This window comes from Akebia trifoliata, chromosome 11 (assembly GCF_017979445.1).
Source record: "Akebia trifoliata isolate Shusen 1 chromosome 11, ASM1797944v1, whole genome shotgun sequence".
NCBI lineage: Eukaryota > Viridiplantae > Streptophyta > Magnoliopsida > Ranunculales > Lardizabalaceae > Akebia > Akebia trifoliata.
Genome location: NC_141385.1, coordinates 1085036 through 1229214, shown reverse-complemented (window position 1 = coordinate 1229214; position 144179 = coordinate 1085036). Strand labels below are relative to the sequence as shown.

Below are 144179 nucleotides of genomic sequence, written 5' to 3'. Positions count from 1 at the left end.
TGCCCTCTCCTTCATCCATAGACCTTCTTACCATTAACACCCTCTTCAATCTACTCTCTCTCTCTCTCATACACAATGGATACACAATCATGCTTCCCTATAAAAGGTGCAGATCTGTATCCTGAGGAGTGTCGATATACGGTCCTTGAGTTTGTCATGTCATGGTGTTGATTGAGCATGCCATGTGCCTAAGTCTGATTATCACGACTCTTTATTAAATTCAATGTAATTAAATTTATGTAAGTTACTTATGAGATCTAGGAAATGATTGCTCGAGGATCCAACAATTCAAAAGGCTGTTGTAAAGGTGTATTTGATGGTCTTAAGTGGTGTATAGCCATATGGTAAATCATAATTGCATGAATGCTTACATGTTACAAGGGTGTTGGTTTTAGAAATAGATGTACGCCAAAATTGTATAATCTAAGTAGGTCTGTGAGTATTGGTTATACAACCTTGGTTCAAAGCTTTCTTTCACCAACTAATTACTAACCAAGACTTGCTTAAAAATAAAAAATTTAAATCCCATTTCTCGATACTTTCGAGGGTACCATTGCATTTTCTTTCCCCCTTCCTTGACAACCAAGGAGGATTATATATATAGGGTACCATTGTGTATTCTCCCTTTCATGGCAAGCAAGAAGGATTATATGTAGTCTTTTTTTTACGCTTCTTAAATTCTTAGTGTCAGTGTCACAATACCGAGAGTTATGTTTTTTTTAAACTATTTAGATATAACACTCTACCTCCATAAAATTAGTTAGTACGTATCTTGAGTTTGAAAATTAGGATTAATGTATAAATTTTAAAATAATAACAATAAATAAATAGATAATCATGTATAAATTTTAATGCTATTCCATCATATCAAAAGATGTTCGTAAAAATAAGACCTGATAATGTATTTAAGCTCCTTAAAATATCTCAACCTATGGAACTCTTCTGTATTAAATAAAGCTTTCTCTGCTATTACTTCTGTCATTTTTCTTTCTACTTAATTTCATCTCCTAAATATTACAAAAAAAAAAAAATCGTTGAGATTTCATTCTTGTACAGATCGTTAGACTCCTAGATACAAAACTAATACTGTAATTTCTCTCCGAAGAGTTTAGGAGAGAAGTTGTCGTGCCTCCAAGCTCTCTTTACATGCTAATGAAAAAAAATAATTATAATTAGTCCCATTATTGTAAAAGTTAAATTGAAAAATAAATAAATAATAAGAAAATGTACCTTACAAATGATAGCAACAAGTAGAACGTAAATGTAGCTTCTAATGTTTATACCAACTTCGAGTAAGAATTTTTTTTTTCTCCTCCTGTTAGTGGGAGAATCATACATGGTTAATTTCTTATTAAAATAGTAGAATATTAGTTCAATTATATTAAATAAGAAGATTTTTGAAAAATCAAATATTATCCCTTCCACCACACCTACCCCAGTATTCTCCTTAACGTAAAATATTGTTATGATTGATATCATTCCAATCACAATTAAAGAAATGTTTAAAATCACAATCGAATTTGCATATGAGATCAATGTTTTAAATTTATTTGTCAATTTTTTTTCAAAATTTCACATTCGGATAACCAATGCTATTATGTAAACAATAGTTATCTGGGTGTTGAATTTTGTAAAAAGTTTGATAAATAAGTTCAAAGCATTGTTCTCTTATGCAAATTTCGACTGTGGTTTTAAATATTTTTTTGGTAGTGATTGGAATGATATCAATCATAACTATATTTTATGTTAAAGAGAATATTGAGGTAGGTGTGGTGGAAGGAGTAATTTTTGGTTTTTAAAAAATTTTGTTGTTTAATGTAATTGAATTGTTATTATATTGTTTTGATAAGAAGTTAATTATGTATGATTCTCTTACTGATAAGGAGGAGAAAAAAAAATTTCCTACTCGAAGTCGGTATAAACATTGGATGTTACATTTACGTTCTACGTTTTGCTTTCGTTTGTAAGGTAAATTTTCTTATTATTTATTTATTTTTCAATTTAATTTTTATTATAATTGGACTAATTATTATTATTTTTTTCATTAGCACGTAATTAGATTGGAGGCACGACAACTTCTCTACCAAACTTTTTGAAGAGAAATTACAGGATTAGTTTGGTTTGTAGGGGTCCAGCGATTTGTACAAGAATGAAGTTGCAACAGTTTTTTTTTTGGTAATATTTAAGAGATGAAATTAAGGAGAGAAAGGAAAATGGAAGAAGTAGTAGCATAAGAATCTTTATTTAATATAGAAGAGTTTCATGGGTTAAGATATTTTTAAGAAATTTAAATACGTTGTTGGGTCTTATTTTTATGAACATCTTTTGATCTAATGGAATAACATTTATAAATAGTTTTTTATTTATTTGCTATTATTTTAACGGGGTATATCTGGACTTACGTTGTACTAGGTATAAGATTGGGGGGTATATATTTCTGTTAGTTTATTAGTATCTATTAGAAAATATTGATTTTTTATTTTTTTATTTATTAGATTAGATTAGACATAATCTAGAATAACACAGATATCAAACATCGGATTGGATCAACACTTGAAATTGACGAATACAATTGTATCCTGATCTAATAAATTACTCATCTAATCAGGTATCAATTTGGTACCAATCTGATCAGAACCTAATTCTTGATGGTTCTAGGCAGGTTCCATTTTGAGTCAAACCGGACCTATTCAAGTCCTATTAATTGGGTCCCCAAAATCAAGGGTGCTTCATCCATGCTTGCATGAGACAATTGTATAGTTTATGACTCCAATTCTTATAGTACCGTGATGAATCTAGATCCTATACTTCCGAGGTCATGTTAAGCAACCCAATGCCGGTTTTCTAATATTTAGATTCCTTTTACTCTGACACTGAAAAAAGCCTAATTTGTAATTTACATCGCTTGAATCTTCAAATTTTGGGGTTCTAAGGCAAGGATGCAGAAATATACTTAAACGAGTCTAATTTTTTAGGTTCACAACGATTTGGCCTAAACATTCATGACAGTATGTCACATGGTTTGCAAATGAAACCTGGGGTGGGGTACATGAGCTTTAAAACAAAATTGCGCATTGAAAGAGGTGCAACACAATTTTTCGTAATTATATATTTTTCCTATTTTCGTTAAAAAGTCTCCTTCATGTCACAGATGAGACAGAGAAACTTTTTAAAAAAATTCTCTTTTTTACTAAATTTTTTTTAGAGAATCAAAATTTTTATTTTGCTACTTGGATGCAAGTTTTAAACAAATCTCGTAGGTAAGATAAGCTACAGAATTAGGTTTATTTTTTATTTTTTATCGTCTCTCTTTTTCGTTAAAAGTCTTCTTCATGTCAAATGTATTTTTTCGATATAAAGTTTGCCCTTTTTTTTCTAAAACTTTTTTAGAGAAACATATTTTTGGTTTTGCAACTTTGATGCTATTTTTTTCTTTTTCCCGAAAAAAGAGATTTAATAGTTAAAACCTACGAGATTTGTTTAAAACTTAAAATTTCTTATATAAATATCCGTCCATGGTAACTACTGTAAATATCCGTCCATGGTAACTACTCTGAAATTGCCAAACAACTTGAAATGGAAGCAAACCCATATCAAATAGCTCTATTTTCCTTTAGTGTTATATTAGTTTTTTAATTCTAAAATGAGGTGTTCATAGATACTACGTACTTTTATTTGCTAACACTTTCCATGGTTGTTGAGCCTATCCTTACTAATTGTTGAAGTTCTTTTTTTTCTGAAATAAGGGTTATTGTTAGTTTTTTCTCAAAAATGATAAAACTTTACTGTGATGGGCGTAGTTAATTTCGATTTTGGGATGATTTCTGGTTTGAAGATCTTTCCATAATATTTGTGCCAACTTCATGGATCAATGGGGATCAAAAAATTGGTCGCATTATTTAAAATTAATTTAGCTGCCTATCCTAAGACATGCATTTTTTAATTTACCAATTTTTTCAAAACTATTTTATTTTTAGGGATTTATATTTAATTTTTTTTTTCTTTTCTAAATTAACAATGAGAGGTGATCCTATCCTTCATTTAAAACTCAACCAGCCAACTTGAAACTTGGTCGGACGTCCAAGGTGACGACTCGTTCGATTCATCGAGGTATCGTCCATCGACGAGACTTATTGATAAGTTGTCTCAAACAGTGAAAAAATCAGTCCATTTTTCATCGCTGGACAAGATGACTAGAAAAAATCGGATGGCTTCATGGTGTGTTTCAAGTAAAAGTTAGTGGGCCAATAGAATCTCTCTAGTTTAAAGTCAAAATCAAAATCAAACTATATTGTTAATTGAGAACTTCGGTTAGGTTAGGTGGTTAAGTGTCTTGGATTTTAATAATTTTTATAGAGAGATTCTATTGACACATCAAATTTAGTTACCAGAACACCAATCCTTATGAAGTTGTCTATATATGTATTGGTGTGTTAGAAGTAGATATTGTTGTTTTAATGGAATCTCTCTTTAATTAATGTGTTTTTTTTTTTAATAAATATATTTTGGGCATAATTAATTTATGCTAATTTCCACTAACAAAGCCCCACATGTTTTCTCTCAATGCAGAATGAATACGAACTACTTAGTCGAAAAATCGAAGATGCTGCCCAAAATTCTACTCAATTTGATCTAATCAGCCAATTTTCAGATTTCTCAAAAATAGAACGCAGAAACCATCCCAAGCATCGTTAAGGTAACATTTAGATCGATTAAGAAAATTAAAAGTTCAGCTAAATCTCCCATTATCTGTATGATTGTACAGGAAAATGTGATTTGTAGCTAATCATCAAAAAAAAAAAAAGTGATATGTAGCTATTCAATTGATCTTTCAAAGGAAAACAAATTTTCAGAAAATACAATTTCCTCAATCACCTAATAAAATATTCTTTGATATCACCCAAAGAAAATGATTTTCTCACTTGGTTCAGAAATCATAATATTATTAATCTCTCTCTCTCTCTTTCTCTTTCAATCGATTACTAATATCCTACACTCTTTGTGACATTTTTCTAGGTTCAATCAATTTATGAGAAAATTCATTTTTACAATACCATTTTTTAATATGGGAAAACAAGGAAAGCCTTCCAAATGGATTGCCACATCTAATTTATGTGTCCAGAGAGAAGCGGCCGAAACATCAACATCATTTCAAAGCAGGAGCGATGAACGTTTTGGTATATGTCTTAAGTCCTACATTTGTTTTCCTATATTTGGGTCACGTTCACGAGCCAACTATTTAGCCAAAAAAAAAACAGAGCTCCCTTGTATATAGATATAGGATTATGTTCAAGGGCCACCGAGTTTTGTCTTAGAACTTTTGGAAGGAGTTGATTTTTTTAACATGATTTCATTGTGTTCTAACCCAACAAATATCAGCAAATTCTGAAACTTCTAACCCCTCCATTTTTGTAAGTCACTTTTGTTGGGGTTAGAAGTTTTGGATTGAATTGCTTTTGGTGAGGATGATCTCATCACCATAAAGATTGTCCTCATAAAAATTCAATCCATTACGAAACTTCTCACTAATGTAGGACAAAACACATTGACTAAAAAGTTGGCCCTTGAAAATGACATATATATATATATATGTCCGAATTTAAAAATGGGTTGATTGGTTGATGTCCTTTAACCAAGTCGGATACATATCCATCCCTATATCCATTAGATACGGATTTGGTGAAAGTAAAATGATTCGGATATGGTCAAAGCTAATAGGATCCGAGTCGGATTGAAATCTAGACTCAGATAAAAAATTTGGATATGGATATACGCATATCCGGCTTGAACCTGGCCCATTTTAAGCACTACATCAGGGTTTTGGTGAATATTTGAAATGACTGAAATGCCTATGTCTTAATCCTCTTATGAAAAACCCTTGAATTTTAGGGGGGATATATTTGTATGTCTAAATTTCCTTTTCATGATAAAATCCTTTATTATAAAATTTTGCCTTGGAAAATAAATTATAAAATCTTCTCCATTTAGGTGGCATTTACCATGACAAATTTCTAGAAATTCTTCTATGGAAAAATTATTACTTATGTTACCAATTATACTGTGATGCACAGACCAGAGTTTCAGGAGTAATGACGAATTCCCCATTCATGCTCAACGTCGATTGCGACATGTTCGCCAACAATCCCAAAATTGTTCTTCATGCAATGTGTTTGCTGTTGGGTATGAAGACAGAAAAAGAAAGTGGATTTGTTCAAAGCCCACAAATTTTCTATGGAGGTCTCAAGGATGACCCATATGGAAATGAATTGATCGTAGTTTTGCAGAAAGTAAGTAAACATTCTTCATCATTTCATGGAAATCCATAGGAATTGATTGAGTCCAGATCGAGGCAGGTTAATTAGTGTCCATTTGGGACCGATACAATAAGGATCAGATTGGACTAGAGTTGGATTGGACTTTTGCATGTCTGATCGGGCTTTATAAGATCTCAGTATTTGGATCCAAATTGGATTCAATTACTATCAAATTTGGTACCCTACTCTTTGGGTGGGACTAATCCCGCGGTCACACACACCACACCACACCACACCTTGGAAAGTCCTACATGCAATAAGTTGAGTCAAGGTTTAATAGAACCCTAAAGGTTGGCCCTAAGAAATTCATATCTTCGTGGGGTTTCGAATGCTTGACCTACTCTTTGCGGAGGAGCTTATAAATTTTATTTAATAAATATAATATATAAATAAATTTCATATGCTTAAACAAAGAACTGTGATAACATGACGCTCCCCTTAACAAACACTGCCTGCAGCCCCGTCACAGAACAATAGATCAAATGCCTTGGGATACATAAGAAAAAGATTTATGATTTTACGTATCCCGATGCAAATTATCTATGATTTTGTGATGGGGTGTTTGTCAGAAGGGGGCGATTTATTATCACGACTCTTAAACAAATTATATAATAAAACGTCCAATCCCGTTCTTACAATTTCCTGTAAGAGATTCAACTCTCATTTATAGAGAATTATAATAATTAAGTATACATATACATACTAAGGAAGTGAATTATCTGCACTTTTTACTCTTTTAAACATACAAATGACATTATTTCAATATTGCATATCTTTTGTATCATAAACTTTCTTCCCGCAACCTAAGCAAGGTCTGTCAGAGAGCTTAGCTGCAAAGCTGTGGCATCAGTCCCATCCTTCAACCATTTTGACTGCACATGTCAATATGCTGATGTGGAATTGTGCACAAACCATGGATACTTTTCACTCATGTCTTGAGGAAATACATCTAGATTCGGTACACAACCTCCATGTCCGCGAAGTGTCTAACACAATGTCTTGCGGAATCACTTCAACATTTTTTTCCTTTTTTTCAAAGAGACCGAATTAATGCACCCAAGGTGGGAGGATTGAAATCCTCCTCCCACACCTCAACCTTGCTGCTTAAACCACAATTCAAGGAAATTTTAAAAGAGTGATTTTGGGCATTAATCCTCGGATTATGGCTAATGTGGCAATGTTTGAGATGTATGGAGGCTTATAGCCTCCACCCTGGGTGCATTACAATCCACACTCTTCATTTCATTTCATTTTTTTTTATTATTATTATTATGAATAATGATGAATGCAGGCGGTTTTGGTATAAGGTTGTGTACACAGCTGAAGTGGCAAGAGCACAGAGCTGCACATCATTTTCTTGTGTATCCGGATGAAAAAGATCTATGATTCTTTGTACTTACTACGTCAGCCTCATGCATTCATCACGACTCTTTTTTTATTACATAGCTTATCATTGAGTGATTCTAAATTAACTGGCTCAAAAAAGATATTTATTGACGTGGTAGTGCATAGAACCATAGATTTTTTTCCTAGGATATAAGGGAAAAAAATCAGTTTTGTGCACATTGCCACGTGGGTGAATGACTTTTCGAGTCAGTTCAACATTTTCCTTTATCTTTTGTCTATGTCGATATACTAAAATACCTTTTTTTTTTCCTCATTTTTATTTTCTTTGTATTTAGGAAGTGGATTTGATGAATTCAAGACCCCTCTATGCAGGGACGGGTGCTTACATCGAAGAAAGGTTTATTTACAGGCTATCACCAGAGGAAGCAAGAATTAAAGGAAAGAACTAAGTCTGATTAATGGTAAATTAATCAACCTTAGTTTTCTCAGGTCATTATTCAATTATATTCAATTTAAAATATTTTTAGTACAATAAATTTTTTCGGAAAATCACTTGGGCACTGGAAACAAGATTCGGACATTCCACGAAATTTACAGAATCAGTAGCACAATTATTTTCAGGAGCAAATGATGAAAATATAATTTGTCCCAGTGATCTTTCAAGCTCTCTTAAGGCAACTATCCAAGTTGCAAACTGCAGATATGAATCCAATACTCATTGGAGCTCAAAGGTAAGAGGTTTCTGATATTATTTTTTTTCATTAAGAAATGAAAATTTCTTTTTCAAGTACTTGTTTTAGATTAAGAAATGAAAATTTATTTTATTAGTACTTGATTTAGAGGCATGTGTGCTAAAGATTTGATGAATTGACAAATTAATCAACGATTCTTTTATTAATCATTGAACATTGCAACCAAATTTTTAGAATCCAGATATTAGATTCGAGAATCAACTTGATAATCTGTGTTTATACTAGCAAATCAAACAAATGTATGTTACAATTATCTGAAACTAATTATTTCTAGTATTCTAAAATGCAAAACATGTTTATTTACATTTTTACAATTAGTAATATATGAAATAAATTATTTTTAGTGTTCTAAAATTCAAAACATATTTATTTTCTATTTTGTTAAAAGTTATATTGGTTCTACTTAATTTGGTTGAGTTATGATTCAGGAAGTTTTCGAGTAAACACAACAAATTTCCGATATGCTTCGGTATTGTTTTAAGAAAAATACTAAATTGACTTCTTACAACACTGTGCTGACGTGGTGGTGTGTGTTAAATAATAGATGCTTTTTCTGCTCGAGTTACTGTTGTAGGATTCTTTTTGTAAAACTAATGATAAAATCACTATAAAAAAAAAAAAAAAAAAACTCAATCTATACTCGATTGATGTGGCAAGTGCACAGAACCATAAACTTTTCCTTGTGTATCCCAAAGAAAAAAATCTACAGTTCTGTGCACTAGCTACATCAACCAAGTGCAGACCAAGTATGATTTTTCGAGTTAGATTGTCACGACTCTTTTTGTAATTATAAGCAAACAGCTTACTCAAAGGGTGGAGATACCCACGATAGTTTAAAAAAGAAAAAAAAAAGAAAAAAAAAAAAGACAAGTAGTTTAGTGGTTAATAGCAAGTCGTTATTTTTCCGAACTTGTTGGTAAGCCTAATTTTCGTTTACTTGAATCATTTCTTGCCGTTGATTTAGACCATCCCACTAACTAAAACCACGTGTAACCCAACCCTTTTTGGTTCCCATTTATCAAACTCACACCCCTACTTCTATATAAACCCCACCATCCTGCATTCTCCTTCATCCATAAACTTTCTTACCATTAACACCCTTTTCAATCTATTCTCTTTCTCTCACTCATACACACAATGGATGCAGAATCATGCTTCCCCATAAAAGGTGCAGATCTGTATCCTGAGGAGTGACGATGTACGGTCCCTGAGCCTGTAGTATATATGAAGTTGTCGTGCCTCCAAGCTCTTTATGTGCTAATAAAAAAAAATAATTAGTCCTATTATAATAAAAATTAAATTGAAAAATAAAGAAATTTACCTTACAAACGAAAGCAAAAAGTAGAACGTAAATGTATCTTCCAATGTTTATACTGACTTCGAGTAAGTAATTTTTTTCTCTTCTTGTTAGTGGGAGAATCATACATAATTAACTTCTTATTAAAACATTAATGAACAAACAATAACTCTTATTTCGAAAAAATGAACTTCAACAATTAGTAAGGATAGGCTCAAAAACCATGGAAAGTGTTAGAAAATACAAGCATGTAGTATATATGAACACCTCATTTTAGAATTAAAAAACTAATATAACACTACGGAAACTAGAGCTATTTGATATGGGTTGGCTTCCATTTAAAGTGGTTTGGCAATTTCAGAGTATGTTTGACAGTAGTTACCAATGTCAGATATTTATATAAGAAATTTTAAGTTTTAAACAAATCTCGTAGGTTTTAACTATTAAAACTCTTTTTTCGGGAAAAAAAAACTTGCATCAAAGTTGCAAAACCAAAAATATGTCTCTAAAACGAGAGAACTTAATATCGAAAAATACATCTGACATGAAAAAGATTTTTAACGTAAAAACGTAAAAGAGACGATAAAAAATAAAAAACCTAATTCTGCAGCTTATCTTACCTACGAGACTTGTTTAAAACTTGCATCAAAGTAGCAAAATAAAAAATTTGATTCTCTATTTTTTTTTTTTAAGTCTCTTTCTCATCTGACATGAAGGAGACTTTTTAACGAAAAGGAAAAATATATACGTACGAAAAATTGTGTTGCACCTCTTTTGATGGGCAGTTTTGTTTTGTAGCCCATGTACCCCACCCCAGGTTTCATTTGCAAACCATGTGACATACTGTCATAAATGTTTAGGCCAAATCATTGTGAACCTAAACAATTAGACTCGTTTAAGTATATATCTGGATCCTTGCCTTAAAACCCCAAATTTTAAAGATCCAATGAATGTAAATTACAATTAGGCTTTTTTCAGTGCCAGAGTACCTTTCTCTCCTTAATTTCACCTCCTAAATATTACCAAACAAACAAAAAACCGTTAGGACTTCATTCTTATACAGATCACTGGACCACTAGATACCAAAACAAATCATGTAATTTCATTCCAAAGATTTAGGGAAAGAAGTTGTCGGGCCTCCATTTCTTTACGTGCTAATGAAAATATTAATAATAATAATTAGTCTCATTATATAAAAATTAAATAAATAATAAGGAAATTTACCTTACATTATTTGTAAACATTAGAAGCTGTATTTTTCGTTTTACTTTTTGCTTTTGTTTGTAAGGTAATTTCCTTATTATTTATTTAATTTTTATTATAATGAGACTAATTATTATTAATATTTTCATTAGCACGTAAAGAGATGGAGGCCCGACAACTTCTTTCCCTAAATCTTTGGAATGAAATTACATGATTTGTTTTGGTATCTAGTAGTCCAGTGATCTGTATAAGAATGAAGTCCTAACGGTTTTTTTGTTTTGTTGTAATATTTAGGAGGTGATATTTAGGAGGTGAGAAGGAGAGAAGGTACTCTGGCACTGAAAAAAGCCTAATTGTAATTTACATTCATTGGATCTTTAAAATTTGGGGTTCTAAGGCAATGATGCAGATATATACTTAAACGAGTCTAATTGTTTAGGTTCACAATGATTTGGCCTAAACATTTATGACAGTATGTCACATGGTTTGCAAATGAAACCTGGGGTGGGGTACATGAGCTACAAAACAAAACTGCCCATCAAAAGAGGTGCAACACAATTTTTCGTACCTATATATTTTTCCTATTTTCGTTAAAAAGTCTCCTTCATGTCAGATGAGAAAGAGACTTAAAAAAAAAAAAAATAGAGAATCAAAATTTTTATTTTGCTACTTTGATGCAAGTTTTAACAAGTCTCGTAGGTAAGATAAGCTGCAGAATTAGGTTTTTATTTTTTTTATCGTCTCTCTTTTACGTTTTTACGTTAAAAATCTTTTTCATGTCAGATGTATTTTTTCGATATTAAGTTTCTCGTTTTAGAGAAACATATTTTTGGTTTTGCAACTTTGATGCAAGTTTTTTTTTTTCCCGAAAAAAGAGTTTTAATAGTTAAAACCTACGAGATTTGATTAAAACTTAAAATTTCTTATATAAATATTTGTCATTTGTAACTACTGTTAAACATACTCTGTAATTGCCATACCACTTTAAATGGAAGCCAACCCATATCAAATAGCTCTAGTTTCCGCAGTGTTATATTAGTTTTTTAATTCTAAAATGAGGTGTTCATATATACTACATGCTTGTATTTTCTAACACTTTCCATGGTTGTTGAGCCTATCCTTACTAATTGTTGAAGTTCATTTTTTCGAAATAAGGGTTATTGTTAGTTTTTTCTAAAAAACGATAAAACATGGGTTCAATTAATTCCTTAGTTGGACTATATAATTGTTGAAGTTGCCTTTTTAAAATCATTTTCACGCTAGAGTGACAAAAGTTTATTGTGATGGGCGTAGTCTAATAGTTGAAGTTCATTTTTTTGAAATAAGGGTTATTGTTACATTTTTCTCAAAAACGATAAAACATGGGCTCAATTAATTCCTTAGTTTGACCATATAATTGTTGAAGTTCCTTTTTTAAAATCATTTTCACGTTAGAGTGACAAAAGTTTACTATGATGGGTGTAGTTATTTTTGATTTTGGGATGATTTGTGGTTTGAAGATCTTTCCATAATATTTGTGCCAAACCTTCATGGATCAATGGGGACCAAAAAGTAAGTCACATTATTTAAAATTAATTTAGCTGCCTATCCAAGGACATGCATTTTTTTATTTACCAATTTTTTCAGAACTATTTTATTTTTAAGGATTTATATATAAATTTGTTTTTCTTTTCTAAATTAACAATGAGATGTGATCCTATCCTTCATTTAAAACTCAACCAGCCAACTAGAAACTTGGTCCAACGTCCTAGGTGACTAGACCACAAAACTCAAGGAACAAACTCATCAAGTCAACTTGAAAACTCATACATGTCGAATTGATACTTGGCCAATTGTTGTGTAAATGTTTTGTATTCTATTGCGCAACGCAAAGCTGCAGGGATTTCTATTTTGGGGAGTTCTACATGTTTTGGTAACTCTAGATTATATGAATAGAGATCCGTAGGGCTGCAAAACTTATGAAAAAACAGTGATTGTTCTTGTTTTGTAGTCCATGGACGTGGACGTAGGGACACTACCGAACCATGTAAATCTTTGTGTTTTGTGCGAGTTGCTTTTTCAATTTTTTAACACCAAGACAATCTGAAATTGTATTTAGTTAACATAAAAACTCAAATTTCATAAATCCTTGTGTTTTCTCCAAAAAATGCATTATTTTCAAGCTCTTTAATCAGTTCAACCTCATCTTAATCAATCTATTGGCTTCAAGCTCTAATTATAAAAATTTATATATAAAATCCTTATAATCTTTGGTGCAACTTGATTTATATTGACTTACAAGAAAAGGTGAAATGTAATTTTAACAACTCTAGTATTTGAACATCACATGTGTAGTATGTGGCCCCATTTAATTAGTATGCCACAGGAGTCTTTAAAATCAAAGTTTTATAGGCATATGGGTCTTTTGGGGTGCTAGGTTAAATTTCAACCACTTTATGTAAAATTAGAAATAAAATAGGACCTAACTTTAGAGGATATTTTGTCTTTCAAAGTTTACCTTTTAGGGCATGTTTCACCCTACTACTCTTTTAGGGTCCCAAATTAGTCCTTTCTAGTATTCCTTTCCATTAATACCCCTTGATGTCCTCTTAAATGTTTTATATATATATATCTCTTCTAAGTTTTCCTTACTTTTACGACCCTAAAGAAATATGGACTTAACTTTCTGTATTATTAACACCTAGTTTTTTGGTGTATTAGTTGGATTCATAATTTTTAGTATTTAGAGCTAGCACTATGTCGGGTTCAAACCTTAAGAGTTGCACTTAGGGAAAAAGTCACCAGTAAAGCCCAAAAATTAAATAAGAGAACTAGAGCGAAAGCTACGACAAAGTAGGCACCAAGGACTTTAGTGGAAGGCAAGAGTGAATATTACCCCGAGGCTGAGCTCTTAAACCCAGTCATTTCTTTAAAACTAGCCCATCTTCTCTTTGAAATTTTCTTGTTTTCTCTTTCTAGATATGAATTTGAAGAATAAAAAGCGGCAGTGTTGGTGAAAAAGAAAGGGGTGATTACACTCCCCTTGATATTTATTTGATTTTATGATGGTGTGTGGTATAAGACAATATTGGTGAGGTAATGGTACTTGTCTTATTTAATTGTAAACTTTATTTCGGTTTGATATGTAGTATCTTAATGAGACAAAACATTTTCCCACATCCCTTCATCTCTCCTTTCCAATAACAAATATATTCACTTCACCTAGTCTTTTAGCATAATCAATGTGTTGTGGTTCTTGGAGTTGGAATGATACAAAGCACTTGGCCTGCAGCTGAAAATTTATATTGTTGTACTTGTATTTTCGCCAAATAGATAATACTTGTCCCAAAACTACATTTATTGAGAGCATGACACTACCTTTTTTATTTGTTTTTTGCCTGATTAGTGACAAAGGCCAGAATTTATCATTTACAGGAGATAATTTCAATATACCCTCTTTTATCACCTCCAACCCTCACTCTAGGAGCATGGAACCACGTTTGCAATGCACTTGCTCTACTTCAGGTCATTTATTTTTATTTTTTGTTTTCCTTCTTTCTTTTGAAGAATTGTTTTTGTCGTGATGATCGCCAGGTCAACTATAATTGAATATTTTGTTTCTTGTTGAACTTATTATTGTAGAAGATCCTTGCTTAGAAGTTTTTGCTTGTTGCTTTCATAAATGTTGGGTTTATGTCATAGCTTTCAAGGAGATCAAATTCTTTGTGTACTTAAACACATGTGGTTACTTGGCTTGTTTGGTAGGCTCACACATGAAGCTCTCGTAATTGTCATTGTTTTGGTGTTATAATAATGAATGTGGATTGTGGTTTCAAATCTTGGTCCTGGTAAAGACCGGGACAAAATCCCCTTGTAACTAATGTTTCACTGGAAATTGGTATGCATTTATTTCCCATCCCAGTGTTATCGCATGTCTTGGGTTATACGACTTATCCATTACATCAAGAAAAGCATAAGACTCCTCTCAAACACAAATTGAACTTATTTTTTCATTGAGTCTCAGTTTTCTACTTCCAAAACATGTAGGTTTTGTGTGTATGTTTGGGGAAGTGAAGGGGCACAACCAACCGTCTTACACATTTTTGGGAAATTTGCCCCTTGTGTGAGTGAGGGTGGTCTTCCATTCATTGACTGCTAATTAACAATATTTCCCACATTATAGGTCACTTAATGGGCCACTGAATTGGATCCTCATTCACCCAGAACAAAGGATCTCAGCCATCTACGCATTTTCATTATTATTATTAGTCCGTATTAGTCCAGTGAGGAACTTCATATTATCTTGAACACAACTTAATATTTCAGCTAGGAGGCCTTATTTGGGATGTTGAGCCAGGGATCCTGACCCTTGTGGATGCTTCATGTTGCATAACTATGCCAATAGATGGTAGTTGTCTTCAAATCATCCAAAATTTATTTCCCTTGATAATTAAATTGAGACTATTACAAAGTTTAGTAGGTGATAATTTCATCTTCTTTTTTCTCAAAATTTTGTACATATTTATACTGGAGATTTTTATTATTATTATTATTATTATTATTATTTTTATTTTTATTTTATGTTTTCAATATTTTCCTTTTTTTTTTCCCTCCCCTTGTTTTAGATTTCTTTTGGTAGTTTTCATTTTTTTCCTCCCTAATTCATCTCCCACTGTCTCATGCTTGTCTCATCACGTCTAAGACATCTCGTTCTTGTCGTCTAAAGTTTTTGAGACTGATATTCAGACCTTAAACCACAATTTGGATGACTTGATCTTGTTGGATATCGGAAGTTTGTAAATACCAATGTTATTCTTCATATGTAGGATTTTTGTGTGGGTGGGTTGGATATAAACCTAGATTCTGGGTCCAAATTGGTTTCAGATTCGATTCCACCTAGATTTAATCTATTTCTTACTCTAAGCATTCAATGGTGAGTATTTTTTGTTTAATCTAGAGATGGTGGGTTGCTACTTTCTGATGGCTTTCTATTCTACCCTTTTTCTTATCTCATTTCAGTTTGGATTCTTTTCTTAGATTTTTATGATTACATTTATGGCTTCTTAGGATTCTCTATTTAAGATGGGCACATCACTTTTAGGATTTCTGCCATATCAGGCATTTATTGACACAAACATTCCATCAGACCTTGACACAACTTAACATGCTAGACAGTGTCACCTTTTACTTACTGTTTCTCTATAAGTTTGTTTACATTCAGAAAATGGACGATGAAATCTGTCCTTATAGTAATTTATTAAAATTTTAAACACAGCCATGGTTTGAAATTAGCAATCTACTTTTATATTACATTATGTGGTTCTACAAAGGCCCTATTTTATTTGATATATCTATTTTCTTATTTTTATTTTAAAAAAATTGTAGGTTGAATAGAACTTATATTATAATAATATGCTAAGTTCACTGTATCTGAAATATTTTCATTCCCAAAATGTCCGACACAAAATTTAATTAATAATTTCTTTTTATATATAATTTGGGGGAAATTACTATTCATTTCAATAAATATTTTGCTGAATACTGGATTTTTACTAAAATAATTGAAGTTTAAGTAGAAAAATGCGATACTCCAATTGAAATTTTTCCATCAACAGTGAACCTTGCCAAAATAGTCTCTGTTGAAATTTTTTATGAAGATATATTTCTTAGAAAATTCTTGTTGAAGGGATTGTAAATTACATAATAATTGCTTTGATAAAAGTTTTTTCAGATAATAGTCACTTTAAGGATAAATGGTTTACCATTAGGAATATCAAAATGACTTGGCACTCGTTCATTTACCACCCAAGCCCAACCCCAACGTAGTGGAAAAGTGTAAAGTTTATGACCCCAATTCTTATAATACCGTGATGAATCCAGATCCTATACTTCAGGGATCATGTTGGGGTTGGGTGGTAAATGAACAAGTGCCAAGTGATTTTAATTTTCCATCTTGCGCAACAAACAGAAACTGATTTGTAGAAATTAGTAGAATGAAGACGCTAAAGTACGGATGCATTTTTTTCAGTTAGAAAGAATTTCTTTGTTATTGATAAAAGATTTTTTTTGCTCTCTAATTGTTCTGAAGTTCATGAAAATAAATTAATATTTTTTTTTCAGGTTGATGATGCAGAAGTTATCAACTTCCTGCTCAAAACAGAAATAATTCCCTTGTGTCTGCAAACCATGAAGATGGGTAGTGAACTTTCGAAACGGCTAAGTAATAGGTCTCATAGATGTACTTCAAATATGCGAAACATCTATAATTTTGACACTGAAACTTTTGTGGTGGTTACCATTCTAATTTTTGGATAGTTTAGATTCAATGAACTGCTTAGCACCTCCTAAAAAAGGGTGAGAGGGAGGCTGAAAATGAGATGTTTCTAGTAAGAAAATATATGAAGGAACTGCCTTGACTGAAATATGGTTCGTTAGATATTTAAATGTTGGAATAAGATTCATGTTGCCAAACCAAGTAATTGGGATAAGGTGTAGATGATGATGATGATGGCATCTTTAAAAGGTGGTAGTACACTTTGAAGTGCCAGATTAGCTAAGTTGGTATTCAAGCCAACCTGCCTAGATCGAGTCTTACTTCCCTTATATAATTTCTTTCCTTATAATGGAACAAATCCCATCTTTGCTTCAACCCAAAATTGAAATTTCTCCTATGTGTCTGTTTTCCAATCTGCTAATAAACAAAATTGTTGTAAGGTTCACCTTACTTAGTAATGAGGTTAGAAGGATTTAATTTAGAGATAACACAGTTGAATTGATTGGCATAGTACAGGTTTATTTTCAGTTAAAAGAGCCATTTTTGGGCCTTTCTCTTGTCTAAAAAATCTGATAGTTCTACTTGCTTATCTAGCATTTTTTTAAAGGACTGCTGAAACCATTTTTATGGAACTTTCAGGAAACCCTGTTCAGGGTATAAACTAAAGGAGATAACCGGTAGTGGTATGGGCTGCCTGGCCCAGAAATCTGCTCCATCTCAACGCTCAGCCCGACCATTAAACTCATGGTTCAATGGACCGCTAGGTCCAGTTTGCCGATCCGTCTCGCACAAGGTTTGGTTATTTCTCGTATAGCAGGCCAACGGACTAGGCCCAACTGTTGCTCCATGTCTGGTTTTAACCCCACCACCCCCTACGATCTCTATCATGACAAGCACAAAAATCAGAAGAAAAAGTTCCGTTTACTTGTCTCACACATGTGCAGCCACCTGATTTGACAAAGCTGTTTTAAACCCCTCTGTATTGCCCACTGCAACAGTGGTAGAAGTTGAGATTGCATTAAAAATCGTCAGACATGTCTTACTGTTCTCTCTGTACTCAGTTAATTTGATGCCCGACTGTACATGCATCTTTTCCGTCGGTATAACTAACACCCCCCTCTGACATACGTTCTAGGTCATTTTTTTCGAAATACATAAGAAAATATTAAAGATTTTACATATCCCGAGGAAAATAATCTATGATTCTGTGATGGCGGTGTATGTAAAGGGGGCATCAGAAAATCATTATTCAAAAGTTATCCACAAAATATAATTACTAATTTTGTTATTTTTTAAACTAAATTTGTCACATCTTATGGCAAAGAGGGAGAGAAGCCACTAAATTTAGCAAATTTATTTATTAAGTTGATTTTTATTGAATCTTGTCCTTCAATTTATTAAATTAAAGGAATTTGATAGCTCAACAAAAATTTCTCTGCAAGAGGCGAAAAATCATCCAAGAATTAAATTTTTACGTTTATACAATGAAGAGAGAAACTACTTAATTTTGGCCATTTAGTTGACTAAATTATAAGGTTGGGGACTTCTTATAAGAACATGGTAGCTCACGGGTAGGTTCATCTATCTTATAAAGCAATATTGTTTCCCTTTCATTTCTCATCTATTTATAAAAATTAGGTGAGAGTAAGTCGATTTGGTGCTCATATGTAGCATATTATATTTTATACTCTTTTAGTTTATGATATATAATTTATATTGCAGGTCCGGTGGCCTCAAATTAAATTGTATGAATGGGTCCGATTTATTAAAAATTTATCAACAGCAAAATCAAGATCAAATCCGTTTAACACCCTTGCAAAGAAAAAAAAATAGACGATGGCTTATTTTTATAATCGGCATCTAAAAAAAAAGAAAGAAATAAATCAGTTTTCAATTTTTTTTTAATTTTTTATTTTTATAATTTAATGAATTATGATAAAAAAAATTAAACTCGTTGTAGCTTGAAAAACATCTTATTGGAAACTCATTGCAAATTTGAGTTCCTACTTGAGTAGCTAGCAAATAAAGTTTAAAAAAATATATATATGATCTTGTGTCTCAAATTCAACATCTCTTGTTTCATGGACCCAATATTCCAACAATATGAAAGGATGGTAACCTAGAGGATGGCTTGGTTATCTAGAACTTTTAAAATGGGGCAGCTCAAACCTAATTAGGGAACCAAATAGTGATTGATTGTGGTATAGACTAGTTTTGCTAACCAAACATCCTCAACTTTTCTAATTAAAAATTAAAACAATTTGCAAGCATAAAGTAGCAAGAACTAGATGAATCATTAGGAAAAGAAAGAGGAAACTAGGTTATTTTGAGTATTTTAAATCTTAAAGCCAACTGTTAATAAGATGCCACACCGAAATTAGGACATATTTAGCTAGAAAATCATATATATATATATATATATATATCCAAACGTTCGGCACCCAAAGTTTTACCACACTTTAACAAACGTGTTTTGTCCTACATGGGTTAGAAGTTTCGGATGGGCTGATTTTTGGTGAGGATGATCTCTATGGTGAGGAGATCATCCTCACCAAAAATCAGCTCATTCCAAAACTTCTAACTCCATCAAAAATGATTTATAAAAATGGATGGTCCACGATTTTTCAACTTGTAAACATGGGGCTAAACATTTCGGAATGAGATGATTTTGGGGGAGGATGATCTTCTAATCATAGAGATCATCATCACCAAAAATCAGCCCATTCCAAAACTTCTAACCCATGTATGACAAAAAACATTTGTTAAAGTGTGTGGTAAAACTTAGGGTGCTAAACATTTCCCTATATATATATATATATATATATATATAGAGTCCCGTTATTTGGCCAACAGTTTGGCAAACATTTTGGCAAACACTTTTTCAAAACATGGGTTAGAGGTCTTGGAATGGACTGATTTTTGGTGAGGATGATCTCTACGGTGAGGAGATCATCCTCACCAAAAATCAGCTCATTCCAAAACTTCTAGCCCCAGTTTACAAGTTGAAAAATCGTGAACCGTCCATTTTTTGTAAACCATTTTTGATGGGGTTAGAAGTTTTGGAATGGTCTGATTTTTGGTGATGGTGATCTCCTCACCGTAGAGATCATCCTCACAAAAAATCAGCCCATTCCAAGACCTCTAACCCATGTTTTGAAAAATGTGTTTGCCAAACTGTTGGCCAAATAACGCTACCCATATATATATATATATATATAGAGGGTCCCGTTCAGCAACAAACATTTTGGCAAAATATTTTTCAAAACATGGGTTAGACGTTTTGGAATGGGCTGATTTTTGGTGAGGATGATCTCTACGGTGAGGAGATCATTCTCACAAAAAATCAGCCCATTCCAAAACTTTTAGCCCCAGTTTACAAGTTGAAAAATCGTGGACCGTCCATTTTTTGTAAACCATTTTTGATGGGGTCAGAAATTTTGAAATGGGCTGATTTTTTGTGATGATAGTAGAGATCATCTTCACCAAAAATCAGCCCATTCCAAAACCTCTAACCCATGTTTTGAAAAATGTTTTGCCAAAATGTTTGTTGCTGTACATTTCCCATATATATATATATATAAAAAGGTGTATTAAGTAATTCTCTCACTAGAAAACAAAAGGTATATCTTATATGAATCCCAACTGTGTACACCCAGGATAGATGATTGAAACCCTCCTTCACACCTCAATACAGGCCAAGTAAGCAACAATTAAAGAAAGTTATGAAAATATGTTATTTTAGGGGAGAATTTTTTTTTCCTCGTATAATTCACGTAAGTGGAACATGTGGCGGAGAGAGAAATAAAGAGAAATTCATAATTTTCTCTCTCTTGAGCCTCAACTATACCCCCATCTGAAATCTGCATCAATATCTCGAGTCTTTTTTAATTCTTCCTCTACATTTTCATTTTCAATCCTCATCTAAAAATACAATTGGGATTAAAACACAATTTAATTCCAGTAAAAAAGAACAATGTTCATTAGTCCATAAACACAACCTAATCAACCTAAATAAAGAAAACACAAATCTACCATTTTTGAAAATAGAGCTTAATAAGCCAATAAACAAAACCCGTGTCATAAATCCAGCAGACACAACTGAACTAGTAAAACTCATCTTTAAATCAAGAGAACACAACTTTGTTCTCCTATATGAGTAAAATCAATTATTTAATAAAAAACAGAGAAAAAGCCTAAAAAAGAAATTTTTTATTTTTTGAAATGTTAATAGGATTAAGGCAGACTCAGACTAGCTACAACCTCAAGAAAGGATAACCTCTTTTATCTTGGGAGAGAAGAAAAACAAAGGGAGGTAAAGATCCACAAGCGATCTCCAAGCAGCCCAAAGATAGAAGTAAATTAATAAAAAAGAATGAAGCAATAATTAAGAATAACACGGATATATTTATACATTTTTTATTTTAAAAAAGAAAACTTTCACAAGTCAACGTGTATCGATGACTTTTCCATCCTGTTTTTGATAATAGATTTCCCATATCAATTTGTAGACCATGTAGGTTGTTTGGAGGATGAGAAATTAAGGTAAAGTGATTGGTTGCAAATATAACTACACTTGAGCAGAGTTTCCCCTTCTGGTAGGCTTTATGCCCAATTAACTATAGCATATTAGAATCAGTTTTGCAGTCAACAACCTTGGTAATCTACAAAGACTTGTGTGCATAAGCTTTTTCCCCAATCACGTTCATGTACTTGAAGTCCTCCTTATGGATAAGAGAGTAAAAAATATATGAAATATTTGGCTCTTCATTGTAGGTTTTCTAATGTATTGTGAAATCATACATTTATTTTTAATTATACTGACTTGATAAATTTTAAAGTAGTTTTTTTCAACAATAAGCTAACAATTAATGACAATTGCTTATAATTTATTATGAATATAATAATTATTTGAAATATGATTAGATTTTTTTATTAAATATGAATAATATGTTTGTATTCTATTGATAATATTATTATTGGTTCTCAATCATCTTAGAACTCTATTAACTAAATTTTCAATTATTATTATATTGATAATAAAATGCTATTGATAATTATTTTTTTATCCTTAAAAAACTAATTGAAAATTTATTGAAGAATCGTGATAATCTGACTTGGGCACATGGCATACTCAATCAATACCTGATTTTTAAACTCGTCCGAAATTGAGACGTATTGCTTGAGTTAACTCGATATCAGAGATGAACGAGATCAACTCATAAAGTATTTTGAGACGATCGTGTATTGTGAGATAAGCAAGTTGTCTCGGATGATACAAACGAGATAACACAAAAAATGATTAACTCACGAGTTAAACGTGACGTATCAAACGAGATTTTCAAAATCTCTTTCGAATTAACCGAGACAAATGAGTTAAAAGCCTCAATCCTCTATTTTTTCACCTCTAAATCGATTGAGTTATATTTTATATATATATATATATTTTTGGTTCATTTTTCTAATAGTAATCATTTATTAATTTTTTCAAAATTTTTAAATGATTAAAAACCATTGTCAGTGTCGAACAAGATGAGACATATCATCTGAGTCAACTCGGTATCGGAGCTGAACGAGATGAGACAAGATAATGAGTTTAAAAACCATGATAAATACCCTTGACGTGACAAATTTGAGGATCGTAGGTCTACACTTCTAAGGAAAACACTATCAATCCAAACGATCTTGAATCAAACCACGTAATTGAATTTGCTAATACATGCAAGTTTCTTGAAAAAAATAAAAGTTCTTCTAAAGTTTAAAATAGTGTAATGATTTTGTAACTCAACTTGGCATGCAACTCAAAAATTCCATTGACGTACCTTATAAGAATAGTAGATTTTTCCATCGGGATATACAATTGCACATCTCTATAAAATTGTGCAGTTGTGTATCCCAAGAGAAGTACCTGCCATGTCAGTGAGTTTTTGAGTTAACCCGTGAGTTACAAAATCAGCTCTTATGCAGTGATGAAATCCAGATCTTATGCTTCAGGGATCATGTTAAGCTACCCAACACCAGGTTTCCTGATATTAGATTCCTTTCACACTGGCACTGAAAAGCCTAATTGTAATTTACATCCATTGAATCTTCAAATTTTAGGGTTCTAAGTCTAAGGATGGAGAAAAATACTTAAAAGAGTCTAGTTGTCGTTGGAAATTATAAATTTGGCCAATTCCCGGTGTGTATGTCCACAACGATTTGGCCTAACATTCATGAGAGTATGTCACGTGGTTCGCAGATGAAACCTGGGGATGGGGTACATGAACTACTAAACTGCTGATCAAAAGAGTTGCACACATTTTTTGGTGCCTATATTTTTTTCCTATTTTCGTGAAGAGTCCCCTTCATGTCTGATGAGATCACGAGAAAGATAGCTTTTTTAAAAACTTTCTCTATTTTGTCTAAAACTTTTTTAGAGAACCAAATTTTTGGTTTTGCTACTTTGATGCAAGTTTTAAACGATCTCATAGGTAAGATAAGCTGCAGAATCAGGTTTCTTTATATCGTCTCTCTCTTTTTCGTTTTTTTTGTTAAAAGTCTCCATGTCAGATGTATTTTTTCGATACTAAGTTTTTCTTTTTCTTCTAAAACTTTTTTAGAGAATCAAAATTTTTGGTTTGATGCAAGTTCTTTTTCTTTTTTTTTTTTTTTTCGAAAAATTGAGTTTTTATAGTTGAAACCTACGAGAGATTTGTTTAAAACTTAAAATCTATGTAAAACATACTCTGAAATTGCCAAACAACTTGAACCCATATAAAAAAGCTCTACTTTCCTTTAGGGTTATATTAGTTTTTTAATTCTGAAATGAGGTGTTCGTAGATACTACATGTATTTGCTAGTAGATTAAGGTACTTAACTCCAAGTTCCCCTTAGTTAATATTAGATTCTTTACAAACTGACATAAAAACTCAGCCTAATTGTAATTTAAAAACCAATGAATATAAGAAATTTCATGTTGATCTCTCGTGGTTGTAAGTCAATGATGGAATAAAATGGTTGAATATAGTGGCCAGCATGTTTGGAAATTATAAATTTGAAGAACGAGAATGTTTGTGCCAAACATTCATGGGTCAATGGGTACCAAAAAGTAGGCCACATGGTTTAAAATTAAATTCTAGGAGGGAATACTTGAACCATAATTTTTTGACATTAATGATTTTCTGACATCCCTTTAACATGCACCCCCATCACAAAACTGTAGATCATTTGCCATGGGATACGCAGAAACATGAATCTTTTCCTTGTGTATCCCGAGGCAAATAATCTACGAGTCTGTGATGGGGGCGTTTGTCAGAGGGGGGGTGTTAGATTATCACAACTCATTTTTTCACTATCTTTTTTATAGGAAATTGTACGATGATATGTTTTTTTTTTAATTTTCTTCTCTAAATTGGAGGAGGTGGTCCTATCCATAATTTTAAAACTCATAGAGGCAACTTGAAACTTGCTAGAGTTGAATTGCCTCAATTGGATTTCAAGGTTACTCGATCACAAAACTCAAATGGAACCAACTCAACGAGTCAACTTGAAATTTAGACAACTCGAATCGAAATGAAGTTCTCAAAATAGACAACCCTAAATCCGGAAATTACTAATTTAGATAAATACAAAACAATAATTTTTAACCAATGGGGGATTTTCCCTATCCTCTATAAATAAGAGCATTCACCACAAAAAAACACAGAAAGGTGTTCATTCTCTAACCCTAAAACCCCTTAGGATTATTTTGGTATTGATTGAGGTATCGAAGAATCTATGAGACAGGAACACCTAGGAACTTGTAGGAGAATCAATATTGAAGGACCAACCAATCTCTAGACCCTTGAGGTGGATCGAGGATTTTGCACCCACCATATCAATTATAGTTTTCAATATTCATCCCTTTTGTCTTCTTGTTATTTTTAAATTTTCAATATTTTTTCTGTTTTCCAATTTTTTTGTATATGAGTTATTCTCTTCTTTTATTAATTTTTCTCTTGCTCTTTTTTTTTTTCTCGTTTCTTTTTGTCCATCTGTCTGAATAAAAATTTGTATATTTTCATCAATCAACAAAGCACTAATTAATTAATGTAAATTTTTTATTCCAAAGTTTTATCAAGCGACAGTAAAGTCATTGTAGAAACTATTGACATTCGTTAATATAGATTAGATTTCCTATAATATTTATGTTGTGGGTTATTTATTTTTCGATTTTTACTTATTTTATATGCGTGCTTGTTCCAGTCTATAATTGATTCTCAGCTTAAACAAATCTAGGCCAATGTTCTCATTAGTTGGGTTACATGATCACATTGTATAATTATACTAAAAACTTCACCTTAAAATACCACTAAGGGTATGTTTGATTGCACATGGAAAATAGGGTGGAAAATCAATTTCCATGGAAAATGACATTTTTCAAGTGTTTGATTGCACATGGAAATGGAAATTTATTTTTCACCCCATTCAAAAAGTCCACTAAATCATGGATTTCACTTTCCCACCCATATGGGTGGGAAAATGAAATCCACCCATATTTTTCATTCTCAATTCTTCCCTACCACCTCCACCACCACTATTACACTTACCTCGTCGTCGTCGTCGTTACCATCGCCGTCGTCGTTGACTCCGTCTCCGACCACCTTCTCTCTCTCTTTTCTTCTTCTCCATCCCTCACCTCTTCCACCACCACGATCTCCCCCCATCTTCCTCACTTACCTTCGTCGTCGTCGCCGCCACCGTCGTCATCGTCGCCACCGTCACCACATCCTCCCCCCTCCCTCTTCCTCGTCATCTTTTTTTCCTCTCCCCTTCCTCTCATCTTCTTCCTCCTTCTCCTCTTCTTCTTTTTTCTCATATTTTTCCATGATTTTATCCAAATGAAATCAAACAATGGAATTTGATTTTTCAACCCTATCTATTTTCCACAACTAATTTTTCATGGATTTCAAATTCCATGAAAAGTGACTTTCCATACAATCAAACATACCCTAAAAGTAAAAATTTGCAAGCTCACTTGCCTTATTAGGATTATATTGTACATTTATCGATGTCATGATGATCACTAAAGAGATGGTTACTATTATAACAAAGAAGAGTACCTTTAGCACCTTCATGTTGGAAAAAGCACGAGAAAGTTGGAAGGATTGGACGTAGATGCGGAGAATTGATAGTTCAAATAATGTCAAGGGGTGAGATAGTGTGAAGGGTGGCGTGTTCGGGAGAAAGTAATTTTATAGGAAAATTAGCTGATTTCGACTAGAGAAAAGATAAAGGCACACGTTTTATAGGTCAAAGCATGTGAGGTCCAATCCCTAGGAAATCTGTATTTCTCATCCCATCAATCAAGGGACATTGGACACCAGACTTGAAAAGATACTCTACAGGAATGATTCTGATCGTACAATTGTGACCTTTATAACATTCCTTAAATAAAGTATGTATATGTTAAAAAGGAAAGAACATAAATGAGGGTGAATAAAAAAAAAGGAAATTTAGAACAGCTAATTGAATTTATGAACAATAAATGTTCTAATATTAGATATTTTTTTGTGATTTAGATATATACCCTTCCACATTTTGATAAATATTTGAGACACCCTATGTTTTCAATTGCATGACATGCCTGCCCTTTGACTCAATTCTCTAGAATCAACCCTCCAGGGTAGGTTCAATGGTAATTTTGGACCAATAAACGATTAATGCCCGTAGGTTGTGAGTTCGATGCTCAATATGAGTATTAATTCGATACCTAATAAGCATAACTTTCCTTATGCTTGATTATAAAAAATAATGTAATTTATTTTTATGAAAAAATATTTATTTCTTTAAAATATCTTAAATTAAAAAAATATAATTTCGCTAATGTACAAATCTTTTCTGCAACATTGACTTCTATACATCCTAATTTTCAATTAGAATTTTTCCCAATCCTTACGAAGTAACTCCAATATGATTTTTTCAAAAAAAGGCAAAAACACCAAATCAGTTGTGATCTTATGAATTGAAGAGAAAAGAAGAACGTATATAAGAAAAATAATTGAGGCACAAAGAAAAGGAAAAAAAGAAAAATAGTGGTTTATGACATCGATCTTTTTGGCATCCATAGGTTAATATTATCTCATCTAAACCTAATCTTCAGTTGTGATCCTATGGGTTGGGTTTATACCCATACCTTATTACATAGTTGTCCATTCTTGATACCGGATCAAATTCTTATGGGTTTGGTTAAGCCTAAATTGATCATGATTCAATGAAGGCCTATTTGAGTTGAGTTATTTTACTTATCTTCTGCGCATACGAGCATGGGGGTTACCTATTATTTAATCGAAGACTCATTTGGCAACAACAATTCTTCAACGATATCTTTGGTTTTCATTGACGACGCAAATTTATCAAATGTAATTCTTATCTTATAAGGTGAAATTTAGCAAAGAAAATTCTTATCGTACGATGAGATGAAGTGAATTAAAGGATTCATATTTTGTCAAACTCACATTGATTTTTAATTGCGCACCATGAGTCAAAGGGAGGGTGTTAAAGTATTATCAATCGATGCATTGTAGTAAGGTTTATTGTGGTACACTATACCATCTCATGAAGATTAGGTTTAGATAAGATAATATTAGAAAATATTAAATGTCAAAATAGGATGGATTGAATTTTATCCTTTAATATCTTTCCTCTATTTAAATTTTAAATCCTATTAAAGTTATGTAATCGGCATTCAAAAAGAAAAAAATAAATCAGTTTCCAATCTTTTTGGTTTGATTTGATTCGATTTATACTAAGTACGATTCGATTTCAGGTTTAATAAATAAAGAATCGATATGTTCGGTTCGATTTTCGGTACAGATTTAGGTGGTGTTTGTTTGCGCTATTTTTCAGTGCTTATTGCTGAAAAAAATTAAATTCAGCACTTTTGTCAAAATAGCGCGTTTGTTTACTTGTGCTTATTGCTGAAAATAAGTGGAAAAAATTCAGCATTATTTTGATGCTGAAAAAAAGTGCTGAAGCGGTAAGCACTTTGCTTTTTCAACACGGACAAGTATGCCCTTTGTTTTTTTGAGCATGGACAACTATATGCCCTTATTCTTAAAAGGATATTACCTCTTATATCCCATGGATAAGTATATAGACACCCCACAAATTAATAAACCCACACCATAGCTAAATATTTTGTCTTATATGGGTTAAAATTTTTGGAATGAGTGATTTTTGGTGAGGATGATCTCTACAATGAGGAGATCATTCTCACAAAAAATCAGCACATCTTGAAACTTTAACCCTATCAAAACAAGTTCAAGAATCGTAAATTGTCATTTTTTTTTTTTTTTGAAAACTATTTTTTTTACGAGTTAGAAGTTTCAAACAACTGATTTTTGGTGAGGATGATCTCTAGACCATATAAATATCCTCACTAAAAATTTGGTCACTCCAAAAATTTTAATCCATATAAAACAAAACAAAAATGGCTATAGTGTGGGTTGCCCTTATTAATTCATAAGGTGCTTTTATAATTACACATCCTTCATTTCCATCGAAAATTATTCATAAAAAATTAAGTTCTTTTTAAAGTTGATTTCAAATTTTGGTGACTTGTATGATATTATTATTTTTAATTTGAAATTTGTGGGCTTTTATAAATAGAATTATTATTTATAAATTGAAGATTTGAGTATTATTTATTATTTAAAAATAAATTGTATTTTAATTTTATAAGAAATAATATATTTTATTGTGTTTGATAATAAATAAGCATTTAAAACATGCAAACAATGTATAATATGATTGTAAGGGTAACAAAGACAATTTATCAATTTCAGCAATGTGTAAACAACATGATTCAGCATCTAAACAAACAACTTTTTTAGCACTTAAATTCAGCGCTTATAAGTTTCAGCGCTTAATGCTATTCAGCACTTATTTTTTTCAGTTTACAAACAGCACCTTAATAAATAACCGAACCAATATATTTTTTGAAAATAAAATATAATTTTTTTTTCTTCAAAACCCTAATAAGAGAGAGTTTTCTTATTCTCTACTCTCTCTCGTCTCTTGCGGCTGCGAGCTGCGGGTTGCAGGCTACTCTCAACTCCGGCGTCCGGCGTCCTCTCTCCTTCTCTCTCTCTCTCTCTCTCTCTCTCTATCTCTTTGTTTTTTTTGTTCATTTGTTATTAGTTTCGAAAGGGAGACTACAGTCAAGGGTTATTTACGTATATTAACATTTGTGGTGTTGTTATGGTGGGTTCAGGAGGGGTTTCTCTGCTGTGGCATCTCAAGGAGTGGTAAGAGGAGGCGGGAGCAGAAGTGGAATGGTGAAGCAAGTTGAGGAGAAAGCAATGATGAAAGAAGGATCAGAGACTATTTCGTGGATCCCAGATCCCATCACAGGATACTACAGACCAGAGAATCGTGTGGCTGAGATTGACGTGGCTGAGCTTCGCGAGAAGCTGCTGAACCACAAGATCAGGCAACACTAGCAAGGAAGAGAAGTCTCTCTACTTCACTTCACTTTCTTTACTCCTCTTTTTCTTCTGCTGTGTCTTCGCTACACGTGCCAGATCCAGCTTCGATGATGAGAATCCCATCAGATTGGCATCCGACGGTTTTCAAGAGTTCGAATCTTCTCTCCTCGAGATCATCGGAAACACGCGTCATGCCTTCGCCTTCGCTAGTTTCGCTAAGAGGTGATCATTTAATTTCTAATCATCCAACCGTCGATCTGATGATCTGTAAAAATCATGGATCTGTTTACTGAACTTTGATTTGATTTGATTTGATTTGATTTTTTTTTATTTTTATATATAAACTATGTGTAACTAAAATGCGCCGGGAAGAGGTACGAGACAGTGGAAGAGATAAAGCTCAGATTCAGTAATTTTGTGGAGAGCATGAAACTAATTGGATCGACTAAGAGAAAGGGCCTCCCTTACTCTCTAGCCCTAAACCGTAAGTAATTTTCACTTAAATTTATTTTGAAAATCATAAAAAAGATTATTATTTTGAAATAATTTCACTGTTTATGCTCATGTTCTCTATTTTTTTTGATGAGATCTTGTTCTGTTTTGCCCTGTTTTATTATTTTAGTTTCTATTGTCTTATTATCACTTTACAATTTTTGTTCTTAAATATTAGATAAAGTTTAGTAAAAATAGGTATTCTTGATTAAAAAAAAATCTAGATGAAGTTTTTTGGCAACCCATGGAACCCAACCGAGCCAAATCGAATTAAGGTCGGTTTGGGTTGGTTCGGTTGTAGATCAAATTGGTTCGATTCTGGGTCCTATATAATAGAACACAGACCTTGGTTGGTTCAGTTCTGATTTTGCTCTAAACCGAACCAAGTTGCACTGCTACTTAAAATCATGAAAATACCAAATAGGTCACAAAATGCATCCAATTAAAAAAAAAAACTCATGAAAACACCAAATGGGCCCATTCGATCAATAATATTATACTCAACGCTTAATCCTAATTGTAAACAACTGTTGAAGTTGTTTGAATGTGTTATAATGCTTTGTAATATTTTGTTGAAGTAATACCATGAACTAAATTTACTTTTGTAATGTTTTGAGTGATGTGTTCAAATTTTTAATTAGGTGTTCAATTTTTAATTAGGGTGTTGTAAATAATTTAAGATATTGGTGTGCAATAAGTAAAAGTTGAGGTGCCAATAGCAACTCCCTTTATTTTTCCGAACTTGTTGGTAAACCTAACTTCCGTTTACTTGAATCATTCCTTGCCGTTGATTTAGACCATCCCACTAACTAAAACCACATGTAACCCAACCCTTTTTGGTCTCATTTATCAAACTCACACCCCTACTTCTATATAAACCCTACCATCCTGCCTTCTCCTTCATCCATAAACCTTCTTACCATTAACACCCTCTTCAATCTACTCTCTTTCTCTCTCTCATACTCACACAATGGATACAGAATTATGCTTCCCCATAAAAGGTGCAGATCTGTATCCTGAGGAGTGCCGATATACGGTCCCTGAGCTTGTCATGTCATGGTGTTGATTGAGCATGCCACGTGCCTAAGTCTGATTATCACGACTCTTTATTAAATTCAATGTAATTAAATTTATGTAAGTTACTTATGAGATCTAGGAAATGATTGCTCGAGGATCCAACAGTTCAAAAGGCTGTTGTAAAGGTGTATTTTGATGGTCTTAAGTGGTGTATAGCCATATGGTAAATCATAATTGCATGAATGCTTACATGCTACAAGGGTGTTGGTTTTAGAAATAGATGTACGCCAAAATTGTATAATCTGAGATAGGTATGCGAGTATTGGTTATACAACCTTGGCTCAAAGCTTTCTTTCACCTACTAACTACTAACCAAGACTTGCTTAAAAATAAAAAATTTAAATCCCATTTCTCAATACTTTCGAGGGTACCATTGCATTTTCTTTCCCCTTTCCTTGACAACCAAGGAGGATTATATATATATAGGGTACCATTGTGTATTCTCTCTTTCATGGCAACCAAGAAGGATTATATATAGTCTTTCTTTTTACGCCTCTTAAATTCTTAGTGTCACTGTCACAATACCGAGAGTTATGTTTTTTTGAACTATTTAGATATAACACTCTACCTCCATAAAATTAATTAGTACATATCTTGAGTTTGAAAATTAGGATTCAAAATATGATATGAATCATACAGCCTACACGTGCAGGGACCAATTAATAGGACTTGAATGGGGTTCGACCCAAAATGGAATGACTAGAACTGTCAAGAATTAGGTTCTGATCAGATTGGGGTACCAAATTGATACCCGATTAGATGAGTAATTTATTAGATTAGGATACAATAGTATTCGTCATTTTCAAATGTGGATCCAATCCGATAAGTGATGTATGTGTTATTCTAGATTATGTATAATCTAATCCAATAATTAAAAAAATAAAAAAATCAATATTTTCTAATTGGTACTAATTCAACAAAACAGAAATATATGCCCCATAATCTTTACACCTATTTAAGTTCGGATACCTCGTTAAAATAATAACAATAAATAAATAAATAATAATATATAAATTTTAAATGTTATTCCATTATATCAAAAGATGGTTCGTAAAAATAAGACATGACAACTATTTAAGTTCCTTAAAAATATCTCAACCAATGGAACTCATCTATATTAAATAAAGCTTTCTCTGCTACTACTTCCATTTTATTTTCTCCTTAATTTCATCTCCTAAATATTACAAAAAAAAAAAAAACCGTTTAGATCTCATTCTTATACAAATCACTAGACCCTTATATACCAAACTAATCATGTAATTTCTTTTCGAAAAGTTTGGGAGAAGTTGTCGTGCCTCTAATCTCTCTAAGTGCTAATGAAAATAATAATAATAATAATTAGTCTAATTATAATAAAAATTAAATTGAAAAATAAATAAATAATAAGAAAATTTACGTTACAAACAAAAGCAAAAAAGTAGAACGTAAATGCAGCTTCCAATGTTTATACCGACTTCGATTAGGAAATTTTTTTTCTCCTCCTTAGTTGGAGAATCATACATGATTAATTTCTTATCAAAACAGTAGAATAACAGTTCAATTATATTGAACAAGAAGATTTTTGAAAGTCCAAAAATTACCCCTTCCACCACACTTACCCAAATATTCTCTTTAACGTAAAATATAGTTATAATTGATATCATTCAAATTACCACCAAAGAAATATTTAAAATAATAATTGAATTTGAATAAGACAACAATGCTTTGAATTTATTTATCAAATTTTTTACAAAATTTCACACCCGGGTAACCAATGTTTACATAATAAAATTAGTTGTCGGACTCTTAGGAGAAGCATTGCTCTCTTATGCAAATTTGTCTGTGACCTTAAACATATTTTTTTGTGGTGATTGAAATAATATCAATCACAGTCGAATTTGCATAAGAGAGCAATGCTTCTCCTAAGAGTCCGACAACCAATGCTATTATGTAAACATTAGTCACCGAGGTGTGAAATTTTGTAAAAAGTTTGATAAATAAATTCAAAGCATTGCTGTCCTATACAAATTCAACTGTTATTTCAAATATTTCTTTGGTTGTGATTGGAATGATATCAATCATAATCATATTTTACGTTAAGGAAAATACTGAAGTAAGTGTGGTATAAGGGGTAATTTTTGGGTTTTCAAAAATCTTTTTGTTTAATGTAATTAAACTGTTATTTTATTATTTTGATAAGAAGTTAATTATGTATTATTCTTCAATTAACAAGGGGGAGAAAAAAAATTTCGTACTCGAAGTCGGTATAATTATTGGATGCTACATTTACGTTATACTTTTTGCTTTTGTTTGAAGGGTAAATCACCTTATTATTTATTTATTTTTCAATTTAATTTTTATTATAACGAGACTAATTATTATTATTATTTTTATTAACACGTAAAGAGATTGGAGGCACGACAACTTCTCTCTAAAATTCTTCAGAGAAAAATAACATGATTAGTTTGGTATCTAGGGATTTAGGGATATATATAAGAATGAAGTCCTAACGGTTTTTTTTTTTGTTTGGTAATATTTAGGAGATGAAATTAAGGAGAGAAAGGAAAATGAAAGAACTAACAGCAGATGAAACTTTATTTAATATAAAAAAGTTTAATTGGTTGAGATATTTTTAAGGAACTTAAATACGTTGTCGGGTTTTATTTTTACGAACCATCTTTTAAACTAATGGAATATCATTTAAAATTTATACATAATTATTTATTTATTGTTATTATTTTAACGGAGTATCCGGACTTACGTTGGATTAGGTATAAAGATTATGAGGCATATATTTCTGTCAGTTGAATTAGTACTCATTAGAAAATATTGGTTTTTTTAATTATTAGTTTTGATTATACATAATCTAGAATGATACATATATAACACATTGGATTGGATCTACACTTGAAAATGACGAATACAATTGTATCTTGATCTAATAAATTACTTATCTAATCGGGTATCAAGTTGGTACCAATCTGATTAGAACCTAATTCTTGACAGTTCTAGTTAGGTTCCATTTTGGGTCGAACCTGACCCATTCAAGTCCTAGTAATTGGGTACCCAACATCAAGGGTGCTTCATCCATGCTTGCATGAGACAATTGTAAAAGTTTAAAGTTTATGACCCCAATTCTTATAATACCGTGATGAATCCAGATCCTATACATCAGGGGTCATGTTAAGCAACCTAATGCCGGTTTCCTAATATTTAGATTCCTTTTACTCTGGCACTGAAAAAAGCCTAATTGTAATTTACATCCGTTAGATCTTCAAAATTTGGGGTTCTAAGGCAAGGATGCAGAAATATACTTAAACGAGTCTAATTGTTAAGGTTCACAACGATTTGGCCTAAACATAAGATTACTCTCAAACACAAATTGAACTTATTTTTTCATTGAGTCTCAGTTTTCTACTTCCAAAACATGTAGGTTTTGTGTGTATGTTTGGGGAAGTGAAGGGGCACAACCAACCGTCTTACACATTTTTGGGAAATTTGTCCCATGTGTGAATGAGGGTGGTCTTCCATTCATTGACTGCTAATTAACGATATTACCCGCATGACAGGTCACTTAATGGGCCACTGAATTGGATCCTCATTCACCCAGAACAAAGGATCTCAGCCATCTACGCATTTTCATTATTATTATTAGTCCGTATTAGTCCAGTGAGGAACTTCATATTATCTTGAACACAACTTAATATTTCAGCTAGGAGGCCTTATTTGGGATGTTGAGCCATGGATCCTGACCCATGTGGATGCTTCATTGTCTTCAAATCATCCAAAATTTATTTCCTTTCATAATTAAATTGAGAGACTATTACAAAGTTTAGTAAGTGATAATTTCATCTTCTTTTTTCTCAAAATTTTGTACATATTTATACTGAAGATTTTTATTATTATTATTATTTTATTTATTTTATGTTTTCAATATTTTCCTTTTTTTTTTCCCTCCCCTTGTTTTAGATTTCTTTTGGTTGTTTTCATTTTTTTCCTCCCTAATTCATCTCCCACTGTCTCATGCTTGTCTCATCACGTCTAAGACATCTCGTTCTTGTCGTCTAAAGTTTTTAAGACTGATATTCAGACCTTAAACCACAATTTGGATGACTTGATCTTGTTGGATATCAGAAGTTTGTAAATACCAATATTATTCTTCATATGTAGGATTTTTGTGTGGGTGGGTTGGATATAAACCTAGATTCTGGGTCCAAATTGGTTTCAGATTCGATTCCACCTAGATTTGATCTATTTCTTACTCTAAGCATTCAATGGTGAGTATTTTTTGTTTAATCTAGAGATGGTGGGTTGCTACTTTCTGTTGGTTTTCTATTCTACCCTTTTTCTTATCTCATTTCAGTTTGGATTCTTTTCTTAGATTTTTATGATTACATTTATGGCTTCTTAGGATTCTCTATTTTAGATTGGCACATCACTTTTAGGATTTCTGTCATATCAGGCATTTATTGACACAAACATTCCATCAGACATTGACACAACTTAACATGCTAGACAGTGTCACCTTTTACTTACTGTTTCTCTATAAGTTTGTTTACATTCAGAAAATGGACGATGAAATCCGTCCTTATAGTAATTTATTAAAATTTTAAACACAGCCATGGTTTGAAATTAGCAATCTACTTTTATATTACATTATAGAAAGGCCCTATTTTATGTTTCATATATGTATTTTCTTATTTTTATTTTCAAAAAATTGTAGGTTGAATAGAACTTATATTATAATAATATGCTAAAGTTCACTGTATCTGAAATATTTTCATTCCCAAAATGTCCGACACAAAATTTAATTAATAATTTCTTTTTGTATATAATTTGGGGAAATTACTATTCATTTCACAAAATATTTTGCTGAATACTGGATTTTTACTAAAATAATCAAAATTTAAGTGGAAAAATGCGATACTCCAATCGAAATATTTCCATCAACAGTGAACCTTGCCAAAATAGTCTCTGTTGAAATTTTTTATAAAGCTACATTTCTTAGAAAATTCTTGTTGAAGGGATTGTAAATTACATAATAATTGTTTTGATAAAAGTTTTTTCAAATAACAGTCACATTAAGGATAAATGGTTTACAATTAGTTTGGTATATATGTTATCTTATTTTGATTTATTCAGACCAGGAGTACATTCATTACTATTTAATAGTTTGTTAATCCTTAAGTATGCATTTTACATATTAGGTGTATCGTGTATGCATTTAATATGACATTCTTATTCTCAATTCCTTATAGAACATTTATTTTTTCAATCTTGGGCTCTCGAATGCATGTGGGTATCTGTAGTGGAATGTTGTTGATTTTCATTTTCATTTCTGTACCTCGTTTGGTTGTTTATTTTGTTTTTGTGACTTAGTAATGTATTTGAATGCGTGCTTTACCATTCCTACATATTCATTAAAAAACCTCAAAATCATCATTTCCAAGAAAACTGAATTAATTTCACACGGATCAAAATGTTTCCATTTATAAGCTAATTGAAATCAAAATTTAATTCCTTTATTATAAAACATATGTACGGACACATGTCAGCTTCTCAAATGTGCCATGTGAGTCACCCGCCTTGTACACTGTTTATGTCTTTGTTAGATAGTGAATTTACTGTTTTTTCTTTTTCTTTATGTAGGAGTAAATGATTTTTTTTTTTTTTGTCATTTTACAGTGTAGCATCTCACCATAAGACAAGGACGTTGTTCCTAAATGGTAAGTTTTCTTACACCTTTTTAGTGTATGATGGCATTTCCATTAGCTGATGAATTAATTTTTTTTATAAATAATCAGCATGGAAAACATAAATAAAGATTTTCATGTCTTGTAAAATGTGTTAACGTTTATCTACTTCCCGTTGCATATTGAAATGTCTTGTCACATCTTTTTGGGGTAAGACATTCTTATCTTGCATGAATATGGAATTACGCTTTTTGTGGCTATCATGATCTAGGAACCTGTAAACATTGCTCCATTTTCACGAATAGTTTTATCAACATGGTTACGTGTCAGTATAATTTGTAAGAGAATCAACCACAGTTTGGCTTATAGAAAGACCATAATCTGGAATTATTTTTTCACTGAAATTCTCTTCTCCTACCTTTGGTAGGACCAAAGGAAAAAAAGGGCTAAAACATATGTAATTTTTTTGGAAAATAGAGTGGAAAAGCAATGGATCAAGTTAGGCCATTTTTTTTTTCCAAACACTTAGACAAATCTCTCTCTTTGGCACCGTATGACATCGTGGGCCGCCACCACCAACCTTGACCGACCAGTCCCAATCTACAAACCTACATCAAGCATGATTCCAGACTTGAGAATCTCTTAAAAAGATAGATTCAGTCTTATTCCTTTGTGATGCATGAGACGTGCACATAAGTTTAGGGCTGAAATTCAGACTTTTCTACTCATTTAGACCTCATAATCAGGCAAAAGTCCACAAACTGTTCTGATAGATCAGATAGTTCAGATCATATTTGATGCAGTGATATTGTGTTGTAAACAGCCAAATTAATGCTGCATACATTTTCTTGCATATAAAGATGGCTAAGCGAATAACAAAAGCTCTTTGCTTATCAAACAAACCGAAAAAAAAAATAAAAAGCTCTTCGATCTCTTAAATTCTATAGTTTTCTAGTGTGTGTAATAGTTATGGTTTCAGTTGTTTTACATTGAACGGTGATAAAGGTAAGTGGGAGAGTGGCGTCCAAGATGAGCCCTGTTCAATTAAGCTCTCCAACCGATTGAATATCCAGTTCTGTCATGTGTTTTTTGCTTAGTTGGGCTTTGGTCAAACATTCATTGGATTTGCAAAAGGTCTTTCAAGTAATTAATTGAGCCATTGATTGAGTTGAAGAGAAGGGCTCTGATAGGATGACATTGTTTACTTGTTTTTGTTTTTAAAATTTTTTTTTTTTCCATCTAACAACGAAACAACGGAAAGATAATTTGGGGTCTTAGATTTTCCAATAAAAAATGAATCTGGATGTGTAGTCCTTTGGACTGAAGATAGTTGAGTATCTCAGAAAACTTTCTGTTACATGTATGATTGAGAGAAGTACATGAACTTATGCATTTTTATTTCTAAAATATTCTAAATGTTTTCTAGATTTGTTAGGATAAACATTTATGGAGTTATTGTTCAAGTATTGTCTAACATGCACTGGAAATTCATGTGTAATAATTAATCTGGTTGCAATACATAAGTATAAGGAAATTGATAGCTGAATATTGGCATTTTTTCCTAATGTAGCTCATATACCTCTGTACTTGTACCCGTTTCTAAACACCACGAGCAAGACAAGACCATTTGAGTATTTGAGGCTTACCAGCTTGGGTGTAATTGGTGCTCTCGTAAAGGTATTTTGCTCACACACCCCCACCCACCCACCCACCTACGCACGCACGCATGCACATGTGTGCAAATTTAGAATTTCTTTGCATGCTAAAATCTAAAAGCATTATGTTTTCACACCAAAACTTGTGCTCCATCCACGATCTTCATTTGGTATGTTATTTACCCAATAATGATTTTTCTTCTTTTCTTGACCTAATACATACTGAGCCTTTCAAAATTGGGCTAGACGGTGCACTGGACAGATGAGACGCTATGCCTCATAAAGTACTGATGCATTTTTTTCAGTTGAAAAGAATTTCTTTGTTATTGATAAAAGATTTTTTTTGCTCTTTAATTGTTCTTTGCATGCTAAAATCTAAAAGCATTATGTTTTATTTTTTATGTTTTCAATATTTTCCTTTTTTTTCCTCCCCTTGTTTTAGATTTCTTTTTGGTTGTTTTCATTTTTTTTCCTCCCAAATTCATCTCCCACTGTCTCATGTTTGTCTCATCACGTCTAAGACATCTCGTTCTTGTTGTCTAAAGTTTTTGAGACTGATATTCAGACCTTAGACCACAATTTGGATGACTTGATCTTGTTGGATATCAGAAGTTTGTAAATACCAATATTAATCTTCATATGTAGGATTTTTGTGTGGGTGGGTTAGATATAAACCTAGATTCTGGGTCCAAATTGGTTTTAGATTCGATTCCACCTAGATTTAATCTATTTCTTACTCTAAGCATTCAATGGTGAGTATTTTTTGTTTAATCTAGAGATGGTGGGTTGCTACTTTCTGTTGGTTTTCTATTCTACCCTTTTTCTTATCTCATTTCAGTTTGGATTCTTTTCTTAGATTTTTATGATTACATTTATGGCTTCTTAGGATTCTCTATTTAAGAAGGGCACATCACTTTTAAGATTTGTGCCATATCAGGCATTTATTGACACGAACATTCCATCAGACCTTAACACAACTTAACATGCTAGACAGTGTCACCTTTTACTTACTGTTTGTCTATAAGTTTGTTTACATTCAGAAAATGGTCGATCAAATCTGTCCCTCATATGGTAATTTATTAAAATTTTAAACACAGCCATGGTTTGAAATTAGCAATCTACTTTTATATTACATTATGTGGTTCTAGAAAGGCCCTATTTTATGTTTCATATATTTATTTTCTTATTTTTATTTTAAAAAAGTTGTTGGTTGAATAGAACTTATATTATAATCATATGCTAGAGTTCACTATATCTGAAATATTTTCATTCCCAAAATGTCCGACACAAAATTTAATTAATAATTTCTTTTTGTATATAATTTGGGGGAAATTACCATTCATTTCACAAAATATTTTGCTGAATACTGGATTTTTACTAAAATAATCAAAATTTAGTAGAAAAATGCGATACTCCAACAGAAATATTTCCATTAACAGTGAACCTTGCCAAAATAGTCTCTGTTGAAAAGTTTTATAAAGATATATTTCTTAGAAAATTCTTGTTGGAGGGATTGTACATTACATAATAATTGTTTTGATGAAAGTTTTTTAAGATAATAGTCACTTTAAGGATAATGGTTTACAATTAGTTTGGTATTTATGTTATCTTATTTTGATTTATTCACAACAGGAGTACATTCATTACTATTTAATAGTTTGTTCATCATTAAGTATGCATTTTACATATTAGGTGTATCGTGTATGCATTTAATATGGCATTCTTATTCTCAATTCCTTATAGAACATTGATTTTTTCAATCTTGGGCTCTCGAATGCATGTGGGTATCATAGGAATGTTGTTGATTTTCATTTTCATTTCTATACCTTGTTTGGTTGTTTATTTTGTTTTTATGACTTATTAATGTATTTGAATGCGTGCTTTACCATTCCTACATATTCATTAAAAAACCTCAAAATCATCATTTCCAAGAAAACTGAATTAATCTCACACGGATCAAAATGTTTCCATTTATAAGCTAATTGAAATCAAAATTTAATTCCTTTATTATAAAACATATGTACGGACATGTCAGCTTCTCAAATGTGCCATGTGAGTCACCCACCTTGTACACTATCTATGTCCTTGTTAGATAGTGAATTTACTGTTTTTTCATGCTCTTTATGTAGGAGTAAATGATGTTTTTTTGTTTTTTGGTTGTTGTCGTTTTACAGTGTGTAGCATCTCACCATGAGACAAGGACGTTGTTCCTAAATGGTAAGTTTTCTTAGACCTTTTTAGTGTATGATGACATTTCCATTTGAAGCTGATGAATTAATTTTTTTATAAATAATCTGCATGGAAAACATAAATAAAGATTTTCATGCCTTGTAAAATGTGTTAACGTTTATCTACTTCCGTTGCATATTGAAATGTCTTGTAAAGTACATATTATTTGTAATAAAAAATTACATATTGAAATGTCTTGTTACTAAAAAATTTGTTCTATAAAATTACATATTATTTGTAAAGTATCAACTTAATAATAATTTGTTCCACTAAGATGATGATTTAATTACTTTTATTTTCAAACATTAAAATGTATCTCCTCTACAAGTAATAAATTTAAAAAGAAATGACTATTCTTAAACTCAAATATTTAGTTTATATGAAATTTGAAGAATTTTATGTCATACATGTAAATTTTAAAATGTAAGTTTACCTTGAATCATATATAATATAAAAATAAATGACAAAATAAATTGGTTCCGGGTACCCATCGGATAGAACCTAATGGTTCCAGTTCCTATCGGTTCGGTTCCAATAAAAAAAGAACCGGAACCGGGGTTTTCGATTTCGGTTTCGAGTAAATGGGTACCAACTGACACCCCTAACTCCAGCACGGCTCATTTAAAAATAATGTACCCCTTCCACCACTCATCAGCGAGATCCTCTGTCGTCGTTTCCAGCGTCATATCCGCTTCAAAGATAGATTTGTTCAGACTCAAATTATATATTTTGAAAAAAAAATTAAAAAAGACCTATGTTTTTATTACAACTGGCGGCCTAAACATTTGGTTCACTCATAGTCTTAAGGGCAGCAGCCATCTCCAGTTGGAATCCCGCTTCAAAGGTTATTTTTTCAGATAAAAATGTCAGTAGAGCAAAGTAGGAAGGCTAGCAACTAAGCTCATTAAAACAGTCAAGTCAGACTAGCTAGTCTACTAAGGTCAAACATGTCAGTATTAGCTAACAAAAGAATAGACAAAAGGTGGCTTGATGAAGCGGGATTCTAGCTGGAGATGGCTGCTGCCCTTAAGACTATGAGAGAACCAAATGTTTAGGCCGCCAGCTGTAATAAAAACGTAGGTCTTTTTTAATTTTTTTTTCAAAATATATAATTTGTGTCTAAGCAAATTCATCTTTGAAGCGGATATAACATTGGAAACGGCGACAGAGGATCTCGCTTATGAGTGGTGGAAGGGGTACATTATTTTTAAATGGGTCGTGCTGGAGTTAGGGGTGTCAATGGGTACCCATTTACCCGGAACCGAAATCGAAAACCCCTGTTCCGGTTCCTTTTTTATTGGAACCGATTAGAGTCGAATCTAATATGGAACCGAACCGATAGGAATCAGAACCATTAGGTTCTATCTGATGGGTACCCGGAACCGATTTATTTTTATATTATATATGATTCAAGGTAATCCTACATTTTAAAATTAACATGTATGACAAAATTCTTCAAATTTCATATAAACTAAAAATTTGAGTTTAAGAAGCGTCATTTCTTTTTAAATTTATTACTTGTAAAGGAAATACATTTTAATGTTTGAAAATAAAAGTCATTAAATTATCATCTTAGTGGAACAAATTATTATTAAGTTGATGCTTTACAAATAATATGTTATTTTTTAAAAGAAATTCTTTATTATAATGATTTTGAAATAATTTATCTCATTCGATTATTGAGAACCGGAACCGACAAGTACCTGTGATTTTCGATGGTTCCGGTTCCACTTATTTTAAAACCGGAACTGATAAGAATCGGAACCGATAAAATATAAAGATTAAAGTGGGATTCGTTGTTAGTTTGATGAAAGGTTTTTTTTTTTTTTTTTAAAGGTCCGAAATTTTCCTTAACAGAGTTGCTTTCAGTGAGATACCCTATTGCCATTTCCAGCGTCATATCTGCTTTAAAGTGGGATTTGTTGCTATTTTGATGAAAGGTTTTTTTTTAAAGATTTTTAAAGGTTATGATCTCTTCTGCAATTTCAGCGGACTTACAATTTATGTGTATTCACACTATCTAAAATGAAAAAAAACCAAGTGTTCTTTGTTTATTCGCATTGGACATATTTCGATAGCAAAACCAAAAAAAATTGGTTCTCAAATTTAAAAAAAAACAGATAAAGTTTAAAAAAAAGTTTCTTTCTCATCTGACATGAAGGAGACTGCCGCCTTTAAACCAACATAATTTTACTATCTTGATGAAAGTTTTTATTTTTATTTTTTAAAGATTCTTAATGGTTAAAAAAGTCTAATGTTTTTTGAAAAAAAAAAACTTTGGGGATTTTGTTTTTCATTATGATCCTCATTGTATTGATGTGGTAGTCATAGATTCTTTCATCGAGATACGAGTAAAAGTATCTACAGTTATGTGACCACCTCCACGTCAGCAATGTGAGAATTAAAAATAGTGTAGTATAATGATTGCGTGTTACTCCAACACATAAAAGATTGCGTGTTACTCCAGCATGAGTCGATTTACAGTAGGGAAAAAAAATTGAAACGGATAGGTCTCTTCAAAATTTTGAAAGAACCCTGTCCAATGTCCATCGGATTACACGTGGCATATTTTAAGGAGGTATTCCGAATTGGCAGAAATGTAAGGGCATAGAAAAAGAGTTACTTTGCAATGAAGGTTATGGACAAAGGGTCTCTAGTTAGCCGTAAGAAGCTACTTCGAGCTCAGACAGAGAGAGATCCTGCAGTGTCTGGACCATCCTACATTATATACCTACTTTGAGACGGATAAGTTCTCGTGTTTGGTGATGGAGATCAGCCAATCCTTCCGCAAAGGCAGCTGGGAAAACATTTTTCTGAACATGCGGTGAAGTATGACCTACGATCTTTCTACTCCTAATCTCATTTTAGTAAAATTTGGTAGAGTTGATTCTCTCTTTGATGCAGTTGTTGTGCATTTTCCAGTTGAATTTTATTTATTTGTTATTTTTAAATTTGATTAACCTTCTTAGACAACCTGCTTTAGAGAGCTATTGCAATTTATTCATATTTTAAAACTTCAACCATTGTGAAGAATACTAGAATACTTGTAGGTTCTTGGTGCAGAAATATATTTTTAGTTTACCATTTTTGTATATTTAAGATCTTTCATTCTGAAATTGAATGGCTATGCTTTTCCGAGAACACAAGCATCACTCATTGCACATTGATGGCATCCCACTTAAAATCATGAAAATACCAAATGGGTCACAAAATGCATCCAACTAAAAAAACTCATGAAAACACTCTTTATTTATCCGAACTTGTTGGTAAGCCTAACTTTCCTTTACTTGAATCATTTCTTACCGTTGATTTAGACCATCCTACTAACTAAAACCACATGTAACCCAACCCTTTTTGGTTCCCATTTATCAAACTCACACCCCCTACTTCTATATAAGCCCTACCACCATCCTGCCTTCTCCTTCATCCATAAACATTCTTACCATCAACACCCTCGTCATCTACTCTCTTTCTCTCTTTCATACACACACAATTGATCTGCATTCCTCGGGATACAGAATCATGCTTCCCATAAAAGGTGCAGATCTGAATCCCGAGGAGTGCTGATATACGGTTCCCGAGCCTGTCACATCTTGGTGTCGATTGAGTATGCCACGTGCCTAAGTCAGATTATCACGACTCTTTATTAAATTCAATGTAATTAAATTTATGTAAGTTACTTATGTGTTCTAGGAAATGATTGCTGAGGATCCAATTGTTCAAAAGGCTGTTGTAAATTAAGGTGTGTTTGATGGGCTTCAGTGGTGTATAGCCAAATTGTAAATCATAATTGTGTGAATGCTTAAATGCTACAAGGGTGTTGGTTTTAGAAATAGATGTACGCCAAAATTGTATAATCTGAGATAGGTCTGTGAGTATTGGTTATGCAACCTTGGTTCAAGACTTTCTTCCACCTACTAACTACTAACCAAGACTTGCTAAGAAAAAAATTTAAAAAATCCCATTTCTCAATACTTTCGAGGGTACCATTGCATTTTCTTTCTCCCTTTCATGACAACCAAGAAGGATTATAATACATATATATGCAGGGTACCATTGTGTATTCTTTCTCCCTTTCGTGATAACCAAGAAGGATTATATATAATCTTTCTTTTTACGCCTCTTAAATTCTTAGTGTCACTGTCACAATGCCAAGAGTTATGTTTTTTTATACTATTTAGATATAATCCTCTACCTCCATAAAATTAATTAGTACATATCTTGAGTTTGAAAATTAGGATTCAAAATATGATATGAATCATACAGCCTGCATGTGCAGGGCCCACTAGTTTTATTTGAAATGTAAAATACAAGATTCAATAGAAGTCTTGAGGAGAAAAGCCGTTGCTTTTGTTAGAAATGTTTCACCACTATTTGTTTGTGCCATTATTCTGGTAGCTTTGAATAAAGCACTATTTCTCACTAGCATTTCATTTTAGAAAGTGTTATTTGATATAGCTTTATTTCATTGAATTATCTATTTGTTTCATTCCAAAATAGTCTGCTTTGATGTGTGGAGCATGAATCTGCAGTTAGTGTTACAAGGAAAGAAGGAATATTGGTTTAAAGATTGTCTATGTTCATTCATGTTAAAGTTGACTCAAATGTCTATCAAGTCGAAAACGTCTGGGATAAGTCAAATGGAAGGTGCCAACTACGGTAGATAGTAAAGTCTATGGGTAATGATACAATAGATATGGTGGTTTCAAATATTCCTACTATCACTGAGATAATCATCTCGTTAAAAAGAAGTTTATCGATTTAAAATAAAAATGTTAATGAATATATATTATATTTATAAAATATAAAAATGGATTTAAATATTTAAAAAATTCTCCATAAAAATATTATATAGTCCAAAAACTCAGTTAACTTCCTGATTTGATACATTTTCAAGTCGACTTGGATGAATTTTCGGTCGACTCAATGAATTTAAATCTATGCTATTTAATAACTTTGATCTTCTTTTACCTATTTTATTTTAAGGAAAACACTGTCAGCCCCAGTGGTCTAGCATCAAAGCACATATTGAATGTGCTACATGCAACAGTATGTGAAACATGCTAGTTTCATGAAAAAAATCTCTCTTTCTCTAAAAGTTCTCCTAAAGTTTAAAGTAGTGTAATGATTTTGTAACTCAACCTGACATGGTAACTCAAAAACTCAACTGACGTGTACCCTGCAAGAATCGTAGATTTTTCCATCGGGATACACAACTGCACATCCCCATAAAATGTGTAGTCGTGTATCCCGAGGGAAAAATATCTACGGTTCTTGCACCTGCCACGTCAATGAGTTTTTGAGTTAACCCATGAGGTACAAAATCAGCACTCTTTAAAGTAATGTGACTAAAGATTTGCTATTCTTATGGAAAATTTTTTAAAAGACCAACACTATTAAAATAATTAATATTAGGTTTTTTTTTTTTTTCAAGGAAAATCAATTGGGTTGGTAACCCATCCCTACCTTTTCAAAATACGTTCATCTATTGGGTTGTGAACAGCACCCTAATCTAATAACTTAAAAACGAAAATGCTGAAGTAACATTGAAATTGACATCACGGTGGATATTGGTGGAATTTGAACGTCCTTTTGAATTGGCATTCGGAGGCCTTATTTCTCCTGTCCCCACTTATAAGATCCATAGAGTCTCTCTCTAACTGATTTGGGATTGAGTGCAGACAAAAAAGACAAAAGAGGGAAAACCAAAAGAAGAGAAGTATTATTTTATTTTGTATTACACTATTGCATGCAACTTTTATCTTATGAAGTCACATGGGGTTAATTAGGCATGGTGAGTGCTTTGTATATAAGGCTTTGACATCATTGGAAAAAATTAGATATCGCAATTTCTAAATGAGTTCATTGTTTTGCTCTCATCTCCTCCCCATTGTTTAACCTGGTGTTGTGTCCTTTGGATTCTTAAATTGTATTGTATTTATCTGCAGCAAATTCTTCTGGTGATCGCTTAATGGAGAAAGTCCCAACTTGTTCACCACAACTTCAATCTGGAGTAGCTAAAGTTGGTCAGGCAAATAAGATCCGAGGGAAAACTTGAAATAAGTGCACCCCAAGTAGCACTTCTAGCGATGAGATTAGAATTCTAAATCTTCTGTAATACAATCAAACAGCATGTGGAAACCTGCAGAGTGCCTTTGCAGGTCTTGAACTTTGGGCAAAGTTCACCATTATACACTAACCACAATGTCATTTCTAAGAGCGTTCATAAGTTTTTGCAACCAAGGCCTCCTGAGCATCCCAACTGGACCCCTCCTTCAACTGATTACATGAGCAAGTCTTTAACTTGCCAAATATGCAAAGTTACCATCAATGACATAGAAAGTTTACTTGTTTGTGACGCTTGTGAGAAAGGAGTCCACTTCAAATGCCTTCGGTCATACAATCAAAAGGGCATTCCTAAGGGTGAGTGGCACTGCCCTAACTGCTTGATATCAAGCAATGGGACACCTTTGCCCCCTAAATATGGCCGTGTTACAAGAAGTATTAGTGCACCAAAGGTGTCTCCAAATGTAGGTGGAGTTCAGGCTTCTCCGGAAAAGGTGGAAAATTTAGATTCAAAGGTTAAGCATCAGAAAATAACAGCTAATGGAAACCCTGGTTCTTTGCATCTTGCTCATGTTGGTCGTAGTAACAGAAATCATATTGACTCAATCTCTGATTTAAAGATGTCAAATACTAGAGAAGTTCAAGGGGCTAATTTCTCAGGAAGCAAGATGAAGATGGATGACATCCCTCTCTCTGAGCTCAAGTCATTGCCTAAGGAGACCTCAGGGTTAGTTTGTGTTCCTCGTTCTGGCACACCAAATGAAAATTCTAAGCAGCAATTTTATAATACTGAGTCGTCTCCATGTGATGCAGAGAGATCAATTTCGGAGCCTAAGTCATTGCTAAAGTTTGAACCGGGTCACTCTTGGATGTCAAGTTATCTGACACACATATTGATACATGTCATAATTCACAAGCCCCCTGCAACTTACAAGAGATTCCTGAATGTAAGCCTAGCGGTGATGTCAGGAAGGATAGCTAGGATATTGCTCAGACAGTTTCTGCTGGGACCTCGGATGCCAGGAATGGAGTGAGGGATTGCATTGGATCTTCATTAGATGGCTTGCATAGTGTCGATTGGGTTGGTGATACACTTCAACTTGTGGATGAGAAAGCATTTTATGAGTCTTGTCGCACTAATGGAATGATGTACAAGGTGCAAGATCATGCTCTCATTCTAACAATGGCAATCTGAGACCTTCAAAGCTTCAGGCAAGCCATTATTAAATTTTCCTGGATTGTTGTAGCTTTATCCTTGTATAAGTATTACTCACTGAAATAACAACATAGGCCACCAATTACTTGCATAGATTTGAAAGTGCGCTGAATTTCTGTTCAAGGTTTCATAGGCATCACCTTCTTGTCCTTTGTATCACTGAAAGACAATTCACTATCTGCAAATTCTGAATGGATTATGTTAGCTTCGATTAAGGAGAAAAGCTCATGGGTTTCTCTTGCAGGCTCTGTGGGAGGATACTAAAACTGGGTCAAAGTGGGCTATTCTGAACATGTGCTACTTTCCTAGTGACCTGCCAGAGGTTGTTGGCCAACCATGCACTCCGAACATAATGAGGTGTGGTGAAATTGATTATGATATTTTCTTTTGTACTTTTGTACTCTTGTACTCCTGACCATCTCTCTCCTGAATTGGCACATTCACTTAGTTAACTGCTACACATTGAAGTTCATAATATCTCTTGGTTATACTGATCAGGTATATGAATCTAATCATGGTAGCACTGTAAGGGCTGGCTCAATTCAAGGTCCATGCAAAGTTCTTCCTCCAAGCAAGTTTAAGGAAGAAAGTGAAGGACAAATTCATTTACGGAACAAAGCAAATGATGGGTTACAACCAGTTTTTTTGTGCAGGTACGGCTCTCCTTTCGTAGCTTTTATTGCAACAGTTTTGTTGCTAGTTACATATGAGTATATAACTATGGTTTAAATGTTTATACTTGAGGATGCATCCTGAATGAGGATACTGAAAATTTGGTTGGTTGCGAATTGTTGATTAGTCTTGCCCAAATATATCAATAGGCTTCTTGATATTCTAACTTCTCCTGTTAAGCAGCTCTTGCTCTCTACCTGGACACGGATTTCCTTGTAATGCAGGGATGGTGTCAAGTAGAACACCAGAGATGTCTATAGGGAAGTCTTTTCCATGCATTGGCCTTTCAGTTTTGCATGATATTGCAGATAATCATAACTTCAGGATGCTAAAGATCAATGAATATATACTGATTATTCATATGTTATTTCATTATTATTATTATTTTTTTGGCTGAAAATAGTTGCAATTAGTTGATTACCAAAAATGGGATTTACTTGAGCCAATTGAAATTTGACACCCTGGGTTGTCAAATTTTTTTGACCCCCTCACTCCCATTGGATGAACTTGTAAATATATCATCATTGGGGTTGAAACCTGCACTAAGTTTGATTTAACTGGAGAAGAAATTGGGATAACATCTGAAACACTCATTAAGTGCAATTAGGGCAGTTATTATCTAGAAAAAAGATCACTAGTCATTGCATCACATATCTTACATAGCCCTATTCTATGGTGTCATATGTAGTTGTCTACTAGCAGTTCATTACCCTTTGTGTTTCTGTAGGAAATGGGGGAAAAATCAAAGATAAATTTATCTATTTAAGTGATAAGACATAGGTCCCAGTTATGCTAATATTTTTTCTTTTCTCAGAAGGCCTACATTTATTACCAATGCTTTAATGTCTTTATTCCACCACATCCATATGTTGTTCATTAACTTACTACTTAGGATACACTAAATTGATCTCACAATCATGATCTCTGTGCCTTTGGTACTGGTTGGCCTTTACCTACTTTTGAACATGGAATATATATATTCCATGTTTATTATTCTTCTTTCTGTTTCTATGTTCCATTATTTTAAGCTATTTTTTCTTTCTTATAGAAAATAAGTAAATTATTCTTTCTGAGAAAAGGATTTTGTTGTGCGGATAAGAAGGGCTTTTTCGACCAGTTTCTTATTAGTTCATGTCCATTTTAAAGGGTATCTTGTCCGTAGTTTCCTTGGCAGGTAATTTGAGGTGTTTTGCGATATCATATACATTTTACTTGTTAATAATGCTTCATCTCCAACATATTTTTTTTAACCGGTTCTGTTCTTTTGTGGGAATATTATCTACTCATTCCTAGTAAAAAAAGCTTTCGTAGTCGATGTAGGTGTAAAGATTTTGATTTTACTCCATTGTTACTCTTAGACAAGTTGTTGGTTATCATGGATATGGTGTGATATTTATAATTAAAAATATTTTTTCAAAAAATAAAGATTACTCAAAATAGCAAAATCAGAAATTTGATTTTCTAAAAAAAAAGAAAAATATTTTGCAAAATATAGAAATTAAATTAGTCTTTGAATGACAGTAAATTTACAACCAACATTTTATCTAAACAAATTACTTTCAAACAGACGTGTCGCTGAAAATGACTATTGAAGAGATTTTCAAAGTCATCTTTACATGTACAAAGACAGTTCTGTCTTTTAACGAAGTTGAGGGAAATTTTGTTTGTTGCAAGGTTTTTTATTTATTATTTTAAGTATTATAATCTCTATTTTAAATTATTAGTTACTTAAAAATAGAGATTATAATAATAATAATAATATAAAAAAAAAAACCTTATATCAAACAAAATTTCTTTCAAAGTTTTCTTTGAGAATTTTTGCAGCAATCATTTTTGACGGCGTGCTCAGTTGAAAGTGTGATTTGTTTAGATAAATGTCGATTTAAGAATTTGCTTCCGTTTAAAGAATGATTTAATTTCTATATTTTGAAAAGTATAAAAACTAAATTAGTCTTTGAACGACAGCAGATTTATAAACTAACATTTTATCTGAACAAATTACTTTCAAACAAGCATGTTGTTGGACATGACTACTGAAGATCTTCTCAAAGTCATCTTTACCTGTACAAGACAGTTCTGTCTTTTAACGAAGTCGAGGGAAATTTTGTTTGTTGTAAGGTTATTTATTTATTATTTTTATTATTATAATCTCAGATTATAATAGTAAAAAAATAAAAAAAAAAAAAAATAAACCTCAAACAAAATTTCTTTCAAAATTTGCTTTGAGAATTTTTGCAGCAACCATTTTTAGCGACATGCTCAGTTGAAAGTGTGATTTGTTCAGATAAATATCCGTTTAAAAATTTGCTCCCGTTTAAAGAATGATTTAATTTCTATATTTTACAATATATATATATATATATATATATATATATATATATATATATATATATATATATATATATATATATGAGAGATATATATATAGATAGAGAACCAAGTTTTTGATTTTTGCTATTTTGATGAAAGTTTTGTTTAAAAAAAAAAATATTTTTACTAATAAATATCACTCCATATTCATAGTAACTAACACCTTGTTTAAGAGTAATAATAAAGGAAAATGTTTACACATACATCGATTAGGAAAGCTGTTTTTTTTTACTAGGAATGACTATAACTAAGATTACGTGATGCAATGTGTAGTGAACTTTCTTCTAGATAATAACTGCCCTAATTGCACTTTATGAGTGTTTCAGATGTTATCACAATTTCTTCTCCAGTTAAATCAAACTTAGTGCAGGTTTCAACCCCAATGATATGACCCTGCTGATGGTTTTAAGGAAAATTGAGGATTCCTGCTTAAATGCACGACAATGATGATATTTACAAGTTCATACATAGACTAGAAAAGCTTGGGGGGACGACGCGTTCTCTCCCATACTTTCAATAGGTAAATCAGAGGATTACTTTGGTATTTTGGGAGCCAGCACTTCATACTAGAATGAAGTCCCATTTTTTTTTGTTAATATTTGTAGAATATATTATAGATCTGTTTATCTTTTCGAATTTGCTCTTTGGGTCTGTAATATTTGAATTACTCATTTGGAGATTTCACGTTGGGTCTGTAATATTTGAATTGCTTTAAACTTATTTTAGAAGGTAGTAGGATTTGTAATTAATCTTTTTGAATCTACTATGAATCAATAGATAGTCATAGCCTTGAAGATGGGGTATGTAATACTAATATTAATTTACCTTCCGAAACCCAATTTTTTGTTACAAATATAATCCCTAATCTTCCATCTCATATCCTCAAAATATGTTTCCATTCATGTATTTTCAGGTATGAAGAGAGAGAATCAGTGAAATTCTGGTTGCAAGGCCTTGTGTGACAAGGTGAAATTCAGTTCTTTTATTTATTTATTTTTCCACTGTTTTTAATGTTCTACTTATTTGAAAATTAACAGTTTCTTGTGGTTTGGCATTTAACAGGTGACAACAAGTGTTTAGGAGATGAAACTAAGGAGAGAAAGAAAGATGGAAAAAGCTTTTAATATAAAGGAGAGTTTCTATGTATCGTATTCTCCTTGAAACACAATTTTCTGACTACTTGTTGCTTTCTGAGTTTAATTAAATGATATCTCCCGTCTTCACCTATAGTGCAAGTTATACACGCAAGAATGGTAAGATTTAAATAGTAAAATTTTATTTTCAACTATCAATAACAAGCAATTGCACGCAAGAATCTTCAGAGTTATGATCTATGGGATAAAATCTCCTCCTAACACCTCTATATGCATAGGTATGACAAACAATAGTTGTGATGTTTTAAGAAATCATGGGTTGAGATATCTTCAAGGAACTTATTAAATACATTGTTGAGTCTATTTTGATCAACCATCGTTTGATCTAAATGGTGGTTAAATGGAATAGCATTTGAAATGTATACATGATGTACAATTATAATAATAATAATAATTATTACTATTATTATTTTTTTGGTAACGGGGTATCTGGACTTACGTCTGACTAGGTATAGTTTATGGGTCATATGTATTTCTGTCAAGTTGAATTAGAAAATATTGGGTTTTTTTTAATATTATTATTATTGGATGGGATCAGACATAATCTAGAACAACACATCTATCACACATCGGATTGGATCCACATTTGAAAATGATGAGGATTGGATCCACACTTGAAAATGATGAATACAATTGTATCCGGATCTAATAAATTACTTATCAAATCAGGTATCAATTTGGTACCAATCTCATCATCAGAACCTAATTTTTGACGGCCCTAGTCAAGTTGCATTTTGGGTCGAACGTGACCCATTCAAGTCCCATTCATTCCCACCCATTGTCAGGGGTGCTTCATCCATGCTTGCATGAGACAGTTGTAAAGTGTAAAGGTTCATGACCCCAATTCTTAATACCGTGATGAAATCCAGATCCTACACTTCAGGGATCATGTTAAGCTACCCATCGCCTAGATTCCTTTCACACTGGCACTAAAAAGCCTAATTGTAATTTACACCCATTGAATCTTCAAAATTTGGGAGATTCCTTTCACACTGGCACTAAAAAGCCGAATTGTAATTTACATCCATTGAATCTTCAAAATTTGGGGTTCTAAGTCAAGGATCGATGGAGACAAATACTAAAGAGTTTAATTGTCGTTGGAAATTATAAATTTGGCCAATTCCTAGTGTGTAGGTCCACAACGATTTGGCCTATCATTCATGAGAGTATGTCACATGGTTCACAAATGAAACCTGGGGGTGAGGTACATGAACTACAAAACTGCCGATCAAAAGAGGTGCACACATTTTTTGTTACCTATATATTTTTCCTATTTTCGTTAAGAGTCTCCTTCATGTCTAATGAAAGAGAACTTTTTTAGATAACCAAATTTTTTATTTTGCTACTTTGATGCAAGTTTTAAACAAATCTCGTAGGTAAGATAAGCTGCATAATCAGGTTTCTTTTTATCGTCTCTTTTTTTTGTTTTTGGGTCTTATTTTCGTTAAAAGTCTCCTTCATGTCAGATGTACTTTAAAATACTAAGTATCTCTTTTTTATCTAAAACTTTTTTAGAGAATCAAAATTTTGATTTTGCAACTTTGATGCAAGTTTTTTTTCGAAAAAAGAGTTTTAATAGTTAGAACCTACAAGAAGTGTTTAAAACTTAAAATTTCTTACATAAATATCCATCCATAGTAACTAGTGTAAAACATACTCTGAAATTGCCGAATAACTTGAATTGGAAGCCAACCCATATCAAATATCTCTAGTTTCCTTTAGTGTTATATTAGTTTTTTAATTCTAAAATGAGGTGTTCATAGATACTACATACTTGTATTTGCTAACACTTTCCATAGTTGGCCTATCCTCACTAATTGTTGAAGTTCATTTTTGGAAATAGGGGTTATTGTTAGTTTTTTTTTGTCAAAAACGATAAAACATGGATTCAAATAGTTCTTTAGTTTGACTAAATAATTGTTGAAGTTCCCTTTTTAAAGTCATGTTCACGCTAGAGTGACAACGTTTACTGTGATGGGCGTAGTTATTTTCGGTTTTTTTTTAATGTTCTTCGTTTTCAATCTAATTGAACTCGTGTTTTATCGTTTTGACAAAAAACTAGTTATCTATGATGCTCCTCATCCAAAGGAAAAAAAAATGCTTGTTTTACCTTCCTTTGCAAGGTAGGCTTTAATCTTTATTTATTTTTAAATTTACTTGTCATTATAATTTGACCAACTGCTTCTTTTTTCCCCTAAATATATGAATGGATAGCACATGAAAAGCTTGCAGGCACAAAATGCTCTCTCCCATGCTTTCAAGATGGAAATCAGAGGATTACTTTGGTATTGTGGGAGCTAGCACTACATACTAGAATGAAGTCCCATGTTTTTTTTTTTTTTGTTAATATTTGCAGAATACATTATGGATATGTTAATTTTTTTGAATTTATACTTCAGGTCTGGAATATTTGAATTACTCATTTGCAGATAACACTTCAAATTTATTCTAGAACTCAGTCGGATTTCTACTGTTAATCTTTTTGAATCTACTGTTAATCTTATTGAAAGTTAATCATTTTGAATCTACTGTTAATCTTATTGAATCTATTGTGCCGCATCAATTCCTTTTTGTTTGCTTACTTTCTTTCACAATATCTCCAAATTCGCAACAAATGCTTGACAATAAAGGTGATAGCTTCAATTGTTGAATATATATATATATATATATCATTTTCAGAAAAACAATGTTATCTAAGTTAATAAGATTTCAAACTTAGATTACATAATCAATTTCGTAAGTAATGTAGCCAAACAAGATTATAGATTTTGAAAATAAGTTTATACAATCTGATTTCGACAATTGATGATTTGAATCATAAATTAAGTTCTACTATCTCGTCTAGACACCTTGAATTAAGTGGGGTGTGATGTTGAGTATGTCATCTCATCTTTGGTAGAGCTCCTAATGGTGAAGATGGTACCAAATTGATTGACTTTGTCAATCGAACCGGGGTCATCTTGGTACCACAGTCTAGTTGGATCTTGGGTCAAACTTAACCCATTTAAGTCCATTTAAATGGGTGCAGATCCATGCTTCCACAAGACAGCTGTGACTGTGAAGTGTAGGCTATGTGGCCAAACATTAACACAATGTCAAACGGTCAAACACTTCAAAATATGCACAAAACCCGTTATAAAAGCACTCGCTGACTGTATACTTTCCTTCGCTTTTTTGTAGTCGTAGGTGGGCTAATGTCGTATTAGAATCCAGATCCTGCACTTCAGGTAGCAGGCTAAGCTACCAAACTCCAGATTCCCTTTAGATAATATTAGATTCTTTAAAAACTGCCATTAAAACCTAGGCTAATTGTAATCTAAAACCAATGAATCTAAGAAATTTCATGTTCATGTCTCGGCGATCTAAGTCAATGGCGGAACAAAATGGTTGAATATAATGGCTGGCTGGTTGGAAATTATAAATTGTGCCAAACCTTCATGGATCAATGGCGACCAAAAAGTAGGCCACATTGTTTAAAATTAATTTAGCTGCCTATCCAAGGACATGCATTTTTTTTTTTTTTTACCAATTTTTTCAAAACTATTTTATTTATAGGGATTTATATATAATTTCTTTTTTTTATTTTCTTTTCTAAACAATGAGACTTGATCCTATCCATCATTTAAAACTCAACCAGCCAACTTGAAACTCGGTTGAACGTCCAAGGTGACTAGACTACAAAACTCAATGGAACTAACTCATTAAGTCAACTTGAAAACTCAGGCAAGTCGAATTGAAACTCGGTCAATTGTTGTGTAAATGTCTTGTATTCTATTGCGCAACGCAGAGCTGCGAGGGTTTTTATTTTGGGGGAGTTTTACATGTTTTGGTAACTCTTAGTTATATAAATAAAGATCGTTAGAGCTGCAAAACTTATGAAAAAATAATGATTGTTCTTGTTTTGATCTGTGGACGTAAACGTAGGCACATTATCAAACCATGTAAATCCTTGTGTTTTGTGCGATTGTGTTTTCTTTGCTATTTCGATTTTTTTTACACCAAGACAATATGAAAATTCATTGAGTTAACATAAAAACTCAAATTTTAGAAATCCTTGTGTTTTCTCCCAAAAATGCATTATTTTCAAGCTTTTTAACCAGTTCAACCTCATCTTGATCAATCTATTGGCTTCAAACTCTAATTATAAAAATTTATATATAAAATCCTTAAAATCTTTGGTGCAGCTAGATTTATATTGACTAACAATAAAAGGTGAAATGTAATTTTAACAACTCTAGTATTTGAACATCACATGTGCATTATATGGCCCCATTTAATTAGTATGCCACAAGAACTTTTAAAATCAAAGTTTTATAGGCATTTGGGTCTTTTGGGGTGCTAGGTTAAATTCCAACCACTTTATGTAAAATTAGAAATAAAATAGGACATAATGTCTTTCAAAGTTTTCCCTTTTGAGTGTGTTTCACCTTACTATCCTTCTTTTTGGGCCCCAAAGTAGTCCTTTCTAGTATTCTTTTCCATTAATACCCCTTGATGTCCACTTTAAATTTTTTTCTATATTTTCTAAGTTTTATGACTTCTACGACCCTAAAGAAATATGGGCTTAACTTTCTGTATTATTAACATATAATTTTTTGGTGTATCAGTTGGATTCATATTATTTGGTATTGAGATCTACCACTATGTTGGGCTCAAACCTCGGGAGTTGCACTTAGGGAAAAAGACATGAGAGAAAGCCCAAAAATTAAAGAAGAGAATCAGAGCGAAAACTATGACAAAGTGGGCTTTAGTGGAAGGGGACAAGGGGAAATGATTGTTTACGAACCTATAAAAAGAATACGAGAGTGAAAACCACTATAGAATGGGCCAATGCGGAGTTTGATTTCAATTGTAGAATGTGGTATAGGTGGTTTTTGGCTTGTAGGACAGCTTCGACAGATATATATCGATGTTGATGGATAAAGCAATGGTAACTATTACAATAAAGAAGATCTTTAGTAGCTTCATATGTTTGAAAAAGAGAAGAAGAAGATGTGGAGAATGGATAGTTTAAAATTTTAATTTGTCAAAGGGATGGGATAGTGAAGGATGTTGTGCTTAGGAGAAGGTATTTTTATTGGAAAATTAGCTCGAGGGTTTGATTAAAGAAATATGAAGGCACACGTTTTGCTTTTGATTTAATTCCCAAGTTGGGAAAATTAATTAATGAAGTTCCCTAACAACATCAAACGGCATAGTGCCACTGCATGGCTATGCCTTAGCAAGGGTCTGAAAACTCAAGACATGCCCAAGGCTAGAGGGGTCATTCAGAACTCGTGTTGCTGCTTCTATAGTAACCATCCTGAATCAGAGGATCACTTATTTCTTGGATATAATTTCTCCCACAACTTGTGGTAAAGAATGCTAAGAAGATCTAACATACCCCAATCAAACAGAAACTAGAGAGAAGAGGTCGAGTGGGCATGTAACAATTTCAAAGGTAAAACTCTTCAGGCGGTCACTGAAAAATTGGCATTCAATGCCTTCATACACCATGTGTGGGCTGAGCAATGTAAGAGGATTTTCCAAAATAGCTACAACCCCTCTGAGCTTGTAGAGACTATGATAGTCAAAGATGTTTAAATGAGACTTTAAAGCATCGAAACCTCTGTGGAAGACAACCCTTTTTCTAGAGTCTTTATGGACTCATGGAACCTAAGCTCTCAGTACATGGTTAGAGTGCCTCTGAAATGCATATGGACCAAGCCTCCAGAGCACTGGTTTGTGCATCGATGGGTCTCTAAGATGTGATAGGGGAGGAGAAGGGGCTATTATTAGAAACAACGATGGCAAGATAGTAAAAGCTCTAGCATAGCAAAACCAAGGAGGGACAGTCTTATACCATGAGCTTCAAGCAATTCTCAAGGGAATGACAATGGTAGAAGAGGAAAACATCCAAGTGATAGAAGTCAGAGCTGACTCTAAAGTGGTTATCGAATGCATTAAGGGGGAGGGAACAATCTCATGGAGAGAGGAAAGGCTTGTTAAAGCCATTAAGACGAAAGGGAGCCACTTCCAAAGAATCGATTTCACCTTTTGCTATAGAGAATGCAACAAAGCTATCGACTTTCTTGTTTCACTCATTCCTTCTTTAGGTAGAGTTATTCTTGAGCATAGGGACCTCCCTCAGTTGGTAGACATTATATGTAAAGATTAATTCTTTAGAATATTTTTTATTTATTTTTCATAAAGACCATTTTATCTTATTTTTTATAGACAAAAATATCCCTGAGAAAAAGTGGGTGCCAAAAAAAAAAAGTTATATAAAATGAGATGATAAAATGGTAAAATAATATGTGAATGTTAACATCGACTCTATTAAAAGGGTAGGTAATTGCATTTGTCAAATAGAAGGGGGGACAACATAGAATTAGGCCAAATTGTAAGGGGTTAAAGTATAATTCACCCATAAAATTAAAGGGAAGAAGAAAAATCTTTGGCCTCCAACTCTTTGCTTCTTATAAATATCAGTTATGATTTTCTGACACTCCTCTTCAACACACGCCCCAACAGGTGCCCTGATGTGGAATGACCTAGAACAATAGATTTTTCTTGGGATACACAATTGTGCATCTTCATAAATATGAGCAATTGTATATTTCGAGGAAAACAAACTATTGTTCTAAGACATGCCACCTCGGGGGTGCCAAAAAATCATTATTCCATAAATATTGATGTTATGATTACTCTTAAAAGTTGGATTTGTAATTATAGTCAAAAGTATAATCATTGAGTTTATAACAATAAACAAAAAAAAAAAAAAAAAAATTAAAAAAAAAAAAAAAACAATCTAAACAACAAATTTATCAATCAAAGGGAAGCTCGAAGCTCTCGACAAGGGGTCTCTTGCTTTGGTTCGGATGTATTAAAAAAATAGGACTGGACTGTACAATGATGAGATCGAGCAAGGCTTGCCTAAAATGTATGATAATTTTTTACTTTGTGATATTATATTGACTTTTGTGGATTTTTATGTACTAGGAAACATAAAATAATTCTCATCATTTATAGATAAAGAGCAAATAAATACATACATACAACAAATTAAAGAACATTTTTTTCAGGGACCTCCTCCAACGGTGATGGCTCCCCATTATTTTTCACATATTATGTATACCTCCCTGCCCTAATCACAACAAGCTCCTTATTTTCTTAAAAATTAAAATAAATCCAATGTTTCTAAGCATAGCTACATATCCCATACACACATGAACTCCCTTTCTTGCACCTATTGTTGCACTGTCCGCAATTCTTCTTATCAGTTGATGGGTTCACACATTTACCTTTGCAACATATTTCAGAGAACTTGCACTTCTTACCGCACATTCCACAGTTTAGTTTATCTATCGACACGTTAACACATTTCTTCTTGCAGCAATCACGGCCTGGACTTCCCTCAACACGACAAACTCTTGGGAATTTATCGCATGTCATCACGGCCCGGGGCTTCTTTCCCGCAAGGAAGCGACTTGTCCCTCGAAGGGAAAATGGCTGTGAGCTTTCAGCCATAGGAAGGGAAGAAGTTTCATTTTGTTCATTTTCCCCATTATCCTCTATTTGTAGTTGTTCATCATTTGGTGTTGCAGTGAGAGTGATGGCAAATGTCATGACCATTGCCAATATAATGAAGATCTTTAATGATTTCATGTTGTGTGTGTGTGTGTGTGTGTGAGAGAGAGAGAGAGAGAGAGAGAGAGGATGTTGATGGATGAAGGAGAAGGGAGGATGGTAGAGTTTATATAGAAGTAGGGGGTGTGAGTTTGATAAATGAAAACCAAAGAGAGTTGGGTTACATGGTTTTAGTTAGTGGGATGGTCTAAATCAACGGCAAGGCATATTCAAGTAAACGGAAGTTAGGCTCACCAACAAGTTCTGAAATTCAAATAAGAGGGGACTTCCAAGAGGAGAAGCTCAACACTATACGTTAATGATTTAAAAACAAATATATGAATAATTAAACTTCAAAGCTATTCTAAGCTCGTTCAATGGATAAATAAAGAGGGTTGCTATTGGCACCTCAACTTTTACTTATTGCACACCAACATCTTAAATTATTTAAGACACCCAAATTAAAGATTACAAAGCACTATACACATTCAAACAACTTCAGCACTTGTTTACAATTAGGATTAAGCGCATTCGGTAAAATATCATTAAATGGACCCATTTGGTGTATATTCATGATTTTAAGTGGGATGTGTTTTGTGATCATGTGGGCTAAATAATTGTGAGTCTTTTCGTATATCACCTGAAAGGTATTCTAGTGTGGTGTTTGCAATTAATCACAAAAACCTCTGTCAATATTGTGACTTGAAAAGTATCCAATTTTTCAATGTGGAATAACAATTGAGAGGTTATAATCCAAGAAAAATGCTAAACTGACTTATTAGGACATTACGTTAAAACACTGAGCTAACTTGGACATGTGTCAAGAACCATCGATGCTTTTCACTCATATCTCGAGGAAAAGCATCTATGGTTCTTTGCACACATTCACAGCCTGCTTGGAACGGCTCATAATCCAAGTCTCACTCATCATAGAATTTTAAATTCCAATGCATAGTTTGATTTGGATTAAAATCAACCTCATTCTTTAATAATGATAAAAAAAAATAAGAAGTATTGACAAATTAGAAATAAGGAAGAAGGTATTTCTTCTGTTGCTCGTCCACAATCTATTTGTGACGACTCTGCACTTTAGGCCTTTCTAGTACACTACAATTTATTAGTGACATAGATTTCCAAATGTGGTAATCTACAATATGTTATGTATATGTTTTTGCATCTTAATCCACCAGATTCCTTAAGATTTATCAAGAATTCTTTTAGATTATGCAACATGTAATTATTCTCGTAAGTAAATTTATAAGATTCATACTAGAGTAACATTGAAATTGACATCGTGAGGCACATTTTTTGATGTGGATGCATGTCAAAATCATAAATGCATCTCACTTGTATCTCGATGAAAAGTATCTAAGGTACTAACACACGTCCATATAAGAAAATGTCCCCCACAATGTCAATTTCAATGTTAGTTCAGAAACAAGAAACAAGAATAAAAAATAAAAAATCAAATTTCTAAAATCAAAACAGCTGTGAGGGATATGTGGCCAAATATTAACACGATGTCAAATGGTCAGACACTTGAAGATATGTACAAAACCGTTATAAAAGCACTCGCTGACTGTACCCTTTCTTTTGCTTGTTTGTAGTCGTAGGTGGGCTAATGTCTATCAAATGCTGATCCTGTACTTCAGGTAGTAGATTAAGGTACTTAACTCCAGGTTTCCTTTTGGTAATATTAGACTCTTTACAAACTGACATTAAAACTCAGCCTAATTGTAATTTAAAAATCAATGAATCTAAGAAATTTCATTTTGATGTCTCGTGGTTCTAAGTCAATGATGGAATAAAATGGTTGAATATAGTGGCCGGCTTGGTTGGAAATTATAAATTTGAAGAACGAGAATGTTTGTGCCAAACATCCATGGGTCAATGGATACCAAATAGTAGGCAACATGGTTTAAAATTAACTTCTCGGAGGGAGTACATGAACCATAATTTTTTACATTAATGATTTTTTGCCACCCCCTCTAACATGCACCCCCATCATAGGACCGTAGATCATTTGCCGTGGGATACACAGAAACATAAATCTTTTTCTTGTGTATTCCTAGGCAAATGATCTACGATTCTATGATAGGGATGTTTGTCAAAGGGGGGTGTCAGACTATCACGACTCATTTTTTTTACTATCTTCTTTATAGGAAATTATACATAGATATTTTTTTTTAATTTTCTTTTCTAAACAGTAGGAGGTGGTCCTATCCATAATTTTAGAACTCACAGAGGCAACTTGAAACTTGCCAGAGTTGACTTGTCTCAATTGGATTTCAAGGTTACTCGATCACAAAACTCAATGGAACCAACTCAACAAGTCAACTTGAAAACTTAGACAACTCGAATCGAAACTTAACCTAGACAATCTAAAAATGCATCAGGTTAAACACTAAATCTCCACTATCCAAAAATATCCTTAACTTTTCTTCAAAAGTATTCTTGATTTTTCTCCCAAAAATCAATTATCTTCAAACTCTTTAACCTATGCAACCTTATCTTCAATCAATGGGCTTCAACCTCTGATTGTAAAATTTATATTTATATTCTTTCAATATTTTGTTTAGATTGATTTATTTTACTAACAATAAAAGAATGAAATGTAATTTTGACAACTCCAATCTTTGAACATCACATGTGCATCATATGGTCTTGTTTGGTATGCCACAAAACTTTTTAAAATCAAAGTTTTATAGGTTTTTGGGTCTTTTCGGCTGCTTGGTTACACTTTAACCATTTCATGTAAAGTGGGGCATAACATATATAGAACCCCTCTAGAGTTGTTTTCACTTTGATACCCTTCTTTTTGGACCTCAAAAAAACCTTTTACTCCATGTCTTCCCTTTCATTAATGCCCGTGGTATCCACTTTATTTTTGTATATATATTTTTTCAATATTTTCTAGGTTTTCATTACTTTTCCAGCCCTAATGAAAAATGGTCTTAACTTTTCACATCATTAACACTTAGGTATTTTTGGTGCATGTATTGGGTGGATTTGTATCATTTGGTTCAACACTATTTCTCAAGTTCAAATCTTAGGAGCATTGACTTAGGGGAATGGCTACCACAAAACCCAAAAAGAAGAGTACTAGAGTGAAAGCTCCAACAAAGTGGACATTCGGGGGCTTTAGTGGAAGGAACTAGGTGATCAAAGGTTTGCTTTTGTTTTTTTTTTTTGGGGGGGGGGGGGGGGGGGGGGGGGGGGGAAGAGCTAGCACAAAATGAGTTGCCACGGAGTTCGATTTCGAATGTATAGCGTGGTGGTATATTACAACTTCAAAGAGATATAGGCTTAATCTTCCACACCAGTAACTCTAGGGTATTTTTGATGTATTGGTTGGGTTAATATCTATGGAGGGAAAAATCCTGAAGTCCTAAAGAGATGACACATGTCACTTTGGGATTAGGATCTAGGCAATTTGATCCAAGTAAGTATCCCAAGACGATACACTCAAAGAGTCGAGATCTCCAATGATAGCTATACCTCAAGAATTCGAAACCATTTTGAGGTAGTGGATCAAGCCGAATCTTGTACAATTAGGGACATGACATGCCTCATGAATTTCTTTATATCCCATCTAGGATTTAGGGGAGAAATAAGGAAAGGAAGTTCTCAAAATAGACAACCCTAAATCTAGAAACTACTAATTTGGATAAATACAAAACAAGAAATTGAATCAAGGGGGGATTTTCCCTAAAACCCCTTAGGATTTGTATTGACTTAGGCATCAAAGGATCTATGATGATGTAGGAACACCCAGGAACTTGTGGGAGAAGCAACATTGAAGGACCAACCAATCTTTGGACCCTGGAGGTAGATCGAGGATTTTGTACCCACGATATCAATTACAGTTTTCAATATTCATCCCTTTTGTCTTCTTGTTATTTTTAAATTTTCAATATTTTTTTTTCTGTGTTCCAATTTTTTGTATCTGTGTTATTTTCTTTTTTTATCAACTTTTCTCTGGTTCTTTTTTTTTTTTTTTTTCATTTCTTTTTGTCCATCTATCTGAATAAAAAGTTGGGTATTTTCATCAATCAACAAAGCACTAACAAATTAACGTAAATTTTTTATTCCAAAGTTTTATCAAGTGACAGTAAAGTAATTGTAGAAACTATTGACATTCATTAATATAGGCTGGATTTCATATAATATTTATGTTGTGGGTTATTTATTTTTTGATTTCTATTTATTTTATATCTGTGCTTGTTCCAGTTTATAATTGATTCTCAACTTAAACAAATCTAGGCCAATGTTCTCATTAGTTGGGTTACATGATCACATTGCATAATTATATTAAAAACTTTATCTTAAATTACCACTAAAAGTTAAAATTTGTAAGTGAGCTTGCCTATTATAACAAAGAAGAGTACCTTTAGCACCTTTATGTTGAAAAAAAGAGAGAAAGTTGTTGGAAGGATACGACGAAGATGCGGAGAATTGATAGTTCAAATAATGTCAAGGGGATGAGACAGTGATGGGTGGTGTGCTTAGGAGAAAGTATTTTTGTAGGAAAACTAGCTGATTTCGACTAGAGAAAGATAAAGACACGTTTTATAGGTTAAAGCATGTGAGGTCCAATCCTTTGGTACGGTCTAAAAGTGTTTGAAAGATAAAAGGGGTTCAGGTAAATTATATTTTCACCACTTTGGGATAATTTTATGACTCTCCACTGTCTTGACTATTGTACTTACCTCTGTTCCATCAACTTGCCATCCATCAAACACTTAAAAAAATATATTTTAAATTTTTACAAAGATTATTTTACCCTTCTTAAAATGTCGTTATTTTTCACAGATAAAAATATTTCTGTGAAAAGTAGGGTTCATGCTAAAGAATGTAGAATGCTAGACGAAACAATTTTATCATTTTAAAATTTAATTTCTTTGTAATAAAAAGGATAGATAGACCGACCAAATAGTAAAATAACATAAGAATATGAATGTTGTTAAAAGTGCTATAAATACACTTTGAAAATTGGAATCTAAGGGTATTTTTGTAAAAAGAAATTTTTATTAAGTGCATTTTTGGTTCAAAAATTCAATTTCCTAAGTGTGTTTATTGAACTTTAATGTGTGTCCTAAGGGCACACGTCAACAAAATCCTTAGAATATTAATACCTTCTCTAACAGGGAAGAAAAGTGCAATTATCTAGAGTTTAGAGGATCAACGTAGAATTAGACCAAACCGTAATAGGCAAAGTGTAATTTACCCATGAAAAAAAAAATATGTATATATATATATCTTTCACCTCCGACTCTTTACTTCCTATCAAACATTGGTGTTATGATTGCACGTAGAAGTTGGATTTATAATGATAATCAAAAGTAATGATACAACGCAAAGGTGTTTTTATGCACAACAAACAATTCTCTTTCAAAAAATTTTATATAATCATTGGGTTTATACCAATGAACAGAAAAGAAATAATCTAAGCAATGAATTTATCAATCAGATGGAAGCTCGACAAGAGGTCTCTTGCTTTGGATGTACTAAAAAAAGAGGACTAGATTGTGCAATGATGAAATTAAACAACAATGCTTGCCTAAAATGTATGATCCTTTTTGAACGGATCCTATCGTGGAACAGCAAAAAAAACTGTATTCATATTCAAGCATAAGTGATTATTTAATCACCTTAATAAAAGATTTCATAAAAATGATTTAGATAAATAAGCTTCATGTATTCTTTTCAACAACTAGAACTAGGGGAAGATTATTGTCTTCTTTCATGTTAGTAAATTTTTGTTTACTGATTTTTTTTTTGTTTTGTCACAACGCTCACAGACTTTCCATTGCATGATAAATGCATCCTAACTATCGATGATATTTTTGTAAATTCAGGGATGCTTCAATACATATGGGCTTAAGTGATTGGTTGGGTCTTGTGAGCGTTGTTAGCAAAATAAAAATCTTAAATTAAAGAGTTTTGCCTTTGTTCATATTTTCTCATTCATTGATATATTCTTTAACGAGAGAGAAAAAAAAAAGAAGGGGGGGGGGAGGTAAAATGAATTTGTTAAAACTTTAAAATTTTCTTTGTGAGAATATATTGACCTTTGTGGCTTTTTAATGATTATTAGATGTCCATGTACCAGGAAACAAAAAATAATTATCATAAGTCATAATGATTACCATGGTGACGGCTCCCCTTTATTTTTCACATATTATGAATCCCTCCCTGCCCTAATCACAACAAGACCCTTATTTTCTTAAAAATTAAAATAAATCCAATGTTTCTAAGCATAGCTACACATCCGATACGCACATGAACTCCCTTTCTTGCCCCTATTGTTGCACTGTCCGCAATTCTTCTTATCAGTTGATGGGTTCACACATTTACCTTTGCAACATATTTCAGAGAACTTGCACTTCTTACCGCACATTCCACAGTTTAGTCTATCTGTCGACACGTTAACACATTTCTTCTTGCAGCAATCACGGCCTGGACTGCCCTCAACACGACAAACTCTTGGGAATTTATCGCATGTCATCACGGCCCGGGGCTTCTTTCCTGCGAGGAAGCGACTTGTCCCTCGAAGGGAAAATGGCTGTGAGCTTTCAGCCATAGGAAGGGAAGAAGTTTCATTTTGTTCATCTTCCCCATTATCCTCTATTTGTAGTTGTTCATCATTTGGTGTTGCAGTGAGAGTCATGGCAAATGTCATGACCATTGCCAGTATAATGATTACTATCCATGTACTAGGAAACATAATATAATTCTCATCATTTATAAATAAAGAGCAAATAAATACATACATACAACAAATTAAAGAACAATTTTTTCAGGGACCTCCTCAAATGGTGATGGCTCCCCTTTATTTTTCACATATTATGAATCCCTCCCTGCCCTAATCACAACAAACCCCTTATTTTCTTAAAAATTAAAAATAAATTCATATTTCTAAGCATAGCTACACATCCCATACACACATGAACTCCCCTTCTTGCACCTATTGTTGCACTGTCCGCAATTCTCTTATCAGTTGATGGGTTCACACATTTACCTTTGCAACATATTTCAGAGAACTTGCACTTCTTACCGCACATTCCACAGTTTAGTCTATCTGTCGACACGTTAACACATTTCTTCTTGCAGCAATCACGGCCTGGACTGCCCTCAACACGACAAACTCTTGGGAATTTATCGCATGTCATCACGGCCCGGGGCTTCTTTCCTGCGAGCTGGGGCTTCTTTCCCACGAGGAAGCGACTTGTCCCTCGAAGGGAAGATGGCTGTGAGCTTTCAGCCATAGGAAGGGAAGAAGTTTCATTTTGTTCATCTTCCCCATTATCCTCTATTTGTAGTTGTTCATCATTTGGTGTTGCAGTGAGAGTGATGGCAAATGTCATGACCATTGCCAATATAATGAAGATCTTTAATGATTTCATGTTGTGTGTGTGTGTGTGTGTGTGTGAGAGAGAGAGAGAGAGAGAGAGAGAGAGAGAGAGAGAGAGAGAGAGAGAGAGAGAGAGGGTGTTGATGGATGAAGGAGAAGGGAGGATGGTAGGGTTTATATAGAAGTAGGGGGCATGAGTTTGATAAATGGGAACCAAAGAGGGTTGGGTTACATGTGGTTTTAGTTAGTGGGATGGTCTAAATCAACGGCAAGGAATGATTCAAGTAAACGAAAGTTAGGCTTACCAACAAGTTCTGAATTTCAAGTAAGAGGGGACTTCCAAGAGGACAATCTCAACACTATACGTTAATGATTTAAAATAAAATAATATATATATATATGAAATATTAAATTTAAAAGCTATTCAAAGCTGATAAATAAAGAGAGTTGCTATTGGCACTTCAACTTTTTCCTATTGCACCCCAATATCTTAAATTATTTACGAAACCCTAATTAAAGATTTAAACACACCACTCAAAACTACAAAAGTAATTAGTTTTCAGGTATAACTTCAACATTACAAAGCATTATAACACAGTCAAACAACTTCAACAGTTGTTTACAATTAGGATTAAGTGTGGATAAGAAATCATTGAATGGGCCCCTATGGTGTTTTCATGAATTTTTTTAGTGGGATGCATTTTGCGGCCCATTTGGCAATTTCATGATTTTAAGTCGGATGCATTTTGTGATCGTGTGGGGGGCAATAATTGTGAGTCTTTTCAAATATCACTTGAAAAGGTATTCTAGTGTGGTGTTTTCAATTAATCACAAAACCTCTTTCAATAGAGTCGCTAGAGTGACCTCAAGATTGGATCTCATATGACACACCTTGACGTGAAAGTGGATGGGAACCCTATATGCCTTTCCTCGAGATAGCATTATTCCTGTCAATAATGCGACTGGAAAAGCCTTCAAATTTTCAATGTGGAATAACAATTGAATGGCTATAATCCGAAAAATGCTAAACTGATTTCCTAGGACATTACTTTAAAACACTGAGCTAACGTCGACATGTGCAAAAAACCATAGATGCTTTTCTCTCATATCTCGAGGAAAATGCATCTATATATGGTTCTTTGTACACGTTCGCACCAGCTCAGTGTCTAATGCAATGTCCTTGAAAGTCAGTTTAGAACGGCTCATAATCCAATTCTCACTCTTGATAGAATTATAAATTCTAATGCATAGTTTGATTTGGATTATCAACCTCATTTGTTTATTTATAATAATAAAAAAATTAAGAAGTAATGAAAAATTAGAAATAAGGATCAAGCTACTTCTTCTGTTCCTCACCCACAATTAATTTGTGATGACTGTGCACTTTAGGACTTTTTAGTACACTACAATTTAGACTAATGATTTTTTAACTCAGCCTGACAGCCACACTCAAAAACTCACTAACGTGTCATGCACAAAGAACCGTAGAGTCTTTCGCTCGGGATACACAACTGTACCCTTGGGATACACAATTACAAGTGGCAGGTTGGTCAGGTCGATTATGTATCCCGAGGGACATAATCTACAATTCTTTGCCCTTGCCATGTCGGTGAGTTTTGAATCCCCCTGTCAGGTTGAGAAATCAAATCAGCACTCTACAATTTATTAGTTATTAAAGATGCTAGATTTTCCAATATGGTAATCTATAATATGCTCTGTCTATGTTTTTGCCCCTTAATCTACTACATTCCTTAGGATTTATCGAGAATTCTTTTAGATAATGCAACATATAATTATTCTTGTGAATAAATAGAACAGTCAACACCAACTTATCAATAAAAAAAAATAAAAGATTAAGGATTTTGAAAATAAGAATTTGTAGTCTCATTTTGACAATTCAAAAAATCAAGAATCAAGTTTTACAATCCCAACCATGGTTTTAAAATTCGTTTGGACATCTCGTCTCGTCCATGAACGAGACCAAGTTGCCTCGAGCGAGTTTTCCGATACATTTGATACGTCTCATTCAATAGTGAGACAAATGAACATGGGTTTTAAATCGTGTCTGATACATTGACTTGTCCATCCGTCTCGTTGTTGGGCAATAGTGAGATGACTCGGACAATACAAAAAGGATGTCGGACCAGTTTTGAAACCATGGTCCCAACCATATACCATTATCCATGCTAATACAAAACAGCTGTGAAGTAGGCAATGTGGCCAAATATTAACACGATGTCAAACGGTCAAACACTTGAAAATATGTACAAAACCGTTATAAAAGCACTCGCTGACTGTACCCTTTCTTTTTCTTGTTTGTAGTCGTAGGTGGGCTAATGTCCATCTCGTAATAGAATCCTGATCCTGTACTTCAGGTAGTAGATTACGGTACTTAAACTCCAGGTTCCCTTTAGGTAATATTAGATTCTCTACAAACTCACATTAAAACTTAACCTAATTGTAATTTAAAAACCAATGAACCTAAGAGATTTCATGTTGATGTCTCGTCGTTCTAAGTCAATGACGGAATAAAATGGTTGAATATGGTGGCCGGCTTGGCTGGAAATTATAAATTTGAAGAACGAGAATGTTTTTGCCAAACATTCATGAGTCAATGGGTACCAAAAAGTAGGCCACATGGTTTAAAAATGAATTATGGGAGGGAGTACATGAACCGTAATTTTTTTACATAAATGATTTTCTAACACCCCCTCTAACATACACTTCCATCATAGAACCGTAGATCATTAGCCTCGAGATTTGCAGAAACATAAATCGGAAATGGTCTACCTTTCTGTGATGGGGGCGTCAAATTATCGCGACTCATTTTTTTAATATCTTCTTTATAGAAAATTATACATAGATATTATTTTTAATTTTCTATTCTGGATAATAGGAGATGATCCTATCCATAATTTTAGAACTCATAGAGGCAACTTGAAACTTGCTAGAGTCGACTTGTCTCAATTGGATTTCAAGGTTACTCGATCACAAAACTCAATGGAACCAACTCAACGAGTCAACTTGAAAACTCGGACAGCTTGAATCAAAACTTAGCCAAGACCATCTAAAAATGCATTAAGTTAAACACAAAATCTCCACTATTCAAGAATATACTTGACTTCTCTTCAAAAGTATTCTTGATTTTTCTCCTAAAAATCAATTATCTTCAAACTCTTTAATCTATTCAACTTTATCTTCAATCAATGGACTTCAACCTCTAATTATAAAATTTATTTTTTAACTCTTGCAATATTTTGCGTAGAATATTGATTTATTTTGACTAACAATAAAAGATTGAATTGTAATTTTGACAACTCCAGTCTATGAACATCACATGTGCATCATATGGTCCCATTTGGTATGCTACAATTTTTTTTAAAATTAAAGTTTTATAGGTTTTTAGGTCTTTTCGGTTGCTTGGTTAAACTTTAACCATTTCATGTAAAGTGGGGCATAATTGTATAGGACATTTTGTCTTGCAAAGTTCTCCCTCTAGAGTGGTTTTCACTTTGATACCCTTCTTTTTGGACTCCCAATAAACCTTTTTTCTCCAGGTCTTCCCTTTCATTATTGTTTGTGGTATTCACTTTATTTTTTTATATATATTTTTTCAATATTTTCTATGTTTTCAATACTTTTCCAATCCTAATGAAAAATGGGATTAACTTTTCGCACCATTAATGCATAGGTATTTTTAGTATATGTATTAGTTGGATTTGTATCATTTGGTTTAATTCTATTTCTTAAGTTCAAATCTTAGGAGCAATGACTTAGGGGAAAGACTACCTGAAAACCCAAAAGAAGAGTACTAGAGAGAAAGCCACTACAAAATGAGTTGCCACGGAGTTCGACTTTAAATGTATAACGTGGTGGTATGTTATGACCTCAAAGAGCTATGGGCTTAATCTTCCACACCAGTAACACTAAGGTATTGTTGGTGTATTAGTTGGGTTAATATCTATGGAGGGAAAATTCCTAAAGTCCTAAGGAGATGGCACGTGTGACTTTGGAATTAGGATCTATAGACAATTTGATCCAAGTAAGTATCCCAAGATGATACACTCAGAGAGTTGAGATATCCAATGATAGCTATACCTTCGAATTTGAAACCATTTTGAGATAGTGGATCAAGTCGAATCCCATACAATCAAGGACATGACATACCTCGTGAATTTCTTTCTATCCCATCCAGGATTCAGGGGGGAAATTAGGAAAGGAAGTTCTCAAAATAGGCACCCCTAATTCTGGAAACTACTAATTTAGATAAATACAAAACAAGAAATTGAATCAAGGGGGGATTTTCTCTATCCTCTATAAATAAGAGCTTTCACCACAAAAAATGTATTCATTCTCCAACCCTAAAACCCCTCAGGATAATTTAGGTATTGATTTAGGCATTGAAGGATCTATGGTGCAGGAACACCTAAGAGCTTGTGGGAGAAGCAACATTGAAGGAGCAACATATCTCAAGGAATTCCAACCAATCTCTGGACCCTTAAGGTGGATCGAGGATTTTGCACCCACAATATTAATTGCAGTTTTCAATCTTCATCCATTTTGTCTTCTTGTTATTTTTTAATTTTCAATATTTTTTTCTGTTTTCAATTTTTGTATTTGTGTAATTCTCTTATTTTATCAATTTTTCTCTTGCTCTTTTTTTTTTTTTTTTTTTCATTTTTTTTCCATCTCTCTGAATAAAAATTTGTGCATTTTCTTCATTCAACCAAGCACTAACAAATTAATGTAAATTTTTTATTCCAAAGTTTTATCAAGGGACAATAAAGTTATTGTAGAAGCTAATGACATTCATTAATATAGATGAATTTCCTATAATATTTCTGTTGTGGGTTATTTATTTTTGGATTTCTATTTTTTTTATATGTATGCTTGTTCCAGTTTATAATTCATTATCAACGTAAACAAATCCACGCCAATGTTCTCATTAGTTGGGTTACATGATCACAATGGATAATTATATTAAAAACTTTACTTTTAATTACCACTAAAAGATAAAATTTGCAAGTCTATCTGCCCAAACTTCGTATCCCTTCTAGAAATAGATTCTTGGCCGACTTTCAAGCAACATGAAGTCGAAGGTATAGGTGGTCTTGGCTTATAGGACAACCTCGATGGGTGTCATTTGTTAATGTTATGATCACCAAAGAAATGGTTACTCTTATATATAACAGCATCCACAATGCGTTAAAGATTTTGTTTGTGTTAGACATCAAAAGATAGTTAACGTTTTCACTCTAATGAACCCATTAAGGTATGTGTTAAGTGTGTCAGATGCTAATGTGAGTGTACCACTAGCCACATCAGTTTCCTAGAGTGTTTGGTTTAGAAAATAATGACTATTTTATTACTTTAAAATTTTAATATATATATATATATATATATATGGAAATGTTCGGCACCCTACATTTTACCCTACGCTTTACCCTACATGTTTTGTCCTACATGAGTTAGAACTTTTGGAATGAGTTGATTTTTGGTGAGAATGATCTCTACGATTAGAAGATCCTCCTCACCAAAAATCAGCCCATTTCAAAATTTCTAGCTCCATGTTTACAAGTTGAAAAATTGTGGACCGTCCACTTTTTGTAAATCATTTTTGATGGGGTTAGAAGTTTTGGAATTGGCTGATTTTTGGTGAGGATGATCTCCTCATCATAGAGATCATCCTCACCAAAAATCAGCTCATTCCAAAACGTCTAACCCATGTAGGACAAAATACGTAGGGTAAAGTGTAGGGTGCCGAACGGGACCCATATATATATATATATATATATATATATATATATATATATATATATATATATATATATATATATATATATCAACTGGCGAACATGTGTCCATTAGGGGTGTTAATGGGTACCTGTTTAACCGAAATCGAACCAAAATCAGAACCGAATATCCTAGTTCTGGATCACTTTCTATTGGAATCGATTAAAGCTGGGTTTAAAATGGAATCCAACCGATAGGAATCGAAATCGGAACCGTTAGGTATTATCCAATGGGTATCCGCGGGTATTCGAAACTAATTTATTTTGTCATTTATTTTCATACTATAGACAATTTAAAATATTTTTTGTTTTAAAAATAAATACATGTTATATAAAATTCTTCAAATTCTTCAATTTTTCATATAAATTATCGATTGAAACTTAAAATGAGTTACTCTTCTAAAAAATTATTACTTTTAACAAAGATAAATTTTTATTTTTGAAAAAAATAATTAATTTGTATCTTAAGTATAACAAAATTAATAATTTTATTGATAATATGTTAATTTTATGAACGGAATTTTTTATATATAATGATTTAAAATACTTTTTTGTCATTCGAATCTTGAGAATCGGAATCGATGGATACCTATGATTTTTTACAGTTCTGATTCCATTTATTTTAGAATCGGATCTGGAACCAATAAAAATTGGAATTGAACTAATATTATAGTTATGGTTCTAAGTTCCTTAGGAACCGAACCTAAATCGACCCATTGACACCCCTAATATCTACTAATGTGTACATTGGAGTTCTTAAACTTGTTAAGTAAATTTACTTGTTAGAAAAAATTAACATGTGATAAAGATGCCTATATGTCCACTCGAGATGCTCTAACAAAGAAGAATGTCTCAAGCAACTTTACGTTGGAAGAAAAAGAGAAAGTTGGAAGGATAGGACGAAGATGCGGAGAATTGATAGTTGAAATAGGGGATGAGTGATGGGTGGGGTGCTTATATAAAGGCACACGTTTTGCTTTTGATCGTATCCCCACTATGAGAAAATTAATTAAGTTATATAAATCAAGAAAGCCAATAAAGAGGTCGATCTCATTAGTCAAATACAACAATATAAGAGATTATGGGTCAAAGCAGCTGAGGTCCAATCCTTTGGTACGGTCTAATAGTGTGTGGAAAATGAAAGGGCTTCAAGACTTCAAGTATTGAAAGCTGACAATCCATCCAAGAAAAAGTCAATTAAGAAAAAAAAGAGGTAAATTACATTTTCACTCTTTGGTATAATTTTATGACTCTCCACTGTTTTGACAATTGTACTTACCTCCGTTCCATCTACTTGCCATCCATCAAACACTTAAAAATATATATTTTTCATTTTTTACAAAGATTATTTTACCCTTCTTAAAATATCATTCTTTTTCACAGATAAAAATATTTCTGTGAAAAATAGGGTTCATGCTAAAGAATATAGAATGCTAGACAAAAGCAATTTTATCATGTTAAAATTTAATTTATTTGTAATAAAAAGGTTAAATAGACAGAATAAAGGGTGAATTACTATTTAATAAGTAGAAAATGAGTTATTTGCGATTCCGACTCATTGTTCATTTTAATTATCAAAATGTGTATAATCATGTTTTCGTTAAAAAATTTTCAGAATGGAATGGCTATTTCAGAAGTTTAAAATGACAATTTCACAAGTTTAAACTGAAATTGTCACTTTAAAAACCTCCGAATTCATTATCATTCATGTTTTGATAATTAAAATGAACAATGAGCCAGAATCGTAAATTCATCAAAAGTTGATCACTTTTTCTTAAATATCTCCAAAATAAATACTAAAATAACATTAGAATTTTAATACCTTCTATACCAGGGAAGATAAGTGCAATTATCTAGAGTTTAATGGATAAACGTAGACTTACACCAAACCACGAGAGGCAAAGTGTAGTTTACCCATGAAAATGAAAATGAAATATTGACTGCCTCCGACTCTTTACTTCCTATTAAACACCGGTGTTATGATTGTGTGTAGAACTTGGATTTATAATGACAGTCAAAAGTAATGATACAATGAAATTTTTCGTCACAACGCTCACACTCTCCACTACATGATAAATACAGCCTAACGATCGATGGTATTTTTGTAAATTCAGGGATGCCTCAGTACACATGGTTTTATGTGATTCGTCGGTTCTTATGAGTGTTGTGAGCAACAAAAAAAAAAAAAAGAATTTCTTAAGTTAAAGGGTTGCCCCTTTGTTCATATTTTCTCAATGACATATATTCTTTAATTAGAGAGAACGAAGGGGAAAATATATCACTTACATAAAATGAATTTGGTAAAACTTTAAATTTCCCTTTGTGAGATTATATTGACCTTTGTGGCTTTTTAATGATTACTAGATGTCCATGTACCAGGAAACATAAAATAATTATCATAATTTATAAATGAATGGCAGATAATACATCCATACAAAAAAATTTAAGAACATTATTTTAGAGCCCTCCTCCAATGGTGACGGCTCCTCTTCATTTTTCACAACAAGCCCCTCATTTTCTTCAAAATTAAAATAAATCCAATGTTTCTAAGCATAGCTACACATCCCATACACACATGAACTCCCCTTCTTGCACCTATTGTTGCACTGTCCGCAATTCTTCTTATCAGTTGATGGGTTCACACATTTACCTTTGCAACATATTTCAGAGAACTTGCACTTCTTACCGCACATTCCACAGTTTAGTCTATCTGTCGACACGTTAACACATTTCTTCTTGCAGCAATCACGGCCTGGACTGCCCTCAACACGACAAACTCTTGGGAATTTATCGCATGTCATCACGGCCCGGGGCTTCTTTCCTGCGAGCCGGGGCTTCTTCCCAGCGAGGAAGCGACTTGTCCCTCGAAGGGAAAATGACTGTGAGCTTTCAGTCATACGAAGGGAAGAAGTTTCATTTTGTTCATCTTCCCCATTATCCTCTATTTGTAGTTGTTCATCATTTGGTGTTGCAGTGAGAGTGATGGCAAATGTCATGACCATTGCCAACATAATGAAGATCTTTAATGATTTCATGTTGTGTGTGTGTGTGTGTGTGTGTGTGTGTGAAGAGAGAGAGAGAGAGAGAGAGAGAGGGTGTTGATTATAAGAGTGTTTATGGATGAAGAAGAAGTGAGGATGGTAGCGTTTATATAGAGTTAAGTGAGTTTGACAAAGAAGAACAGACTAAGGTTACACACGGTTTTAGTACTTAGTGGGATGGTCTATTTCAACGGCAACGAATTATTTGTTTTTAAGTAAACGGAAGTTAGGCTTACCAAAGTTGGAAATTTCAAATTAGAAGAGATACTTGCATGAGAAGCACAACACTGCTAGACCTAGTAAACAAAAACGGAATTATTAATTTTTTTTTTTTTTTAAGTTTATGTTTTTAAAAAATTATGAATAAATATGTCTATAAATATGAATATTGAAACTACCTTTTTAAAAACTTTGGACTACCCATTAATATTTACAATGCCCTCCTATCCTGATCCGAAAGTAGGTTGGAATTTCTATTGCTAGAATATTATATATTATGAAAAATATATATAAATATCTTTTGTATCTACACAATAAATTTAGAGAGTTACTCTTGCCACACCAACTGTGTGGAATTGATTTACATAGAAATTGGTGTGGTATTAGTAAAAGTTGGTTTGGCAATAACAGTTCTCTAAATTTATTATAGAGAATCTAGGTAGGATTTGTGATACATTTGGGCATCTAATATCATATGTTGGGATATCTTTCAAGGTGGGAATACGTTGCAGATGTGACTCGTGAGTACTAGTTGCCCATGTAATAGAATAGATATAAGGAGTAGGACGTGTCACTTAGCTGAGTTGATAGAGTCTCGATGGAAGAGAGTTGATCCTAAGACTTACGTCCTTACACTGTTGAATCCACTTTCACCTCCACTAACACCCCTCGCAACAAGAAAAAAAAGATAGATAAGGAATAAATTGAACTTTTGGGTTACATCCTTGAGGAAGAAGGGTCACTTAGCCTAATGGTAAGACCTTGGAAAGTTGTTCTCAAGGTCTGAGGTTCAAATCCCTTGAACCCTTTCTTATATTAAAAACTAAAAAATAACTTGCTTGGCGAAAACAAAAAAAGAGTTACATCCATAGAAAATTACTTAGGAAATATATATTTTTCAAAAAAAATTTATTTCTATGATTGAAAAAAAAACTATTTATTAATACTTTTGAAAAGGATTTATGTATAGTATGTGGTAGCTCTGTCAACTCATGTAACACTTTCTACAATTTTAAAAACTTCAATAATTATTTGAGAAATTTCCTATGATTATATCTATTTAATTAACTCAAAGCATTGCTTTGCTTATTAACATCCAATGTTTAGAAATAATCAAGTAGAAATACTATGTTTGTAGAGCCAATGAGAGCTGGGCCAGACATTGATCTGATTAATTAGTATGCTTTAAACAATGGCCATTATAAAACATTTTTGTGGGTGGAGATTGAATATGGCCAGCTAGTGCTGGAATCCACTATTCCAACAACAAAATTAAATGGTAAATGGGTTGGACCCAGGTCTATAAGAGATAGATCCAAACCTAGATTATCAAAAAACAAAAACAAAAAGTCGTATCTGACTGACATTGTAGTGAGTCTCGAACAAGTCCAACCTGCCATTATATGATCTCCATACTCAGGGATGATCCATGGAAAACTTGTAGTGGTGAAAGCCATTGGAGAATCAAATTTAATGTGATCTAAGCCACTAAAAAAAGGATAAAAGATCCAACTTTACCTAAAATCCAAACAACAAAGTTTTCAAAAGGAGAATTTACTTTTTCATTGCATACAATACCCAAATTAGTAAACAAAATGGTTGGTTTCTTTTATTTATTTTTAATGTATAATTACCACTTTTTTTTTACTATTGTAATGATAGAAGGCAAAATAGCCGATGCTTACACTAAAATTTTGAAGACCAAAAATGCCCTAACTTTTACATTTAATTAACTAAAAGAAACACAGAATTAATTGTATACAAGCACTCACATCCACCCCATTGCATTGTCATGATCTGAACTTGCATGTTTTGGGACTTGTACATGTATTATAACATGAAGTGAGGGCTTCCCCATGGAAGAAAAGGGTGGATACCCTTGGAGCCCTAAGCCCAGGAGCGGAGCCAGGATTTTCCTGTAGTGGGGGCAAACTATGGTTAGTTGTTTAGTGAAGATGAATGGTTTTAGGGAGAAATTAAGAGGTTTTTAGTTAGAAGTTGAAGAAAATGATATATAGGTCATTTCCAATTAACATTTGAGAAGTCCCGGTCAAGAGGCAATGTCATCAACAAAAAATAGAAGAGGTGAGGCAGTGGGGGAAAATGGGGCATGTAATTAGTTGAAAATATAGGGGTGTCTCAAAATTCTGTGCGGGCAAAAATTGGAGGGAGGTGAGGGTGTAAGGGAAAATGGGGAGAGAGGTGAGGGAGTGGGGACAAATGGGACATGTAATTAGTTGAAAATATAGGGGTGTCAAGTTTTGTAGGGGAAAAAATTGGAGGGAGGTGAGGGTGTGGAGGCAAATGGGGAGAGAGGTGAGGGATTGGGGACAAATGGGGCATGTAATTAGTTGAAAATATAGGGGTGTCTCAAAGTTCTGTGGGGGCAATTGCCCCCACCAGCTCCTTACTAGCTCCGCCCTTGTTTGTTGAGATGTTTTACAGTAGGGGATTTGTACTCTGAATTGGAATATATCGGTTGATAGATACCGGTATTGGCTGGACTAATACAAACTATTGACCCCAAAAACATGGAATGTTCCAGCAGTGGATTGGACATGTATCAGTTTGTGTCAAATGTATTGGCTGATACTGTATAGGTTTGTTCATTTATTAACCAAAACATTCAATCGATATGAAATTTTAAACCTTGGTTCTATCTTATCTCTTTGTTAGATCTTGATCTCTCACTATATATAAATTTTCAGATACGGGTGATACAACACAAATATTATCATTGAAAGGTATCCTAGTAGACAATTCAGTGGAGTTAACATAAGAAGAACTTGCCAAAACTACAAATGACTTCAACATGACTAGTAAAATTGGTCAAGGTGGTTATGGATCTGTGTACTATGCAGAATTAAGAGGCGTGGTTTATATTCTTGCAAGTTATCAACCTCTGAAACGATTAGGAAAAAAATTCAACAACTTATTCCTCATAGATATCATTAGAGTCCTGTAATTATTTGTGCTTTATGTCTTGCACGTGTTTAAGAAACACAATTTTGCCTATTTAGCAAAAAAAGAAGACAACAAGATAAAAAAGATAAAGCAGATAGGAATTGGTTCTAGCATTTTGTGATTTTGATTTGAAATAACCTTACCACTTTTAAGTTGTTGATTCATATTATCACTGCTATTAACTGAAACCTATGGGAAGTGAGCATTCATGGGGATTGAATATGTGAAAGAGCATTTAGTGTTCATGACTTGAATTGGATAAGGGGTACACGAGAGGGACTGATTTAGGGAGAAAAAATAAATAATGGAGTTAACAACTAAATTTAATTTTACCTTTTACTTTTTGGTAAATGGTGGACCTGGTAGACCAAGTTTCTAATGTTCATTTATACCTTTTATGCTATTTCATTTTGTATTTTTCAATTGGTTTACAATGTCATTATAGAGGAGCCCATTTTGTTTTCCACATTGTTATTTCCTCCATTGATTTGCAGTTTCTCTTTTCCTATTTCCTCTTTTCTTTCTCTCCTACTACGTTTCATGCAGAAAGTTGCAATAAAGAAGATGGATATGCGAGCATCGAAAGAATTCCTTACTGAACTGAAGGTTCTAACAAATGTTCATCACCTGAATCTGGTATTGCACTTTCCAGGCTGTAGTCTAGCATTTTTGTTATGCACTTATCCGGACCAAATATTTAAACATTATGTTTCCATAATGTTGGTCTAATATGTTATCTTTAGCATTTTCAAGTTTCCTTATTGTTGGGTTGTTTCTTTTGATCTTTGTACTAAAGAAATTCATCCAAACATTAAGTTGTTGCAACTATGGGATGATAATTTTCAGATTGTACACATATGCTCTAGTTGTGTTGACATGCAACCTGTGGCCAAGGCAAATTTGAATATGGTCAGCTTAATAAACCGTGCAAAACATATATTCACTTATTGCAGCATGACTTGGATGACTCATGGCTTAAGTTAATCAATTAACTCTTTTGACTTAGTTGACTTTGATTGACTTGCTGGGTCAATTGAGTCATCCTTGGTTTGGTGAGTTGACAGGCTTCTGATCTCTGGTTCACTTCATGCTATCATGCTCATCTACATTGCCGCGGACTTAGGGCATTGGCTTCGGTCGGTAGGATAGTCAACGTCAAGTGAACCTTAACATCTCATTCATTCTAACTTGTATGATTTATTTTGCTATTGTTCTTATGTATTGTCGATCCTAGGTCCCTTGCTTTGAATATCTATGTATGTTGCCAGGGGCGGAGCTAGGATTTTCCTGTAGTGGGGGCATACTATGGTTAGTTGTTTAGTGAAGATGAATGGTTTTAGGGAGAAATGAAGAGGTTTTTAGTTAGAAGTTGAAGAAAATGATATATAGGTCATTTCCAATTAACATTTGAGAAGTCCCGGTCAAGAGGCAATGTCATCAATAAAAAATAGAAGACGTGAGGGAGTAGGGACAAATGGGGCATGTAATTAGTTAAAAATATAGGAGTGTCTCAAAAATTTTGTGGGGGCAAAAATTGGAGGGAGGTGAGGATGTAAGGGAAAATGGGGAGAGAGGTGAGGGAGTGGGGACAAATGGGACATGTAATTAGTTGAAAATATAGGGGTGTCAAGTTTTGTGGGGGCAAAAATTTGAGGGAGGTGAGGGTGTGGGGGCAAATGGGGAGAGAGGTGAGGTAGTGGGGACAAATGGGGCATGTAATTAGTTGAAAATATGGGGGTGTCTCAAAGTTCTGTGGGGGCAATTGCCCCCACCAGCTCCTTGCTAGCTCCGCCCCTATTTGTTGAGATGTTCTGCAGTAGGGGATTTGTACTCTGAATTGGAATGTATCGGTTGATACATACCGGTATTGGCTGGACTAGTACAAACTATTGACCTCAAAAACATTGAATGTCCCAGCAGCGGATTGGACATGTATCAGTTTGTGTCAAATGTATTGGCTGATACTGTATAGGTTTGTTCATTTATTAACCAAAACATTTCATCGATATGAAATTTTAAACCGTGGTTCTGTCTTGTCTCTTTGTTAGATCTTGATCTCTCACTATATATAAATTTTCAGATACGGGTGATACAACACAAAGATTATCATTGAAAGGTATCCCAGTGGACAATTCGGTAGAGTTCACATAAGAAGAGCTTGCCAAAGCTACAAATGACTTCAACATGGCTAGTAAAATTGGTCAAGGTGGTTATGGATATGTGTACTATGCAGAATTAAGAGGCGTGGTTTGTATTCTTGCAAGTTATCAACCTCTGAGACGATTAGGAAAAAAATTCAGCAACTTATTCCTCATAGATATTGTGGGGGAAATTCTTGAATACGGACACGTGGCATGAGACCAAGCTCGGAAGTATATATTCGAGGCTCGGATGACCTAATATATAGGTTCAGTTGCCAAAACTCCTCGGATTCACGGGTGTCCAGCTCAAACCAGTGCCACCGATCAATTACTTAACCCGGACCATTATAGTATATGTCGACAGGACGGATCTGACAGAGGTGCCACTGATTGACAGCACCAACAACCAACATCATGTCAGACCAACTCTGATTTTTCCAGAAGTGGCAGGGCAGTTGCAACAACCCCTGCAGCTGACATGTCAGGACGTGAGCTAACTGTCCTAGGTCACCTCAAAGGGTGGGACAGAAAACGATCAAGTTTAATGCCTATAAAAGGAAGAGGACTATAGGTAAAAGAGGTTCGAATTCCTCATCTCTCTAAAACTAAATTACACTGATCAATTTGTCTAACTTGATTGTCGAAGTGGGCTGGTTTGCAAGTCCGCCCGAGCTAGGAGAGAGGAAAAATGTAGAGCAAATTCTTGCATCTACATATATCATTAGAGTCCTGTAATTATTTGTGCTTTATGTCTTGCACGTGTTTAAGAAACACAATTTTGCCTATTTAGCAAAAAAAGAAGACAACAAGATAAAAAAGATAAAGCAGATAGGAATTGGTTCTAGCATTTTGTGATTTTGATTTGAAATAACCTTACCAATTTTAAGTTGTTGATTCATGTTATCACTGCTATCAACTGAAACCTATGATAAGTGAGCATTCATGGGGATTGAATATGTGAAAGAGCATTTAGTGTTCATGACTTGAATTGGATAAGGGGTACACGAGAGGGACTGATTTAGGGAGAAAAAATAAATAAAGGAGTTAACAACTCAATTTAATTTTACCTTTTACTTTTTGGTAAATGGTGGACCTGGTAGACCAAGTTTCTAATGTTCATTTATACCTTTTATGCTATTTCATTTTGTATTTTTCAATTGGTTTACAATGCCATTATAGAGGAGCCCATTTTGTTTTTCACATTGTTATTTCCTCCATTGATTTGCAGTTTCTCTTTCCATTTCCTCTTTTCTTTCTCTCCTACTACGTTTCATGCAGAAAGTTGCAATAAAGAAGATGAATATGCGAGCATCGAAAGAATTCCTTACTGAACTGAAGGTTCTAACAAATGTTCATCACCTGAATCTGGTATTGCACTTTCCAGGCTGTAGTCTAGCATTTTTGTTATGCATTTATCCGGACCAAATATTTAAACATTATGTTTCCATAATGTTAGTCTAATATGTTATCTTGAGCATTTTCAAGTTTCCTTATTGTTGGGTGGTTTCTTTTGATTTTTGAACTAAAGAAATTCATCCAAACATTAAGTTGTTGCAACTATGGGATGATAATTTTCAGATTGTACACATATGCTCTAGTTGTGTTGACATGAAACCTGTGGCCAAGGCAAATTTGAATATGGTCAGCTTAATGAACCGTGCAAAACATATATTCACTTATGGTAGCATGACTTGGATGAATCATGGCTTGAGCTAATCAATTAACTCTTTTGACTTAGTTGACTTTGATTGACTTGCTGGGTCAATTGAGTCATCCTTGGTTTGGTGAGTTGACAGGCTTCTGATATCTGGTTCACTTCATGCTATCATGCTCATCTATATTGCCGCGGACTTAGGGCATTGGCTTGGGTCGGTAGGATAGTCAACGTCAAGTGAACCTTAACATCTCATTCATTCTAACTTGTATGATTTATTTTGCTATTGTTCTTATGTATTGTCGATCCTAGGTCCCTTGCTTTGAATATCTATGTATGTTGCCAGGGGCGGAGCTAGGATTTTCCTGTAGTAGGGGTATAATATGGTTAGTTGTTTAGTGAAGATGAATGGTTTTAGGGAGAAATGAAGAGGTTTTTAGTTAGAAGTTGAAGAAAATGATATATAGGTCATTTCCAATTAACATTTGAGAAGTCCCGGTCAAGAGGCAATGTCATCAACAAAAAATAGAAGACGTGAGGGAGTGGGGACAAATGGGGCATGTAATTAGTTAAAAATATAGGAGTGTCTCAAAAATTCTGTGGGGGCAAAAATTGGAGGGAGGTGAGGATGTAAGGGAAAATGGGGAGAGAGGTGAGGGAGTGGGGCAAATGGGACATGTAATTAGTTGAAAATATAGGGGTGTCAAGTTTTGTGGGGGAAAAAATTGGAGGGAGGTGAGGGTGTGGGGGCAAATGGGGAGAGAGGTGAGGTAGTGGGGCCAAATGGGGCATGTAATTAGTTGAAAATATGGGGGTGTCTCAAAGTGCTGTGGGGGCAATTGGCCCCACCAGCTCCTTGCTAGCTCCGCCCCTGTTTGTTGAGATGTTCTGCAGTAGAGGATTTGTACTCTGAATTGGAATGTATCGGTTGATACATACCAGTATTGGCTGGACTAGTACAAACAATTGACCCCAAAAACATTGAATGTCCTAGCAGCGGATTGAACATGTATCAGTTTGTGTCAAATGTATTGGCTGATACTGTATAGGTTTGTTCATTTATTAACCAAAACATTCAATCGATATGAAATTTTAAACCTTAGTTCTGTCTTGTCTCTTTGTTAGATCTTGATCTCTCACTATATATAAATTTTTAGATACGGGTGATACAACACAAAGATTATCATTGAAAGGTATCCCAGTGGACAATTCGGTGGAGTTCACATAAGAAGAGCTTGCCAAAGCTACAAATGACTTCAACATGGCTAGTAAAATTGGTCAAGGTGGTTATGGATCTGTGTACTATGCAGAATTAAGAGGCGTGGTTTGTATTCTTGCAAGTTATCAACTTTTGAGACGATTAGGAAAAAAATTCAGTAACTTATTCCTCATAGATATTGTGGGGGAAATTCTTGAATACGGACATGTGGCATGAGACCAAGCTCGGAAGTATATATTCGAGGCTTGGATGACCTGATATATAGGTTCAATTGCCAAAACTCCTCGGATTCACGGGTGTCCAGCTCAAACCAGTGCCACCGATCAATTACTTAACCCGGACCATTATAGTATATGTCGGCAGGACGGATCTGACAGAGGTGCCACTGATTGACAACACCAACAACCAATATCATGTCAGACCAACTCTGATTTTTCCAGAAGTGGTAGGGCAGTTGCAACAACTCCTGCAGCTGACATGTCAAGGCGTGAGCTAACTATACTAGGTCACCTCAAAAGGTGGGACAGAAAACGATCAAGTTTAATGCCTATAAAAGGAAGATGACTATAGGTAAAAGAGGTTCGAATTCCTTATATCTCTAAAACTAAATTACACTGATCAATTTGTCTAACTTGATTGTCGGAGTGGGCTGGTTTGCAGGTCCGCCCGAGCTAGGAGAGAGGAAAAGTGTAGAGCAAATTCTTGCATCTACAGATATCATTAGAGTCCTGTAATTATTTTTGCTTTATGTCTTGCACGTGTTTTAGAAACACAATTTTGCCTATTTAGCAAAAAAAGACGACAACAAGATAAAAAAGATAAAGCAGATAGGAATTGGTTCTAGCATTTTGTGATTTTGATTTGAAATAACCTTACCACTTTTAAGTTGTTGATTCATGTTATCACTGCTATCAACTGAAACCTATGATAAGTGAGCATTCATGGGGATTGAATATGTGAAAGAGCATTTAGTGTTCATGACTTGAATTGGATAAGGGGTACACGAGAGGGACTGATTTAAGGAGAAAAAATAAATAAAGGAGTTAACAACTCAATTTAATTTTACCTTTTACTTTTTGGTAAATGGTGGACCTGGTAGACCAAGTTTCTAATGTTCATTTATACCTTTTATGCTATTTCATTTTGTATTTTTCAATTGGTTTACAATGCTATTATAGAAGAGCCCATTTTGTTTTCCACATTGTTATTTCCTCCATTGATTTGCAGTTTCTCTTTCCATTTCCTCTTTTCTTTCTCTCCTACTACGTTTCATGCAGAAAGTTGCAATAAAGAAGATGAATATGCGAGCATCGAAAGAATTCCTTACTGAACTGAAGGTTCTAACAAATGTTCATCACCTGAATCTGGTATTGCACTTTTCAGGCTGTAGTCTAGCATTTTTCTTATGCACTTATCCGGACTAAATATTTAAACATTATGTTTCCATAATGTTGGTCTAATATGTTATCTTGAGCATTTTCAAGTTTCCTTATTGTTAGGTGGTTTCTTTTGATTTTTGTACAAAAGAAATTCATCCAAACATTAAGTTGTTGCAACTATGGGATGATAATTTTTAGATTGTACACATATGCTCTAGTTGTGTTGAGATGAAACCTGTGGCCAAGGCAAATTTGAATATGGTCAGCTAAATGAACCGTGCAAAACATATATTCACTTATGGCAGCATGACTTGGATGAATCATGGCTTGAGCTAATCAATTAACTCTTTTGACTTAGTTGACTTTGACTGACTTGTTGGGTCAATTGAGTCATCCTTTGTTTGGTGAGTTGACAGGCTTCTGATCTCTGGTTCACTTCATGCTATCATGCTTATCTACATTGCCGCGGACTTAGGGCATTGGCTTCGGTCGGTAGGATAGTCAACGTCAAGTGAACCTTAACATCTCATTCATTCTAACTTGTATGATTTATTTTGCTATTGTTCTTATGTATTGTCGATCCTAGGTCCCTTGCTTTGAATATATATGTATGTTGCCAGGGGCGAAGCTAGGATTTTCCTGTAGTGGGGGCATACTATGGTTAGTTGTTTAGTGAAGATGAATGGTTTTAGGGAGAAATTAAGAGGTTTTTAGTTAGAAGTTGAAGAAAATGATATATAGGTCATTTCCAATTAACATTTGAGAAGTCCCGGTCAAGAGGCAATGTCATCAACAAAAAATAGAAGAGGTGAGGGAGTGGGGACAAATGGGGCATGTAATTAGTTGAAAATATAGGGGTGTCTCAAAATTCTGTGAGGGCAAAAATTGGAGGGAGGTAAGGGTGTAAGGGAAAATGGGGAGAGAGGTGAGGGAGTGGGGACAAATGGGATGTGTAATTAGTTGAAAATATAGGGGTGTCAAGTTTTGTGGGGGAAAAATTGGAGGAAGGTGAGGGTGTGGGGGCAAATGGGGATAGAGGTGAGGGAGTGGGGACAAATGGGGCATGTAATTAGTTGAAAATATAGGGGTGTCTCAAAGTTCTGTGGGGGCAATTGCCCCCACCAGCTCCTTGCTAGCTCCGCCCCTGTTTGTTGAGATGTTCTGCAGTAGGGGATTTGTACTCTGAATTGGAATGTATCGGTTGATACATACCGGTATTGGCTGGGCTAATACAAACTATTGACCCCAAAAACATGGAATGTTCCAGCAGCGGATTGGACATGTATCAGTTTGTGTCAAATGTATTGGCTGATACTGTATAGATTTGTTCATTTATTAACCAAAACATTCAATCGATATGAAATTTTAAACCTTGGTTCTGTCTTGTCTCTTTGTTAGATCTTGATCTCTCACTATATATAAATTTTCAGATATGGGTGATACAACACAAAGATTATCATTGAAAGGTACCCCAGTGGACAATTCGGTGGAGTTCACATAAGAAGAGCTTGCCAAAGCTACAAATGACTTCAACATGGCTAGTAAAATTGGTCAAGGTGGTTATGGATATGTGTACTATGCAGAATTAAGAGGCGTGGTTTGTATTCTTGCAAGTTATCAACCTCTGAGACGATTAGGAAAAAAATTCAGCAACTTATTCCTCATAGATATTGTGGGGGAAATTCTTGAATACGGACACGTGGCATGAGACCAAGCTCGGAAGTATATATTCGAGGCTCGGATGACCTAATATATAGGTTCAGTTGCCAAAACTCCTCGGATTCACGGGTGTCCAGCTCAAACCAGTGCCACCGATCAATTACTTAACCCGGACCATTATAGTATATGTCGACAGGACGGATCTGACAGAGGTGCCACTGATTGACAGCACCAACAACCAACATCATGTCAGACCAACTCTGATTTTTCCAGAAGTGGCAGGGCAGTTGCAACAACCCCTGCAGCTGACATGTCAGGACGTGAGCTAACTGTCCTAGGTCACCTCAAAGGGTGGGACAGAAAACGATCAAGTTTAATGCCTATAAAAGGAAGAGGACTATAGGTAAAAGAGGTTCGAATTCCTCATCTCTCTAAAACTAAATTACACTGATCAATTTGTCTAACTTGATTGTCGAAGTGGGCTGGTTTGCAAGTCCGCCCGAGCTAGGAGAGAGGAAAAATGTAGAGCAAATTCTTGCATCTACATATATCATTAGAGTCCTGTAATTATTTGTGCTTTATGTCTTGCACGTGTTTAAGAAACACAATTTTGCCTATTTAGCAAAAAAAGAAGACAACAAGATAAAAAAGATAAAGCAGATAGGAATTGGTTCTAGCATTTTGTGATTTTGATTTGAAATAACCTTACCAATTTTAAGTTGTTGATTCATGTTATCACTGCTATCAACTGAAACCTATGATAAGTGAGCATTCTTGGGGATTGAATATGTGAAAGAGCATTTAGTGTTCATGACTTGAATTGGATAAGGGGTACACGAGAGGGACTGATTTAGGGAGAAAAAATAAATAAAGGAGTTAACAACTCAATTTAATTTTACCTTTTACTTTTTGGTAAATGGTGGACCTGGTAGACCAAGTTTCTAATGTTCATTTATACCTTTTATGCTATTTCATTTTGTATTTTTCAATTGGTTTACAATGCCATTATAGAGGAGCCCATTTTGTTTTCCACACTGTTATTTCCTCCATTGATTTGCAGTTTCTCTTTCCATTTCCTCTTTTCTTTCTCTCCTACTACGTTTCATGCAGAAATTTGCAATAAAGAAGATGAATATACGAGCATCGAAAGAATTCCTTACTGAACTGAAGGTTCTAACAAATGTTCATCACCTGAATCTGGTATTCCACTTTTCAGGCTGTAGTCTAGCATTTTTGTTATGCACTTATCCGGATCAAATATTTAAACATTATGTTTCCATAATGTTGGTCTAATATGTTATCTTGAGCATTTTCAAGTTTCCTTATTGTTGGGTGGTTTCTTTTGATTTTTGTACTAAAAAAATTCATCCAAACATTAAGTTGTTGCAACTATGGGATGATAATTTTCAGATTGTACATATATGCTCTAGTTGTGTTGACATGAAACCTGTGGCCAAGGCAAATTTGAATATGGTCAGCTTAATGAACCGTGCAAAACATATATTCACTTATGGCAGCATGACTTGGATGAATCATGGCTTGAGCTAATCAATTAACTCTTTTGACTTAGTTGACTTTGACTGACTTGCTGGGTCAATTGAGTCATCCTTGGTTTGGTGAGTTGACAGGCTTCTGATATCTGGTTCACTTCATGCTATCATGCTTATCTACATTGCCGCGGACTTAGGGCATTGGCTTGGGTCGGTAGGATAGTCAACGTCAAGTGAACCTTAACATCTCATTCATTCTAACTTGTATGATTTATTTTGCTATTGTTTTTATGTATTGTCGATCCTAGGTCCCTTGCTTTGAATATCTATGTGTGTTGCCAAGGGCGGAGCCAGGATTTTCCTGTAGTGGGGGCAAACTATGATTAGTTGTTTAGTGAAGATGAATGGTTTTAGGGAGAAATTAAGAGGTTTTTAGTTAGAAGTTGAAGAAAATGATATATAGGTCATTTCCAATTAACATTTGAGAAGTCCCGGTCAAGAGGCAATGTCATCAACAAAAAATAGAAGAGGTGAGGGAGTGGGGACAAATGGGGCATGTAATTAGTTGAAAATATAGGGGTGTCTCAAAATTCTATGAGGGCAAAAATTGGAGGGAGGTGAGGGTGTAAGGGAAAATGGGGAGAGAGGTGAGGGAATGGGGACAAATGGGACATGTAATTAGTTGAAAATATAGGTGTGTCAAGTTTTGTGGGGGCAAAAATTGGAGAAATGGGGAGAGAGGTCCGGGAGTGGGGACAAATGGGGCTTGTAATTAGTTGAAAATATAGGGCTTGTTCCAGTTTATAATTCATTATCAGCGTAAACAAATCCACGCCAATGTTCTCATTAGTTGGGTTACATGATCACAATGGATAATTATATTAAAAACTTTACCTTTAATTACCACTAAAAGATAAAATTTGCAAACCTATCTGCCCAAACTTCGTATCCCTTCTAGAAATAGATTCTTGGCCGACTTTCAAGCAACATGAAGTCGAAGGTATAGGTGGTCTTGGCTTATAGGACAACCTCGATGGGTGTCATTTGTTAATGTTATGATCACTAAAGAAATGGTTACTCTTATATATAACAGCATCCACAATGCGTTAAAGATTTTGTTTGTATTAGACATCAAAAGATAGTTAACGTTTTCACTCTAATGAACCCATTAAGGTATGTGTTAAGTGTGTCAGATGCTAATGTGAGTGTACCACTAGCCACATCAGTTTCCTAGAGTGTTTGGTTTAGAAAATAATGACTATTTTATTACTTTAAAATTTTAATATAAATATATATATAGGGAAATGTTCGTCACCCTACATTTTACCCTACGCTTTACCCTACATGTTTTGTCCTTCATGGGTTAGAAGTGTTGGAATGAGTTGATTTTTGGTGAGAATGATCTCTACGGTTAGAAGATCCTCCTCACCAAAAATCAGCCCATTTCGAAATTTCTAGCTCCATGTTTACAAGTTTAAAAATCGTGGACCATCAATTTTTTGTAAACCATTTTTGACGGGGTTAGAAGTTTTGGAATGAGCTGATTTTTGGTGAGGATGATCTCCTCATCATAGAGATCATCCTCACCAAAAATCAGCTCATTCCAAAACGTCTAACCCATGTAGGACAAAATATGTAGGGTAAAGTGTAGGGTGCCGAACGGGACCCATATATATATCAACTGGCGAACATGTGTCGATTAGGGGTGTTAATGGGTACCTGTTTAACCGAAATCGAACCAAAATCAGAACCGAATATCCTAGTTCTGGATCACTTTCTATTGGAATCGATTAAAGCTGAGTTTAAAATGGAATCCAACCGATAGGAATCGAAATCGGAACCGTTAGGTATTATCCAATGGGTATCCGCGGGTATTCGAAACTAATTTATTTTGTCATTTATTTTCATACTATAGACGATTTAAAATATTTTTTATTTTAAAAATAAATACTTGTTATATAAAATTCTTCAATTTTTCATATAAATTATCGATTGAAACTTAAAATGAGTTACTCTTCTAAAAAATTATTACTTTTAACAAAGATAAATTTTTATTTTTGAAAAAAATAATTAATTTGTATCTTAAGTATAACATATTATAACAAAATTAATAATTTTATTGATAATATGTTAATTTTATGAACGGAATTTTTTATATATAATGATTTAAAATACTTTTTTGTCATTCGAATCTTGAGAATCGAAACCGATGGATACCTGTGATTTTTTACAGTTCTGATTCAATTTATTTTAGAATCGGATCTGGAACCAATAAAAATTGGAATCGAACTAATATTATAGTTATGGTTCTAAATTCCTTAGGAACCGAACCTAAATCGACCCATTGACACCCCTTGTACATTGAAGTTCTTAAACTTGTTAAGTAAATTTACTTGTTAAAAAAAATTAACATGTGATAAAAATGCCTATATGTCCACTGGAGATGCTCTAACAAAGAAGAATGTCTCGAGCAACTTTATGTTGGAAGAAAAAGAGAAAGTTGGAAGGATAGGACGAAGATGCGGAGAATTGATAGTTGAAATAGGGGATGAGATAGTGATGGGTGGTGTGCTTATAGGAAAATTAGCTGATTTCGACTAGAGAAAGATAAAGGCACACGTTTGGCTTTTGATCGTATCCCCACTATGAGAAAATTAATTAAGTTATATAAATCAAGAAAGCCAATAAAGAGGTCGATCTCATTAGTCAAATACAACAATATAAGAGATTATGGGTCAAAGCAGCTGAGGTCCAATCCTTTGGTACGGTCTAATAGTGTGTGGAAAATGAAAGGGCTTCAAGACTTCAAGTATTGAAAGCTGACAATCCATCCAAGAAAAAGTCAATTAAGAAAAAAAGAGGTAAATTACATTCACTCTTTGGTATAATTTTATGACTCTCCACTGTTTTGACAATTGTACTTACCTCCGTTCCATCTACTTGCCATCCATCAAACACTTAAAAATATATATTTTTCATTTTTTACAAAGATTATTTTACCCTTCTTAAAATGTCATTCTTTTTCACAGATAAAAATATTTCTGTGAAAAATTGGGTTCATGCTAAAGAATATAGAATGCTAGACAAAAGCAATTTTATCATGTTAAAATTTAATTTATTTGTAATAAAAAGGTTAAATAGACATAATAAAGGGTGAATTACTATTTAATAAGTAGAAAATGAGTTATTTGCGATTCCGACTCATTGTTCATTTTAATTATCAAAATGTGTATAATCATATTTTCGTTAAAAAAATTTCAGAATGAAATGGCTATTTCAGAAGTTTAAAATGACAATTTCACAAGTTTAAAATGAAATTGTCACTTTAAAAACCTCCGAATTCGTTATCATTCATGTTTTGATAATTAAAATGAACAATGAGCCAGAATCGTAAATTCATCAAAAGTTGATCACTTTTTCCTAAATATCTCCAAAATAAATACTAAAATAACATTAGAATTTTAATACCTTCTATAACAGGGAAGATAAGTGCAATTATCTAGAGTTTAGTGGGTGAACATAGACTCACACTAAACCACGAGGGGCAAAGTGTAGTTTACCCATGAAAAAGAAGAAGAAATATTGACTGCTTCCGACTCTTTACTTCCTATTAAACACCGGTGTTATGATTGCGTGTAGAACTTGGATTTATAATGACAGCCTAACAATCGATGGTATTTTTGTAAATTCAGGGATGCCTCAATACACATGGTTTTATGTGATTCGTCGGTTCTTATGAGTGTTGTGAGCAACAACAAAAAAAAAAAAAAGAATTTCTTAAGTTAAAGGGTTGCCCCTTTGTTCATATTTTCTCAATGACATATATTCTTTAATTAGAGAGAACGAAGGGGAAAATATATCACTTACATAAAATGAATTTGGTAAAACTTTAAATTTTCCTTTGTGAGATTATATTGACCTTTGTGGCTTTTTAATGATTACTAGATGTCCATGTACCATGAAACATAAAATAATTATCATAATTTATAAATGAATGGCAGATAATACATCCATACAAAAAAATTTAAGAACATTATTTTAGAGCCCTCCTCCAATGGTGACGGCTCCTCTTCATTTTTCACAACAAGCCCCTCATTTTCTTCAAAATTAAAATAAATCCAATGTTTCTAAGCATAGCTACACATCCCATACACACATGAACTCCCCTTCTTGCACCTATTGTTGCACTGTCCGCAATTCTTCTTATCAGTTGATGGGTTCACACATTTACCTTTGCAACATATTTCAGAGAACTTGCACTTCTTACCGCACATTCCACAGTTTAGTCTATCTGTCGACACGTTAACACATTTCTTCTTGCAGCAATCACGGCCTGGACTGCCCTCAACACGACAAACTCTTGGGAATTTATCGCATGTCATCACGGCCGGGGCTTCTTTCCTGCGAGCCGGGGCTTCTTTCCCACGAGGAAGCGACTTGTCCCTCGAAGGGAAAATGGCTGTGAGCTTTCAGCCATAGGAAGGGAAGAAGTTTCATTTTGTTCATCTTCCCCACTATCCTCTATTTGTAGTTGTTCATCATTTGGTGTTGCAGTGAGAGTGATGGCAAATGTCATGACCATTGCCAACATAATGAAGATCTTTAATGATTTCATGTGTGTGTGTGTGTGTGTGTGTGTGTGTGAAGAGAGAGAGAGAGAGAGAGAGAGGGTGTTGATTATAAGAGTGTTTATGGATGAAGAAGAAGTGAGGATGGTAGCGTTTATATAGAGTTAAGTGAGTTTGACAAAGAAGAACAGACTAAGGTTACACACGGTTTTAGTACTTAGTGGGATGGTCTATTTCAACGGCAACGAATTATTTGTTTTTAAGTAAACGGAAGTTAGGCTTACCAAAGTTGGAAATTTTCAAATTGGAAGAGATACTTGCATGAGAAGCACAACACTGCTAGACCTAGTAAACAAAAACGGAATTATTATTATTATTTTTTTAAGTTTATGTTTTTAAAAAATTATGCATAAATAAGTCTATAAATATGAATATTGAAACTACCTTTTTAAAAACTTTGGACTACCCATTAATATTTACAATGCCCTCCTATCCTGATCCGAAAGTAAGTTGGAATTTCTATTGCTAGAATATTATCATATTATGAAAAATATATTTAAATATCTTTTGTATCTACACAATAAATTTAGAGAGTTACTCTTGCCACACCAACTGTGTGGAATTCTTTAGTGATTTACATAGGAATTGGTGTGGCATTAGTAAAAGTTGGTTTGACAATAACAGTTCTCTAAATTTATTATAGGGAATCTAGGTAGGATTTGTGATACATTTGGGCATCTAACAACACCAAAAAAATCATATGTTGGGATATCTTTCAAGGTGGGAATACGTTGCAGATGTGACCTGTGAGTCCTAGTTGCCCATGTAATAGGATAGATATAAGGAATAGGAGGTGTGACGTAGCTGAGTTGATAGAATCTCGATGGAAGAGAGTTGATCCCAAGACTTACGTCCTAACACTGTTGAATCCACTTTCACCTCCACTAACACCCCTCGTTTGCCTAGCAAGAAAAAAACATAGATAAGGAATAAATTGAACTTTTGAGTTACATCCATATCACTTAGCCTAGTGATAAGACCTTGGGAGGTTGTTCTCAAGGTCTGAGGTTCAAATCCCTTGAACCCCTTCTTATATTAAAGAACAAAAAATAACTTGCTCGGCAAAAAAAAAAAAAAGAGTTACATCCATAGAAAATTACTTAGGACATATATATTTTTCAGAAGAATTTAGTTCTATGATTGAAAAAAACTAGTTATTAATACTTTTGAAAAGGATTTATCAACAGTATGTGGTAGTTTTGTCAATACATATAATACTTTCAATAATTTTAAAAACTTCGATAATTCTTTGAGAAATTTCCCATGATTATATCTATTTAATTAATTAACTCAAAGCATTGCTTTGTATGTTAATATCCAATGTTTAGAAATAATCAAGTAGAAAGACTTTATGTTTGTAGAGCCAATGAGAGCTGGGCCAAACATTGATCTGATTAATTAGTATGCTTTAAACAATGGCCATTATAAAACATTTTTGTGGGTGGAGATTGAATATGACCATCTAGTGCTGGAATCCACTATTCCAACTACAAAATTAAATAGTAAATGGGTTGGACCCCCACTATGTGAAAAAGGCCCATATTTGACGGTCTTAGCCTGTCAAATTTTGAGAAATTTGACGGACCCTCCCGTCAAATATTCTCTTGTAGAATTTTTTTTTGACGGCCCTGGACTATCAAATTATTGGAGAATGGACTTCAAAAAAACAAAAAAAAATCCATAGAGTATGACCGTCAAATTTGGAGGTTTAACAAACAATAGCACGGTCCTCTAATTCACCAATCACAATGAACGAAATAATATATAAAAAAAATCAGAAAAAGAAAAAACAAAAGAAAAATTATGAAACAAGCTCCAAATTAAATTAAATAACCCAAAATTAATATACATGTAAACCTCTTTGTTAAGATCGAAAATTCTTTCGAAGCTACAAATAACTGACAATAATTAAACTAAATAAGACCAAATAATGTTGAAATTACTGGATCGGCAACATCTTTGGTGGAGGTCGGTGTTGTTATCGTTGTAAATTGGGGAATGAACTCTTGTGCTTCACGTGCCGCTTTTTCCTTGGCCTTTTTCTCCCTTTCCAACACATCCTCCTGCATGCAGCATTTCATTAATCATTTTCCCTATATTACATCCATCGATAAGTAAAAACCATTCAAAGGGGAAGAACTACAACTACATACTAAAAGAAAAAAAAAAGAAAAGAACGAGAACGGGAAGCATGATAGGCAACCGGGTTAATTAGATTACTATTACATCGGTGGGGAGGGGGTACATAGAAAGTGAAGTTCTCGAACACACTGGTAGATTCAAAATCACCTAAAGTTGATACGTTTAAGCTGATTTTAGATAAACACAGATTTTGTACTATTTTAATAGCCAACTTGCATACCTTCCCTTCGGGTTTGTTCCTTTACGGAACCAGAGGAGAATGGTATCTTCTGCAAGCACATCCTAGTCGTAGAGAGATCTCACAATTTCTGGGAATAACTTCATTAGTTTGGCATCCTCGTAACATTGGATCTGAACTTTGTACAGATCAATAAGATATGCAAAATAGTTGTTGAGATAAATAAAGAGAAAATATACCTGTACAATCAATGACTATTGTAATTAAATCTAAAATCTATATCATCAATGACTTAGTTTTTTTAGGTTGTGAAAATAAACATGATTTTATTCAGGTTGGAGACTTTACCTGTAATGAGTTCAGAATCCAGTATTTGGTAGAACAAGTAGCACTGTAAGTCTGCACAATCAATCAGAATTAATATTATTAAAAATAAAAACCTGAGATGTTGGTCAGAAACATTAGATCCAAGATTCACACTTATTTTAAAAAACATTGGTTTCCTTTTTATTGAAAGATGTGACCTCACACTTATTTTAAAAAATTCTGTACCTTTTCTTTCAGGTGGGGGAGTTAGGTCCTGGGGTAAGTCCCCAAGGAAGAAAGTCAAATAAGTAAAACTGGAATTGTGCCTTCAAGAAATCTTGGTGATATATAATTCATAAACATAACATTCATATTTTCATGTGTAGAAGAACCATAACTGTTGGTACACAATAGTCGTGCATCTACTACAAAGATAGGAACTTGGAAACTCATTTAAGAATGATGAAAATCAAGGATAGATAATATCAACAAGTAAACAAGGCATGGAGGGGGTTAAACAGATAACATATTATTTAAAGATGAGCAACACATGGTAAGCACTAAGTTGCAGAGCACAACAAACCTGGATGATCCCAACCTTGGTGATGAGCCTAATTTGAATTTCCCAATGTCTACAAGCATTTATAAATAAAATAGATTAGTTGACCAGCAAACAAGTAACGAAAATAACTATTTCCATATCACATTGTAAGGCGATGGAAACTGTCACTGAATGATGTTTGATCTAAATAATGCTGAAGTTCAGAATGTCAAATTGTTTTCTAATTTACAATAATAAACAAAAAAATCATAACTTTATTGATGATAAACCATTAAGGCTAGGAAGGAATGTAGCCATTAAGGCTATTACCACTCAAGTTGAGATAAACCAAACTCGTGAGGTTTTGAAAGCCATTTGTTGGAATTCCATCAAACATTCTGTTCCCAGATATATCCAGATTGATCAAGCTTGTTATCTGGCAGCAGACAGATATATTGGCAGCAGACAGATATAAGAGATCATAACGACACTTATGAACAAGAAAAGAGTAAAAGGACGTAGCCATCTCAGCTGTGGAAACAAAATGGTTAAGGAATAACGTACCCAACTAAGAGCCATTATAAGAAGAACTGAGTGCATTGCAGGGGGCAAGTGTCTCATGAGTACAGAATGCAAGGAAGACCTGCATAACGTACTCATCATAAGCCTTACATTTTGCCACCCTTTTCTAATTAGGTGATTTAACTAATTATCCTGTAAATGGACAACGGTTACTAGAATGAACAACAAACTATTAAACAGTGATAGATGATATCAAGTGGAATATACCTGCAACGAGGCTGGAAACCAGATCCTTTCCAGCCCTTGCTGTATCTATGGTGTTGTGACCAATAGAGACACATGATGCAAATCTGACCAAGCGAAATGTTTTGATTAGACAAAAAAATATAGAAAAAGATAATTTTGCTTAATGTCGAAGTACTTGATGTACAAGAAAAAATTATCTTTAAAGTTTATACAAAGGATTACGTATGGATTGAGTCCTATTAGTTAATTATAAGTAATAAGCCACATTTGAGCAAGAACTAGACTTCATAGTGCAAATGACATTGGAGTTAACATTTATAGAGAGAAAGCACCTTTCCCCTATAACAGTGCAAACTGTATTTTAAGACTTCCATGGGGTGAGTATGAATTTTAGACAAAAAATGGGTATAGTCCATGCAAATGATTCCAAATCACAGTTGACGCTCATTAAAAAATAACATCAGCCATGTTTCATGTTCCATCCTAATGGGCCCTGAATAAAGCTTGCTAGAATCCAAAGAGGACCACATAACTAGAGAACTATAAGCTCAAACATGAAAGACCTCCAGTTATGTTTTTGGAAACAAACTCCACTAGGGGAAAATACAGATTCACACCAATTGGAAGAAGAAATGGCATACATATAATGTTTGAGCATATACATTTACCCCAATTGGGAACTCTTTGATCCTGTTAGGAAAATTTCCCTCAAAGCTTGCAACAACTTTCCAACCACTATCTTGGAAAGAACAACTTATCCAAGTAATGCTAAAGGGCTCACAATCTTATGGTAGAAGAATGTCTACCATTAATAAATAAATTAAACAAATTAAATCTGTTTAGCAATACCATGCATGTTTATATACTACATACAAAGACTCACTAAGCAAGTGATAATCCTAACAAGATAATACCATACAAAATAGTCATCAAGTACGAGAAATTGCATTCATGACATACTCGAATAACATGAAGACAATGTAAGAAAATGGATATCAAAATTTTCTAGCCTTATCCTGAAAATTTTGGATCGGCTGTTCTTGTCCTTAGATATCAAGATTATTTACAATGATGTTAATAGCTTTTTGAGAAGGCATGCCCCACACTATCATTTAAATTGTACGAAGAGAAATCATGAACTCTTTCAATGAGTGAGTCCATATAAGAGAACCCTGCTCTTTCTTTTTTTGGTAAACAAACAAAAATCTTATAAATGAAGAAATTATACAAGTAAAAAAGGATCTAACTCCTTAAAATTACAAAACAAGAATAGCTGAAATCGTTTCAAAATCTCCCACAAACAATAAAACTATTTATTGACTATAAAGAAACCTTAATATTAGTGAAATGTCTTCTAAGAAATAAGTTTGCGTTAGGTTGCGCAATTTTAGCTTCAATGGCTTCTATTCTGCTAGGTTATGGTGAGTCTTCTAGCTATTTGATCTTCAAAGAAGTGAAATGTACAATGTCTTTGCTTTTACGACTATAGATCTGTTTATATCTAATGGCACTTAAAACATCAATTCTGCATCTTTACTTCTTGTTTCACAGAATCCTCATAGAATCCACCATTAAAACATCAAAATAATACAAAATGAATCACAAATCATCATCGAATTTACAGTCGATTCTCTTCAAATCAAGATTTACGGTCAATCATACCTTGAAGAGTGAGAACACCTTAGCAGAAACTCAGCTTCCAATCTAAGATGACGGATTGTGACAGAGATCGAAACCTTAGAGAGTTCAATCCGATTGCGTGAAATCCTAGAGACTTCAAATCCGATTGCGATTGTGTCAGAGAGATATGGAAGTGAGAGAGATCTATCGAGGGAGCAGATCGAAAGAGAGATCGATCAAATAGAGTGGGAGATGAGATCTATTGAGGGAGACAGATTTATCGAGGGAGAGAGTGTGAGAGAGAGAGATGGAGAGGTCGATCGATCAAGAAAATGACTGTGAGAAAGAGATGAAGAGGCCAATCAATCGATCGATCGATGAGAGTGAGAGTGAGAGTGAGAGTGAGACAGAAAGAAAGAGAGTGAGATGAGATCGTGAGAAAGGGAGTGAGAGTGAGTGAAATCGTGTGAGAGATGGGAAACGTGGTCCCAAGGCCGCGGAATTTTTGGATTAAAAATTGACGGGCCAGACCCATCAAATTTTTTTGCTTAGAAGTGGGGATTTTCACGTAGTGCCCGGTCTATGAGGGATAGATCCAAACCTAGATTATCCACACAAAAAAGTCATATCTGACTGACATTGTAGTGAGTCTGGAACAAGTCCAACCTGCCATTATGTGATCTCCAAACTCAGGGATGATCCATGGAAAACTTGTAGTGGTGAAAGCCATTGGAAAATCAAATTTAATGTGATCTAAGCCACTAAAAAAAGGAAAAAAGATCCAACTTTACCTAAAATCCAAACAACAAAGTTTTCAAAGGGAGAATTTACTTTTTCATTACATACAATACCCAAATTAGTAAACAAATTGGTTGGTTTCTTTTATTGGAGAAAATATTTTCCAATTTTTATTTTATTTTTTTATATAATTACCACTTTTTTTTTACTATTATAATGATAGAAGACAAAATAGCTGATGTTTACACTAAAATTTTGAAGACCAAAAATGCCCCAACTTTTACATTTAATTAACTAAAAGAAACAGAGAATTGATTGTATACAAGCACTCACATCCACCCCATTGCATTGCCTGATCTGAACTTGCATGTTTTGGGACTTGTACATGTATTATAACATGACGTGAGGGCTTCCCCATGGAAGAAAAGGGTGGATACCCTTGAAGCCCTAAGCCATTTTCAAACATAGTCACCAAGTCGGGATTTGGAAATAAGTCGGCAAGGAAAAAAATCAGGAAAAATTCTAGAGAAAATCGGTAAGAAATTGAAATAGTGTTAAGACAATGTAATATTTTCTATTAAGTGATGTTATCATTTATATGAAATTGAATCACTCTTTTTTCTTTGTAATTTTGAACGGCAAGTTTTTTTTTTTTTTTTCAACTAAAAACTATTTGATTACTTCATGGCAGAAACTTTTCTATTGTTTGGCTTTGAAGGCAAACCAATCCATAAATGATTGAATGAGGTTACTCTACAAAAATCGGTTTTCTGAGTCATCTCAGATAAATCTCTGATTTCAAATGGAAACTTGACGAAGTTATATTTGTTATATTAATGTTCTTTTCTTGTTCGAATTCTAATTTTTTTTTATCTACTAATAATATAAATATATACTTTATTGACTTGCCCGTGTTGACTCAATTCACTAGAGATCTCAGTAAGGTTGAGTCAGGTATTCAAGTTTTATATTAACAAATTTTGAGTCTTTTTAGGAGTCTAATATCATCGATCTTTCTAAACCCTCTATCATATCTAACAAGTGAATGGTCACTAGCATCTAGTAAACGAAGAACGCATCTTTAATAAAATAACTAAGTTGAACCTTGAATGTAGGCTCCAACACAAGAGTATTTTTGCATAAAATGTATGTATTTAGCCCAACAAAAGGATAATATGTGTATGTTTCTTGCAATTTCCTTTGCTACTCCTCGAAGAGATGGTTATTAAATCTTGGTATTTTCATGTAAATTAACACCATGTGGACCATGCAACATTGCAAAAGGGATGTGTTTCCTACAATATTTGTATTAAAATTGCTGAATTGGTCAATACTTAAGAACTCTAGATTGTCATAATTCACAAACGATACCCCTAAATATGACAGTATTTTTGCAAGTCATCTTCTTCCAATTAATGTTCTCACTTGGTAATCTTATTGCCAACCTTGTAACCTATGGGGCAAACAATATAAAGGCTGGTTGGGGTTGGGGTTGGCGTTTGAGCTTGGCTCTTTCTATGGTTCCTGGTGTGTTAATTATCATTGGAGCTTGTATGTATGCCCTACACCATGAATTCCATCAAGCACTGATGATGTTGATGAAGAGTTGAATGATTTAGTAAAAAAATAGTCAAGTGTCAAAGGTGGAGGACGTATGAACTAGCAGGTTCCATGAGACAAAGTACAAACCCTATCATCAGTTGCCTAAAATGTATCCTTTGCACTCATTCATGGCTGGTGGCATTATGTTTATGTTATATATACAGTCCACTTCTATTTAGGAATCTTGGTTTTGGAAACAATGCCTCTCTGTTTTCCTCCATGTTATCGTAGGTTTAGCTAATGTTGTTGTAATTGTAGTCTCGATGTACCACCTTGAAAAGAAAGGGAAGAAGTGGACTCTCACATTCGGTGCAGCTCAAATGTTGACGATTCCGGTAATAGTCAACTTCTTCCATTTGCTTCTAAACCGTTTGGATATACTTAAAAACGTTTTTTTTTTTTTTCCTTTTGAAAGTTAAAAAGTAAGTTTGGATTAATTTTAGAAAACTACTTTCAAAAAGTGAAAATCCTAATTTTTAAAAACAAAAGGAAATTACTTTCTACTTTCTATCCAAACGAGCACTTAGTGTATTATGTTTAAACTGTCTGCCTTTTTAATTTGTGGATCTTGTGTTGTTGTATGCAGTTGTTAGCTGGAATTCTACTCAGGGTTAAGTTTGGGTCCAATGAATGGTGTGGAGACGATTGACAGTGTTTATGCCTTTGGTGTGGTGGTGTGCATTTGCGGCTATATAACTGGTTTTGCATGGTCATGGGGTCCAGTGGGTTGGTTGGTGCCTCGTGATATATGTCCTCCTGAAATCCACTCAACTGCACAGCTTATAAGTCTTTGTGATCATTAATTTGTTTTTGACTGCCTACTTATCCTATTATTCCCGTGGTTATTGTGTGGAGCAGTCTATTGTATCCTCTTTATATTTGCTGGCTCTATGGCTTTTGGGACGTTGTTCATCTGGAAATGTTTTCCCGAGACAGAGAGTATGCGATATGAAGATATGTTGCTTGCGTGGGTACAAAAATAACAGACTTATGGTATGAAAACAATTAAACCCATGGTTTTAAATATGTATTTGTGATTGGGATGGATGTTTGTATATTTTAATGTCCTTGTTTTTAGTTCTTATATAGTTATGAGGTATGTTACATGGTTCGAATTTGTGTTCGTGGATTATGGTTCACCACTCTAAAACGAACTGTATTCATAGGGGTAGCATAGATATTTTGTCTTTTAGGTTGGCTAGTTTGATTCACTAGTTCGATTTGTTGTGCATATCCCAAGGCAAATGATCTACAGTTTTGTGATGGGGATGTATGTCAGAGGAGGCATGAAAATATCATTATTCTAACTTTAATTTTGCAGGTGTTAGCTAGTATAGTTGGTGAAGTCATTGGGTTATGATACCATCGACCTGGGTTCAATTTCTGTCAACATTGCATTTATCCCAAAGCGCATCATGTTAGCACCAATAATTTAAGCAAGTGCCAGTTAACTTAAGTTGGTAAAGTATATGGGTGATGATACCATATACTTGGGTTGAATTCCCATCGTCAAAAACTGATTTTTTTTTTTTTTATATAAATGATTTCTCTTATAATTACCCAACCCCAAAACTAAACAAACTGTCTTTTGAAAATTTTCTTGGTGCAATCAAACAATGAAACATTTCGTACCAAATTCAATTTTTCGTTGTCATTTTTAAAAGATTTTCATGATATCCCTTTGAAAATGATTTCTTTGCAATCATGTAGACCCTTATAGTTTTCTACAAGCCTAATTTTGTGTGTTCTCTCTATGTACTCTTTTTGTCTTTTTTAGTAATTAGGGCTATCAATGGGTCGGATTGAGATTATTTCTAAAATTGGCACTTTATTAAGAAGAAATTTATTAGATCCCAACCTGATTTGGACTTGATTGGATCTGTCATTAAAACTATCCAATAAAATTCATATTTTTAAATCAATGCTAATGTAATCTAATTCGACATATAATAGTTGTTGTGAACGTCAATTTTGGTTTATCTTACCTCTACTAGTTCTTTTCGAGCTTGAGTGTGGACCTATTCATCCCTACAAAGCCTCTGATGCTTAAGTCAAGTGATAGCTCAACAAAGAGATGTATAGAGTGAATTTCTCGGTTGGAATTGTGTACCTTTGATGACTGGTCTCATGCATATTTATAAGTTGAATCGTGATATATTCTATCATTGATTTTCGTCCTTGATTTTAGTGTCAGCTCCATCCCTTTATCGTTGTTGTGTTCGATAAGGTATCTTCTCTTTCGGTTATGTATCATAATTCTTAGGGATTCTAATTTTGAATTTATATCTCTAGAATATTTGGACTTGAATCTTACTCTTTTTCATCATTTGACCTTTCATTATCCGACCCTCCTTACGATGCAGCATATCTTCGGATCATAGGGTAGAGTTTTGCCTCCACAATTGTCATTCCAATGGTTATATGTGTTATCTGTATTTTAACACTTACAATGGAATGGTTGAGGGAGTACTGTTTAATTTTCCAAAGTTTACAGTGTTCATCAATCATCACCATTGAACTTGGGCAGTTAAGGTTCAAAAAATTGTTATTAACTTTGCATAAGGTATCACGTTTTTATTTTTTATTTATTTTATTTTATTTTAAATTTTGTAAATGGTAATTTAGACATCCCCTCCTAGTTTTGGTGAATATTTAAGATATCACTTTATTTTCAGAATGATGATGATATGCATCCTTAACCTTGGTATTCTAATAGAAACTAAATAAATATAATTGATAGAAAGAGCATTTTTTTTTTATTATTATTAAATCTCCCTTGAGTTCTCACAACTTCAATGGAATCTTACTTCATCAAACTTATTACTTAACAAACTTTGAAGTGGAACTTACATTCTTTTAAAAGATTAAATACTTATAATACTCTCATTATTTAAATCACATACTTATTATACCCCCTCTCTCCTAAACATCAATTCTTTCTCTCAAAACTATCATTGAGCCTGTTGGCCATATTGGTAATCTAACGCTACAATCTTCTACATTTCATGATAAAGCTCATATTTTCATAAAAATTAACAATAAAAATAAAAAAAAACAAAACAAAACACATTTCGGTACGATTCATGATTTTGGAAGATAATAGATGTTAAGAGGACAATGTGTGTATATATATATATATCTTATTTAAAGAAACTAGAAGGTAGGCATGTGCAAATGCTCATCTAATTGAAGAGCTTATTTTTAATTTAAAGTAATTAAGGCTTTTAAACATTAAGTAGTAAAATGAATATTTTTGTAATTTTCAAAAACTAACAAACATGATTTTAGGGATTTGGGGTTGTAAATTTCTTTCTTTTTGACCCAAATGACCTTCAAAGGATCATTAGAAATGATGTTATAGGAATGAGATTCTTGAGAATGCAATCATTGGTTCTTTCTTTTTCAAAATTATAAGAATTCCATATGTGGACCTTTTTGACAAGATATTTAAATATGGTCACATATTTTAAAAATTTTTTTCCAGCATTTTCAATGCTCAAACAAATAATAACAAAGTTTTACGATGATTTTCTATAAGGTCTACCAAGCACTGAATTGTAATTGACCATGAAAGACAAAAAATATAAAGATTGAAAATGTAAAATTTTGCAATTTCCCATATTTTGTGCCTATCAAGTAGGCCCTAATGGTTATGTTCTAAGATAAGTTCCTTAGGAATCAACTTAAATTCGACTCATTGACACCCTTACCCCCGTCATCACACAATAGTAATAATAAAAAAATACTAACGTCCAATACTTCATGGGGACAGTAACATTGTCCATTATATATTTTCAATAATATTCCTCCCTATTTTATTTTTTATTAAAAAAAAAATGATGTATTGATCTTTTCATAATAAATGTTTGTTTACATAATAAATATCATAATCATTTAAATATTTTGAATTAAATTTTTTTTTTTTTAGTAAATGTTTTGAGAATCAATGTCAACATAATAAATATATTTATTGTTTAAAAGATTAACATATCATTATTTTTTTCACTAAAAAAATAAAATAAAGAAAACTATTATTAAAATATTGAAATAAAAAAGTATTAGACGATGTTAATTGCTAACTTTCCCATGAGGTCTTGGACGTTAGCATCCCCATAATAATAATAATATGACATTGATTATATTAAGTTTATATGTTACAAGAAAGGTATTTTTTAAATCTAAATTTGTTGTCCAATCATGTCCTATTCCGCTTTCTCCCATATAATAGGAACGATTAAGGTATTATAGATATTTAATTTGTGTAATGATTTTCTAACGCCCCCTCTGACACATGCCCCCCACACTCCTATCATAGAATCATAGATCAATTGTCTTGGGAAACGTATAATCATAAATCTTTTCATATGTATCCCAAGACAAATGATCTATGATTTTGTGATAGGGGCTTAGTGGGTGTATTGAGGGCCAAATCATATTATCAAGACTCATTTAATTTTTTTAAATGACTTGGGTCCACAGCCCACACCGAATTTGTTGGGTGACAAATTTGATAAAATAGGTTTAATTCTAAATCTCCCTTTCTAATTATGTCCATCTTCCACTTCACAATCTATATTTCTCTCTGATCTTCGTTCCAGAGTAGGAAGAAATCGATAATGGCGGATCATCTTCCGCCTTATTCGTTCTCTCTGAATCGTTCCTTGGTCGCTCCTAACCCTTCTGCTTCGAATGTCACTGCTTCTCCATCCAACAAAGATCAAAAAATGACTTCGATTGAGCAGTTGGTGCTCGATCTGAGCAATCCTGAACTTAGAGAAAATGCTCTTCTTGATCTCTCAAAGGTGAACCTACTCTCGTTTCAGTTAGCTTTATCGATCTTGTTTATTAAAAGAAAATATGATCTTTGATACAGAAGGTTTGTTTATGTAATAGGGTTAGTGGATCACTGTTTTCAAATCGGATAAGAGTTATCTGCAAATATTTTCTTGAAATTAATTTAGAGAATAAAAAAGTGATCTACAATTTCTTCATGCCTATGGTTGGACTTGGATGTTTGTGATAATAAACAACGCTTTGGATTTTTTATTTTATATTTTTGTTTGAAGGATACCTCAAATGGAATGAAGTTATAGACTCAAAAGACAATTAAAACTTTCTCTTATAGGTGGTAAGTAATGGATTGACAGCCTAAATTCTATCTTTTTGTTTGTTTTTTTATGTGTCGAAATACTGGATGAATTTTGCCTGCAATTTTATTTTTTTTAGTTTATGTTTAAAATTTGTGTGGAAAAATTTCAAATTCATTGCCGTTGTCTTTTTAGAAAAGAGACATTTTTCAAGATTTGGCGCCATTGCTGTGGAACTCTTTTGGGACGATTGCCGCTCTCTTACAGGTTGTATGCTTATGTGTTGGTTGGAAATATGTTACTCATTCTATTCTATAAAGAGAAGTGACATTGTTATTGATTATTGCGTTTAATGTTAAAGAAATAGTCAAGTTTGGCTTTATTTACATTGATTATTTCGTTTAATGTTAAAGCTTCATTGGAATTATGTACATTATCATGTTTACCTCTATTTACCGATCGAAAAAAAAGGTAGTCATATGCCATTACTAAATAAAATAAGAGAGAATGGAGTTGTGGTTCTGTATCTACAATATATATTTTTTGATCTTTTTAAATTGAATGAATCTTTCTTTAGATTTTTTTTTTTTTTTTTTTTTTTTTGAGATTTTTCAGAATTTCATAAATTTTAGAGAATACGTTATTTTGCTGAAAACTTGGATCATTGGAAGGCTTTCATTGAGATGTTTCTGGCTATATTCATTGTTAACTATTTTTATCTAATTATCAAATTTATATTTATTCTTAATCACGATCATCATCCAAACCTTATTTGCAAGTGATTTGGGGTCGGCTATGAAATAAAATTTTATAGTATCCTTAATATCAATGAGATGAAAATGAAAAAATAATATAGTTTTTTTAAGTTACACGTGACATTTCTTGAAGAAAAGAGCGCCACAAGCATGTGTTCCTTGCTAGTCTACAACTTGGAGTAAAGGCATCCTTTGTGATTACCTTCTTTTATGCCACCTTCCAAAGATGTCCTTATAATATTGATTCATAATACATCATTTATTACATTTTTTTTTATAAGTACATCATTTATTACATGAAATCTCCTTATGTATGATTTGTTCTGATATGTAATATCTTAATGAGGCAATGCACTTCCTCTCATCTCTTCTTTTCTCCTCATTAATACCAACCACGTGTCTTGCTTTTTCCTCCTCCAAAATTTTCTCATAATCTTAATTTTTGATATGTAAGTTGGATTGTAATAAAATAAACTCATTATAAATAAAAAAAGAAAAAGAGGGGGAGTGTAAGAAAACCCTAGAAGAAGACTCTAAGAAAGATTAAAAAATGAGAAAAAACGTGAGGGGGAAAAGTATGTTGAGGAAGCATGAGAGAAAATGAGATAGAAAGAGGAAGAGAGACCATTGGAGAAATGAAGCTAGCACCTTATACCCTATCAGCGCGGAGCACTTCTTGATGGCATTGGATCATCCCTCCCTCCTTCCCCTGAATATTACCCTGAGGCTGAGCTCTTAAACCCACTCATTTCTTTAAAACCAACCCATTCTTTGAAATCCTCTTCTTTTCTCTCTCTAGATATGGATTTGAAGAATAAAAAAGAGGGAGTGTTGGTGAAAAAGAAAGGGGTGACTACCCACCCCTTGATATTTATTTGATTCTATGATGGGGTGTGGTATAAGACAATATTGGTGAGGTAATAGTACTTGTCTGATTTAATTGTAAACTTTATTTCGGTTTGATATGTAGTATCTTAAGGAGACAACATTTTCCCATATCCCTTCCTCTCTCTTTTCCAATAAGAAACACATTCACTTCATCTAGTTGTTTAGCATAATCAATGTGTTTTGGTTCTTGGAGGTGGAATGATAGAAAGCACATGGCCTGCAGCTGACAATTTATATTCTTGTACTTGTATTTTCGCCAAAATAGATAACACTTGTCCCGAAACTACATTAATTGGGAGCATGACACTGCCTTTTTTATTTGTTTTTGTTTTTTGTTTTTTTTTTGCCTGATTGATGACTAATGCCAGAATTTCTCATTTACAGGAGATAATTTCAATATACCCTCTTTTATCACCACCAACCCTCACTCCAGGAGCATCAAACCGCGTTTGCAATGCACTTGCTCTACTTCAGGTCATTTATTTTTATTTTTTGTTTTCCTTCTTTCTTTTGAAGAATTGTTTTTGTCGTGATGATCTTCAGGTCAACTATCATTGACTATTTTGTTTCTTGTTGAACTTATTATTGTAGAAGATCCTTGCTTGGAAGTTATTGCTTGTTGCTTTCACAAATGTTGGGTTTATGTCATAGCTTTCAAGGAGATCAAATTCTTTGTGTACTTAACACATGTGGTTACTTGGCTAGCTTGGTAGGCTCACACATGAAGCTCTCATAATTGTCATTGTTTTGATGTTATAATAATGAATCTGGATTATGGTTTCAAATCTTGGTTACGGTAAAGACCGGGACAAAATCCCCTTGTAACTCATGTTTCACTGGAAATTGGTTTGCATTTATTTCCCATCCCAGTGTTATCACATGTCTTGGCTTAGAAAACTCATCCATTACATCAAAAAAAGCATAAGACTCCTCTCAAACACAAATTGAACTTATTTTTTCATTGAATCTCAGTTTTCTACTTCCAAAACATCTAGTTTTTGTGTGTATGTTTGGGGAAGTGAAGGGGCATAACCAACCATCAAAAACATTTTTGGGAAATTTGTCCCATGTGTGAATGAGGGTGATCTTCCATTCATTGACTGCTAATTAACAATATTGCCCACATGATAGGTCACTTAATGGGCCACTGAATTGGATCCTCATTCACTCAGAACAAAGGATCTCAGCCATCTACGCATTTTCATTATTATTATTAGTCCATATTAGTCCAGTGAGGAACTTCATATTATCTTGAACACAACTTAATTTTTCAGCTACGAGGCTTTTTTGGGATGTTGAGTCATGGATCCTGACCCTTGTGAATGCTTCATGTTGCATAATAGTAGTTATCTTCAAATCATCCAAAATTTATTTCACTTGATAATTAAATTGAGAGACTATTACAAAGTTTAGTAAGTGATAATTTCGTCTTCTTCTTTTTTTCTCAAAATTGTGTACATATTTATACTGAAGATTTTCTTCTTCTTCTTCTTCTTCTTTTTTTTTTTTTTTTGTTTTTTTTTTTTTTAATGTTTTCAATATTTTTCCTTTTTTTTCCTTCCCTTGTTTTAGATTTCTTTTTGGTTGTTTTCATTTTTTTCCTCCCAAATTCATCTCCCACTGTCTCATGTTTGTCTCATCACGTCTTAGACATCTCATTCTTGTCATCTAAAGTTTTTGAGACTGATATTCAGACCTTAAACCACAATTTGGATGACTTGATCTTGTTGGATATCAGAAGTTTGTAAATACCAATAATTATTCTTCATATGTAGGATTTTTGTGTGGGTGGGTTGGATATAAACCTAGATTCTGAGTCCAAATTGGTTTCAGATTCAATTCCACCTAGATTTAATCTATTTCTTACTCTAAACATTCAATGGTGAGTATTTTTTGTTTAATCTAGAGATGGTGGGGTGCTACTTTCTGATGGTTTTCTATTCTATCCTTTTTCTTATCTCATTGCAGTTTGGACTTTTCTTAGATTTTTATGATTACATTTATGGCTTCTTAGGATTTTCTATTTAAGAAGGGCACATCACTTTTAGGATTTCTGCCATATCAGGCATTTATTGACACAAACATTCCATCAGACCTTGACACAACTTAACGTGCTAGACAGTGTCACCTTTTACTTACTGTTTCTCTATAAGTTTGTTTACATTCAGAAAATGGTCAGTGAAATCTGTCCTTCATATAGTAATTTATTAAAATTTTAAACACAGCCATGGTTTGAAATTAGCAATCTACTTTTATATTACATTATGTGGTTCTAGAAAGGCCCTATTTTATGTTTCATATATTTCTTTTCTTATTTTTATTTTAAAAAAATTGTAGGTTGAATAGAACTTATATTATAATCATATGCTAAAGTTCACTATATCTGAAATATTTTCATTCCCAAAATGTCCGACACAAAATTTAATTAATAATTTCTTTATATATATAATTTGGGGGAAATTACTATTCATTTCACGAAATATTGCTGAATACTGGTTTTTTACTAAAACAATCAAAATTTAAGTGGAAAAATGCGATACTCCAATTGAAATATTTCCATCAACAGTGAACCTTGCCAAAATAGTCTCTGTTGAAATTTTTTATAAAAATATATTTCTTAGAAAATTCTTGTTGAAGGGATTGTAAATTACATAATAATTGTTTTGATAAAAGTTTTTTCACATAATACTCACTTTAAGGATAGATGATTTACAATTAGTTTGGTATTTATGTTATCTTATTTTGATTTATTCACAACAGGAGTACATTCATTACTATTTAATAGTTTGTTCATCATTAAGTATGCATTTTACATATTAGGTGTATCGTGTATGCATTTAATATGACATCCTTATTCTCAATTCCTTATAGAACATTGATTTTTCAATCTTGGGCTCTCGAATGCATGTGGGTATCTGTAGTGGAATGTTGTTGATTTTCATTTTCATTTCCGTACCTCATTTGGTTGTTTATTTTGTTTTTATGACTTATTAATGCATTTGAATGCGTGCTTTACCATTCCTACATATTCATTAAAAAACCTCAAAATCATCATTTCCAAGAAAACTGAATTAATTTCACATGGATCAAAATGTTTCCATTTATAAGCTAATTGAAATCAAAATTTAATTCCTTCATTATAAAACATATGTACAGACATGTCAGCTTCTCAAATGTGCCATGTGAGTCACCTACCTTGTACAACTGTTGGACACTGACACATGTCTCTGTCCTTGTTAGATAGTGAATTTGCTGTTTTTTCATGTTCTTTATGTGGGAGTAATTGATATATTTTTTTTTTTGGTCGTTTTACAGTGTGTAGCATCTCACCATGAGACAAGGACTTTGTTCCTAAATGGTAAGTTTTCTTAAACCTTTTTAGTGTATGATGGCATTTCCATTTGAAGCTGATGAATAAATTTATTTATAAATAATCAGCATGGAAAACATAAATAAAGATTTTCATGTCTTGTAAAATGTGTTAACGTTTATCTACTTCCCATTGCATATTGAAATGTCTTGTAATATCTTTTTGGAGTAAGAAATTCCTATCTTGCATGAATATGGAATTACGCTTTTTGTGGCTATCATGTTCTAGGAACCTGTAAACATTGCTCCATTTTCACGAGTAGTTTTATCAGCATGGTTACATGTCAGTATAATTTGTACGAGAATCAACTACAGTTTGGTTTATAGAAAGACCATAATCTGGAATTATTTTTTCACTGATATTCTCTTCTCCTACGTTTGGTAGGACCAAAGGAAAAAAAGGGATAAAACATATGTAATTTTTTTGGAAAATAGAGTGGAAAAGCAATGGATCAAGTTAGGCCATTTTTTTTTCTGAACAACTTAGACAAATCTCTCTCTCTCTCTCTCTCTCTCTCTGGCCCTGTATGACATCGTGGGCCGCCACCACCAACCTTGACCGACCATTCCAGATCTACAAACCTACATCAAGCATGATTCCAGGCTTGAGAATCTCTTCAAAAGATAGATTCAGTCTTATTCCTTTGTGATGAATGAGATGTGCACATAAGTTTAGGCCTGAAATTCAGACTTTTCTACTCATTTAGACCTCATAATCAGCAAAAATCCACAAACTGTTCTGATAGATCAGATAGTTCAGATCTTATTTGATGCAGTGATATTGTGTTGTAAACAATCAAATTAATGGCTACATGTGCAATTGGGGGTTGAAAATAATGCTGCATACATTTTCTTGCATATAAAGAAGGCTAAGCGAATAACAAAAGCTCTTTGCTTATCAAACAAACCGAAAAAGAGCTCTTCGATCTCTTAAATTCTATAGTCTTCCAGCGTGTGTAATATTTATGGTTTCAGTTGTTTTACATTGAACGGTGATAAAGGTAAGTGGGAGAGGAGTCCAACATGAGCTTCGTTCAATTAAGTTCTCCAACTGATTGAATGTCCAGTTCTGTCATATGTGTTTTTTGCGTAGTTAGGCCTTGGTCAAACATGCATTGGATTTGCAAAAGGTCTTTCAATTTATTAATTGAGCCATCGATTGAGTTGAAAAGAAGGGCTTTGATGGGATGACATTGTTTACTTGATTTTTTTTTTTTTTTTCCATTTAACAACGGAAAGAAAATTTGGGAGTCTTAGATTTTCCAATAAAAAATGAATCTGGATGTGTACTCCTTTGGACTGAAGATAGTTGAGTGTCTCAGAGAACTTTCTGTTACATATATGATTGAGAGAAGTACATGAACTGATGCATTTTTATTTCTAAAATATTCTAAATGTTTTCTGGATTTGTTAGGATAAACATTTATGGAGTTATTCTCTGAGTATCCTCTGACATGCACTGGAAATTCATGTGTGATAATTAATCTGGTTGCAATACATAAGGAAATTGATAGCTGAATATTGACATTTTGTCCTAATGTAGCTCATATACCTCTGTACTTGTACCCGTTTCTAAACACCACGAGCAAGACAAGACCATTTGAGTATCTGAGGCTTACCAGCTTGGGTGTAATTGGTGCTCTCGTAAAGGTATTTTGCTCACACACCCCCACCCACGCACGCATGCACATGTGCGCAAATTTAGAATTTCTTTGCATGCTAAAATCTAAAAGCATTATGTTCTCACACCAAAACTTGTGCTCCATCCATGATCTTCATTTGGTACATTATTTACCCAATAATGATTTTTCTTCTTTTCTTAACCTAATACATACTGAGCCTTTCAAAATTGGGCTAGACAATGCCCTGGACAGATGAGACGCTATGCCTCATAAAGTACTGATGCATTTTTTTCAGTTAAAAAGAATTTCTGTGTTATTGATAAAAGATTTTTTTTGCTCTTTAATTGTTCTGAAGTTCATGACAATAAATTAAATTTTTTTTCAGGTTGATGATGCAGAAGTTATCAGCTTCCTGCTCAAAACAGAAATAATTCCCTTGTGTCTGCGAACCATGGAGATGGGTAGTGAACTTTCGAAAACGGTAAGTAATAGGTCTCACTTGACATCTATAATTTTGACACTGAAACTTTTGTGGTGGTTACCATTCTAATGTTTGGATAGTTTAGATTCAATTAACTGCTTAGCACCTCCTAAAAAAGGGTGAGAGGGAGGCTGAAAATGTGATGGATGTTTCTAGTAAGAAAATATATGAAGGAACTGCCTTGACTGAAATATGGTTCGTTAGATATTTAAATGGTGGAATAAGATTCATGTTGCCAAACCAAGTAATTGGGATAAGGTGTAGATGATGATGATGGCATCTTTAAAAGGTGGTACACTTTGAAGTGCCAGCTTAGCTAAGTTGGTATGATGTGTGGAGAGTTGTTCCCATGTCCTAGGTTCAAACCCCCTTGAGCCCAACTTCACATTGCTAGTAACTGCCAACCCCTTACCTATCAAAAAACAGTAAGTGGTTCACTTTTCTTTTTTCATATTGTGATAGATATTGATGGCTCTTCAAGTCTTACAAAAGAGCATGAAAGTTATTTATAATTATTTAAATCTATGCCGTTGTTGACTCTCTCAGTGGCACATCCCTACAAATGTGAAGGATACAGTTTACACAAATGATGATTTTTTTGGTTGGGGAATGATGCTCATTTAGGTAGTACTCATACATCTCTTCAACTTGAATACTTAGTTTTTAATTTGCATAGAAGGGAACTAAACTTCATAGAGCTTGAAAGTTCTATAGGTTGACACATCCCAAAGATTCATAGAGGGGAAAAGTTTGCTAGTGTTACACTCCAGAGTCCAGAATTCTTCACTGTACTTGGAGGGTTTTCGTACCAAGTGGAGGGATGACTTGACCAATCCAGACTAACCATCTAATATCCAATTCCCAAGATTGGCCACGTGGGTGTCCTCTTCTTACCCATCATGCCTGCATCACCTTGTATTGTGCGATACTTTTCTCCCCACCGCAAATTGCGGCCTAGATAGAAAAAGATGTCTCTTTCGCCATTTGGCAGACAGCTAATGGTCTGAAACTTTCCACATGAGGATACTTGGTAGAATGCACATGCCCCTTTGGGCTCACTAGATATATATATACACACACACACACACACACACACCCCCGCCCCCTTGGAAAGTCCTACATGCAACTGGTCCATGGGGTTTCGAACACTTGACCTACCCTTCCTGAGGAGCTTATCAAGGATCTGCTTGCCACTATGCCAACCCCTTGGGGTTATATATATAGTGAAAATCTAGACTAGGATAAGTACTTTAAAGCCTTACAATTAGCAAAGTAGGCAAAGAAATGTAAATTGAGTTAATACAGTCAAGCATCCAAAACATGTGGTTGAATTGAAAACTTTTGGAAAACAGCTTCCTCATTTTTTTCATACATTATTTTTGTTTTAAGCCCTCTTTGGCTTTTTTTTAGGAAACATAAAAAATTGAAAGGGAAACGGGTTCCAAGCAAATAATTTCCTCTTAGTTGAACTTCACTAAATCAGTATGTCACAATATTTGTTACTTTCTTCTAAGTATTTCCTGACTGACATTTTAACCATTTAGGTTGCTACCTTTATCGTACAAAAGATTCTATTGGATGAGATGGGACTATGTTACATTTGTGCCACTGTAGAGAGGTTTTTTGCAGTTGGCCGTGTATTGGGGAAAATGGTTTCATCACTCGCTGAACAACCCTCCTTACGCCTGCTAAAACATATAATCCGTTGTTATCTTAGACTAACTGATTATCCGAGGTCGGTTATTTTTCAGCCTTATCTCTAATATTTTTGTGACGTCTTCTTTTTCATGTCTATTTTCTGTATCTAATAATAAGGTTGAGATCTCTGGTTTCCTTGGTGCAGGGCATGTGAAGCATTGGCAAATTTCCTTCCAGAAGAGTTGAGAGATGAAACCTTCAGTGATTGCCTTCGTGTAAGTGCTACTGGTGAAATTATAGAAACCTTCTGTTATTTTGTTTAAGAGTTCACTGCTATCAGTCTTTTGGGATGTTCTAGTTGTGCATAGGTTCTCATTATACGAGTAAAATGGTCGTTGTTCCATATATGCTTGCATGTTGTTGAAGTTGTTTGTTTGGGAAAATTACTTAATGAACTCTGATGGAGGGATTTCTTTTGAAACAGCCCCGTAATTTTTCTACGATAACTTTGTAGCCCATTTAATTAACCTTTCTCTGTCTTAGTGCCCTCTCATCCCCCTTTCAATTGGTGAGATCAATGATTCAGATCACTAAGATCTACCTTTGTTCCAATTGTCAAGATCGACCTTGTTACAATCATCGATCGTGACGTTTCAACGTGAATCATTGAGATCAATGATTCAAATTATCTAGAGTGACAATTTGAATGGTTGATCTCAATGGTTTGAGTTTGCCATTTTATCAGGGTGAGGGGGGATTAAGAAAGAAAGATTTTGCTAACTGGGTTATTAAGATACCATTCCAAAACTCAGGTTGCATTTAAAAAGACGTCCCTACTGCACGGTCTATTAAGTAATTTTCCCTATTTCTTTTAGTCTTCTCCAAGTAATCCTATTTCTCTATGATCATGGAAAGGCAATCATATCTTTCTAGTCAACCCTGGGTATATGGAATTTAGTCTTAAGAGTATGTGTCTTTGGTTCATAAGTTGCATCACAATTTTTATGTACCCAATTAAATAAAGTCTGAAGGTTCTAATTGTTCCTTTTAATTTACGCAGAATTTAATACTGCATGAAAGCAATTCGTACTTATGTTGTGGCATCTTTTATCACACAATTTTTTTTTGTTTCATTTTTGCAAAATTCATATTCGATTCTTTAATGTATACATATATTTGCAGGAAGATCCAATAACTAAACGGTGGCTACAACAACTGGTACATAATGTGTCACGAAATTAAGCTGTTGGCCTTCAGGTTGTGGGAGTGCTAGACCATATATGACCTATGCAAACGATTATTACGCCACACTCTGCTATAGCACAAATGCATCATCAAAGCCAACAAACTTCGCAATTGAAGTTCTCCAGCTACTTACCCTTTTTTAACTTTATACATAGTTGGTTGACTTAGATATCAAAGACAATGGTAGTTCATGCAATTCCTAGTAATTTTTTGTTGGAAGAGAAACATTTGGCCAACTGAAAATACTCCATGATATCAGGAAAGAGTAATCTTTCTTCCCCGGACTTTTGAGTTGTTGCTAAATGCTGTTATTTATAATTATAGTAAGCAAGACTGTTTCATTCATCCCATATTTCTCACCGTTTATATTGATGGTACCCCAACTTATGTTTCATTGAACTTGAGTAATACAATTATCTATGTTAAAGAATTTACAATGGCATGTTGCAACATTTTTGCTAAATTTATTTGTTGAAGTTGATTGAAACATGCTTACCTAACTTTCTACTGCAGCTGTGGAACTCTTCCTGAGTATTGACCACCTAAACTAGTATCCATTCGAGGAGTAATCCACCTATAAAGGGAGGGCGTTCAGTTAAGCGTCCAATTATTGGTAAGATTGGGGAATTGATCGGATAATGATTTTAGAGTTCCCATCTGTCATGATTGGCTCTGCTTTTTTCTCGTATGCAGGTATGAAATCAGGAAACTTTACTTAATTAGTTTAAGCTCCAACTTAGGCTCATCCAAGTGTGAGCTGAGATGACTTGTTTGATAATTTGAAAATTTCACCCATGTTTAAGGAAAACTCAGCCTGAGTTAACTGGGTTTGTTGTTTTTAACCTAAAATAATAATTTAGCCTATTGTGATTTTAGATGTTTGTAATTTTAAATAAAAAATATGATTTTGTAACTGGGCATCTGCATATCATATCTGAAGAATCTAAGGGTTGTAGGGTACACGTGGATTACCACATTGGCATTCCAACACCCCCACAGCCTTCTAGATTTCATGGAAAGAACTTAGATTCAGAGGGCAATAAAAAATCTGTTGTGAGATTCATCAAAGTTGACAACATTGGCATTGGATCATGTTTTTGGATGCTACAATGTGAGCTCACGAGCCTCTGTGAGATTTGAAATCTTACTAAGTTAGTCATACTAGCTTGACTCTCTGTAAGGTGATCTTAATTATTTTAAAAACAACTCTTAAGTTAGATAATGATATTAAATTGATAACATAGAGAGAGATCTGTGTATCAGAGTTGGATCCCTATGATATCTTAATGGAAAAGGATGAATATGAGAGTAGATCGTTTGTCATTGCAAATTATGGTGCTTGTCCAGGCTGATGTAGCAACCTGGGGATGACTGGGAGGAGTTGTCCTTGATGAGCAAATTCCAAGTTCGGGCCTAAATGTTGTGGCAACAATGCCAATAACCAACCTGATTATCAAGTAGTCTCACAAAATCTTCACTCTTTATCTTAAATTACATCTGAAAATGACTTGTGAACTTTACTACAATCGTCCATGAGCACCGTGTAGATCACAGTATTATACAGAGATCAACCTAATAAGCTCTTCTACAATGGTTACTTTCAGATAATTACAAAAGATGGATGTACCCGACAAAGTAAAGTTCAGGCTTCTTGCACTTGGAGCCACTTGTAACACATCGGAGATGAGTATGGGAGACTTGCTACATTTCTGACATTAGACTCATTAGAGCTTGGTTTTCAAAAAGGGAAAGGGGATTCCAATCCTCATTTGATGAAAGTGCCATTAGTGCGACCACAACAAACCTCATGCTTGGCCTTAGTTGGGGATTCTCTTGTGTGCAAGCCTTGGCAAGCTGGGCCATCTGCAACCAAAACAACCAGCATAGCCTTTTAGAATCAAGGCTACTAACCAAACATTGAGAATGTCTTTGATGAGATCATTTTTCACCTTAAGAACTGAGTCACGTGGGTAGTTGTCCCCAAGTCTAGGATCAACTAGTTTGCGGAGATCTTCTAGTGGATCAGTCTGATTAAGAACATCCTCGAACTGTATATCATCAAAAAACAATAATGCTCGTTTCAAACTTAGTTTTTACCAAAAAAAATTCTATGTTTGGAAAGTAGGTTGGAGGCAAAGTGAAATAACCAGAGCCACAAGCCCTCTTGATTCATAAATAGGTCCACTTTTCGCTAAAGCTTCTTTTGCAGAGATAATTTCATAAAGCACAACTCCAAAAGCATAGACATCAACCTTGGGTGTAACATCACCAAACTGAGCATATCTATGAGCAAGCAAAGCAAAAGTTAGTTCATTTTTAAGGTTAAAAGAATATATTTATGGATTCATGCTTCAGAATCAGAAGCAACAAAAAAGAACATAACTGCATGAACAAACAACCAAATAATCTTACTCCGGAGACATATATCCAAATGTACCCACAAGACGTGTTTGCAATGATTTACTTCCAACTTCTGTCAGTTTCGTTAACCCAAAATCCGCCACCTACAATATAACATACATTTTACAAAAACATAAGACAAGAAACATGGTTTTTTGGAAGGTAATTCTGCTACTCTGATGAAAAGATAGTTACAACCTTCCCAAGGAAGTTCTTGTCAATCAAAATGTTTGCAGATTTAACATCACGGTGGATGTACACAGGAATGGTATGCTCATGGATGTATTCAAGACCTCTTGCTGCATCAAGGGCAATTTGCACCCTAGTAGACCATGGTAGTGGTTCCCTCTCTAAAAGCAGAGAAAATAATTTCAACATTAGCACTGAATGCACAACAATGTAAAATGAGATCTTTTACATTTGCGCAAGAATATTCTTACCTGAACCACACAAGTGTTGTTTAAGGTTTCCATTCTCAATGAACTCAAACACTATGAATAAAGAACCCACGATGCAATAACCTACCAAGCACACCTGCAATCGGTTTAAATGAATAAAACCACAAACAATTCCATAAGAAAAGCAAATCTGGGCAATCGAACAATTTTATTAGCATCAAGTTTTAAATTATGAGAGAGAGATGTACTAATATATAGGCCCAAAAAACCAATTATCAAATAAAAATTATAGGTATCCTGGATCTAGACAAGTGAAATTAAAAACCATACAACTTGGACAGAAAAAGGCCTTTTTCCTTAACTAGGAAATTGTTCAAGTCCAAAGGGATGAATGGAGTAGAGGACATGTTATTCTACTCTTGACAAAGCAACATACATAGATATGATGTTTAGAATCTTGACTCAAAGCAAGGGACCTAGGATTGGCAATACATAAGAACAATAGCAAAATAAATCATACAAGTTAGAATGAATGAGATGTTAAGGTTCACTTGATGTTGACTATCCTACTGACCCAAGCCAATGCCCTAAGTCCGCGGCAATGTAGATAAGCATGATAGCATGAAGTGAGCCAAAGATCAAAAGCCTGTCAACTCACCAAACCAAGGATGACTCAATTGACCCAGCAAGTCAGTCAAAGTCAAAAGAGTTAATTGATTAGCTCAAGCTATGATTCATCCAAGTCGTGCTGCCATAAGTGTATATGTTTTGCACGGTTCATTAAGCTGACCATATTCAAATTTGCCTTGGCCACAGTTTTCATGTCCACACAACTAGAGCATATGTGTTCAATCTGAAAATTATCATCCCATGGTTGCAACAACTTAATGTTTGGATGAATTTCTTCGGTACTAAGATCAAATGAAACCACCCAACAATAAGGAAACTTGAAAATGCTCAAGATAACATACTAGACCAACATTATGGAGACATAATGTTTAAATATTTGGTCCGGATAAGTGCATAACAAAAATACTAGACTACAGCCTGGAAAGTGAAATACCAGATTCAAGTGATGAACATTTGTTAGAACCTTCAGTTCAGCAAGGAATTCTTTCGATGCTTGCATATCCATCTTTTTTATTGCAACTTTCTGCATGAAACATAGTAGGAGAGAAAGAAAAAAGGAAATGGAAAAAGAAACTGCATATCAATGGAGGAAATAATGATGTGGAAAACAAGACAGGCTCCTCTACATTGACATTGTAGCCAATTGACAAGTACAAAATGAAATAGCATAAAAGGTATAAATGAACATTAGAAACTTGGTCTACCAGGTCCCCCATTTACCAAAAAGTGAAAGGTTAAATTAAATTGAGTTGTTAACTCCTTTATTTATTTTTTCTCCCTAAATCAGTCCCTCTCGTGTTCCCCTTATCCAATTCAAGTCATGAACACTAAATGCTCTTTCACATATTCAATCTCCACAAATGCTCACTTCCCATAGGTTTCAGTTGCAAGCAGTGATAACATGAATCAACAACTTAAAAGTGGTAAGGTTATTTCAAATCAAGATCACGACATGCTAGAACCAATTCCTATCTGCTTTACCTTTTTATCTTTTTCTCTTCTTTTTTTGCTAAATAGGCAAAATTGTGTTTCTTAATCACATGTACGACATAAAGCACAAATAATTACAGGACTCTAATGATATCTATGAGGAATAAGTTGCTGAAATTTTTTTCCTAATCATCTCAGTAGTTGATAACTTGCAAGGATACAAACCTTGCCTCTTACTTCTGCGTAGTACACAGATCCAAAACCACCTTCACCAATCTTACTACCCATGTTGAAGTCATTTGTAGCTTTGGCAAGCTCTTCATATGTGAACTCCACTGAATTGTCCACAGGGATACCTTTAAATGATAATCTTGGTATTGTATCATTCGTAACTGAAAATTTATATATAGTGAGAGATCAAGATCTAACAAGGAGACAAGATAGAACCAAGGTTTAAAATTTCATATCGATTGAATGTTTTGGTTAATAAATGAAAAAACCTATACAGTATCAGCCAATACATTTGACACAAACTGTTAAATGCCCAATCCACTGCTGGAATATTCCATGTTTTTGGGGTCAATAGTTTGTATTAGTCCGGCCAATACCGGTATGTATCGACCGATACATTCCAATTCAGAGTACACATCCCCTACTGCAGAACATCTCAACAAAGCTCCACATGCAACATATAGTTTAAATTTTAAATAGACAACAGTACCACACCAATTTCTTGCAACAGTAATAGTACTAAAGGTGCTTCCACTATATAGTTGTGAAAATGCTCAGCCTCACCCATCCAAATATTCCAAGCAAATGGACACCCAAGCCCAAAAATCAGCGCATAAAAGGACATTAACCATCCATCAAGTAGCATCATTTTCGACAGTAAAAAACAATAAAACTGGGAACAGTCCCAGAAGGAAAAATCAATCCATTTTTTAGATGATTAAGATTGCTAGAATAGGTTGACTTTGAAGTTGAAGTGCCACCTTAGCTAAGTTGTTAAGTCGTGAAGTGGAGTATTGTTCCCACATCCTAGGTTCAAACCTCCTTGAATCCAACTTCAACTTGCTAACGACTACCCTTTACCCATAAAGAAAAGAGTAGGTTGACAACAGATAAGAGTCCAACTAGCCTTATTAAGGGTCCTTGGGCTCACCTTCTAGCATCCAAAAACATGATCCGATGCTTCTATGAACTTTTTGAAAAAAAGTTATTTTTCACAGTTGAATTTTAATATTAAGTTTGGGAGTTGGGTAGCCGTCCATTTTGAAACCTTGGATCAAACCCAATAAAATTGTTTTTTGAAAAAAAAAAAAAATGGGATCTGAGTTTTTCGATGAAACATAGAGGGCTGTGGTGTTGGATTGCTGATGTGGTAATCCATTTGAGTAAAACGACCCTTAGTAAGGCTTAAAATCTTTCTATGTTAATAAGGAAAGTGTTTCACAACTGATAAAAGGCTCTCTTGGAGAGCAGGAACATATGATACATCATTTAAGTGCAACTTAGTAGATGGAGTAAGAAACAGAGTTACAATGTAAGGTAATGTTCAAGGCAGTACCAGTAAAACTTTCCTTGTAAGATGAAGGATGGAGAACACCTGGATGTGATACCAGACAACTCACTGCTCTCGCATCAGCAAGCCATTGGGGATCAACTTGATGTGGAGGGACAACATTATTGTGAGTTGAGGATGAGGCAATATGTTGCAATCCAGTAAAATTATGATCGCGATCATCACGGTGGTAGCGAAATTCACAAATAGCTGCCGTATGACCACATTTTTCACAGATTTGACACCGAGGAGGAGGATGTCCCAATTGATGGAACTGCTGTGAGCTATAATTGTCATTGACCTTCTGACCAAAGGTTTGCGATTGCCCCCTATTACGATTTTTTCCTCGTTTGCTTGTAAGGGCAGATTCATTTGTTTGTAATTGCACATGTTTTACACGTTGTTGATGAACAAGAAGTCGAGCCCGAAGAACATTGAACGTAGGGGGATTTTCATGATTTTCAATTGGGTAAACAAAAGTGTGGTAATCTTTGTCATTTACGAGACCATTAATTGTTCGAGTGATCAATTCAGATTCGTTTACAGAGCTATTAATGGCAGAAAGATTATCAGCTATACCTTTGATACGAGCCAAGTATTCTTCAATTGTAGACGAACCCTTTCGAATATTCTGAAGTTGTTCGTTTAGGAAATTTTGAAGTTGGCTTCGGAGTAAATTAAGTCGAGCTAAAGATTCTTCTTGGAAAACAAGTTCAAGAGTTTCCCAAACTTGTTTAGAGGTTTGGAACCCTAGAACATGAGAACTGATAGTAGGAGACAAAGTGGATTTGAGACAACTAAGAATAAATTGGTCAAGTTTGAACCATTGGAGGTATTGTGGATTGGGTGTGGTTGAATCTGAAAGGGTTTTTGGTGGTGAGGGATTTGATCCATCTACAAACCCTAATAAATCGTTACAAATCAAAATGGGCATGAATTGATCACGCCAAATTAAATAGTTTTCAGAATCAAGTTTGACAGAAACATGATTGGTGATATTGGTAATTGGAAAAGAAAGAAGAGACATTAATGAAGAAAATTAAAATGGCTACCTCAGCAATAACAGAGGATTTGAGATCTTGAGCAGGATTGAAGATTGATCTGTGTGTGTTTGTTAGGGTTTAGAGTTCTTGGAGTTGTTATTAATGGTGGTTGATATGAGATTTAGAGCCCTAAGGCTGTAATTTTTTGGAGACGACCATGAAACCCGAAGTCTTCTCCGAAATTTTCCAAAAATTCGGAAAATTCTCCAAATAATCTCCCAATAGTACAACATCTTTAACTTTCAACCTCAAAATTTTATCTCAATTTGACCTTCAAGTCTTGAAGATGGCGGGTTCTGGGAAGCAACTCAAAAATATCAAGGAATTTTAGTAATACCCCTACGAAATTAGAGGTATTAGGTTTAACCCTTAAAAAAAATTGAAAGATTAGATTTATCTTTGACCGAAGTCAACCGCCCTTTTGCTTTTTTTTTTTATGAATTAAGGGTAAAATTTTAATTTTTATATTCAAATTTTAATCTAGGAATTAAGTTTTTGAAGATTATATCTGAATAAAACAAAATTTTCCCCACCAATTCATCAACAAAAGGGAAGTTTACTTTCAGCGCAAGGATATTTTGCTAGGATAAACCTAACATAGCCAAATAAGTGGGAGGTATCATAAAAGAATTCCAATTTTCTTTATGAAGCTTATATGAATTAATCAAAGTCATCAAATGATTGTTGAATCCAAACTTTGTTTTTTTTTTTTTTCTTTTTTTTTTTGGTATATAATCGGGTATCCCTATCATGGTTTTAAAACTCATTTTAACGTCTCGTCCCTATCAAGAAAGAGACAGAGTCATCTCAAACGAATTTTTCGCTTGAGTTATCTCGTTCAACAATGAGACAAATGACTCATGGTTTTAAATCTCGTCCAATATGTTTGATAAAACTTGTCTATCCGTCTTGTTGGTGGACAATACCAAGACATATCGGACAAGTCATCTCAATCTTGGACGAGATTTAAAAACATGATCCCTATAGACAGTAGATCAGGCTGGCCCGTATCTGGGCTTTGCCCAGTCCATAGACCATGATCTCGTCCAAGGGTGCATGCAACGCCCGCATATCACACACACACCAAGTAAGTGAGGGTATGCCCTCCTGGGTGGCCCTTGAGGAATTAATGCTCATTCTGGGTATTGAACTCACAACCTCCGGGCATTAACCATTCGTTGGGCCAAAATTGCCATTGAGCCAACCCTTCCAGGTTGAATCCAAACTTGGTTACCATGAGTTTCAAGATCTAATACATAAATGATAATAACACCCCCCTCGATACTCAACAGTCAATAGAAATAATACAACTTTATTTTAGTATTTATTATACAATTACTCCTTTGTAAATATTAAATATGTCATTGACATTTTTGTAAAAATGTTTAGCTTTCCCCTTATACTTTGCTAGGGACATTGGAGGGGTACAGTGATGATGTTTAAAAATTGGATGGCAAAACAAGATATGTGTTCATATAATTGGTATTAGGCAATAATGACAATGCCGAGTTATGGGATTCTTCTTTGGTACATGTTATTTTTGTTTGGCAGGGAGAGGGGTATTTAGTATAAACACATAATTTACAAAACTTATGAAATCTTTGAAATTGACAACACTATAGCTAATTTGAACTTTGCTTCTTTTTTACCTTCTGTCTTCAATTCTTGATCTTTCTTGCCAAGCTATATTTCACGGAGACCAACAAACCATAAACTCCCCCTATAATGGTTGCTATCAGACATTTATAAATGAAGATGTACCCGAAACAGGGAAGTTGGAGGACTTCTTTCATGTAGAGTCACCACGAAAGACATTGGAGATGAGTGGAAAACTTGCTACCTTCCTGACATTAGACTCATTATAGCTTTATTTTCAAATAGGGAACAGGCATCCCAATCCCCAGTTGATGAAGAAAGTGTCATTAGTGCAACCACAATGGACCTCATGCTTGGCCTTAGTTGGGGATTCTCTTGTGTGCAAGCCTTGGCAAGTTGGGCCATCTGCAACCAAAACAGCCAACATAACCTATTAAAATCAAGATTACTAATCAAACGTCGAGAACGTCATCAATGAGATCAGTTTTCACCTTACAAACTGAGTCGATTGGGTAGTTATCCCCAAGTCTAGGGTCAACTAGTTTGCATAGATCTTCTTGTGGATCAGGCTGATTAAGAACTTCTTCGAACTGTATACATCATAAAGAAATTATTTTCACTTCAAGTGTAGTTTGTATAAAAGATTTTCTCTGTTTGTAAAGTAAAGCGGAGGCAAGAGAAGTAACCAGAGCCACAAGTCCTTTTGATTCAGCGATAGTTTCGTCTGCCTTCACTATAGCTTCTTTAGCAGAGAGAAGTTCATAAAGTACAACCCCAAAAGCAAAAACATCAACTTTGGGGGAAACTTCACCATACTGAGCATATCTACAAGCAAGCAAAGCAAAAGGTGTTAGATGAATATGTTTATGGTGATTGGTGGGTTATAATTTCTTTTCTTTCTCACACTTCACCGAAGAAACAAATAAGAAGATAAATACATTAATAAAAAACCAAATAAATCGAAAGAATTTATCTTACTCTGGGGGCATGTATCCAAATGTACCCACGAGACGTGTTGGCAACGATGAACTCCCAACTTCGGTCAGCTTCGTTAACCCAAAATCCGCAACCTATAACATAAATGTTTTATAAAAAATAAGACAAGAAACATGATTTTTTTCAAGGTAATTCTGCTACTCTGATGAAAGGATAGTTACAACCTTCCCATGGAAGTTCTTGTCGATCAAAATGTTAGCAGATTTAATATCACGGTGGATGTACACAGGAACGGTATGCTCGTGGATGTATTCAAGACCTCTTGCTGAATCAAGGGCAATTTGCACCCTAGTAGACCATGGTAGCGGTTCCTTCTCTAAAGCAGAGAGTAATTTTCAATATTTGCACTGAACACACAACAATGCAAGGCAAGATCTTTTAGATTTGTGTGATTGTTCTTACCTGAGCCACGTAAATGTTGGCTAAGATTGCCATTCTCGATGAACTCATAAACTAGGAATAAAGAACCCTCAACGCAATAACCTATTAAGCGCACCTGCATTGAGTTTAAATGAATAAAACGACAAATAATCACAAAACCAAAAATAGAAAAGAAAAAGAAACCCAGAGGATCATCTGGGGAAAGCAAAAATAACTCGATGATATTATAAAACTGAAAAGGGGGAATTGAATAGAAAAGTTAACAAATTGAAATTTTTTGTTTTAAATCATGAGAGAGAGATATTTATATAGAAGTGCCAACTCCAGACAAACCAATCTTCACCTCAAAATTATAACGTATTCTGGATCTTGACAAGTGAACTTAAAAACAGTACAACTTGGACAGAAGGCTTCTTTCTTAACTAGTAATTTGTTCAAGTTCAAACGGATGAATGGAGTAGAACACACATTATTTTACACTTGACAAAGGAGCGTATAGAGAAATGGTATTTGGAATCTCGATTCAAAGCAAGGGACCTAGGATCGACAATTTATAAGCAAAATAAAAACATAAATTGAATAAGTTACGATGGATGAGATGGTAAGGTTCCCTTTGATTTTGAGTAGATAAGCATGATATCAAGAGGAAAGCTAGAGATCAGAAACCTGTGAAACTCACCCAACCAAAGATGACTAAATTGAGCCACCAAGTCAGTTGCCTAACTGACTCAAAAATGTTAATTTGATTAGTTGAAAATTGAAACCATGATTCATCGAAGTCGTGCTGCCATAAACAAATACAAGTTTTGCTCGATCCATTAAGCCAACTCGGTTACAATTTTTCGTTGACCACAGTTTTCATTACAACTCAAGTAGCACACAAGTTCTATCTGAAAATTATCATCCCATAGCAACAACAAATAAATGTTTTGATTTGATGGTGCTTGCTTACTAAGTTGGTAAGGCTATGTGAGTGTTGATAGCACCATCTGGGTTCAAAACCCGCCTTCACCTACTAATTATAACTATTAAAAATAATTTCCTAAAAAAAATTAATGTTTTGATGAATCTCTTAGTATATAGATCAAAAGAAACCTTTCAAAAATTGAGGACACTTGAAAATGCTCAAGATAGCATGCTAGACCAACATTAAGGTGAGATTCATTTGGCAGAAAAGGAACAATTTTTAAATATTTGGTTGGGTACAAGTGCATAACAAAATTACTAGACTATCGCCTGGAAAGTGCAATACCAGATTCAAGTGATGAACATGCGTCAGAACCTTCAATTCAGCAAGGAATTCTTTTGATGCTTGCATATCCATCTTCTTGATTGCAGCTCTCTGCATGAAAAGAAATAGTAGAGAAAGAAAAGAAGAAAAGTAAGATATTCATTTTCCAAAAATCAATATTTGATGAAGAGTGAAAAAAATATAATATAAGATTCTATCGTATCCTGTATGCTTAGGGAAAATAAGATCAACACAGAGACATGGAATAAATAAGAAACAAGTTAACAACAAAACCCAAAGAAGGATATCGAAAGAGAAATTGTATGTCAATGGAGGAAATAATGATGTGGAAAACAAGATGGGATTCTCTAGAATGACACTTTAGACAAATTGAAAAATACAAAATGAAAGAGCGGAAAAGATAAAAGGAACATAAAAAATTTGGTCCACCATATGATATGTAATTAATTGGTGAGATACTTCACATTTTTCCCTGTGTAATCTAAGAAGGATGATCAAACTTGGCTGATTCCAAATCCACCATTTGAAGAATAGTTTTATCAAACAAAGCAGGTTGGCACCTCAATATGAAGCTGACAAAGTAGGTTGGCACCATGATATGAATACTGTCATCATTATTTATATATTATTATCTAGATATAAAAACACATGTTTCTTACTAATGTAAGATAGCAAAGCCATTAGGCATAACTAATTACAGCATTGATATATGATATCTCTGAGGAATAACATACTAGACTCTTTTCTCCTAATCTTCTCGGTAATTGATAACTTGCAAGAATACAAACCTCGCCTCTTAGTTCTGCATAGTAAACAGCTCCAAAACCACCTTGACCAATTTTATTAGCCAAGTTGAAGTCATTTGTAGCTTTGGCAAGCTCTTCATATGAGAACTCCACTGATTTGTCCATACTAATACCTGTAAGCACCGGGGAAGCACCACCAACCGAAGCAACTGACTCTGTAGATTTAATTAAGGTATTTGCAGAACCTAGAACAACACAAGGGAGGAAATTAACCATTGAAATGATAAGTTTTCTTCTGTATGATCTTTATCTGAAAATTGAAATATGGTGAGAGATCAAGACCTAACAAGAATACAAGATAGAAAGAACATCAAATTCACAGTACAAGGTCCCCTGTTGCAAAACATCTCAATAAAGCTCCACACATCACTTATAATTAAAATTTTGAATAGGAAAGATCGTAACAATTTCTTGCATCAGAAATAATACCACAAGGGTTTCAATCACAATATGCATAACCCCAAACATGTTAAAGAATTCACTGAGCAATAACAATAAAGTTATATCGCAGAAAAAACATAAACAGCTCTAGTGATTCCTGCTCTAAATGTAAGACTGCAGATTCTACTTAAGAATCATTGCGGCTGCATTCCATAACATGGTAGAAGACAACAAGATAGTTAAGAGCAAAATAGTTTCAATAACTAAGCTCACAATTCATAAAAAAAAAAAAATTAATGAAAATATTCTTAATAAAGTATGAAGGATATGAACAGGGGCGGAGCCAGGACTTTACTCATGTGGGGGCAACGTAAAAGTAGAAATTTTTTTGGAGGGCAATAAAAATTGTAATTGTTTTGTGTGGGGACAACATAACAATGGAAATTTTTTTGTAGGGGCAACTAAGAGTTTAAAACAAATTATGAGGGCACACTCTACAGAAGGTTTGAAAATTCTTATGGGGGCAAGTGCCCCCATTGCCCCCACACTAAATCCGCCCCTGGATATGAACTAAATATAATAAATAAATAAGGAAATAAATTGAATATAGACTTAGATACAATACAAGTGAATATGGGATGTTTAGATATTCTCAAGGAATCTTTTGTAACATTATAACCACATAAGAAATTTCCTCTGGCCTCTCATACATGTCAGCTTTCCTGCTATTTCAGCAAGAGAGAATGGATGGCTTTGAGAAATTCAGATAATCCTTCAAAAATGTACAGCTAATCTTCTAGATTTTAACCCAAAGAAGAAAGATTACCATGTCCATGTTGGATAGAATATTCCATTGTTTCTGGAAGGAGTCCCCCCTCCTCCACATTCTTCCCTTTATGAAGCTTAACATATATGCCAACTATCATAAGGAGTGCAGCAGCTACTACTGCAACAGATATGCCAGCAATGGCTCCATTTGAAAGTCCTCCTAGAATATAATAACATCACATGTGTAAGGCCCTATATTGACATGATGACATGTCACACTTGTATACCAAAATGGAAATTTTCAATAATCCATGTAATCCAATATGCAGAAGTAGACCCAAATACCTTTGCTGCAAAAAGGGAAAAAAAAAAAGACATTTCAAAGTTCATATTAGACTACTTGGAGATGATATGAGATGCAACAGAAAGTAGATATCAGCTATGTTTTTGAAAGCATCAAGGTAGTGCAAGTTACCTTAATTTCAGTGCTGGATAGTTTCCTGTTCGATCTGCAAAGAATCAAGAAAACATTAACGACATAGGTTTCAAACTGCTCTACAAAAAATGACAAACACTACAGTTCATGTTACAGCTACAATCTTATTTCTTTATATTCAGTAAGTGAACGTCATATCGAATAGAATGGAGGATGAAGATCCATTCACTAACCCCAGATTTTTGGGATAAAGCTTTTATGTGCACGTACTACATTACAATAAATAATTTTATAATTCAACCACATTTCTTATGAATCTCTTCCAGTTATTCATGTTAGCCTATCATAAGCAGTGTCTGATGGATTCAGCATAATAATGGAATAATATCACCAACCCTCTCTCTGATAAAATGAAATCTTAAGATGCCCTCAACGGACAACCTCCATCTGCCCTCGCATCTTTCAATGGGGGCTGAAAATGGTAAATTGTGGTGGAACCTATTTTACATATATGAAGGGAAATTTTGAAAATGACCTCAACAATACATCTTACAAAGCAAATCAAAGGCCCACCCAAAGAAAAATTTATGTAAAAACTTGTGGGAAAAAGAAACCAAAATTTTATGGGCCATATATAGTTGGCAAGCTTATTTCACAGATCACCGGGATCACAAAATTGCCATAGTAAATTGCATTCATGTTTACATATCAAGACCCAAGAAGGTTATATGACTGAAGTTTACATGTCAGACTTGGAGCTTTTTTAACATCTAAACAATGATAAGATAGTGTTAGAACTGTTGAATACTAGATCCAGGGTTTCCCAAGCACCACAAGCAAGCAATTAAGAAAATTCAGGTAGAATGGGATAGAGTAAAACCCAGTGATCCAACATGTAGTCACCAATGAACCCAATGGTGAATAATTGAAAAGTATCATCGTCATCTATGCCTTATCCCCAATATTGGGATGGAAACGTGAACTTTATTTCGACATTCAACCATATCTTAACCCACATCTTCAGTCAAAGTATGTTGCTTCATATCTTCTCTTAGTACTCTCACCCATGTCATTTTCGCCTTCATTTAAGCTTTTTAAAGCCTTCGATTTGCGCCAAAGTACCCTTCTTACAAGCACTATTATTGCTTTTCATTGTACATGCCCAAACCATCTCAATTGACTTTCCTCAAATTTCCTATTGTGTCTAATTCTAAATTCCCTCAAACAATACTCATTGCTAAAAAAAAAAATCTTTCTTAGTCTTTCCACCGATCCATCTTGACTCCCCATCTCCGTAATTCTCATTCTATGAATATATTATTTCTTGATTGCCAGCATTAATTCCACATTTCCATAAAGCATAGCTTGTTTTATTGTTGTATTGCAAAATTTACCCTTCTTTTTTACTTCGATGCAGTATTGAAAATAATAATCTTAAACATCACTTGATCATAATTCACTAACCAATGATGACCATAGTGCAGACACTATTCTAGATTAAATAAAATATTAGTATTTGAATCTTTGTTTGATAGGATTTCAATACTTCGAGACAACATTATTACCAAAGGTCTAGAGGTAAGATAATGGCATCAGAGCTCCCCTCTGCTCCATTCCAAAATCACCCATAACTTTGCATTAAATTAAGTGCTCCACTCCCAATTTTGATTCATTTCCACAATTAAATGTTCTTCATTTCTTTATAAATAAAGTATCATCATTCATTATTCATTATTACCATACACTCAAATTCTTTAATTCTAGGGCCAAGAAAGAGGGAAAAAAATAATCACCTTTGCCAGGAATATAAACCAGCCCACCTCCATTGTTAACATTTGAATTAGGGTTGTAGTTCTGTATCAAATCTGATGGAAGCTCAGAATCAGCGGCCACAGAAGACAAAGTCTCACCTTGTCGAAGAGGGTATGTCACAAACAACCCGTAATCCTTCGACACACTTCTATCCCCACACGAACAATTCACAGTAACATTCAATCGGGCATTATCGGGTATCTGTACCGGATCATAATTATTGAATGTTTCCAACCACTGGACCGTAGTGAGATTCGCATAATATAAATTAGCGATCCTCAAGTAGGTATTACCGGGTCTAACAGAGTAGGAAAACGTGTGGCCTAAAAAATCGTCGTTAATGCAATTGCAGGAGAACGGAACGTTCAATCTCGTACCGGCTAGAATATTATCCTTATTGGTTACTTGAGGATTGAAGCTAAGAATTTCATCAATCTGAGCATCCAATACTTCAGAGATGAATGTGAGATTCGTTCCCTCCCACAAGTAATAAGAAGCTAAAGCAAGATCGCAGCCTCTGCTACATCTAGATTCTGCTCCAATACTCAACAACAGAACCAATCCAAATCCTAAAACTAACCCTAATTCTAGTCTTCTTCTCTCGGGAAAGACCATGTTTACAGAGATTGAAACCTAGAAAAGAAGTTTGAGAATTTTGTTTGTCTTGTTAGTCTTGTGAGAGATGATGAGACAATGGAAACCCTATAACGCGTTCTGAATTTTGTACAGATTTGACTGGAAGTCTTCTCTAGCTGTTGTTGTCTCTTTGACTCGCGCCATTTTTTTATTATAACGGTCGCTTCCAAAGGTTGGCTTCTTTTTCCCCGGGAAAAACAAAAGGGAGGAAATTACTTAAAAGGATCCTCCCAGGAGGAACTTTTTCTAAATAATCCTTTTAAGTTTTGGATGGTCTCTTGATGGTCCATTTAGTAAATTTTTCTTTTCTTAAGAGTCCTTGGTCCCCATCTCCCACATTTCTCACGATTGAATATCCTAACCGTTCGAACTCATCATTTTCATTAAAAAAAATTAGATTTTTGGCATCTCAATGGAATTTTGGAGATTTCATTCCATGAGAAACCATTTAAGAAGGAAGAAGTCATTTTCAAGGATTTTTTTCAAATATTTTGAAGATGTATGTAAAAAAATTAAGATTTTTTTTTTACTTTTTTCTTAGTTTTTTTATGAAAAATCAATCAAGAATGATTTTAATTTTTTTTAGAATTCCAATTTTCTTTATGAAGCTTATATGAATTAGTCAAAATCATCAAATGATGGTCAAATCCGAACTTTGTTTTATTTTTATTTTTTTTTATTTTTTATTTTTTTTATATAATTGGGTATCCCTATCATGATTTTAAAAATCATTTTGACATCTTGTCCCTATCAAAAAAGAGACAGAGTCATCTTAGATGAATTTTTCGATATGCTTGAGTCATCTCGTTCAACAATGAGACAAATGACCCGTAGTTTTAAATCTTGTCTGATACATTTGAATTGTCTATCTGTCTCATTGGTGGACAATATCGAGATATATCGAACAAGTCATCTCAATCTCGGACAAGATTTAAAATCATGATCCATATAAACAACAAATCGAATCGACCCATATTTGGGCTTTACCTAGTCTATAGTCGATGATCTTGTCCAAGCACTACTCCTGGGGCACGTGCAACGCCCGATCATCACACACACTAGTTAAATGAGGGTGCACCCTCGTGGGTGGCCCCTGAGGAATAAATGCTCATACTAAGCATTGAACTCACTATTGGTCCGGAATTGCCATTTAGCCAACCCCTCGGGGTTGAATACAAACTTGGTTACCATGAGTTTCAAGCTCTAATAAATAAATGATAAAACACACCCCTCAATACTCTATAGAAATAATACAACTTTATTTTAGTATTTATTATACAATTACTCCTTTGTAAATATTAAATATTTCATTGACATTTTTGTAAAAATGTTTAGCTTTCCTCCTATACTTTGATAGGGAAATTGGAGAGGTACCATGATGATGTTTAAAAATTGGACTGCAAAACAAGATTTATGTTCATATAATTGGGATAAGGCAATAATGACGATGCCGAGTAATGGGATTTTGCTTTGGTACATTTTTTTTTTTTGGGCAGGGGGAGGGGTATTTAGTATAAACACGTAATATACAAAACTTATGAAATCTTCCAAATTGACAACACCATAGCTAATTTGAACTTTTGCTTCTTCATTTTTTCCTTCTATCTTCAATTCTTGATCTTTCTTCCCAAGCTATATTTCACAGAGACCAACAAACCATAAACTCCACCTATAATGGTTACGATCAAACATTTACAAATGAAGATGTACCCGAAATAGGTAAGTTGGAGGACTTCTTGATCAGGTCCAAAAAGTCATTTCTGGGACTGTAATTACAAAGAGCTTATCCACACTTGATTTGCTGTTTTTCCCAAATAAAAATAAATCACCTAAAAATTCCAAAAGCATTAATAATTAAAGAATATCTATTGTTTGCAGATAAAAAGGCATATATTTAAAGACAAATAGAAAAAGCAAGCCAACATTGCAGTACTTGAGCCAAGTCCAATCAACCGCCCAAAATTCAATCCAGGTGTCTTCACCCAGACCGCGCCGCGATAAAGACTTGATACGCCACATTGGTCCCAGGGGGGACAACCTTGAGAATCACGCTGAAACTTTTCGATTGCATTGCTTTTGCATTAATGGAGTTGTCCCGTAGCAATTGAAACTAATATGATCCAAAAATCCGGAAGAAAATCTATAAATTGAGGAGTTGTCTAAAAGGAAAGGGGTTCTCTCCTCTTCTACCTTTTAGCCTTTCATTTGTCCATTTTAGGAGAGAAATCTTGTAAAGTAAAAGTTGAATAACTCTCTTTTCCCTTTTCTTCTTTTAATCTTCTTGTAATTAAAGCATATTTCAAAGTATGTTTTCAAAGTTGTGTAATTGAAGAGATTCAAGCTGACTTTCAAAGAGTAACAAAGAAGCATCCATTCTCTTTTCTACACTTCACTCTTTTTTACTTTATTGTAATTTGTTTCCCGCGATGATTATCAACTAGACTCTCCGTAGAGAGGTCAATGAAGCTAGAGCGAGTTTATCTTAATTATTTCTAACTGGTTCTATTTCCTTTGTTAAATTGTGCTTGTGAAGACTCTTAAGATTAGGGTCATCAGACTACATATATTAGTGTTTTAAATCTGATGATTCATGCTTAGATAAGATCAAGTTTAATTATACGTAGTTACGAACATTGGATGAAAATCTGATAATCTCGTCTTATTTAATGAATCACATGTATTCGAATCATGTACGGAATCTATAAACTTACAATCCGATCCACGAGCAATACCGATGTAGTGTGAATCGAGATAAATATAGAATCGTCGAGATATTGAGATAACTTGCAAAGGTGGATTTGATCCCTCTAACCTTTACATTGTATTTCATCTCTCGTTATATTTCCATTTTTCTTAGCAATAATCTCTTTTAAAACTGTTTTAATTCGGTTACTTAAATTTAAGTCGGTTCTGAGTTGAAAGTACTATCGAATCGGTCGTTGTCCCTGTGGATCGACCATTGTTCAATTTCTTAAGACTACCGTGTTTGCCCGATTTGAAATTCCATGTGCCATCATCAGTGATGGCGGAAAACATTTTTACAATCGAGTTTTTGAAAGCCTCATGCATAAATATTTCATTACTTATAAGGTCGCCACCTTGTATCACCTACAAATCAATGGGCAAGTTGAAATTGCCAATCGTGAAGTCAAAACTATTCTTGAAAAAACAGTTGATCTTATTCGAAAAGATTGGTATTTGCGCTTAAGTGACGCTTTGTGGGCCTATAGAACCATTTCAAAACTCCAATCAGAATGTCTCCGTATCGGCTGATTGATCAAAGTCTAGAAAGTGATTTCTGGAACTCTTATTACATGAACTTTACGAGTAAATTATATACTAAATCCCCTCACTAGAAATAATGCATAGTTAGTCCATATTTATCATTGATTTTCATCAAATAATGTAGATTGAAATATTGTTATTTACATGTAACAGGAAATATTCGCAAAGTTTCAAAGCGAATCATAAAAATTCGAAGTTACCACTGTGATCCAAGATCCAAAACAAGATCAAAAACCAATATTCAAGTCAATTGGGCCAAATTTTACCATGCCACTTTGGTCAACGTGTACACCGCGATAATGTCAGTAAGTCAACCCCCAATATTCGTGCAGAAGCTTTGCGACTGAAGATTATTCGCATTGAACTAAGATTTTGATAATTTTGTAATTACGGAAAGTCTCCAAATCCTAGAAACCCTAATCTGGTCTCTATAAATAAGAGACTAGACTAAAGGGCATTTCATCTCATTTCCCCTGAGATCAACTTCTCTTATTCTATTCTTTTAGTTTTAGGTTTTTATATTTTTCTTTCTTTCTTAGTTGGAAGATTGTAAGGAGAATCTATTGATTTCATAATCAAGAGTAATAAAGAATAATCATTTTCTCTCATCTTTATTCCTTTTTTTTTTTATATTTATTTTATTTATTGTTCTTGCGATGATTATTGACTAAAGTCCCCGTTAATCGGTTGAAGAAGTCAGAGCAAGATTTTATCAATGTTTCATTATTCTCATGATAATTGCTTCATAGTTTTATTGTGATAATTGTTAAGTAGGTATTATCGGATTAAATATTGATTATTTCTCAAAGTTTTGATGATTCATTCTTTAATAAGTTCAAGATGAACTATGTTTCACAAAGAACAATTAATACTTGTCCCATAATCTTGACTTAATGTATTGCATACTTTCAATTTCGTTTCTATTATAACTGTTTGATTTTCCGATCCACAACATTAACTTTATTTAGTGGATCGAGATAAATAGAGGATTGTAAAATCATTGATAGAACTTGTGAAGATGGATCCGAATGATCTACACTTTTTCATAGTATTTTAAATCATTTTTTTAGCAATTTATTTTAGACAATTTCATCTCGAAAACTATTTTTAAATCATTTGTTAAAATTGATTGGATTTAAAGTAGAAAGATTTCTGGATTAACGTTGTCTCCGTGGTTCGACCCTTTTTACCTTGCATTTGTCCATTTTGGGAGAGAATTTTTGTAGAGTAAAAGTTGAAGAACTCTCTTTTCCCTTTTCTTCTTGCAATCTTCTTGTAATTAAAGCATATTTCAAAGTATGTTTTCAAAACTGTGTAATTGAAGAGATTCAAACTGACTTTTAGAATCAAAGAGCACCAAAGAAGCATCCATTCTCTTTTCCACTCTTCTCTCTCTTTTACTTTATTGTAATTTATTTCTCGCGATGATTATCAGCTAGACTCTCCATTGAGAAGTTAATGAAGCTAGAACAAGTTCATCTTAATTATTTCCAACCGGTTCTATTTCCTTTGCTAAATTGTGCTTGTGAAGACTCTTAAGATTGGGGTCATTAGACTCCATATTTAGTGTTTTAAATATGATGATTCATGCTTAGATAAGATCAAGCTTAATCATACTTAGTTACTAACATTGGATAAAAATCTGATAATCTCATTTTATTTAAGGAATCACATGCATTCGAATCACGTACGAAATCTATAGACTTACAATCCGATCCATGAGCAATGGCATTGTTCTGTGGATCGAGATAAATATAGAATCATCGAGATATTGAGATAACTTGCAAAGGTGGATTTGATCCCTCTAACCTTTACACTGTATTCCATCTTTTGTTATATTTTCATTTTTCTTAGCAATAATCTCTCCTAAAACTGTTTTAATTCGATTACTTAAATCGAAGTCGGTTATGAGTTGAAAGTAATATTGAATCGGTCGTTGTCCCTGTGGATCAACCTTTGCTTACCAAAGTTTTACCTTGTTCATCATTATATCTTTAATCTGCACCGAACACTTCTTTCATGTGGACTCACCATGAAAGACATCGGAAATGAGTACGGAAAACTTGCTACCTTCCTGACATTAGACTCATTATAGCTTTATTTTCAAATAGGGAACGGACATCCAAATCCCTGGTTGATGAAGAAAGTGTCATTAGTGCGACCACAATGGACCTCATGCTTGGCCTTAGTTGGGGATCCTCTTGTGTGCAAGCCTTGGCAAGTTGGGCCATCTGCAACCAAACCAGCCAACATAACCTATTAAAATCAAAATTAATAACCAAACATTGAGAATGTCTTCGATGAGATAAGTTTTCACCTTACAAACTGAGTCGATTGTGTAGTTATCCCCAAGTCTAGGGTCAACTAGTTTGCATAGATCTTCTTGTGGATTAGGCTGATTAAGAACTTCTTCAAACTGTATAACATCATAAAGAAATTATTTTCACTTCAAGTGTAGTTTGTATAAAAGATTTTCTCTGTTTGTAAAGTAATGCGGTGGCAAGAGAAGTAACCAGAGCCACGAGTCCTTTTGATTCAGCAATAGGTTCATCTGCCTTCACTATAGCTTCTTTAGCAGAGAGAAGTTCATAAAGTACAACCCCAAAAGCAAAAACATCAACTTTGGGGGAAACTTCACCATACTGAGCATATCTACAAGCAAGTAAAGCAAAAGGTGTTAGGTGAATATGTTTATGGTGATTGGTGGGTTATAATTTCTTTTCTTTCTCACACTTCACCAAAGCAACAGACAAGAAAATAAATACATTAATAAAAAACCAAATAAATCGAAATAATTTATCTTACTCTGGGGGCATGTATCCAAATGTACCCACAAGACGTGTTGGCAACGATGAACTCCCAACTTCGGTCAATTTCGTTAATCCAAAATCTGCAACCTATAACATAGACGTTTTATAAAAAATAAGACAAGAAACATGGTTTTTGCAAGGTAATTCTGCTAGTCTGATGAAAGAATAGTTACAACCTTCCCATGGAAGTTCTTGTCGATCAAAATGTTCGCAGATTTAATATCACGGTGGATGTACACAGGAACAGTATGCTCGTGGATGTATTCAAGACCTCTTGCTGAATCAAGGGCAATTCGCACCCTAGTAGACCATGTTAGCGGTTCCTTCTCTAAAGCAGAGAAAATAATTCTCAATATTTGCACTGAACACACAACAAGGCAAGGCAAGATCTTTTAGATTTGTGTGTGATTATTCTTACCTGAGCCACGCAAATGTTGGCTAAGATTGCCATTCTCGATGAACTCATAAACTAGGAATAAAGAACCCTCAACGCAATAACCTATTAAGCGCACCTGCATTGAGTTTAAGTGAATAAAACCACAAATAATCACGAAACCAAAAATAGAAAAGAAAAAGAAACCCAGAGGATCATCTGGGGAAAGCAAAAATAACTCGATGATATTATAAAACTGAAAAGGGGGAATTGAATAGAGAAGCTAACAAATTGAAAATTTTTATGAGAATTAAGTGTTTTAAATCATGAGAGAGATATTTATATAGACGTACCAACTCCAGACAAACCAATCTTCACCACAAAATTATAAGGTATTCTGGATCTTGACAAGTGAACTTAAAAACCGTACAACTTGGACAGAAAGCTTCTTTCTTAACTAGTAATTTGTTCAAGTTAAAACAGATGAATGGAGTAGAGCATACATTATTTTACTCTTGACAAAGGAGCATATAGAGAAATGGTATTTAGAATCTCGACTCAAAGCAAGGGACCTAGGATTGACAATATATAAGCAAAATAAAAACATAACTCAAATAAGTTATGATGGATGAGATGGTAAGGTTCCCTTTGATGCTGAGTAGATAAGCATGATATAAGAGGTAAGCTAGAGATCAGAAACCTGTGAAACTCACCCAACCAAAGATGACTAAATTGAGCCACCAACTCAGTTGCCTAACTGAATCAAAAATGTTAATTTGATTAGTTGAACATTGAAACCATGATTCATCTAAGTCGTGCTGCCATAAATAAATTCAAGTTTTGCTCGATCCATTAAGCCAACTCTGTAACAATTTTTCCTTGACCACAGTTTTCATTGCAACTCAAGTACCGCACAAGTTCTATCTGAAAATTATCATCCCATAGCCAACAAATAAATGTTTTGATTTGATGATGCCTGCTTACTAAGTTGGTAGGCTATGTGGGTGTGATAACACGATCTAGGTTCAAAACCCCACCTTCACCTACTAATTATAACAATTAAAAATAATTGCCTAAAAAAAATTAATGTTTTGATGAATCTCTTAGCATATAGATCAAAAGAAACCTTTCAAAAATTGACACTTGAAAATGCTCAAGATAGCATGTTAGACCAACATTAAGGTGAGATTCTTTTGGCAGAAAATGAACAATTTTTAAATATTTGGTTGGGCATAAGTGCATAACAAAATTACTAGACTATCGCCTGGAAAGTGCAATACCAGATTCAAGTGATGAACATTCGTCAGAACCTTCAATTCAGCAAGGAATTCTTTTGATGCTTGCATATCCATCTTCTTGATTGCAGCTCTCTGCATGAAAAGAAATAGTAGAGAAAGAACAGAAGAAAAGTAAGATATTCATTTTCCAAAAATCAATATTTGATGAAGAGTGAAAAAAATATAATATAAGATTCTATTGTATCCTGTATACTTAGGGAAAATAAGATCGACACAGAGACATGGAATAAATAAGAAACAAGTTAACAACAAAACCCAAAGAAGGATATGGAAAGAGAAATTGTATATCAATGGAGGAAATAATGATGTGGAAAACAGATGGGATTCTCTAGAATGACACTGTAGACAAATTGAAAAATGCAAAATGAAAGAGCGGAAAAGATAAAAGGAATATAAAAAGTTTGGTCCACCATATGGTATGTAATTAATTGGTGAGATACTTCACATTTTGTACTGTGTAATCTAAGAAGGATTATCAAACTTGGCTGATTCCAAAGCCACCGTTTGAAGAATAATTTTATCTAACAAAGCAGGTTGGCACCTCAATATGAAGCTGACAAAGTAGGTTGTCACCATGATATGAATAGTGAGATACTGTCATCATTATCTATATATTATTATCTAGATATAAAAACACATCTTTCTTACTAATGTAAGATAACAAAGCCATTAGGCATAACTAATTACAGCATTGATATATGATATCTCTGAGGAATAACATACTAGACTCCTTTCTCCTAATCTTCTCGGTAATTGATAACTTGCAAGAATACAAACCTCGCCTCTTAGTTCTGCATAGTAAACAGCTCCAAAACCACCTTGACCAATTTTATTAGCCAAGTTGAAGTCATTTGTAGCTTTGGCAAGCTCTTCATATGAGAACTCCACTGATTTGTCCATACTAATACCTGTAAGCACCGGGGAAGCACCACCAACCGAAGCAACTGATTTCGTAGATTTAACTAAGGTATTTGATGAACCTAGAACAACACAAGGGAGGAAATTAACCATCGAAATGATAAGTTTTCTTCTGTATGATCTTTATCTGAAAATTGAAATATTGTGAGAGATCAAGACCTAACAAGGATAGAAGATAGAAAAGAACATCAAATTACAGTACAAGGTCCCCTGTTGCAAAACATCTCAATAAAGCTCCACATGTCACTTATAATTAAAATTTTGAATAGGAAAGATCGTACCAATTTCTTGCATCAGAAATAATATTACAAGGGTTTCAATCACAATATGCATAACCCCAATCCTATTAAAGAATTCGCTGAGCAATAACAATAAAGTTATATCACAGAAAAAACATAAACAGCTCTAGTGATTCCTGCTCTAAATGTAAGACTGCAGATTGTAGGGTTATGTCTTCTATTCTTGTATATGGAGAGTTGTCGTGGATTCAACCCGGATCATTTGATGATCTGTTAACGACCCACATGACCCGTTTAATTGGTAATATGTGGGGCCCATTTGGTTTGGATTTGGATCTGACCCATTTAACCTCTTTGTAACCTGGAGTATATAAAGGGTAAGAGATGAAACCCTAAAGGGTGTGAGAGATATACGAGAGGCAGAGAGAAATTGTACCCTAGTTCTTCTTTGGTTAATATAGTGAAATCACTGTTTTCGCCCGTGGATATAGGTCTATGCTTTGACCGAACCACGTATATCTTGTGTCTTGTGAGATTCTTGTGTTCTTGTTGATTTATACTTCGGATCATAGGGTTTTTTCTAACACAGATTCTCCTTAAGAATCACTGTGACTGCATTCCATAACATGGTAGAAGACAACAAGATAGTTAAGAGCAAAACAGTTTCAATAACTAAGCTCACAATTCATAATTATTAAAAATAAAAATATTCTTAATAAAGTATGAAGGATATAAACTAAATATAATAAATAAATTCATAAATTGAATATAGACTTAGATACAATACAAGTGAATATGGGACGTTTAGATATTCTCAAGGGATCTTTTGTAACATTATAACCACATAAGAAATTTCCTCTGGCCTCTCATACATGTCAGATTTCCTGCTATTTCAGCAAGAGAGAATGGATGGCTTTGAGAAATTCAGATAATCCTTCAAAAATGTACAGCTAATCTTCTAGATTTTAACCCAAAGAAGAATGATTACCATGTCCATGTCGGCTAGAATATTCCATTGTTTCTGGAAGCAATGCCCCCTTCTCCACCTTCTTCCCTTTATAAAACTTAACACATATGCCAACTGTCATAAGGAGTGCAGCAGCTACTACTGCAACAGATATGCCAGCAATGGCTCCATTTGAAAGTCCTCCTAGAATATAATAACATCACATGAGTAAAGCCCTATATTGACATGATGACATGTCACACTTGTATACCAAAATGACAAATTTCAATAGTCCATGTAATCCAATATGCAGAAGAAGACCCAAATACCTTTGCTGCAAAAAGGAAAAAAAAAAAGACATTTCAAAGTTCATATTAGATTACTTGGAGATGATATGAGATGCAACAGAAAGTAGATATCAGCTATGTTTTTGAAAGCATCAAGGTAGTGCAAATTACCTTAATTTCAGCGCTGGATAGTTTCCTGATTGATCTGCAAAGAATCAAGAAAACATTAACGACATAGGTTTCAAACTGCTCTACAAAAAATGACGAATACTACAGCTCATGTTACAGCTACAATCTTATTTCTTTCTATTCGGTAAGTGAACGTACTATCGAATGGAGTGGAGGATCAAGATCCGTTCAGCTAACCCCAGATTTTTGGGATAAAGCTTTGATGTGCACATACTATATTACAATAAATAATTTTATAATTCAACCACATTTCTTATGAATCTCTTACAGTAATTCATGTTAACCTATCATAAGCAGTGTCTGATGGATTCAGCATAATAATGGAATAATATCGCCAACCCTCTCTCTGATAACTTTGCCTTAAATTAAGTGTTCCACTCCCAATTTCGCTTCATTTCTCCAATTAAATGTTCTTCATTTCTTTATAAATAAAGTATCATCAACATTATTCGTTATAACCATATACTAAAATTCTTTAATTCTAGGGCCAAGAAAGAGGGGAAAAAACTAATCACCTTTGCCAGGAATATAAACCAGCCCACCTCCGTTGTTAAAATTTGAATTAGGGTTGTATTTCTGTATCAAATCCGACGGAAGCTCAGAATCAGCGGCGACAGAGGACAAAGTCTCACCTTGTCGAAGAGGGTATGTTACAAACAACCCATAATCCTTCGACACACTTCTATCCCCACATGAACAATTCACAGTTACATTCAATCGGGCATTACTGGGTATCCGTAGTGGATCATAACTATTGAATTTTTCCAACCACTGGTCCTTAGTGAGATTCGCATAATATAAATTAGCGATCCCCCAGTAGGTATCACCGGGTCTAACAGAGTAGGAAAACACGTGGCCTAAAAAATCGTCGTTAATGCAATTGCAGGAGAACGGAACGTTCAATCTCGTGCCGGTTTCAATATTCTCCTTATCGGTTACTTGAGGATTGAAGCTAAGAATTTCATCAATCTGAGCATTCAATACTTCAGAGATGAATGTGATATTCGTTCCCTCCAACAAGTAATAAGAAGCTAAAGCAAGATCGCAGCCTCTGCTACATCTAGATTCTGCTCCAATACTCAACAACAGAACCAATCCAAATCCTAAAATTAACTCTAATTCTAGTCTTCTTCTCTCAGTAAAGACCATGTTTACAGAAATAGAAACGAAGTTTGAGAATTTTTTTTGTCTTGTTAGTCTTGTAAGAGATGATGAGATAATGGAAACCCTATAACGCGTTCTGAATTTTTTTTACAGACTTGACTGGAGCTCTTCTCTTGCTGTTGTTGTTTCGTTTACTCGCGCCATTTTTTAATTATAACGGTTGCTTCCAAAGATTTGCGTCTTTTCCCCGGGAAAAACAAAAGGGGGGAGGGGGGACCCTCATAGAGGGATTTTTTTCTAAATAGTTCTTAAGTTCTGGATGGTTTCTTAATAGTCCATTTAGTAAATTTTTCTCCAGGAC

At 33.8% G+C, this 144179-nt stretch overlaps 5 protein-coding genes, 3 long non-coding RNA genes and 1 pseudogene across 17 annotated transcripts; 3 read left to right on the top strand and 6 right to left on the bottom strand.

The window, feature by feature from the left end:
• Window positions 1-6089: 6089 nt before the first annotated feature.
• Window positions 6090-18201, top strand: LOC147390182 (cellulose synthase-like protein H1). Its single transcript, XM_086457724.1, has 5 exons — window positions 6090-6287; window positions 8189-8392; window positions 14328-14417; window positions 17013-17107; window positions 17806-18201. The coding sequence occupies exons 1-5, from the start codon at window positions 6090-6092 to the stop codon at window positions 17978-17980; spliced, it is 762 nt and encodes a 253-aa protein (XP_086313850.1). The 3' UTR covers window positions 17981-18201.
• An 11422-nt stretch (window positions 18202-29623) lies between these two features.
• On the top strand, window positions 29624-52288 carry LOC147390181 (uncharacterized). Of its 5 annotated transcripts, XR_015183340.1 has the most exons (13): window positions 29624-30096; window positions 36846-36886; window positions 38424-38530; window positions 40683-40725; window positions 43333-43566; window positions 46686-47530; window positions 47617-48015; window positions 48264-48376; window positions 48518-48672; window positions 48875-49865; window positions 51432-51581; window positions 51975-52027; window positions 52124-52288. It is a non-coding gene; the product is annotated as an uncharacterized LOC147390181 (long non-coding RNA). The 5 variants fall into 5 exon arrangements; XR_015183339.1 differs by lacking the exons at window positions 48875-49865; window positions 51432-51581 and having other exon boundaries at window positions 29624-29834; window positions 29985-30096; XR_015183338.1 differs by lacking the exon at window positions 48875-49865.
• Window positions 52289-66741: 14453 nt separating this feature from the next.
• On the bottom strand, window positions 66742-67488 carry LOC147390180 (uncharacterized; annotated as a pseudogene).
• A 27397-nt stretch (window positions 67489-94885) lies between these two features.
• Window positions 94886-96964, bottom strand: LOC147390179 (uncharacterized). The gene is made up of 4 exons (XR_015170312.1): window positions 96573-96964; window positions 96032-96082; window positions 95726-95856; window positions 94886-95426 (listed from the first exon to the last, which is right to left on the bottom strand). It is a non-coding gene; the product is annotated as an uncharacterized LOC147390179 (long non-coding RNA).
• A 27-nt stretch (window positions 96965-96991) lies between these two features.
• Window positions 96992-99063, bottom strand: LOC147390178 (uncharacterized). Of its 2 annotated transcripts, none has more exons than XR_015170310.1 (3): window positions 98961-99063; window positions 97320-97402; window positions 96992-97173 (listed from the first exon to the last, which is right to left on the bottom strand). It is a non-coding gene; the product is annotated as an uncharacterized LOC147390178 (long non-coding RNA). The 2 variants fall into 2 exon arrangements; XR_015170311.1 differs by having other exon boundaries at window positions 97320-97364; window positions 98961-99058.
• Window positions 99064-105737: 6674 nt separating this feature from the next.
• LOC147390177 (uncharacterized) lies at window positions 105738-118042 on the top strand. Of its 5 annotated transcripts, XR_015183336.1 has the most exons (11): window positions 105739-106065; window positions 106543-106612; window positions 108373-108462; window positions 111304-111346; window positions 112901-113007; window positions 113365-113460; window positions 115005-115195; window positions 115304-115373; window positions 116281-116355; window positions 116857-116956; window positions 117037-118042. XR_015183336.1 is itself a non-coding variant. In XM_086460249.1 (10 exons), the coding sequence occupies exons 1-9, from the start codon at window positions 105875-105877 to the stop codon at window positions 116338-116340; spliced, it is 918 nt and encodes a 305-aa protein (XP_086316375.1). In that variant the 5' UTR covers window positions 105739-105874; the 3' UTR covers window positions 116341-116355; window positions 116857-118042. The 5 variants fall into 5 exon arrangements, 4 of the variants coding, with proteins under 4 accessions (XP_086316377.1, XP_086316375.1, XP_086316374.1 ...); XM_086460249.1 differs by having other exon boundaries at window positions 116857-118042; XM_086460248.1 differs by lacking the exons at window positions 116857-116956; window positions 117037-118042 and having other exon boundaries at window positions 105741-106065; window positions 116281-116688.
• LOC147390176 (uncharacterized) lies at window positions 117791-123491 on the bottom strand. Its single transcript, XM_086457717.1, has 10 exons — window positions 122269-123491; window positions 121058-121125; window positions 120927-121016; window positions 120205-120294; window positions 119184-119277; window positions 118942-119093; window positions 118756-118847; window positions 118491-118626; window positions 118293-118391; window positions 117791-118206 (listed from the first exon to the last, which is right to left on the bottom strand). The coding sequence occupies exons 1-10, from the start codon at window positions 123287-123289 to the stop codon at window positions 118045-118047; spliced, it is 2004 nt and encodes a 667-aa protein (XP_086313843.1). The 5' UTR covers window positions 123290-123491; the 3' UTR covers window positions 117791-118044.
• A 1265-nt stretch (window positions 123492-124756) lies between these two features.
• On the bottom strand, window positions 124757-132494 carry LOC147390175 (lysM domain receptor-like kinase 3). Its single transcript, XM_086460252.1, has 12 exons — window positions 131715-132494; window positions 129961-129994; window positions 129831-129835; window positions 129544-129687; window positions 128319-128521; window positions 127531-127620; window positions 126300-126393; window positions 126062-126213; window positions 125880-125971; window positions 125588-125726; window positions 125393-125491; window positions 124757-125306 (listed from the first exon to the last, which is right to left on the bottom strand). Exons 1-12 carry the CDS (start codon window positions 132346-132348, stop codon window positions 125142-125144), a joined length of 1851 nt encoding a protein of 616 aa, XP_086316378.1. The 5' UTR covers window positions 132349-132494; the 3' UTR covers window positions 124757-125141.
• A 4947-nt stretch (window positions 132495-137441) lies between these two features.
• On the bottom strand, window positions 137442-143957 carry LOC147390174 (lysM domain receptor-like kinase 3). The gene is made up of 12 exons (XM_086458900.1): window positions 143230-143957; window positions 142697-142730; window positions 142568-142572; window positions 142263-142424; window positions 140913-141097; window positions 140118-140207; window positions 138883-138976; window positions 138641-138792; window positions 138460-138551; window positions 138168-138306; window positions 137972-138070; window positions 137442-137885 (listed from the first exon to the last, which is right to left on the bottom strand). Exons 1-12 carry the CDS (start codon window positions 143861-143863, stop codon window positions 137721-137723), a joined length of 1851 nt encoding a protein of 616 aa, XP_086315026.1. The 5' UTR covers window positions 143864-143957; the 3' UTR covers window positions 137442-137720.
• Window positions 143958-144179: the final 222 nt, after the last annotated feature.

Excerpts from the sequence above, each read along its gene's own strand:
- LOC147390174 (XM_086458900.1), bottom strand. The coding sequence starts at position 143,863 with ATGGTCTTTACTGAGAGAAGAAGACTAGAATTAGAGTTAATTTTAGGA. Across the intron at positions 138,977-140,117 it reads ATGTTCATCACTTGAATCTG|GTGCGCTTAATAGGTTATTG; the intron begins GTATTGCACTTT and ends AACTCAATGCAG. Across the intron at positions 138,071-138,167 it reads CAAAAGGACTCGTGGCTCTG|TTTGAAGAAGTTCTTAATCA; the intron begins GTTACTTCTCTT and ends GATGTTATACAG.
- LOC147390175 (XM_086460252.1), bottom strand. The coding sequence starts at position 132,348 with ATGGTCTTTCCCGAGAGAAGAAGACTAGAATTAGGGTTAGTTTTAGGA. Across the intron at positions 128,522-129,543 it reads TTCTATCCAACATGGACATG|GTTCTGCAAATACCTTAATT; the intron begins GTAATCTTTCTT and ends GTGTTGTTCTAG. Across the intron at positions 126,214-126,299 it reads CCAACATTTACGTGGCTCAG|AGAAGGAACCGCTACCATGG; the intron begins GTAAGAACAATC and ends TCTCTGCTTTAG.
- LOC147390176 (XM_086457717.1), bottom strand. The coding sequence starts at position 123,289 with ATGTCTCTTCTTTCTTTTCCAATTACCAATATCACCAATCATGTTTCT. Across the intron at positions 121,017-121,057 it reads ACCAAGATTATCATTTAAAG|CTTGCCAAAGCTACAAATGA; the intron begins GTATCCCTGTGG and ends ACATATGAAGAG. Across the intron at positions 119,278-120,204 it reads ATGTTCATCACTTGAATCTG|GTGTGCTTGGTAGGTTATTG; the intron begins GTATTTCACTTT and ends AACCGATTGCAG.
- LOC147390182 (XM_086457724.1), top strand. The coding sequence starts at position 6,090 with ATGACGAATTCCCCATTCATGCTCAACGTCGATTGCGACATGTTCGCC. Across the intron at positions 8,393-14,327 it reads ATACTCATTGGAGCTCAAAG|GAGATAATTTCAATATACCC; the intron begins GTAAGAGGTTTC and ends TATCATTTACAG. Across the intron at positions 14,418-17,012 it reads ATGCACTTGCTCTACTTCAG|GTTGATGATGCAGAAGTTAT; the intron begins GTCATTTATTTT and ends TTTTTTTTTCAG.
- LOC147390177 (XM_086460249.1), top strand. The coding sequence starts at position 105,875 with ATGGCGGATCATCTTCCGCCTTATTCGTTCTCTCTGAATCGTTCCTTG. Across the intron at positions 113,461-115,004 it reads GTAGTGAACTTTCGAAAACG|GTTGCTACCTTTATCGTACA; the intron begins GTAAGTAATAGG and ends TTAACCATTTAG. Across the intron at positions 115,196-115,303 it reads AGACTAACTGATTATCCGAG|GGCATGTGAAGCATTGGCAA; the intron begins GTCGGTTATTTT and ends TCCTTGGTGCAG.